This window comes from Enoplosus armatus, chromosome 7 (assembly GCF_043641665.1).
Source record: "Enoplosus armatus isolate fEnoArm2 chromosome 7, fEnoArm2.hap1, whole genome shotgun sequence".
In the NCBI taxonomy this organism is placed as follows: domain Eukaryota; kingdom Metazoa; phylum Chordata; class Actinopteri; order Centrarchiformes; family Enoplosidae; genus Enoplosus; species Enoplosus armatus.
Window position 1 is genome coordinate 20577314 of NC_092186.1, and position 121328 is coordinate 20698641.

General features: G+C 41.1%; 5 protein-coding genes across 5 annotated transcripts; 4 read left to right on the plus strand and 1 right to left on the minus strand.

Moving 5' to 3' along the window:
• The first annotated feature begins 279 nt into the window (after window positions 1–279).
• On the plus strand, window positions 280–37151 carry adamts10 (ADAM metallopeptidase with thrombospondin type 1 motif, 10). Its single transcript, XM_070909130.1, has 25 exons — window positions 280–382; window positions 6788–6927; window positions 7052–7261; window positions 10282–10450; window positions 10962–11164; window positions 12476–12559; window positions 14544–14689; window positions 15916–15959; window positions 16588–16693; window positions 19282–19428; window positions 19736–19877; window positions 20825–20932; window positions 21255–21400; window positions 22304–22367; window positions 22550–22652; window positions 26343–26476; window positions 29334–29457; window positions 32076–32156; window positions 33002–33165; window positions 33255–33381; window positions 34606–34735; window positions 35021–35225; window positions 36007–36183; window positions 36323–36488; window positions 37042–37151. Exons 1-25 carry the CDS (start codon window positions 280–282, stop codon window positions 37149–37151), a joined length of 3333 nt encoding a protein of 1110 aa, XP_070765231.1.
• Window positions 37152–45433: 8282 nt separating this feature from the next.
• Window positions 45434–59387, plus strand: myo1f (myosin IF). Its single transcript, XM_070908955.1, has 27 exons — window positions 45434–45571; window positions 47015–47104; window positions 47200–47294; window positions 47423–47510; window positions 47671–47760; window positions 48905–49036; window positions 49222–49356; window positions 50513–50645; window positions 51092–51288; window positions 51423–51503; window positions 51653–51739; window positions 52024–52110; window positions 52507–52674; window positions 52939–53024; window positions 53119–53200; window positions 53304–53410; window positions 53502–53600; window positions 53714–53858; window positions 54142–54256; window positions 54351–54520; window positions 54736–54881; window positions 55707–55853; window positions 55926–56074; window positions 56221–56283; window positions 56989–57196; window positions 58178–58338; window positions 58440–59387. The coding sequence occupies exons 1-27, from the start codon at window positions 45434–45436 to the stop codon at window positions 58514–58516; spliced, it is 3276 nt and encodes a 1091-aa protein (XP_070765056.1). The 3' UTR covers window positions 58517–59387.
• A 2131-nt stretch (window positions 59388–61518) lies between these two features.
• acer1 (alkaline ceramidase 1) lies at window positions 61519–65210 on the plus strand. The gene is made up of 6 exons (XM_070909557.1): window positions 61519–61632; window positions 61826–61940; window positions 62660–62798; window positions 64173–64310; window positions 64399–64536; window positions 65033–65210. The coding sequence occupies exons 1-6, from the start codon at window positions 61540–61542 to the stop codon at window positions 65208–65210; spliced, it is 801 nt and encodes a 266-aa protein (XP_070765658.1). The 5' UTR covers window positions 61519–61539.
• Window positions 65211–73805: 8595 nt separating this feature from the next.
• mllt1a (MLLT1 super elongation complex subunit a) lies at window positions 73806–89422 on the plus strand. The gene is made up of 12 exons (XM_070909357.1): window positions 73806–73826; window positions 78877–79057; window positions 79861–79943; window positions 81236–81379; window positions 82762–82887; window positions 84775–85428; window positions 85974–86064; window positions 86191–86302; window positions 87019–87118; window positions 87774–87851; window positions 88578–88649; window positions 89294–89422. The coding sequence occupies exons 1-12, from the start codon at window positions 73815–73817 to the stop codon at window positions 89420–89422; spliced, it is 1782 nt and encodes a 593-aa protein (XP_070765458.1). The 5' UTR covers window positions 73806–73814.
• Window positions 89423–98369: 8947 nt separating this feature from the next.
• acsbg2 (acyl-CoA synthetase bubblegum family member 2) lies at window positions 98370–115627 on the minus strand. The gene is made up of 15 exons (XM_070908466.1): window positions 115507–115627; window positions 110968–111100; window positions 110011–110132; window positions 107984–108255; window positions 106501–106589; window positions 104510–104630; window positions 103744–103824; window positions 103505–103654; window positions 102896–103072; window positions 101971–102152; window positions 101052–101294; window positions 100725–100942; window positions 100451–100590; window positions 99557–99803; window positions 98370–98503 (listed from the first exon to the last, which is right to left on the minus strand). The coding sequence occupies exons 1-15, from the start codon at window positions 115511–115513 to the stop codon at window positions 98385–98387; spliced, it is 2301 nt and encodes a 766-aa protein (XP_070764567.1). The 5' UTR covers window positions 115514–115627; the 3' UTR covers window positions 98370–98384.
• Window positions 115628–121328: the final 5701 nt, after the last annotated feature.

Below are 121328 nucleotides of genomic sequence, written 5' to 3' on the forward strand. Positions count from 1 at the left end.
GGGCTACAGAGAGGAGTCCAAAGCCACCACTACGACTGAGCCCTTTGGGTCATCCGTCCGGGCCTTTTCTACTTCTGTGAGGACTCGTCCAGGATCCCACTGTGGAGGCTGCTATGTCTGTCTGAACTCACAGATCTTCCTGCAGCCATGGCCCAACAGAGCGCTGAGCTGTCCCACTGCTAGGCGACGGGGCATCCGAGAGGGCAGAAGACATGTTGGGACAGAGGCCCGGGGACCACTGCACTGAATTCTGTTACTATAGCAACTACTGTAGTAACCATGGAAACGCTATGGAGGACTGGTCTGGTCTGCACTGTCATCGTCGTCATGGTTGCCACCGAGGTCGAAGGAGGTCACAGAGTTGAGTTTGCTCAGTCACAAGGTGAGAGGAGGCGATTGTGATTAAGGTGCTGCCTGTAAACCAGAACATGGATACATCAAAATCTAATTGATAACAAAGAAATCCTGTTAATTGATTATGAGCATCACCAACAATGGCCTAATACACCCTGGGATATTAAAGGGAAAGCTACCACGCTATAAAAGGTATGGGAAAAGCTCCAGTGTTATATATATATATATATATATATATATATATGTCATCAGACAGTATTATACTTACACTTATCACACACCCCAGACCCATTCATACCAGACAGCTTTTTAACACTACTGTCGAGTTTTGGTCCTCGTAGCTCATTTGTTCTATTCCTACATACATTCTATTCCTAAGTTTTCCTACAAACCCTTTTTTTATTTAACAAAACAAGCCAAAGTTCTCAAGTGTTAAGTGTTGTCTTAACATAAGCAGCCATTCAGGAATTTTGTCTAAATAAACTAGTAATAATAATAATAAAACAGGCAAAATACTGATTTAAATTGGGGACTATGTGATCAGAGAACAAGTTAACAAGATTGTGAATCCGACCAGACGTTCAATGCCAGATTTAGGTACTTAGGTCAGTATTTGAAACTCAGTGCTACAGACACATTTCGGTCAGTACCAAAAAAGAATTGAGGCGTGATACCCAGCCCTACCTGCCACAACTTTAGCATTATACCTAACCAGACATAAATAAAAACAGAGCTGTCAACACTTGGTTTATTAAAAGTTTTCCCTGCAGTAATGAGACTAAAGAGTCGCCATGGCAATGTGTCAGAAAGATTTATTTTTGGTTACTTTATGACAACTTCATATAGCAACTTAGACTCAATCATGTTCAGGTGTCTCTGAGAAAAGCTGGACTTCTGGTAAGAAGGCTAGATGTCCTAGTATATGTACTGTATAGTAATCCTATAGTTATTATAGAAATGTGTGTTCACCCATTCCCGCCAAAAAAGTGCAGCATCAGACTGGTGTCCCACCCCAGTCTGGACCAGGGCTAAAGCCAGGTTGCATAAAACCAGTTGACCTTTATAAACCAATCAAAAGTTCAGTGTGAAAAGAGTTGCAGAGACCTGGGTTAGAATTAAACACACTATTAACAGCACAGACTTTATTCTTTGATGTCTTTATGAATAGTGGGAAAACATCATTGGTTTATTGTCTGTAATCCAGGCTTTATACTGTGGGTTGCTTTAATTATTTTCAGTCTTCGAGAACTTTAATGTATTTTATGGTCGAGGCACCCAGAGTGAAATCTGTTTTTCATTTCAGTAAAAAAAACAACCTTCTCAATGCTACCCGTGTTTAGAAATTCAGAATAAATACCCTTTTTTTAAATTTGAGTATTTGATTATAGTTGAATTGTAATTTAAGGATCAGCATATGTTCCGTGGTTACTGTAATAGTTTTTTTTATTTGTAATTCACATGCACAGTGCCCACATGAGAAAAAGTTGGGTGAAATGAGCCGTAGAAAGCGCTTCAGGTCTGACCCGGCTGTCTGACCGGCTGAGGCACACTCCAGGCCTGCAGGTCTGGGCTGCTGAACTTGAACTCTGCTTCCACAAATCATGTTTCTGTGGCACAGCCACGTGCCCGCCCCCCTCACCTCTCACCACACAGCCTCCCTGTCTGTCTCGCATACACACTGAAGCTGGAGCGACTGAAATCCCCCGAAGGCAAAGACATAAAATCCCAGAGTGTCCGTGTCTCGTCACCCAGAACAAGGCTGTGATTGTGTATTTCCTAAACTTAACCTCTGACCCCTCACAGCCATCTGTCTCCAATAGTCTGCCACGCTGCTTCCTTTAAATAACCCACCCCTCAAACCCTGACGTGGCTCATTCCCTCAGATACTTAGTTTTCCTCAGGTACAGACAGGTCAGTCTTTAAAGCTGCACTAATTCGTATTTTTATATTAACAATGGATCAAATGACTACTTGTAATGTAAAAGGAGTTGAGTTCAGCAGGCAGCTGTTGTTCAACAAAAACCCTCTGATAAAGACTACTTGTCCAGCACCAAACAGCAGACGATGTTTGCGACTAGCTGGTGAATCAGACAGATATTTCCCTCAGGAGTTGGTGGAGACCAAAAACAGAACTAAAAGAGAGTTCATATTGAACTTAGATTCATCTGGTTGACAGAAAGACGACGTCAAATGAAAGCATATGTTGCTCTGCGTCTGCTTGATGTGTAATTAGTCAACTGTTTGCTAACAAATTCACCATAACATCTGTATAAGGTGATGACATCTTCCTTGTTTTCACACAGCAATGGAAAGATCAAATGTGCGCTCTGAAAGGTCAAAATTCATTTTCTTCTTCCGTCTCCTGCATCAACATTTTGTCTAATTTTGCAAAGCATATATGTCGTCCATAACAACCACAACAATGCTGTGTCGGGGTGTGTGCTGTTACCCTAGCTGAATGTGCAGCGTTAAAGGCATTAACATAGAAGACTAAAATGAACTGCAGGGTTTTTTTTGCACATTTGTAGCTGAAACCGTGATTTGATTTTTCTTTTTTATTCATCATAAACAACATACACATAATGCAATATTTACAAGACAAGAAAAATCTAAAATGTTTTACTTTCATATACTTGCTCTCTCTATGTCTCTCTCTTTCTCTCCCCTGACTTGTTGTTGACTCTTGTCGAGGCCTTGGCTGATATCTTAACACAGATGATAACCCCTTTGAGTCATTCTTTGGATAAAACTCTTACAGCAGCAAATGAAATAATGGGAATATGACTAGAAGCATGAAGATGTCTTGTGTTTGCTGGTTCAGCTTAGTGTCCGGCTGTGTGCAGTAGTTGTTGGTGTCTCTGTGTTTGTTTAAAAAGACAAATATGCAGCAGTTGGACTTTTGAGCTTTTTGCGATTTTTATTTTTCTGTCTTTGCTGATGTGTCTTGAAAGAACCCCTAAATGAAGTAAGCAATCATTTTCACTGCATTGAGTCACTTCTACTTAACTATACAGAATATACACATATTGTTGGACAGTATACAGATTTATAAAACGTGTTACTCATAATCTAATACATATCTTCATCAGTCTTCATCAGTCATTTACCTCAGTTATGATGAAAAAGAGACCGCTATTAGGGTTGGATGGGTGGAAGGACTAAGAGGCCCGACTCACAGTCGGCCTTCCAGTTCATCCCAAAGGTGTTGGGCGGTGTTGAGGGTTCTGTGCAGGCCAATCAAGTTCTTCAACACCAAACTGGGAAAAACATTTCTTTATGAACCTTCCTTTGTGCACGGTTGTCATGTTGAAACAGAAAAGGGTCTTCCCCAAACTGTTGTTGCAAAGTTGGAAGTATGCCATCTAAAATGTCCTTGTATGCTGCAGCATTAGGTTTTCCATTATTTGGATATCCCAGACCACAGTCCTCATCTTGGTCACTGCTCGCGTCTTCTATAGAATGGCTAGTAGCATTAACAACTTTAGTGTGGTCAGAGTCCAGCTTTCCTTTTGTTACACTGAGTTTTTAAGTCTACTTGTGTGTACCACAGTCTTGCAAGAGGTGCAAGAATAGTGGGGACTAATTTAAAGAAAAGACCTGATGAGATTAAATTGAAAACGTTGAAGTCTTCCCCCCGCCACATCGTCACCTTGAAGTTCTTATTCAGAATGAAGAGGGCTTGCCCAACCCATGAAAAATAGCCCCAGACCAACAGAACATACCTTTTGGCCATATACTGTATGTGCATTTGTCACTTCCCTGTGTGCGACCCAGACTGCATACGGGAGAAAGACAGGAGAGGTATAGACAGACAGACACTGACAGATAAACCGACAACGTGAGTGAGGTAGCAGTTGTTGTCAGCTTTTAACAGCTTCATTTAGAGCTGCAGTAAGTGGGATGGCTTCTAACAAGCGTGTTATCTGAAGGTGAGCCGCTCCTTCCACCATTTCTCACTCTTGTGGTTCATACCGACTAATCACAGATTCTCCCTCCTCTTGTAGCTGTCGTTTCTAACAAGGCAGAGCAGCGTTTGGCCTGAGGTGCCATGAAGGTGTGTCTGGGATGGAGGGAGGGACAGTTTTCCATTCAGAGTATTTCCTTCCACTATTTTCATTTGGTGATAATAGAAACCAGGGTGATGCCCTGCTCATGGGTGGATGGGTGTATTTATCAGCACAGAAGCTTTTGTATGAAACCCCTTTAGCCAGGGAGTGTCTGCTGTTAAATTTAGCAAGCGTGTTTCCACTGTTAGTTTGCTTTGATGTCTACTTAACATTTTCAAATGCTGAATCAATCGATGAACATATTTTGAACTGTTGGCTGTGGCACGGTAACTACAGGCTCCATTTGCTACCTGTCAAAGAGAGGAGAGGTCAAATATCAAATATGTGTATATAAGTGCAGTGTAATAATTGTGCAGAGCGAGGATAAGAAGATGTGAGGCAGGATGTACAGCATGTAACATGTTATGCTCCTGAACGAGCCGAGCATAACAAGTCACATATCATGTTTGTTTGTAACGGAGAGTAACGTGTGCAGCCAAATGCGAATGACGCTCCACTTTACGTACTGCGTTTAGATGTTTTCATTCTGTAAACAACAATAACACTGCTGCTCTGAACCCTGGTGTTCTAACATCTGGTGTGAATCTGTTACTATGGGAACCAACACAAACTATCAGAGAAACAACGATTTTGTCCACTTCTAGTAGTTGAGTCGCTTTTTGTTTTCTTTTTTATGGATTACAAAAATGTATATTAAGGACAGCGTGTGTCTTTTTTCCCCCCGTGGGATGGAACAGACAGTGAGTGAGATTGGTTGGAAATTCTGTGGAGAGGAAGCTCAAACTTTTAGTTCAAACTACGTACTAATTTGTTTTGCTGGTTTTCATTAGTGTACAGGTCATTCTGCGTGAGGTCTCCTTAATTTCTTCCTGGGAGGTGAGTTATATCTACTTTATGGACACCCTCCCTTCATTTTCTCTCCAGGAGCTTTTTCCTGTGTTTCAAAGGGAATGGTAATACCACCTGCCTGATTAGTTGCTGCGGTTTGTGAGAGCAGGATGGATGTGTTGTGGGAAACAGCTCAGAGCTCTTATGAACGTAATGCTTTTGAACGAATTTGTGGAATTGTGCTGTTGTGGTTTCGGTGGCTTCAAGTGTCCATTTTAGGCCGTTTTCATTGGTGTTATTTCTCAACTTTGTAAGTGAACATTTTCTGATAGCTCCAGAGACACTATGGCAGGGATAGCACATTAGCTAGCTAGATGATCTGGCAAAGTAGGATGGCTTAATGGCAGCCAAGGAGGGAACTGGGAGCAGGTGTGCAGGTGGGCGTGGAGGTCAGGTAATGAGGAAAAACAGGAACACACTGCTGTTCAGGGAGGGGATGGCAGGTTCTGAAAGGACAGGGGAGTTAGAGGTAAAATAAAAAAGTACAGAAAATGATGAACTGGCTGCCACTATGACAGTAACAATACCTTTTTCTTCTAAACCTTGGAATTGTATTGCATCTTTTTTCTGATTTGTAACCACTATCATTGAATTGTCTGTGTTTTCCCATACTGTTTTCACAGTTACTTCCAGTAAAAACTTAACAGGCCATCCCACCTTCTTGAACCCTTACGGGAAGTGTGTTTTGCTCGCTGCATAGCTGTGCAGCTACAAAGTGAGGGAAGGAAATTAAACATGAAGTTATAATGCAAAAAACGCATTCACCATTTTTGAAAAGGGAACAAGGCATCGTCCATATTGGTTCTCATGACTAAAACCACTTGAGCGCCGAGCATACTTTGTACTAAACTTTCCATGTCGAAAATACAGTACAACCTCACAAGTTCCATGTGAAGGCAGCATTTGTAATTGTGCTTGCTGTTTATTCAAGCCAGACCTATCCGCTGCTAACAGAGTGGTTTTTCCCGGTACAGAGCTCTCCAAGTCTGTACCAGGGAACTCTGATCTCTGGGTATTTACTCTGTGTGGGAAGGGGCTGCTTCTCCACTAGCCGAGGCCAAAGGTTTGATGAAAACTGGGCTCATTTGCTGGTGACCTTTCCCCGTTAGTTAGCTGACGTTGGCTGTTTGGAGCCGTGTGTGTTTGGACAATAAATCTCCACCAGGCCCCGGCACAGACTGGGACAGACAGGAAGTATACAGTTTCAGTGTAACCATGGCAACTTCCCTTTGGCCTCATGCAGGAGGGGGTTCTCGGAGTGGAGGGACCTTTTCAGTAATGGGCCAAAAAGCCTGCAAGTTTCTCTTTGCCAACTGGGTTACTCTCTCAATAAAAAGCCCCATAGCGTTATTCAAAATAAGCAACTCCCAAATCCTCAACTGTTTTTAATTAGAGTCAATTAGATTAAGCTGAATTTTGGCTTTATTACATTAAACTCTGATTTTGGTTTCATGCCTTCTTTATTTCTCTCCCTCTAGCTGCCTTCCTGTCCAGTCTAGGCCAGTACGAGATTGCCATCCCAGTACGTGTAGGACCTAATGGTGAGACGCTGGATGCAGAAAGGCCTCAACACCACCGAAGAAGAAGACGCAGCACTGAAGACAGGCTGCCTGACTCTGTATTACGCTTTTTGAAATTGTTTCCCTTTCATTTTTTCGTCATTTCGTCATTAATTCTTAACATTCAGATCCAAGAGCATTTATAAACTAAACTCTCCCTTTTTTTTTTTTTTAATCTCTTAGCTCTTCTACCAGCTGTCCACGTCACGTAACAACTTCCTGCTGAACCTAACGCTGCAGGGAGGCCTGCTGTCCCGGCAGTTCAGGGTGGAGTACTGGAAGAGAGGTCGATTAGCCTGGAGTCATCCTTACTCTCCGCACTGCCACTATGTAGGACACCTCCAAGACCAGCCGCACTCCAGCAAAGTGGCCCTGAGCAACTGTAACGGCCTGGTAAGAGTGAAACCTGCAAGTCTAATCCACATCTAATACATGGAGCGAGGTCAGCAGCGGCAGCAGCGCTGGCTCAGCAAATAAGGGATCAGTAATGCTTGATTCGGACATCAAAGCATGAAATTTTAACAAACCTTGAGTACTTAAGCCAGCTTTAATCTTTGCCCAAACCAACCAGTGTGGTTCTCAGAAATTAAAATTTTATTTCAGGTACTTTAAAACCTTATCTTAAAGGAAGGATTCATCCAAAAAAGGTGCTTCGTTTCTTTTTCTTATTTTTTATCCCTACATGTAATTAACCAGGTGTAGAATACTTGATGACATAAATATCCAAGGAAACTACTTTTTTTAGACAAATTTGCACCAGCTTTTACCGTGAAAATCAGCAATATCATTGTAAAAGAAACAGGGATGCTAATGTTCTCCACCAACAGCAACAAAATTTGGGTTTAATCATCTTGAATAACAGACTTTGACTGACACGAGGTGTCCATGTTTGTGTGGTTTTTAAGGCAGTTTCATCTTATTATTATTAACAAAAATCTGAGTTTCCCTGTCTTAATGAACTATTATTTTGATGTGAACACTATTTAAAAGTTGGAAACAGGTAGTAACCATAACTCCAATCCAATATGCATGCACCATGAAACGAGCGTCTGACCACGACTAAAAGCAAAAGTTTTAATACTTGATCCAAACGGCCACATCCGAAGGTGGCCATCATAGAAAGATGTGAGACTCGATTATTTGTACAAATAAGGATATGTAGAACACTTTTGAGTGTCTCTCCTCTAGGGCATTCATGTTGTTGCACTCTGCAAACATGGCCCATCGCTGCGTGAAGTGGGCGTGATGGTCGGTTTCAGAAAGATACAAAAACTGTCAGAAGCAGCCCTCTTATTCCGACGTAGGAAGGGTGTGGGGGTGCTGTTAGACAATCCAACAAGCACTTTGTTTGAAGTTTGATGCCCTTAACCTCTACCTATAACCCAAAGTGCGTCAAGTTCTGGCATGCTGTCCTGGGGCTGTTTAAAGGCAGACTGGGAAATGTAGGAGATTATTAACTGAAGCTGTGGTCAACAAGTTATGGGAAGCAGATTTCCAAAGTGGTCTTGTTTACCACTTAGTAAAGCATCAATTCCTTTTCATTTATTTACCATTCTCATGAAGTCATGTGCTTGTTAATGCCCCAAACTACGAGATCAAAGTTGGTCCCCCCTCTGAATCACTTGACTGGATCACTTAATTGTGATGCATCATTTTGTTGGCTGAAATCATTTTCCTGCATTCACAGCACCGTGTATCTGTGTGTCCTCTCACCACAAACAGCGGGCTCCACAATAACAGTTGTATACACAGCTGAGGATTAGATGTGTTCACAAAGCGTTAATAAGCCGCACACGTAATTACTGTTGGTCAGACCAGCGTGAGCACATTCACCAGCGAGCGGGCTGTGTGTCCAGGGGAGCATCACTAACTTCATTATGGGATTAAAGGCACTTTGAAAGCTGCCGCAGTGAGTCGAGGGGAGACACTCGCTCTGACCGGGGCCAACACATTTGAGCAGAATCAAAGGAAGTGTTAGTGTATCGCTCTCTGTCTCGCTCTCTCATTTTTCTCGCTCTCATTCACTCTTTCATGCTCTCACGTGTGTTTGTCTGTATGTGTGTGTGTGTTAGTTCTGTGGGGTCCTGATCCTCTTCTCACAGCTCGCCAACAGAGGACCCTGTGAGGGGGACAGTGTTTGTAGTGGGACGGTCTGAACACAGAGCGATATGATGATAATGTTAAGCTGGTATCTCTAATATAAAAGACATGTGGCATATTATTGTACCTTTATGTCCATGTTAATGCCAAGGAGTTGAATGTGTTATTTCTCACCAAGGGCTTTGTAGCGGCTCATATTGTAATAAGTATCAGCCAATGTAACCTGAAAATGAAATGACAAATTCTACTGTAAATGGGGGGAAATGTTATATACATATAATAAATTGCTGGTGATTTAATATAAATGGAAATTCCAAGAGAAAACTATCAACCACCAACAATCTATTTTTTTTGTTGGGTAGTTATTGGTAATTGTTTTTAGTTAATAATCACATGTTATTTCAAAAAGGGAGGGTAGGGGGGTGTCACACAGACAAAAATAGCATTTGCAGCGTCTGCACTGCTAAGTTGACTACTCACTTCTCAAATTATCCAAATGGCATGGCAGTATATATTGCGTCTTCACCTACTGGAACTGCTTCCCCATCATCTCGGTCTGTTATTTGTTGCGTCTTTTTTCACAGTGCCATTCCTTCAAGCGTGTGGAGGACATTTCACATTGTACTATCAACGTTACTACAGTGTCATTGTGTATTTCTAAGGGCTCGTATTATGTCTCTGTTATTTTATTTGTTTTGTATTTTGACCTAAAGTCAGATGACTCTTGCCCCTGTGGGACAAAAGCGTCTCACTGTGGAGAAGACACCTTGCATGTGGGCTGTAAACCACTGTACCTTTCTCCAAATATGATGCTCCCTGATCAACAATGACAAGTGCCGCCTCTAAAATAAACTACGTAGACAGTGGTCATTATTGGAGGGCAGAAACTGCTGCAACGCTGCTAATCACTGAGCTCAAAATCTGCTGCACTGGAAGCTCAGAGGTTGTTATGAAGTCTCCTCTCCTGCTGTCACTGTTCTGACCCATTAGCACCAGGATCCCTCAGAGGGCCTCTGATTCACTTCTGCCTTACCTTAACTTACCCTGCCTGCTCTGTTGCTCACTCTTCTTTGTCAATATCAAGAGTATAAGTGATTGATTGTTGTCTTATGATTGATGGAGCATTTGGGATGATCTGTATTAGTGGCTGTGTTATTTTATTTCTTAACATGTTTTAAAGATTGGTTAAGATTCACACCATCCGTGTAATGTGATGTTGTGATATTTGTATCATGAAAGCAATGATTCCTGTTATTCTATTCTATTCTATTTTATTCTGTTCTATTCTATTCTACGTATCTGTCTCTCTGCAGCAGGGGGTGATTGTTGCAGGGGGAGAGGAGTACCTGATTGAACCCCTTGTCTCACCAGATAACCAGACCAGGACGGAGAGGGGGGAGAGAGCAGAGGGGCGCCCCCATGTGGTTTACAAGCGGTCATCGCTCCGCCATCAGTACAAGGGCCAATCCTGTGGAGTCATTGGTGAGGGGAGAGATATTCTGGTCTTTTTAGTAGCAGCAGTTTGGTCCAGACTGGAGGAGTAAACTGCCCCAGGCTGATTTGCATAGCAGCCAGCAGCAGAAGATTGTGGTTGTGTCTGAGTTTCCAGTTGTGATTGGGTGTGACTGAGTCTGTGTTACAGGGCGTTGCTGAAAAAGCAAAAGTATGTTCAGAAAACCATCTTTTGGCAAATAAAAGTTTAAAAAAAACCCATCCAACTTTGTAATGCTATGCTTTTATCCTGCTCTATGTTCATGGAACGTGTGTTCAGGCTTCATTCTGGTTGCATGGTAAAGTGTTTTAGATTGCCATCATTAATCTCTTGGCCTTTTATGGAAAATGCAAAATGTACATTGAGTGATTGGGTTTTCTTTATATAATTGGCTCAACTGCTGCTGTGCTTTTGTGGGTTTCTTATATGTGTCTATATATGTCTTCAAAACCTGAGTGTGTGTGTGTGTGTGTATGTGTGTGTGTGTGTGATCTTCCTCAGACGAGAAGCCGATGAAAGGCGCGTCATGGTGGCAGCGAACTCTGAAGACGCCTCCCCATCACGTCGGTCGCGGCCAGCTGCCTCTGAAGCGCTCAGTTAGCCGGGAGCGCTACGTGGAGACGCTGGTGGTAGCCGACAAGATGATGGTGGGTTACCATGGTCGCAGAGACATCGAGCAGTACATCCTGGCTGTCATGAATATTGTAAGTTTCACAACACAAAAGATAGTACATACACAATGCATTAAGAAGCCACTTTCCCCAGGGTCGCTGGAGTTGTTCTTTATGAATAAAAGGGGAATTTCTCACGCATGGCAGAATTATTAAAAGCTTCAGTTTCACACTAAAACAGAGTCAGACTGAGAAGATGTGGTGAAGATGATACTTTGCTTTTGTATAGTTTAGCTTTTCTAAGCTTTCAGCAGCAATCCAACTGCCAATCGTGCTTTGGTTACTGGGTATCGAACAAAACAAAAGACCAGCTTGGAGTCAACGAAGAAGAGATTAAAGACTAGAAAGAATAGAAATGTCTAGAATGACAGAAATACGTTTCAGTGCTTCTCTAACATCAAGGATCAGTTAGTCAAACGTGTTTATACAAAAATGTGTCAGAAAACCCAAGTTAAGTTCAAATGAATCAGATTGAGGCATGCATAATGCTTTTAGACAGAAAGAAAAACAAATGTGTAGACCTTTTTTGATTTCTCCGAGGGGAGGCCACATGTTTTAGTCAGACAAGCTTAGGTTGTATGTCATCATCTGTACCACTTCTGTCACTGGGGATCTCTTCACACACAGTTAATCACTTTAAACCTATGCACACACGTGTTAGGAATGTATTTAATGATGGGTTGGTCAGCTGCTATTGTTACAAAGCAGGTTGCATCCGGAGTGTTACAGAATCACAGAAACCAACAGCATCTGTTTAGTGGTGTGGAGCAAAGTGGGCCAAATTACACCAGACACCAGTAATGACAAGTGTCTGAGTGCAGCTTTAGTGCTAGTAGTGGTTTTAACTCTGGTCTTTTTTTATAACTGTTGGTGCTTTGACTCTTTAATAATCATTGGCACTTGCAGTGCACTGACTTGACACCTCTTTTAAGACTCTCAGACTGTGTTTTGACTTAGTGGCGCAAGGGATGCCTTCTTAGCCCGCCTCTGTTTACTTTTTCCATTGAGCCTAAGCCATCCCTACACAAATGAGTCCAGACTTTCTGGGGGTCACATTTGGAGGGTTGATGCAAAAGTTGTTGTTATACATGGACAATACATCAGGGCTGGTCTCTGAACAGGAAAATCACAGCAAAATCATGCTGAATCAGCTTTTTTAAATTTTATTACAATTTTCAACACTGGGTTTCCTTTTCTGGGACTTCGCTTGCCATTACAACTCTTAATTTATGATGCATGACTCCTATGTCTATTTCTAGTATTGTCTCAGCTCTAGTGTAATGTGCTCAACTGGTGTATCAGCTGTTTTTAAGACTGGTCTTTTCTTGTTTCCCTGGAGGTCAGGTTGCCAAACTGTTCCAGGATTCTAGCCTGGGGAATGCAGTCAACATTGTGGTGACACGGCTCATCCTGCTCATGGAAGACCAGGTAAATAAACTTAGTCAGCTACTGTAATACGCTGTACAGCCCTCTCTTCTCCTCTGCTTGTCCTCATCACCTCTCTGTCCAGACTGCACAAATCTCTTCCCTGACTAGCATCTATGAGCTCCTTGTTTGTGTCAAATTATTGGCTTAAGTGTCTTTTCCTCCGCCACTCCCGGTGGACTCTGAGTGTGTAAGTGGGACTTGGCTGTAATGAAAGGTACAAGAGGGTGTAAGGAGGCGAGGAAGAGGGCGATGGGTGAGGAAAGGCAAAAAAGTCTGGGTATGAGGGGGGTTTTGTACCTGTCAGACAGAGCTGCTTTGTGACTGTCCTGCTGGTTACTGTGGGGAACAGTGACCTCTCTGACCATTGCTATGACGCACATCCAGGGTGTAGAAAAGCTCAAAGTTAGATTTGGACGCTGATGCAGAATACATCAGCATCTAAATCTGCTACACCAGAGAAGATGCACAAACCTATATGTGTTGCGTTTAAGGCACTCGAGAGTCTTCAAGACTCTATGGATAGCAATGTCAGTCGGTCACTTGGTCCACCACTTTTGTCCAGACTGAAATTTCTCTATAACTATTAGATGGATTGCCATAAAAGTTTGTACAGACATGCATGGTCCCCAGACTATGAATCCTCCTGACGTCGGTGATCCTCTGACTGGGCAATGTCGCTGTAAGCATGTTAGCATGCTGACATTAGCATTAAGATCAGACACGATAAGATAGCTCAAAGCCTCACAGAGCTGTTAGCACAGCTGTTGACTCTTGCTGTATGATATAAGTGAGTGCACGGAGGTCAGAAAGGAGGCAGAGTTAGAATCCACACCCGACCACAAGGCAGGGGTTCAGCTCATACAAAGTGCATGACCTTACCAGCATAGCACAGGAGATGACTGGGCCATCTGACTACCTTGTAACTGACCTTATTAGCCTGCCATTAACAGCATGTGGTGAGACGGTGCAGCCGGCTCCATCGTAATATTGACCTTCAAGCAATCTGACAGATGAATCATACTGAATTAAAGGGGCATTACAGTGTGGCTTTGAGGTTTCCTCCATAGCTGTCTTATTAGGGAACATTTATGATTCATACTGTTCATACGGCCTCAAAATTAGCCCCATAATTTACCGCTCGGATGTGTTCGTCATCTGACATAGTAAAGAAGTAAATGTTAGGATCATTAGCGGTGGGCAGTATTAGTGTTGTTATTCTTTCTCCATGGACCGTTGAGGTCGGGACAGGATTGAGAGGAGTCTCTGCGAGTGGTTCTGCTGCTGGTTTCCAGGTCTGAAAACGGCAAGCTGCCCCTGGAAAATAAAATCAGGCCAGCAGTGGGCCCAGAAATGAGGGACTGTGGGATGAGACAATTACTAGTTATGTCACCACATGCATTCCTGGGTTACGAGTTCTCGCCAGCTGTGGCCAGCAGAGCACTCCCTCCTCTCCTTCTCCTCCCTGCACTCTCATAATACTAGAAAGCACCTTCACTCTAATCCTGCCTCCACATTAGCTTCTGTGATAGTGTGGAGGGAAGTTTCTTAAGCTTTTTAAGCCTACAATTCAAATTTTAGAAATGTTGTCTCACCATGTATGACATACAGTCTAATGAAGCTGCTGTCAAGTGAAGCATATTTCCCCAAATTTGGTGAGTTTAAGTGTTCTTTTAAGTATTGAGGAACTTCTTACGCTGAAAAATGTAGTGTCACAAAGCCGAAAGCACAGCTTAGACGAACATACGAGGGCGGAAAACAAGCCTGAAACACTGTAATACAGGAAGCCTGGGGCTGGGTTATCATAGCATTGTTGGGCCTTTTATCTGATTGTTGAAATCTCTCCTTTGTTGACACTGGGATATCCTCATGATTAAATTAAGTAGCTTTGCAAAAATATATAAATTGCTGGAGTTGTAATCTCAAGTTTTCTCGTGTTTCCCAATTTGCTTTTGACTCTGTATTTCCTCTCTTGTCTCTCTTCCAGCCAACACTGGAGATCAACCACCACGCAGGGAAGTCTTTAGACAGCTTCTGTAAGTGGCAGAAAACCATCCAGCACCGGAGCAGCTACGGTAACGCCATACCAGACAACGGGATCGCTCACCATGACACTGCTGTGCTTATCACCAGGTCAGAAATACAAAGAGACAAACCTTTCTCACAGGAGTAACCAATAAAGACTGTAACCCTTTTCTGGATTTTGATTCATATATAAATGAAGGTAATTTACAATGAAGACATTGTTTGTGAAGCCAAAGCAAAAAGCGTTTTTTGTCTTGTGGGTACCAGGGAAGTTGGTTCACATATATTTAAAATACCCTAACCCACCGACTGCAACTTATAAACACAAATATGTTTAGTATGTTTCCCTGTTCATATAAGGGTTAAAACAGTGTTTCCTCTGAGCTGAATTCTTACATTCCCAGCCCCTGTCCTCATAGGTTTTCATTAAGCCAAGTCCAAGAGAGCTGGGCTGTATCTTGTCCTGTCTGGGGTGACGATAGCTGGGGCCGCTCTGCCCAGCTCAGCATCTGGAGAGAAAACGTAAAAGAGAGATATGAGGAGGGAGCGAGAGAAAATGACAGATTTATTATTTATTTTTTGTAGAGAGCAGCCCAGAGAAAATGGAGAGACACCCTTAGAGGATGAGAGCGAGAGCAGAAATCAAAGCAAAGCTGCTTTGAATCTGACAGTGCTGCTTTCTCTCAATGTTCTCGTCCTTTTTCTAACCACGCTCTCTGTTACTGATACTGCTGGAGGAAAACAGAGACAACAGTGGTAGATGCATATTGAGCAGATAAAACACTGATGCTATTGACAGAGGAATGTGCAACAGCAAACAACACAACCATGATTTGGTCAGAGTCATCTGAATGCAATGGAGCTGGGCAAGAGCTGCCACAAATACTTTCCTAACAGAATGTGCTATAAGCTTATGTAAGAGGGGGCGTAAGGAAAGTGCAGATAGATAAATGTCTGTTTTTTGAGATGTGGTTTTGGTGGTGGCTTTGTGAGAACACTTTGGTTTTACGACAGGATTTATCAAGCAGAGGATGGAAGCTGTCCAGACAGACGACACCACAGTGACCGTCCATGATTTCCTGCTATTGTTCTTTTAAAACTATATCTGTCTGCTATCACTGCTGTCCTCTGTCTGTCCATAATGTCTGTGTGAGTGTGTCCGTCACCATCTGTGAATATACTGCATTTCCAGTGTGTTTGTACGTGTCTGTTTGCATACGTTAGTGTGACTACATGTTGGATTTCATCTATTGAATGGTGCTGCTTCCGTTTGTGTTTGACTACATAAGTGTTAGTTTCAAATATTATATATATATTGTCCTTCCCATCTGCAGGTACGACATCTGCATCCAAAAAAACAAGCCCTGTGAAACTCTAGGTAAAACACATATACACACAAACACATATTTGTACTTCTATCCATAAGAGAACCCTCATTGACAGACAGCGTTCCCTCACCCCTAATCCTAACCCCAACCCACACACTAGACCAACCCTAAACTCAATTCCAAGTGTCTTAACCATCAAAAATTGAAGGTCCAGCCTGAAGTGAGGACCGTCCTCACTTTCAATATCTGAAACTCAAATTGGTCCTCACAAAAATAGATGTACCAGAGCACACACACATATTCTCATTCACACACAAAACAAATCAAGCATGACTTGACTGATTCATCCTTTATAGGAAGGTGTGTTATCTGTGTTGATGTCGTATTTGAATAATTACCAAAATCCCTGAGAGGAAGGTGCTGCTGCTACACTTTCAATAAGACTTTTTGGAAAATCCAATTATACTTCTAAATAGGATTCAGCTAAGACTGCCAGCATATTCCAGTCTGAACATTTTAAGTCTCTCTCAGTCACCCAGAAATTGAGATTAGCAAGGTTCTGTAGGTCAGTCTGCATGTTTCTTATAGTATTCATATATAAATGTGTGTGTGTGTGTGTGTGTGTGTGTGTGTGTGTGTGTGTGTGTGTGTGTGTGTGTGTGTGTGTGTGTGAGACAGGTCTGGCTCCTGTAGGAGGGATGTGTGAGCCAGAGAGGAGCTGCAGCATCAATGAGGACATCGGCCTGGGAACAGCCTTCACTATCGCCCATGAGATAGGACACACGTGAGTGAAACACACACACATGCAATAAACTGAACATTTACAGACCTGTATATATTATTTTGTAAACCCAACACAAATCCATTTAATGTCACATGTATCTTTCACATCTTGTCTTATTTGCTTTGTAAAGGCCTGATGAGTAAAATCAAAATGCAATAACTTTATTTAATCAGGCAAAGTGTTCAGGAACAAATTTATCTTCCCTGCAGGATTTTTGGATGGTTGGTAGGTCCACATCTGTGGTACCAGAGTGAATTAGCTTGTCAGATATTGAATAGATTTCCACTTGAATGAGTTTATCTATCGCAGACCCAAAAGGAGAGATATATAAATGGGTCCAACGCAGGTTGAGCACGTTTCCAGTGGACCTGCATCACAGTCCATGTGTCTGACATCTGAAGTTGGTATTAGTCTTCTTAAACAGTATACCATAGGGCCGACATGTTATAAATCTTTCAGTCCAGGTTTCCACAATGTTGCATGCAGAGATCATGCACATTAAACTATGACCCACTAAGACTCGTGAGGAGAAGTTCATAACCCCATGTTGTCCTGCCCCTTAGAAAAAACACTGAATCCCTCCCAGATCCACTGGCTGCGGTTCTTTAGCTGAAGCTGAAACACAAAATGTCCCTAAAGGAACCCCTGAGGTGTCTCATATGTCTTTTCTTGTAGTCTGGTCCGAGGTGATCCCTCCCTCCACTGAGAAACTGTCCTCAGATTACATCTCCAGATCTCCAGAGAGAGTTTATGTAATCTCTAACACCATGAGTCATTTCCATCAGTTGAGAATGTGTTAATAGTTGTATATTTTCTTTCCGTCACACTATTTATATGTGGAATTAGTTACATGTGGGGCTGGTGCAGCACCTGGAGATGCCTCTATTTTTTTTATATCTGGCTCCCCTGGATTACTTTGAGCCTGTGTTTTTCTCATTTGCCTGGTATAGCTGATCTGTATCACTTAGTAAGAAGCATTTTTATCTGCCTGTATGTTTCTCTTCTGTCATGAATACAGTAAATCAAGAGAGGTTACTGATTTTATCCCTCTTTTTTTCCTGAGAAAACCATCAAGATGGATTATTCTACTTGCTCAGAGTAATTGAGTGTCCCATTGCATTGTGTCCACACACAGCCCTGAGAAGTATTAAGACAGATGGTGGATCCCTCGTGGTCCTGCCTCCCTAATGATTAACACAGGTAGCTTTCGAGTACTCAGACCACAAGGTTTATTCGCCAACATGACTGGACATAGTGTGCTGATTAGTGTGTGTCTATATATACAATCTGTTTCTTAAATTGTTTGTACATCACAGTGCAGCATTAGATTAAATGCAGGCCTGTTTGTGGTGGAGGGCACCCACATGAAAAGACAAGACGGACTAAGACTGAAATGAGTCAGTGAGGAATGAAAAGCTTTCCGAACATTTTTATTTCAGGCTCAAACACAGCTACTGTCTTTGAGTTTTATCGCTGTCTGTCATGAAGGCCCAAATGTGAGGATCTGATGCTTTTCTTTGTCGTATATGATAGTAAATTGAATATCTAGGGAGTTAGGACTGTTGGTCAAATACAGTAAAACAAGCATAAGTTATGTTGGGCTCTTGGAAATGAAAATGGGCATTTTCCACTATTTTCCGATATTTTATAGACACATCGATGAATCTTTTAATCAAGAAAATAACTGGAAGATTAATCAATAATGAAAACGATCATTAATTGCAGCTTTTGTCAGCTTTTTTGTGTGAATTACAAAGTATTTTCATAATGTTATCACATTAATAAAGAATGTAAACTTGACTAGGGCTGTAACTAACGATAATTTTACTATTAATTAACCTGCCGATTATTTTCTCCATTAATCGATGAATTGTTTGGTCTATAAAATGTCAGAAAATAGTCCAAAACTCAAAAATGTTTGATTTACAGTGATATGAAAAAGAGAAAATACTCCCATTGAAATTTGGCCTTAAAAGATTATATAGAGAAGTTTGTAGTATCGTAATATGTAGATGAGTAATTTTACAATTATTCGATCATTAAAAGCTCTAAACTTGACCTTACTTTATACAGTGTTACAGTCTTCTTTTTGTTTGTTCAAAGTGCAACATATTTACATGTCAGTCAAGAAGTTGAGCCCCTTTCAAGTTGCACTGATTCCACTGAGTCCCTGTGAACAGAACTGAATTTATTACTACTGTACACTGTCTTATGATGTTAATAATGAAACATCTGTTCATAGGTCTTTGATAGATGAAGATGAACACACCTTACAGCTGTGGACTATAGTCTTTCACATTGTGGCGATCTGCTGCTTTTATGTAAATAATCATATTTCTTGTGGGTTTATGATTCAGAGTTAAGGTCATATATCCTTTCTGTGGTTTGATATTCATTTGATTTAATTAATTTTGTCAGACAAGACTCTGACTGGCATCCCACATCTGACAGTCAAACCGCTACAGTTCTTTAGAGCCCGCTCGGTTCTCCGCAGTGATCTTTTTTCCACTGTCCCCGTCCCTGCTGCAGAGACTATTACCGGCCCACACAGCCTCAAAGTGTTGTCACTGTATCATCATGGGCTTTAGGTTTGGGATGAACCATGACGGTATGGGGAACGCCTGTGGGCCCCGCAGCCAGGAGACCGCCAAACTGATGGCTGACCACATCACCATGAAGACAAACCCATTCATCTGGTCCGCCTGTAGCCGGGATTACATCACCAGCTTCCTGGAGTGAGTCAGCCTATCAGATATCTGCAACACCACAAATAATTTGGTAATTAGAGGTTGGAGCCAGAAACATTCACTTGGATGTCAGAGTAACATTCTTGATGGTCAGAGAAACACTCAGCTAACAGATGGTTCTTGACAGTAGGCAAATCCACTTCAATTAAATGATCTGTAGCCTGTTTGGTGTTTCAATAAGACTGTCTCTGTCTTACTTTGGGTGTTCTCAGAAGAAACGACCGAAACATTACCAGTTATTGTATATTTGAATCTCCTTCTTAATCCCTTTTCTTTTCTGTTTGGTGTGCTTTAGTTCAGGTATGGGCTCCTGTCTGAACAACGTCCCCCCAAAGCAGGAGTTTGTGTACCCCACCACAGCACCGGGTCAGGCCTACGATGCAGACGAACAGTGCCGCTTCCAGTACGGTGTCAGATCTCGACAATGTAAATACGCGGTGAGTGCTCTGTGTACACTTTCCCACTTTTCATTCAGCTTTCAGCAGCCTGAAATGATCATAACCCCCAGCAATGACAGCCTTCCCAGGTTCTCATATGTATTTGAGATGTTATACTTTTGCATTCTATTTTAGAAATCATGCAGGTAGCTCTAAAGGGATTAAATACTGTAGAAATAGTGATATTTATTACATTTATGGTATTTTTTGAACCTGATGAAGCCTCTTTGATGTTGCAAAATGTCCTCAAGATTAAAATAGTAAGCCCAGTTCCCTTTTGAATTTAGTACCTTGAGCTTTTATAAATATGTCAGTCTTAGAAATCGTGGCTATTCAATGATCCTGTACATGTCGAGTTCCCCTATGACACTTAGCTTTAGATGATATGTTTAGCTCTCTGCAACATTTTTACTTTCCCTTTTTCGGTTTCCACACTTACTCATCAATGGGTCAGGTGATTATTTGTTTATTTATTTGATTAGCTTCACTGTCCATCCTGATGGAGTCAGGCTGACTTGATCTTTCTCTTCAATCTCAATTAAAGTTATTTGTCTCACCGCTCACCCCTGATTTGTGTTCCTTTGGCTCTCGGCCTCCCTGACAAAGTGAAACATCTTGCAATACCTTTGCTGAGTAGCATCCACTTTATTGCATGGTCAACTTTTATGGGGCCAAGTTCGGAGCGAATGGACATCTGGAACGGAATACTGCTTTATAGACTCATTATTATGGATACTATATGGTCAGAGCATATGTACACAATAAAACATAACCCCCATGTGTTATATGCATCGCTGTAGAGGGAGCAGAGAGGAAGGTGGACAAGAGTGTGTCTGATCTTGTGTCCTTATAATGAGCTTATATAGAAAACACTGACAGGTTGTCTCCCCCTTTTTCTTTTCTCTCTCTCACCTATGTTTGTATTCTCCTTTCACTCACACACACAGGAAGTCTGCAGTGAACTTTGGTGCATGAGCAAGAGCAACCGTTGCATCACCAGCAGCATTCCCGCTGCAGAGGGAACCATCTGTCAGACCAACACCATAGAGAAAGGGGTAAATACTGAAATTAACCTTTTTCGTACGTTATTCTTTTTAAAGTTTTGTTCTCCTGCTTCTTTCAAAAATAAAAAAGGAGCAGCCAGCTGACTCATCTTGGCTGTTGTTTTGTTTGGATAGCATGTTTTCCAATAAAAACATTTGTGGAGAAGATCATTTTAAGAAAAACCTGTAAAACACAAAGTAAAAAAGCTGTTCTTGGGGTTTTTCATTTCACTGCTGTTGCTGTCATGAAACAGACCAGAAAAGTTTTTTTTTTTGTTGTGTGAATTCTGTGTATCTGAAAATGTGTATGATTATACGTGCGTTTGTGCTGCAGTGGTGCTACAAGAGGGTGTGTGTGGCGTATGGGACTCGTCCGGAGGGCGTGGACGGGGGCTGGGGTCTGTGGTCTCCCTGGGAGGAGTGCAGCAGGACCTGTGGAGGAGGAGTCTCCTCTTCTATCAGACACTGTGACAGCCCCAGGTACTGGTGAAACGCATCACTCTTGTGGTGGGAAACTCTACCTGGCGGAACACTCAAGTTACTAACTTCAAAATGGCTGGATATCTCAGGATCAGCAAATAGAATAGGTCTTTGAATGTAATAGAGAAATTAGCCAGCTAATTTCTTTCTATCCTTTTATTTTTGTTCTGTAAACTGGGTGTTTACTCAGTAGATGATAGTGAGGCATTGATACAATACAGTGCATCATTATCGGTGCAGATACTGGCCGTATTGAATGCTTCAAATATCGACTGACGATTAAATACTGTTCATAGTCAGTTTTAGATATTTATGATTAAAATTGAAATAAAGCCTGAAAAGAATGTCGGATTACACATTTTCACTTACTTGTTACTGAGTGACACGCAGGAAGAACATGCAACTCAACGCAGAAAGCACAAAGGCTGGGATGTCTCCTTCTTGCAGGCAGCAGTGGCACCGTTTTTATCGTGTACTTAATAATTCAGATAGGAGTCTGAATCATCACCAAACGACTAGCAGACTTGCTCTTGAATCACAGTCACCTGATCCCTCATCTTGAATTGATTAAACTGAGAATGAATTGACCCAAATGTGGGGCCAACAGTGTTCTTTCATATTATTTTCTGAGCATCGTTTGCATATTTGGCTGTCTGTGGCTTCCTTCTCAGCTGTTTTTTTTTTGTTTTTTGTTTTTTTAATGTAGAGGTGTTGTCGTGATGGTCTGTGATAGACAATAAAGCAATAAAATAGACAGACAGTGAGATTGAAAACACACTGTTGAAGGCAGACAAAGCAGAGATCAGGAGCCAGTGTTGTGTGGTGATGCGATGGAGGTTAGATCTTGTTAAATTGTACTCAGATGTGACTGACTGGCCTGATTCTCTCTGTGTTTGGTTGTAGGCCAACCATTGGTGGAAAGTATTGTCTGGGGGAGAGAAAGCGCTTCAGGTCCTGTAATATTGATGTGAGTATTGCTGCTCTTCATGGCATCACCATTATCATCGATCGGTCAACATTGAACCGCAATGAAAATCATGAATATTATTTGATTTAATTTGTTTTTGTGTGTGTGGCCATTGCATGGGGCTCTGCTTGCATGTGTTTGGGGTGCATGTATATGTGTGTGTGTGTGTGTGTGTCTTACAGGAGTGCCCTGCAAGTTCTCGGGATTTCCGGGAGATTCAGTGCTCTGATTTTGACAGCGTTCCGTTCCGGGGAAAATTTTACACCTGGAAGCCATACAGAGGGGGTGAGGGAGTAACTGATCTGTGTGTGTGTGTGTGTGTGTGTGTGTGTGTGTGTGTGTGTGTGTGTGTGTGTGTGTATCTATGTATCTATGTATCTATGTGTGTGTTTATTTCCACGATGGTGATTGCTACTGCAGATTGCCTCATTGTCCTACATCACTGTCAATCAGTGGTTGAAAGTAAGTACATATACTCAAGTACTGAACTTCACTGCACTAGTCTTATATATATATGTATATGTATATCATCAACACCTTTTCTAGCAGCAGGAAGCTGTTTTTAACAGAAAGCTAAACCCTACGCTACCTGACCAGCAAAGTTGGTGAACATAGTGGCACGTATAGATGTCAGACGTTGGTGTAGACCAGACAGAGCTAAAAGGAGAGTAAATGTTAGACTTACATTCATCAAGTGGACTCAAACATGATTCCACATGAATGCTAATGTTGCTCCATATCTCTAACACGTTCACAATATCAACTCTACAAGGTGATAATATATTAATGTTGTGTTTACAGCTTGTTGCTTTGACCCCAAGTGGCTAAAAAAATCAATGAATGCATGTTTAAGTACAATTATAAAGTACACATTTTTTAAGTGCTTTTCATTATATGCTTAATTGTAATACTACTACTTCTTTACTCCACTGCATGTATCTGAAAGCTAACTACTTAATAGATCTAGATTTTACATAAATATCCATCCATCCATCATCTGTATCTCCGCTCATCCTGTGCAGCGTCGTGGGGATTAAAACAGTCCCTTCTACTACCTCGACTTGTGAAGTAAAGGATCATTTCTTACATTCTGAGCATCAGCACACCTATAGGTTTAAAAACACACATAGCAAGTCGTAGAAAAGTGTTATTTCTCTAAAAACTAGTTTTATGTCTTCTGTGACACTGTGATAACATATCATTGCTTGTTTGTCAGAATTTCCTCGAAAGAAAAGATGAGGCTAGACGTTGATTTAGAAGAGGAGTAGATTAAATTAGGAAGGAAGAAGAGAATATTAAAGGTGAACCGATGAAGATGGACAGAAACATGTGAGCCAAGAGTTGATGACAGGAGACGAACAGAAGTCAGGAGACGGATCTACTAGTAATCTACGTGTGTGTGTGTGTGTGTGTGTGTGTGTGTGTGTGTGTGTAGAGGGAGACAGGAAGACAGGAGAAAGTGAATCGAAGCTGCAGACTCCCTCCTGTCTGGCCCACAGATGCTGGTTGCAGAGAGCCATGCATCCCACAATGCCTTGCGAGAATTCCTCGCTCCTGATGAGCACTACACTGGACGTGAAAGATAAATAGTTTCAACGACATAACTGCCTTTAATCTAGCCCTCCAAAAACATAATGGCTTACAGAGATGGCTGGCCAGCCAATTCCAACTTCAGGCAACAAGTGCTCCTTTCATCAAGTCAGCTGATTTTACAATGGAAATCCCTTGCAGCTGTTAAAATAGGACCGGTGCCATAGACTCTGCCCCGCGTTAAGGCCAGATCACACCGCCCAGCCCCTTCCCTGTCCTCTGCAGCCCTCTCACTCTCCTCAAATTCTCATTTCTGCTTTCCTCCTTTCACTTTTACCCTCTAACTCGGGGGAAGACAGCTTCCTTTTCTTCTTCTTGCTCTTTTTCTTTGTCTCCTCTGCCCTGGTCTCTATAAATGTCTCTCCGTCTCTCTTTTTATTTAGCTCACCATTATGCAATCTCTCTCTCTCTCTCTCTCTCGTTTCTGTCCTGACACTGAGAACACAGGCAGCCTTTCTCTCTCAGCTCAGGCAGCCAAGGACAGTTCATTAAAAAAGGTCTGTTGTTTTAAGCTGCTTTTTATTTAAGTTTTTTCAAACAAGCTGCTCCACATTGCTGTTCTCAGTCCAACAGCCTTCACATTCAACCTTCACACTCCATACAACACACCCTGCAAGTTATGATACGCACACCCTGCTGCAAACCATGATTGCCCTGCCAAAGCTAGGCACCATGGGAATTGTAGTTTTCCGTGGTCTGACCACTTTATCGTCTGCAGGCCGTGCCAGTACATACTCTCTCTCTCTCTCTATCTGTCTTTCTCTCTCTCTCTTTGCCTCCTTCCCGGTACATACTGTACCTGCTTCAGCACTGCCAGCACAAACAAGCACAGCCCAGACTGATGTCAACAGCCACTCAAATAGTGGAGCTGTTGGCGAGCTGCACAGATGAATGAAGGATATATACCACTTGGCTGGAGGAGACCTCTAGCAACAGTGTGTGTGTGTGTGTGTGTGTGTGTGTGTGTGTGTGTGTGTGTGTGTGTGTGTGTGTGTGTGTGTGTGTGTGTGTGTGTGTGTGTGTGTGTGTGTACAAGTGTCTCTTCACATGTAGATGTGTGTGTATATTTATGATTTTGTTTGTCACAGTGCATTCACTCTAAATACTGAACACATTCAACTAGAGCTCCAACAATAAGTTGATTAATTGACAGAAAATGAATTGGCAACTATTTTGATAATCGATTAAATGTTCGAGTCATTTTTTTTAAGCATGAATGCCCAAAACTCTTCTCCAATATTCGGATTTGCTGCTTTTCTTTGTCTTATATGATAGTAAATTAGTCAATATCTTGGACAAAATAATTCATTTGAATATGTCATTTTGGGCTTAGGGAAGTTTTGATGGGCCTAGTCTCAGCCCTAAATTCAAACTTAGCTATCTGCAGAGTCAGTGTTATATTGCTTATATTATACCCATTCTCAGTGCTCTGTCTGTGAATGTGCATATTTGTGTGCATTCATTTAGGTAGTATTCAGTAGTTTTGTCTGTGTGTGTGTGTGTGTGTGTGTGTGTGTGTGTGTGTGTATTCGAGGGAAGCAGGGACCTAATCACATTCAGCTGCTTGTTCTCTGGTTGTCAGCACTGAAAAACATTTCCTACCCCCCCGCAGATGCTTCTCTCTGCACCCTTCATAACGATGTGATGCATTCAGCAGAACATGTGTGAAAGACTTGTCACACATGTCAACATGACACGTATCACTATTTACCACATGGCTCATTGAAAAGTATTACAGATTGTGTTGTAGTGTTGAAATCTATACTGAAAAACAACATTCCTAAATAGATTTGACTCCATCTTTATTTTATTGTCACATTAATATTTAAAGCAAACGTGTCTGGTGTTCAAAAAGGAGTAAAAACCAAATTAAACACCCAACAGGACTTTCGAAGCTGCTAGTGAACCTGTGAGTTGATGAAGGAATTCAGCTTTTGGGCAGTTGCCCTGCAGGAGGTTTTGCTGCTGTCTCAGTCACTATTTCATTAGTCACCCACATTCAAATTCTGCACAGATTGGGATATTTGCATTAGCTGCAGAATACCAGCCACAAGCTAGCAGGCTACTACATTTGCACACATACACACATAAACCTGACGATGCCAGTGCTACAAAGTGTGTTGTCACTGGAGTCAGAAGCATCAATTTTGGGCCATTCATTTTCTCAGAATTTAAATGACAAAGTTCTTTAAAAATCAAGACAATAGAAAACTAAGTTGAATAGTAGTTCTTTGTCAAAGATGAACAGTTATCATCTGTGAGTGTGTGCATGTGTGTATATAGGGTATAGATTTGTGCAGACTTATGGTGCGTGTGCATTGCTGCTGAGCTACAGTGTGGATAGATCTGGTATATTGATACCGCTCCCTGTGTGTTTGTGTTTAGGTGGGGTGAAGCCCTGTTCTCTCAACTGCCTGGCAGAAGGATACAACTTCTACACAGAGCGTGCTCCAGCTGTGGTGGACGGCACACCTTGCCGAGACGACTCTCTGGATGTGTGTGTAAACGGAGAGTGTAAGGTGAGATAAGGCCTCTCTACCGTATGTGTGTGTTTGTAAGCATTTGATTGAAACACAAGCCATCAGACGTCTGCATGTGAGCAGACCGTTTCAGCTGAAGCAGCAGAATAGAGGATCAGCACAAGACTGTCTTCAACTGAGATAATATTGTTTATTCTCGCTCTCTAGACTCTGGACAGCTGCCACTGTCTAGTTTATGCACTGACTGCTGACGATCATCACTATCAGCTGCTCAACTGAAAAATCGTCTTCGCTTTGGCAACAATCTTAGATTCCCATTACCGATGCTCTCTCTTAATCCCGGCTGTTAATGAAAACAAAACATGTAACTGCAGCTCATTTTGATGCAGTGGAGGTGGTCTGGTCCTGGAGCTCAAACAGGTCCCTGGAACCCATTTTGACACCCACATGGCCCATTTGTAAAATGATGTAGACAAAAAAAACCTTAATGGTAATAGTGCACAGCTTATGTGGTTGCTGTTGATTCCCAGTCTGTTTTTAGTTCCACTTCTTGTTTATTTTGGATGTAGCTCTTCTCCAAAAGGTCAGTGGAAGCTTTGGACGCCGAGAAAAGATGTGAGGACAGAGAAAACCCCCCCCAAACATCAGGATATCCAGCTTGTTGTTTTGTGGTTGCCTGCAGCTTTGCAGAGTGCAAAAAGATTGTATTTCTCAGCTCCCTCTCTCCTGCCTCTTGCCCCCCATGATCTCGCTTTATTTTCAGTGTCTCAGAGAGTCTCAGGTTGGCTAGGCTGAGGAGCCGAGGGAGGCTGGAGTCCCTGCACTCATCCAAAAAGAGGATTTTGTTTATCAACATCCCCTCTCTGTTCTCTCCTCCTCCACCTCTCCTCTCTTTCTCCCTGTACTCTGTTCTGCTCTGGAGGAACTCAGTGACCCTCCAGCTCAGCTGTTAGTCTGTCTGCTCTGCAGGCAGGCTTTCATTCACTGCGGTCTTATTATCTCGCTCTCTTTTTCTCTTTCCCTTTCTGACGCTCTGCATCCATTCCTCTCATTTTCTTTCTATTTGCCTTCTTTTTTTTTTTCTTTCCCTTCTTTTTCTTGCGACTTTTCTGTCTGCAATAAAGTCAGAGCTTCTTCCTCCCTCTCCTTCTGCTCTATCATCTTACCTCTCATACATTTTATGTACACATAAAACTTCAAACACACCGTGGAGACATCTCTGTCTCTTGTTTGCAGCCTCATGCTGGCTTCAGTTCCACAGTTGGGGTCTTACAGTGAGGAGAGGGGAGAAACAGAAGGAGAAGTGTGGGAGGTAGAAAAAGGACCTGGGAACAGATGGTGCAGTTGAACACAACATGCCGCTGCAGACGAAAGGCACGTCGGCCAGAGCCCCTTTTCCCGGATCTGTTGGACAAAATATAGAGCGCCAGATTTACTTTACTTTAACAAATGGCATTGTGCACATGTGCACTGTGGTTTTCATTGAGTTTGCGGCCACAGTGTGTGTGTATTCAGCGGCTGATTTATTAAGGCAGCAGCTCATTACGCAGTTAGCTCCTGGACTGCGCCGGGTAGTCAACCTCCAAACGCACTCTGCCAGTAAAGGCGAGCTCTTAAGTTCAGAGGTGGGATTTCTATGAGATCACTGAGCTCATCATGATATTATAATCTGTAGCATATATCTAATGAGAAAGAGAAACAATCAATAGTAGCCTGATTGTTTCATTTTTGTTTGCAATAATCAGTTGTTAGTTATATACAAGCACGTTTCTTTTCCCACTACAATCTTCCTCGTGGCTCTTCCCAAATCCCGTCTGTGCTATGTTTACACCTCCTCTTCAGAGGTGGAGAACTTTCCCCACAAAACTGACAAATTGCATGACCTTAGTAAATTCAGCAGATTCCATAGTTTTTCCCTTGTTTCATATAATATCAGGGTTGAGTTCCCCTGTCTTTGGAGCAATTGTCAATCCAAATCTTGCATCCTTGCCCCCTGTTGGAGAAACCTTTATAGCAAATACAAAAACAGATGTATCCTTGTTACTCTTTGACATCTACTGGTGTGTTATGCAAAGTTATTTAAGGTGAAGGTGGGTTTGTTTATTGTCCAACCAACTGCCCTAAGATATTCAGTTCACTATAGTATATGACAAAGAAAAAGCATGACATCCAAATCCCATTTGAGACGCTGGAACCAGTGACTGTGACATGACATTTTTGCTTCATAAATGAAACGATTAATCATCAACTCATCGATTAATTGATGATTAATTGTGGTGTGAAAGTTCTCAGCACCGCAAACACTTTTATATACATTCTGTATTGTGATATTGGTCCTAATGAGTTCTGGGAAACACTGTCTGCACGAGGACACAAGAGGTCTCCTGCTACTTTGGACCTATATCATTTTAAACTTTAATAACTCACCACTATCCATATTATAAAGCCACCAGATAACCATGGGGTGAATCACAGTTTCTGTGATCTAATCAGTGTAAAAGCAATGATAAACTTAAGCCTCATTATCCCTCTCTACAATAAGCAACTGCCATATGAATATATGAGAATGAGAACAGTTGCCATTCATTCTCTACACTTTTGTTTAGGTTTGGTTCACTGTTAAAGAGTTTGAGTAAAACCACCTGCTTAGCTCATCATGAAACTTATTTATGTCGACAGCTATGAGTTTAGCAACCTAAGAGCATTATGTCTGCTCAGGATCAGAAAACACATCTGGACTTAACATCTGATATTTCTGTGTTTTGGAAAAGTGGTCTGGAAGACATTAGAGGTAATCCCTCAGCCCGGCCTCTGACACCTCTCGACTTACTGACTGTGCCCCTTCACCCATGACCCTGAGTGACCCTGTAGCTCACTCGCTTCTCCCTTCTCGCAGCACGTAGGCTGTGACCGTGTCCTCGGCTCGGACGTTCGCGAGGACCGCTGCCGGATCTGCGGGGGTGACGGGAGCAGCTGTGTGTCTGTGGAGGGACTCTTCAACGACTCGCTGCCCGAAGGAGGTACAGAACTAAAACACTCAAGCACGAGTCATCTCACCAGTTTTCCTTTGGGAGCTGCTGCTACAGAGGTTTCTGCACATATAGATAGATTGGGTCTGTCCTGGTTTCATTGGCAGGGAGGGAAGAATGATTTAAAGTGGATTTGGAACAGTCTCCACTGTCCTGAGAATCAGATTAGGTTAACGTGAGGCATTTACCATGAGAAGTTATGCAACATAATTGTTCTGTTGTCCCAAAAATGTGCACATGCAAAGTTTGGGTTCTGATACTCGGGATTGTGAATGCACCTTGGAAAGCTGCCTTGTAATGTGAGTTAGGACACCCCAGACATTCAAAATGTATCGTATAATTGTCTGTTCACATGCAAACTCTGTTCACGGCAGCATACTGTTACAGTTATTTATTTGATAAAGCCAACAAAACTCCATGTTGCTGCAGGACAATCATTTATTTCATCACCTGCTGTACTTAGGGTATTTCTGATGAATGCTTAGAGATAAATGATGTCTATATACAAGCGCTGAGAGTTGATGCAGCCCAGATTTAAAGTTGGCATTACTGATAGTAACAGTCACTCGTCTCATCCATCATTGTATCTACATCAAGCAGTTTTTTCATGACAACAGGGGACAAATGTCGACCCTTGATGCACACCGCAAGTAAGTTTTGTAGATGAAGAAATGAAGTTACTAAGTTTAACAGAAAAATGCCGTCAAGAGAAAAAGGATTTAAAACACTCAAGTGCCAAGCCGCTTATTCCAACGTGATCATTGAGTCGATTGCGTCAACAGTGTCAAATGCAGCTGTAAGGCCAGCATGGGCTACGGAGTGGAGGTCGTTCTATAGATAAAGCTCCACACATCTTTACATAAAGATTACACTAGTACCTTATAAAATATACAAATAAACAAATACAGTGAGTCAGGTCAGATCAATATCACATACAGATGCACAACATCAACAGTTCCCAAGTCAACCCCAAGATCTATAAGAAGACAAAGAAAAGTTCCTTGAAAAACTCTTAGTGTATGAGAATGCACAAATGAATATACACATATACATAGCATACAGTGTATATCCATATATATATTTACCCACCAGCCACCCAGGGACATGTGGCAGACAGATTTAGTTGAGGTCCGACCAGTGTGGCTTGAGGTCCGGCTGCCTTTGGATCTATTCTTGGTTACATTTCTCCCCACAACTCCAACTTCAGAGTTTCTCACCCAACTGTCGACACCACTCACCCCCTTCCAGGATTCCTCAGAGGGGACGCACCCTGGGCGGGCAGCTGTGCTCTGGACCACAGTGACCAGGCCATTCTGTCAACCTCTCAACTACCCTCAAAATATCTAACATTATCGTTGGCCTAAAAAAATCTGTTAGTAAGGCTGAAGTTGAAGTGTAGGTTGTTAAGTTGTGTGTTTTGTGATCTGGGGATGGTATCCATGGTCAGTGCTATTATTAAACGGGTGCTCCCGTTAGTATTGCGCTTCCATAAAGTTGGGGGAATTGCAAGAGACCACTTAAAAAAGACTAAATGAGGCATTAGTGACAACTGCAGTATAGCTTGGTCTCATCCCTAACCAAACTCAAACTCTATGGCCTCTATTGGAGGCACAGAAATATTTATGACTGTCAGAATCACTCTGTCATGTCTACAACAAGCTTTGGACTTCTCTGAACTCCTAAAGCTTTTAGCCAGCCCTTCTCCTTTCTGCTCGAGTGCTTTAGGTATGGTCTGGGATTAAGCCAAACCACTGAATCTACACTGTAGTAAAAAAAAAAAAGGTCACAAATGACTAATGGAGTTCCTTACATCCTAGAAAAATGAAAGTTGAGGTTGCTGTGTTACTTAATTCTTGCTCTGTGCTCTCAGCTTAGATGCAATAATTTCCCTTTAAGTCTCTTTCCATCTGTCCAGCCTGTGGCTCTGGTAGGCGGTGAGGGGTTACTGAAGTGTCAAGGGCCGGCTTTACAGCTCTTTTGCTGTCTGTTTACCGCACAGATCCCTAATTGTTAACAGAAGAACACACTTTTCTCGCACTTTTTCTGTGTCTGTCTTCGAGGCCAAAAATCCGCAAACTCTGTCCCTTTAATCTTCCACTCCAGAGCAGGGTCGGTCCCACCTCTCAGAGCTCCACGGAGAGGTCACGAGCCAAGCCTGTCCTTTCCTCTTGTGGTCAAAGCGCTGGAAGGAATTATTTCATTCCTTCAATTTTTATTCCTGCTTCCTCTAGTGAGGCTGAAGCTATTTACAGGGCTGCAGTGGCTGGCCTGCTGGCTGGACAGCGGAGCAGAACGAGGTGGGGCGGAGGTGAGATGAGCGTAAAAAGAAAGGGGACAAGAGACCAAAACAGATGGAAGAAGTGGAGAGAAGACGGAGAGAGGAGAAGCCGGCTCTTGGCATAGTTTTCGCTCTCTAGCAAAGAGCTGAGCAGGGCAGCTGGGGCCGGCTGCCCAGGAATGTAGCTGGAATCTGAAGCCTCTGCTCAGTCCATTGGTGTCCCACAGAGCTAAACACTACTTATGCATTGCTCCCCCTGACCCCCAGTGAATTAAACCCCTTTCACCTTGCTTTCATTTTTTGACTTTGTGTGGGTCTGTGTGTGTCTCAGGTTATGAGGAAGTGGTCAGAATTCCTAAAGGATCAGTGTTCATCCACATACAAGAACTCAACATCTCCCTCAACTACCTTGGTAAGATGATTTTCATGCTAATGTTTTGTATAATTGCCTGTCAAAGTAAATAGTCAAAGAAATATGATATGAAAATGACAGGAGCCACAAAGTTGTGATATATAGCAATAAGGTGTGTTTAAATGTTTTAACCTCTTCTGGAATACTCCACCGTTTTGGGTAATTTGCTGTCTTACCAAGAGTTTGATTAGAGTTTGACTTTTTGACTTATATATATGTTATAGCAGGAAAAGCACAGGTGTTACCAATAACATGATGAAAGGAATGCCATTTAGGGATACTTGAACACAACAGAGCCATCATAAAGGTCATTCGTGATACTTGTGCTTTTCCTGCTATGACAAGTCAACATGTCACCTTCATAATTGTAATTGTAAAAAAATGTTTCATCTAAATAATGTCCAATATTAACACTAATACAGTCAGACAGTTAAAAAGGAGCTATGCATTTGTTTATCTGATTTCACAAATATGTAATGAAAGAAGCAAATTTAGGGTGTTTAAATGGTGTGTTCTTTCCAATCTCCTAACATTGCATGAATGCGGCTAGAATCAGATTTTATTGATCCCCGAGGGGAAATTATAGTCAGAAGCACCGGCTTCCAGTGTTTGTGCTGGCTACAGTAGCCTAAATACTTCACAGAGCTATCTCTGAGACAAAGCTAATGTTGAGCTTCTCATCTAACTCTCAGTAAGACAACAAAACAAGTGAAATGTGTTTGTCTGCTCCCAGGATACTTCTTATGGTGATGCTTCAGATGCACTAAGTGACAATAATGCATTATTGATTCCTTTTACTTTGCCGTCTTCCTTACACGTCTTTCTCCCTCTCCTCTGTGTCCCAGTGCTGAAGAGTAAAGGGGACCAGTACTTTATCAATGGGAAGCTGACCATTGACACGCCGCGCAGGTTTGATGTTGCCGGCACCACCTTCCACTACAGGCGGCCCACTGACGGACCAGAGACTCTTGAAGCTCTGGGGCCAACAAACATAACCCTGATTGTCATGGTAAGATTGGAAAGAAACCCCAAAACAAAAAGAAGAAATGTCCAACAGGTTTCACCACTGTGTAATGGTAAATGTTTGGTCGTATGTAGGTGCTGGTGAGGGAGGAGAACCCAGGGATCCACTATCGTTTCAATCCCCCAATGAACAGGGATCCTCTGAGTGGCTTTGCCTGGCACTATATCTCCTGGTCACGCTGCTCAGCTCTCTGCGCTGGAGGTAGACACACACACACACACACACACACACACACACACACACACACACGGACACTTAGGGGAGGACGTTGCATTGACCTAAATGAATATCCTGGAGACTTACCCTAACCTTAACCCTCCTTGTCTCTCCCTCACACGGATGTACAAACACACACATACAGCCTCCCATAAGAACACACAGCATAAATCCCTGCTGTAGACTAACACTGACCCAGGGAGGCCTTGAGACTGGAGTGTCTGCGGAGTCCATGTTGAGCAGTTCGCAGGCTCTGAGACTTTGGAGATATCGCACATAGCCAATCTCCGTTTTCCTCTCTGGCGTTTGTGAGTTAATGATCCATGTTGCTTTACCTGATAAGAACTAATCTTCTCCTCTGAGAAATAAATAATTTCACTTGGGGTAATATAAGGAGGAGGACGTGAACCTGGAGGGTGAACATTTAACCAGGTTGTGGCAATAATTTTTTTTTATACTTTTGTTCTTTTATGAAATCTTTTTTATGAAATAATTTCAGGCATCCCACTTTGTCATTTACCATAGTTGGTAAGTTGATGGTTTTTTAATGTCTCACTGCAGCTCTAGAAGGACCTTAAGTCAGCATGTAAAATGTTGTCATCTTGTTATGAATGTCAGTTTTACATCACTACCAAGGCAACCCTGCCTTTGGTACCACACTGAAGTTTGGGTGCCAATGAAATATCGGCCAACAGATAAACTGTACTATTTGGTGCATATTTGTTATGTTGTGTACATGAGTTTTATGAGATATGTCACTTTATGGTGCCTTGTGGGCCAACACTGGCTCGTTAAAAGTACTTTGTTTTTGTTGATCCAATGAGCATTGTCCCTGTCAAATAAATAACATAAAATTTAATAAGTATAAATATCAGACATTGTATCTGGTATATTTGAAGCTATTCCTGTGAGCAGCCCATTTGTTTTCATTTACTTTTGCTGCCAGTTAACTGCAAAAAATGTTGTTGCTTTCAGCAGAGTGGAATTGGTTACATATGGGAACAGACTCGACACATATTGAGTTTTTTGTGTCCTAGAAGAATTATTAAAAGCACTGCTTATCCAGATGATTAATCTCAGCAATGCGGCTGGTTACATGTGTGAATAGGGTTCAAAATTACTAACATGGAGAATGAACGCTGATGTATTCGTGGCCCCTTATAATGCCCCTTTTGCATGTTTGTCTTGTGTTGCCTCACCTGTGGTCAGGTGCGCAGATCCAGCAGGTGGTGTGTAAGAAGCAGACAGATCATTCAGTCGTCTACAACCACTTCTGTGACAAGAAGAACAAACCCAAAGAGAAGAGAAGATCCTGCAATACTGAGCCGTGCTCCCCAAGGTTAGTAACTATTTCTTCATTTTGTACCTTTCTTGTTGAATGTGAGTGTGTTTTTTTATTTCCTGTTTTAGCATTTTATGGCACATTCACATTTATTCATTACAAATTGTCATCTTTATATACTTGTTGGTGCACATATGCGCTTTTGGTCCTCCTTGGTATATGTATACTTTTCCCACCTGTGATTCCTGTTTGAACAGTATCATCTCCTTCTGTAGTGTGTCCACACTATATCATTCAAAGGAGGACATTAGAAACAAAGTAAAGGTTCTTCTCTGCCTCTAGCTGGTGGACAGGAGAGTGGTCGGAGTGCAGCCGCAGCTGTAACGGCGGCCTGCGGACACGGGAGGTGTTATGTAAAAGGAGGATCTCTGCGACAGAGGAGAAGGTCCTGGACGACTCAGCCTGTATCCCCCTACGCCCTTCTCTCACTGAGCCCTGCAGCAACCACAGCTGCCCCCCTGAATGGCTGGCCCTGGACTGGTCAGAGGTAAGCAGACGTCTCTCATCATGCATGTGGTCTGAATGCACTCCTGCAGTGTTTTTTAGTCAACTCAAGGCTGACTTTGAATCAATGCTTTCTGCAGAATTACTCTCACATGGAGCAATAGTTTATTTTCCAGTTGAACCTAAGAAACCCAAACATCTGCCAGGAGAAAGTAAGAGTACCTTAACCATGAAATACACAGCAGAGGCACGGAGCAGACAAATACATCACGCTGAACATGTTGTTGCAGTCATGAATACATATTGTTACACTTGTCATGTGGGAATTCTCTGACCTACTTCTAATTCTGACTGTTTGTGGAGTCTGTGGGAGTTTAAGGGTGTCTTTCACGTCCTTCAGTGTAGCTGTGCAGACATGTAAACTACACTTTTAAGACAGGCCTAAAAAGTCCGTCTCATATCCCACTTTGTTCCTGGAGCTAAACTTTGTTCTCACAGTTCAGGATGAATGGAAACCAAATTAAATGGTGTCAGAAGTGCTGCAGTGTTCAACTTTTCTCTGACGTCTTGTTGTAATGTAGCGACGGCACACACAGAAGAGGAATTATGTCCAGCTGATTTACAGGAACTAAGCAGGCTCTTGACTTTGTTTCTTATACAGCTGCTGCCCTCTGCTGAGGGGATTAAGAAGATTTCTTTTTGCATGCTTATGACCGCGGTGACCCCCTGCTGCACCCTCCCATCGCCTCCATCTCCCTGCCCTCCCGCCTGATCTCTCCCCCCCACCCCACCCCCTCTTTCTTCATCTCCCGCTCTGTCCGCAGTGTACGCCCAGCTGTGGTCCTGGCTACAGGCACCGAGTGGTCTTGTGTAAGAGCGGGGAGAGCGGTGACACACTGCCAGAGTCCAAGTGCCCAAAACATGGCCGGCCCACCTCCAGGGTGCGCTGTAACCTGCAGCGCTGCCCTCCCCCCCACTGGGTGACGGGTCCCTGGGGAGAGGTAAGACAGGCCTTTGGTTTATTCTTGCTCCTATTCATGGTTGTAGTGGGGCATTTTTATACAACTCAGTGTCCATTTTGTACTGAAACACAATCCCCAGTTCAAATATTTGTATGTTCTGTGTGTCTATGTGTCTTAGTGTTCTGCCAAGTGCGGTCTGGGTCAGGAGATGCGTTCGGTGCAGTGTCTGACCCACACCGGTCAGCCGTCCAATGAGTGTCTGGAACATCAGCGGCCAGCAGCCATGCAGCAGTGCAAGAGCAAATGTGACCTCAGTCTGCCCGTCAGTACAGACAACCCCGAAGGTCAGACGTCAAAGCTCACACGCTGCTCCTTCTCATGTTTCATAGAAAGAACAATATAGAAGGATTTTCCTCTTAGAGGTTGAATTTGTTGAACGTTTTTTTATTTTGTATTAAATGCTATTTTCTGAGGCAGTGAAATTATCATGAACTGGATGTCATCAAATCAAATTGAAGTTAAAAATGTCTAATCCCAGACTCGAAATGTAGTAAATATGAAAGTCTGAGCTGCCAGTGTAGCTTGTGCAGGGGATCTGTGTAATCAGATATCAGTGACTCATTCTGTAGTAAGCCTTTTTTCATTGTTTACAGTTGTAATAAACCAACATTTTAATGTTTATATACAAATTCATCTGTTTGAACATTTATAACTCGCGCATCAAGAGGTGAATTCATGAATGACTTAATCCACAGACCAAATGTCGGGGGATTAATGTCACTCCAATTAAGCAGTATACCTCTTTGAACAATAGAAGTGATGATATTCTTGGTATTTTGATTGACATCCTGCTTCTGTTTCTAAAAGATCTGTATTTCATGTTTGTGTTCCCTGCAGAGTGTAAAGATGTGAACACTGTGGCCTACTGCCCCCTGGTGCTCAGGTTCAAGTTCTGCAGCCGGCCATATTTCAGGCAAATGTGCTGCAAGACCTGCCAGGGACACTGACCTGCACACCACAAAACTCACAGCATCCATCTTTGGGTCCTGTACACACTCACAGTAAGCCTGAAAACCCTCCCACTGAGCCTTGTAACAGCAGCCCTCACACTACCTCTACCAGAGGAGTGTGAGATCTAACTGGGACGCTGTCGGACTGACACCTGGTCACCTGTTAAGAGGGACCTTTTTCCAGCCAGTATCCAGCCCAAACCAGACGCCTCTCCGGGCCGAGCTGAGTTATACATTCCACTGGAGGGAGGGCTGCTGAAACCTGGAGAGACCGAGAGACATCGTCTTTTAAGATGAACCCTCTCTCTCTGTCTTTCTAAATGATCCCTCTGTTGTAATATTTTTGGTGCTACTATATTTCACTTTGGCCGCAGGGCTGGTCGCAGTACTCTCTTCGACCTGTATGTTAACAGGTGATATTTGTTTAGTTATGAATCTAAAAAAATCCACTTTGTAAAGAAAAACGATATTTTTTCAGATATCTTTGCCCATGAAAAGGAAAATCTTATGGTATAAAATGAAAGATTTGTTTCTATGTTATCTAATAGTTGTTACTTGACCACATTGTTTCATGCCATTGCTTTGTTCCCTATCAACGTATTCATCAAGTCCTTGCTGTTATTCAGCTGAAGTATGAGCAGAGTTTGATTTGCACAACGTGTCAGCAGTCGGAGGACTTGCGTATTTTATGTTTGTTTTGACTTGATGTCTCTGAGGAAGCTATCAATGTCTCACTGCAGTGAACCTGCCATAGTCTTGCCATTTGGGTTAGTTTGCTTAAATGTTATCCCCTCTTCAGTAAAACAGTACTTCATGCTGCACAGGACACACAGAGACACTGCCTCAGTAAAGTGAGTGCTGACTCACCAGGACATTTCCACATTATAGGATGTTATTTTGTGTCGTGGCTGCCGACTGAGGCAGCTTGTGCATAAAGTCTTCAAAAAGGAACTTTTAACAGCTCGGCTCAGTGTCATTATCTGGCCTTGCTGTTAATTTTTTTCGGTGGGGGGGGGGGGTTATTTTTGCCACATGTTACCACTCATTCAACAGTGCTAGTAACTTTTACTACGAGTGGAAATTCAGAGCACAGTGAGACACAGTGAGTCAGCTCTGCCAGCAGGAACAGGCCCAGTGAGGAGGAGTGGGGACCTCTGACCGCACTGCTTTCAAAGAGCATTTTATAGCAGGAGTGCTAATCTGAGGATGGATTTACACACCCATAAAAGATCTGATTTCTCTGTGGCACAGATCTGATCTGTATTCACGGCTGCCTGAGACCATCATTCAGGCTGCTGTGAGAAGATTTCTGCCACAAACTTAAATAAATTAAAGATCATTTCAACTTCCAGTGTGATCATATTAAACCTGCAACAACTGATTTTGTTTTGGGCCACATACCTTTTAAGTTGATATGGCGAAGCTGTTAGGAAACAGTTGCTTATTTACACATCCAGCAGTTACTGAGCAACATAATCATTTGGAGTCGTGTTTGTGTCCACCTGATGAATGTAAGTGCAATAGTCACTCTCCTTTAGCTCTGTTTTTTTGTTCTCTACCAACCCCTGAGGGAAATATCTGGTTCCTCAGCTGCTAAATACTCCACTTTGTTCACCAGCCAGTTGCTAACTGTGCCTGTCTGCTGTTTGATGCTGAGCAGGTAGCGTACAGTGATTTTGTTGAGCCTTTTAGCTGAAAACAGGACAAACACGACGCTATGAGAGCGTGAAAATGAATCAAAACAGTAAAGTTGAGCTGAAACTCACTATAAAGCTCCATAAAGCCGAGGGGAGCTGCAGATTCAGGTGATCATTCTCTGTAGGTTCATCACTACGAGCGACCACGTCATCATTTGATTCATAGTTATTAAAAAAAACAAACGATTACAGCTGCTTTAATGAATCACTCAGTGTATAACTGGGTGCTGAATTCTCAAAAACAGGAACCCAAGTTAGGTGATTTATTCATGCACAGATTCATGGACAAAGATGGTGATGTGATGTGTGACCCAAAAGGATGTGTGTCATCTGACCCAAATTTGTGTTGTACTGATTTCATAGAAGAATTTACTGACACGTTTTTTTTTTGAAAAAGCACTCTCAGCTGTCTCTCTTTAGAAATGCCGCCTCAGAGTCTCTCAGTCATCACTGTGACGTCCGCTGTGCTCTGAACTCTGCAGTGGACGGACTCCTCACACATGTTCACACTGATCACCGCTGAAAGCAGCTCTGTGTTACACTAAATGTCACATACTTTCATTGTAAGAGAGGAAGCTACAGTGTGTCTTTCTGGGGATTAGCTGCAATGTTGTTGTTTTTTTCTTGTGGTGCTTTGGTTTGGATTGGTGCTATTAGTTCACTGTTGTTGTCATTGTCTCCGAGTTATCATTTTAACAGTTAATTATTTAGAAATCGATTTGAGCCTTTTTGTAATAATACCAATCTGCGGAGCTGACCTGAGATGTAAGAGTGCAGCTGCTTAGGGCCCCTCACCCACCAGGGGCCCTCTTTGGGTTCCTTTGTTCATTTTTATCATATTGTAAGCTTTTAATTTAAACTCCCTGGCTTAGTTAAAGTGGCCAATAGTGTCCCTAAAATCCCAGAATGCAGCTCACTGTGCCAATTGTAGGATTAAATGTCAAATACAGTAACAATTTATAAATGGGCACTATACAAGAAAAGAGGGCATTTCCAAGCGCTCTTAACAATTTGGGGATTATAAAAACAACTTATTTTGGCAGCATTAAACAAACATTTGGGTTTTGGGAAGTTTAACAAATAAGTTTTGGGGGGCACGTAAACAGAGGTCTGCTCATCCATCCATGGAAACATAGAAACACTAAGAATATTTAAATTCACAATTTAAAAATTCAGTTCAGTTGTATTTCATCAGAGCTAACTCATCCCTGCAGTTTTTCGGGACAAATATCATTTGTCACATTTTCAATTGCACATACGGTTTCAGAAGCTGTTTCAAAGAATACCTACCAGAGATATTTCCTGTTTCAGTGTCTGAAAGGCATTTTCTTTTCTCTGTATCTACCTGTGCCTATAATAACGGTTCACACTGAGTAGTGAGCCTGTTTTATCTGAGTAAATAAGAGGGACAGTACCGGTAATTGTTGTTTTGTTTTTCACATGCTAATTATAACATGACATGTACTGTATGTTGTTCAATACTATAGAAGATAAATCCATTTGTCCCCCATGTACATCTTTTTAAAAGGAAATATTAAATTGATTAAACATGGTGCATTGTTGATTCAAAGAAATCTGATGTGAGCCTCCTTTATCCATTTAGTGTACTGATACTTGTATCAGTACAACAAACATTTGACTGTATTTGTGCTAAAATAGCATCCAGACAGAGGTTGAGATCGTCAGCGATGGTCATCTATTTCTGGGTCTGACAGCCTTCACGGAAAAGATGAAGCAAGAACTTCTTCCTCTTTGACTGAGGCTGAGACATCCCTCATGACAGAGGACAAGAAAGGGTCAGTTGATAGAGTGTGTGTGTGTTATTACACTGTATGTGTACATATATATGAGTGTGTACATGTAAAGATTGTAGATTTATGGTCTCTTCTACCCTCCTCGCATGTAGTCTTTAGTGATAGTGGACAGACAGTGAACATGTGAAGAGCGAGGGGGAATGAAACCAGGGACGTTGTGCTTTCATGGTCTGCGTCTTGACCATGACGTTAACACGATGCCATGACATCATGTTTTTTTAAATGGCTCGTGCTACGGACACTTTTGTAGCTCCCGTGTTCAAAATAGTTTAAAATGCCAGTTATAAGTTATATAAGTTAAGTTATATCCCCACAGCCCAAAGTGATGTCCTCAAATTTCTTGTTTTGTCCGAGCAACAGTCCAGAGGGGGGGCCCCCCGGGTTCAGGCCCGGGGGACCGACACTCTGTATGAGGTGACTGTTATCATTTTTTGTTGGAAAGTCATTCAGACCATCACAAAGAGACACATGCAAAATGACCACAAACTGTCTTGGTCCTATGTTGGGGGCGGGGGCGTCCAGGTTATTCTGAGTTAGAAATAGCAGGTATTTATTGATATGGAATATTTAAACATTACATTACATTAATTTATTACACTGAATAAACAATGTAGCTATTAATAATGTAGTTTACTACAAGAACCCAGCTTTAAATGTGAGTCTTAACATCCCCTCCCCCTTCAAACAATCTCACTCAGCATGACATAAAACAGCAAAAACCATACATTCTGACACCACACACACACACACACACACACACACACACACTCCCACCAGCCCGGTGTACACTCCACCTCTGTGTGAACCTGCATCAGTTATTATGGGTGTTGGAAGCAGCAGCCTCTCTGAGGACACAAACACACCGTGAAGTAACCACAGCCTGGGTGGAGCCGGCAGCTCACAACTGAAACACCATCATTTGGCAACAGATTGAAGATAATTATTGTTGTTGCCGTCAACACTCGTCTGCTGCCGCAGAGATGAGCTGGATTGACTAATTTTGCCATTAACCTTTCGGATCAGCCGACGCTATCATCAGCCTGTCATTACTTCATTCTCGCTCTGATGACTTTGAATATGACAAAAATACAGAAGTAGCTACTTAACTACTAAGTGTGGTGAGTGTGTGTGTGTGTGTGCTGTTCTGTTCTTGTTTCACACACACATCTGTGGGAGTATGAGGAAGTAGATGTTTGAATGTTGCAGTGGATGTCTTGTAGGTTGCTGGCTGCTCTTGGCTCTGACCGCCCCGCTGTGTGATGGCTGCAGTCTGAGGAGGTCAACCTGTGGATTTTAACGACACACACACACACCCACACACACACACACTCTCTGGACAGTGGACACCTGAGGAGGAGAGGCCCACTGGGACGATGGTACGGTACCACACCTTCATTTTCTATCTCACACACCTTCAGACAGCTGTTTCGTGTGTGTGCACTCCTAAAACTAGCGCTTTTGTGTCTTGTGTTTTCTCACTCACGTAGCTTTACGGTGATCTCACACAGTTTGACTCGAGATGCTTTGTTTTTCTGTTTGTAAAAGTGGAAACAGCTCCCAATTAACTGCATTTCATTTGAGTAGTTTTGATGTGACGAGCCTTAATTGGGTATTTCAAGCTTTAAAGTCAATTTTGACATGATGAGGGATGTGATAAGTGTTTCTTAAAAGGCCATCTCTTTAGGGAGCAGCACCAGCAGAGTTTCCTCTTTTTCAGAACAAGCCCATTCATTGAGACTAGCTCAAGGCACCAAAATACATGGATTGCATTGTTATGTACTTTGATATATGATCAGATTTTAGGTAAAAAATGTGGATTTGGACTGAAATCCATGTAAAGCATAAAACAGGACAAGATATCGACATAAAATGTGGTGTTCATGTTAAAATAAGCAGAAAAATACATTATCTTGTAACTTATTGAGCTGTACTGTAATCTCAGTTACAGTACAGCTCAGTTACGGGGGGGCTGCTAAAGAGAGCTGCAGGCAGTTGCAGGAAGAGAACCGGTAGCATGTACAAAGTTTATAGGGTTTCACAACAGCCAGAGATGAGGTGTAAGAGGGGAAGTGGACTACAGGAGAGGCCTGTAGTTTCTGTCACAACACTTCCTCACACATCCAAGCTCACACACGCTAAAAACACACGGCCAAAACTCTTTAACATCTCTTTAGTGTACCTGTAAAAGTAGATTCAAGGGTAAAGGATGTGCAGAGAAATGTAACTGCCAGTGTTTTCACTCTGATCTTAGACACCTTAGTGTTTTAGATGTGTGACAGGTGTCAAAGGGTCAGCTCACTTTTTTTCAACAACTGTGCAGAAAGTTCTGAAGTTTGATGCAGAGAGGTTTTGAGATTGCAGCTGACTTTTGCCAAAACCACAACACGACCGAAGTGACAGGCATTTTGTTTGTGGTTCTCAAGGCATGTGTAATTTGCATTTTTAACTGAACAGCAAAGTCTCTTGAGTGACTTTTCAGTGTCTAAAGAGTAGAAAGTGTTTCTCAATGAAAACTGGTCACAGTGACGTCAGTGGATCTTCACAAATGTCAGAAACATTGTTTTTCTGTAGGCATAGGTTTTTTTTTCAGATGTGTCACAGTCCACCGGCCGTTTTCCACCATAATAAAGGTCCACACAACTGATAATAATAATATTTATTTGTGTAGCACTTTTTAAAACAAAATGACAAAGTGCTTCATAGGAGAACAGAATAAAAAGATGTGAAACCAAACAAGCAATACAAAGGAGAGCGTCGGTCCATAAAGATGACCCAAAATAATCAAAAGAGTCCAAAGAGGCAGGGCACAGGAGGACCACTCAATGCAGAAATGCAAGTTTAGTTTTTAGTCGGGGTTTAACATAATACAAATTTCAACAGGGAGGCTGTTCCAGAGTTTGGGGGCCATGACAGTTTTAAGTCCAGATATGGAAACTCTTGTTGCAGGATCTGAGGCCCAGCTGTTTCAGGAAACTTTTAACTTAAATGAAACTATGTATTTGTGATCTGTTATAAAGATTTATATCTTCAGTAGGAACCAATGGTCTTTAGGCTAAGAGCCACAGACTGCGTAGGGAAGTCAGAAAGTATTGAGAGAAGAACTATCGCAGTGCTGGTTTTGTTTTTTTCAAGGGATTTGTTGTTAATAAGCAAAATATAGAATAAAACCAGATTTATCCTTTAAGTTTATAAGATACATTTGCTGTAATTTAGCCCAAATAGAATGAAGACTGTGACAAAGATGGAAAGAACATTTATATATATACAACAGACTGATGGCTTTGCTGCTGTTGGTTTCATGTGTTTTTAATTAGATTTATACTTGTGACTTCCGTCTGAATTTCCCCTTGAGGGTATTTAAATTTCGAAATAACAATACAAGCTGAATGACACCACATGTCACATATACTGTTTAATATATACCTGCTTAGTCCAATTCAAGCTACAGTACTCGTCTTACTGTCTTTTATTGAAATATTAAGACCTTTATTGCATCTTCGGTTCACATTTCTCTAAAACTTATACTGACATATTTGGTGTCTTTGGAAACTTTAGGATCTCCACTAGAATTTAAAATATAGCTCCACGCTTTGCTGCACAACACAAGTTTGTAACTGACGTGTCCAGCAGAATTTAAGATGTTTTCTTTTTCATGATGATTCCAGAGATAAAGGTATTTTTATAGGGAGATTAGTGGTTTCATGTAACTGTTGTTGTCAGTGGTTTTAATTAGGCTTGGTGCAGAATGAATTACAAAAGAAGGAAAAAGAAGTGAAAGAAAGCGTACCTGTAAGCTTCTACCACAGCCCAACCACCACGCCAATTGAAAGGCCTGTTAAGACTTAACACATCAAACAGACCAGCATCTTTTAGGGAAAACCAAGACGCAGGAGTTCACCTCAGTGTCCTGTACGAAGGTGTGAACAGAAAACTTTTGTCTGTCTGCTGCCCTCTTACTTACAGAAACACAGACATCATTTCTCAACAAGCATTAATTGACAGCCGTCATCAGGCAGATCACACTGTCTGGTGGTGCTTCTCTAAAATGTCCAAGTTAGAAAATGAGCTCACCTCATCTGTGACCTGTTGCGCGGCAACAGGCCCCAGCTTCCTGTAATGACAACCACAATGGGTTACGTTCTTAAAACACATCTGTACTGATGCCAAATTTGTCTTTGTCATTTACTTACTTCATGAGGCACCTCAAAGCACCCAAAAGTCTTCAGGTCTCTTTGTTTGTTTGTTTCTTTTTCCTTTCTGTCTTGTTTGTTTGTGTTTCTTTCTATCTATCTTTCTCTCTTCAGTTCCATTCATTTTAAGAGCTTTTTTTGAAGTGTGCACTTGAACGTTATAGCTAATGTTCCTTTGTTGGGGGACTCAGATTTAAGAACAAATAATCATAATCAGAGCAGAGCCTGAGACATAATAACTTTCAGTCTCGAGTATAAGTCAAGCACTGGATTCACAATAGCATTTTTCGTTTGAGCTTCACTGCTAGGTAAAATGCTCCTGTCTTTGTTTGTAACACCGGCTTTCTGCAAAACATTTGTAGTCTCCAAGCCCAAGATGATTTCTTTTCAAACAAAAGGTCCCTCCAGAGCCACAGAGGACATTATACAACAGGCTGAGTGGTGCTCCTCATGACTGAACTTCATGTTCCCCTTTAAACTATTTAAACAAAAGCATGGTGCTATTTCCATTCCCCTATTCAAATTAACAAGCAGCATCTCAACCTCATGTCCAATGTCTTTCTGTCTCGCTCTGGTGCATGATTCAGGCTAAGTACCACTGGCAAAGTCAAAATGTGAAGCAAAGCGGGGTGGACGACATGGTCCTGCTGTCCAAGATCACTGAGGATGCCATTGTGGAAAACCTCAAGAAAAGATACATGGACGACTACATCTTTGTATCCTACAAGCTGAAACGCACATTTTTTATTTCATTTCTGTTTTTGTTATTGTGTTATTTAGTTTTTCAATTCCAGCCAGTCTTGAAATTGTGCTACTTGTCACAAATATTGATTTTGAATTTCAACAATTTAACTGCATGGACATTAGGAAGATTAGCAACAGCCACAACAGAAGTTAATTGGCATCCAAACAAATTTAGAGGTTTGTTTAGATCCTTGCGGACAACAAGTCATAAAGACCACGGGGCAGGAAGTTTAGCCATTATGTGTCAGAAATGTGGCTGTCTGTCATCAAATCCTGGTAGATACCTTTACCTTTTATCACTCAAAAGCACCACAAAATCGAGAGAGAAAATCTTAACTTGGTGAAATGTGAAGCATCAGTGTTGTGAAGACATTTCCCTCCACAGTCTCTGTTACACAAAGTCCTACTCCGTCACACCCGTATATCCACCTGTAAACACGCATAAATGTGCCACCCAAAGCACAAATACACAGTCAAACAATCGAGCAAACATATAAGGGTGTTAATATAATGGATTCACTCTTCCTCCTCTGCATTCACTGTGTGACTCAACAGCTCATTTCCGTCTTCTCAGTGCACAGCTGAACGTCAAACCATATTTAGAGTGAGGAAAAGGAATTCACATCAAATCCGCATGCAGCTGACGTCACCTCAAGTAAACCTAAACCCCAACAATAAGTCACAATTACAAGGGATTTATAAGTTGTCTGGACTGTTAGTGGATAATATGAATCTTTACTAATCATTACCTACTAAGTAGCCATTTTGCTGCTTAGATAAAAAACTACTTTGAAGTGAAGGATCATGCACAGCATGCTCTGACATTTTAAGTAGTTATTACAGTAATCAGGAAGTATAGACTGTCTAACCGTCATGTAATGGTCAGGGCAACACTGGGTTTTAGAAATACTGAGGTCATGGTGTCGGGCTGTTGGTCACTCGGTCCACTACTTTGTTTCAGACTGAAACCTCTCAACAACTGTCAGATCTATAGCCACGTTTAAATCCCGGCTAAAGACCCACCTTTATAAATTGCTTTTCAGTTCCCTTGCTTTTCATCAGTTACAGCTTATTATCTATTTATTTTTGTTTTTTATTAATTAATTGTATTTAAATTTCTCTGTAAAGCACTTCGGTCAACACCTGTTATTTTTAACTGTGCTCTATAAATAAATGTGACCCCACTTGAATTGTGAAATGTCCCTCCCAGCACATATATTAGTCACAGTTCTTTAATAACCAGGTTAAAGGGATGCTTATCAAAATGTTTGTTAATGTCATGTATTTATGTAAAAAAAAAAAAACAATGAAATATCAACACCCGTTTTGGCCTGAAAAAGCAAATATTGATATATTATTGGTATAAATGCACAGCACGTTCACTTGTCATCACGCTCCTGAACTTCAGCTCTCAGACATACATCGGCCCTGTGTTGATATCAGTTAACCCGTTCAAGCAGATGCCGTATTTCACTGACCGAGAGATCGAACTTTACCAAGGAGCTGTGAGTAAAACTCTTCAGCATTTTATCAACAGTTCCTGTGAATGTGTGGAGCCTGAACCAACCACAGCTCTCTTTCTCTCTGTTTGCCTGTGCAGGCCCAATATGAGAATCCACCCCACATCTACGCCTTGACTGATAACATGTACAGAAACATGATGATTGATGGAGAGAATCAGTGTGTCATCATTAGGTGATCACAACAGAACTGTTTGTCTTCTCCTTTTCTTCCATTAGACTGCGTGTGCATTCTGTTTGGTGTTGGTTGTGTTGAGTAATATCATGTTGTGCTGTGTCCTGTGTTTCTTGGTGTTGTGGTAGCGGTGAGAGCGGTGCTGGAAAGACAGTGGCTGCCAAATACATCATGGGTTACATTTCCAAAGTATCTGGAGGAGGATCCAAAGTTCAGGTAGAGACGACACGCAATGACTCAAGAGATATAATATATATTTATATATTATTATATATTATATTTCTGTTGTGTCTCTCACACTGTGCCACTGTGTGTGTGTGTGTGTGTGTGTGTGTGTGTGTGCACGTGTGTGTGTGTGTGTGTGTGTGTGCTGCAGCATGTAAAAGACATCATCCTACAATCAAATCCTCTGTTGGAAGCTTTTGGTAACGCCAAGACCGTCCGCAACAACAACTCTAGTCGTTTTGTGAGTACGATCTTTGCTTCAACACCTTCTGTGGAAAGAGTTTAAATTGATGAAGAAATGTTTATAGTCAATAAGAAGGATTTGACAGAAATCTCACCACAAGGTCGATTCACTAGCTGTTCTGGAGCTTTTAATCCTATCACATGTCATAGGATTGTAGATGTTTGAATTTAAATTGTTGTCATATCTCAACAACTACTGGATGGATTGCCATGAAATGTTGTGCAGACATTCATGGAGCCCAGAGGATGAATCCTAATGTGGCGATCCGCTGACTTTTCCTTTGGTGCCACCATGAGGTCGCAGTGCTGCTGGCATGGCTGTAGGCCCTTAAGTGTTGCTTTTTATTTTTAACAGAGAGAATAACTCAAAAACAAATCACAACAGAGACCCACCAAGATGACAACACCATCACCAACAATGTGGAAGTCCGTTATACTGAGCGTCCAGTAAATAAACAAAACAAGGCCTTTCGCACATCACTCACTGATATACAGTGAACCCACATTAGGAAGTCGATACTCAAAGCTCCAGAACGGCTACTAAGTGGACCTTGTGGTGAGATTGTTTGGTCAACTGCTGTTTCCAAAATCAAGAATTATCAATCTCAATTAGAAGGACGCATCACTAATTTTATAAAGAAGACAGCATTACAGACTTCTGATTTCTCAAATGTATATATAAGGGTATTAACTCAGAAGCTAATTAGTCTTTAATTGTGGTGTTACAATGCAGCGCAGAAGCATTGTTTCAGCTAACTGTGCCAGTTTGATGCTCACAAAGAAGACATTTCTTTTAATTCCCTGTAGTTTCTCATCAGTGGGGTCCTGTTGCTCTAAATTCACACCTATGAACCACATCAACATGCATGCGTGCATCTTTAGTGCATCAAACTGTAAGGTGTCCTGTCTCCCTTGATGTGGCATGAGGCAATTTTGTGTGTGTCAATGTAGTTAGATGCATGCAGACTATCTTCCAGCTCATACAGATGTAGCAACCATAGACGTCTCAGTTTTTGATGAGGAGTGCACAATGAGGGGAAACTCTCCTCCTGCCTAACCTGCACCTGTTGAGTTAACCAGATTTGACAGATTTATCTGCAGACAGTTTGACTGATTGTTGACTTTGATTTTGCATCTACCAGGGGAAATACTTTGAGATACAGTTCAGCAGAGGAGGAGAGCCAGATGGTGGCAAAATCTCAAACTTCCTGCTGGAGAAGTCGAGGGTGGTGAGCCAGAATGAGAGCGAGAGGAACTTCCACATTTACTATCAGGTCAGAGACTGATGAGAGACGTGCACAGATCAGTCCTTCTTTAGAAAACTAACTGTTCATACTGTCCATTCATGACTCACAATTCATTTAATAACTATTCCTCCTTTTTGTGGTGCCCACTTTGAAAAGCACTGCCTCAGAGATTCATTTTTAACGGCTGGTCTACCTGCACTGTTGTCTTCCAGGTGATAGAGGGCGCTAGCGCTCAGCAGAAAGAGGCTCTGGGCATCATGACCCCAGACTACTACTACTACCTCAACCAGTCAGGGACCTACAAGGTGGATGGGACCAATGACAGCAAAGACTTCCAAGAGACTATGGTAGATATATGCTGGAGGTGGTTCCCAACCAGAGGGTTGGGGTCCTTCTGTAGGGTCACAAGATAAATTGTAGGGGCCATGCGATGATTAGTTGAATAAGAAAAAAGAAAAAAACATTTAAAAACTATTCTGCTACACAAATGAAGGCTGTTTTTTCTGACTTTTCTCTAACCTATGCTTCTTTCTTATAAATTACTAGATAGTTTAACCTTGTTTGGTCTCTAACAGTTATTCAAATACTCAATATCACTCTTTGATGTAACAGTAATTAGGAACCACTAATGTACAGTATTCCTCTGCGTGAATAAATACATGGCTCCAGGTTTACTGTGCGAAAGTACGACTAAACAAAACCATAGAAGTCAGTGTCCGTTGAAATCGTGTAACGGTACACATCAAACAAAGAATCGGGTCAACAGCATCTGGGGCGTGTTTTCTTACATACCTGTAGTATGGCGCCTAGGTTAGGACAGTTTTGGCTTTATTTATCCTGTTTTTGAGATATCAGTCACCAATATTTCTTTCACCACTCAAATAGTTGATTAGAATTCCATCTGTGGTGCTAACAGCACTGACAAATTATATTCAACAGCAATATGTCTTTCCCAAAACAGTGCCTCACTATGAACAGTTTTACTTGGTTGATTCAAGCTAGGATAAACTGCCAAAAAAACTGCTTCCCTTTTTTGCTTTGGTAAGTGGCCATGAATACAATCCCAGTTGCCAGTTTATTGGGTACACCTTGCTAAAACTAAAGCAGCCTAATATGATCCCCCTGCAATAAATCCTACCTTCAGGTTTTGTTTTGTTTGTTTTTGATTCAGCTTCATGGTAGTGTGTGATGCTGCTGAATTGTATTGCTGTTTTTGTGCCCTCATTGATATAGAAAGTGTAGGCCTTTCTAAAACAGTTAAAACCAAAACTGAGCATTTTACGCCTCAAGGTGGTAGGATTTGTTGCAAGGGTGCTGTATTAAACTCCATTAGTAATACTAATAACAAATCTAACTAATCCAATAATAACTGTGTGTAGTTGCTATGGAAGGTGTTCTGATGTAGAAAATGAAGGACTGAGTGAGGGACTATGTCGTGTATTATAGCTTAAAACAAACAGAAAGAACTGCCCTCACTGTCTGCTTTTGTGTTGTGGTCTCCAGGAAGCCATGCAGGTGATTGGGATCCCAGGTAACATCCAGACTCAGGTGCTGCAGATCGTCGCAGGCATCCTCCACCTGGGAAACATCAGCTTCATAGAAGCAGGCAACTATGGGCAGGTGGAGAGCACGGACTGTGAGTGAAACATATGCACACGCACCAGACACACTTGGATTCACTCACGCATGGATGCGCAGACACATTCCCACCTGGCATGTGAAAATTGCCCATTTTCTCCCTCAAGGGATATGAGTAAATTAGAGCTCACCATGACAAAGCAGTCCCATGGCAGACACCCTGCTAATTGATAGAATCTGTGCACATCAGTACTACCTTGTTTATCTTCTCCTTTGTGTGCCGATGACGGATTCCCTGCTCAACAGATAATTGGTGTTTACATCCAGGGTGGCAATTTTACCATCCCACAGTCGCTGTCTACAAATGTACAATTTAAGCTACTGCAGTCTTCAGTTACGTCCACATTTACTGCAGAAAGATACACTTTCAGTCTTGAAGCTGAACAAATCTGATTCTGGTATTTGGGTTCATTTGAAATGCAACTTTGCTTTTGTTTGCTCCAGTGCTTGCCTTCCCCGCCTATCTGCTGGGCATCGACCCCAACCGTCTGCAGGACAAGCTGACCAGCCGGAAGATGGACTCAAAGTGGGGAGGGAAGTCTGAGTCCATAAATGTGACCCTGAACCAGGAGCAGGCCACCTACACACGAGACGCCCTGGCCAAAGCCCTCTATGCACGAGTCTTTGACTACCTGGTGGAGGTAGTAAACAAACAAAAACAGATTAGATGAAGTTAAACATCCTCTTTATCCAACTGAGATACATACACAAATGTAGATAAATGCATTTGTGTTTTATATTTTCCTTCTGCCCTTACTCTGTCTGTCTTCTCCAGGCCATAAATAAAGCCATCCAAAAACCATATGAAGAATTCAGTATCGGAGTACTTGACATTTATGGATTTGAGATATTCAAGGTTAGTTCTCTTACAACTTACAGCTCCATAATATTTATAGGCAGCCACTAACATAACAGATGTTTGTTTTACAGATGGTACAGCACAGCAGGATTCGTTTTACTGTGGTGATAATCTGACATTCACTGGATTGTGTTTTCCCCCGACAGAGAAATGGCTTTGAGCAGTTCTGTATCAACTTTGTCAACGAGAAGCTGCAACAGATCTTCATTGAACTGACTCTGAAGGCTGAGCAGGTAGCTGCAGTGCATTTATTGCTTTTGTAAATTCTGCCACATCTCTTGATTTGTCTTCCTTGTCTCTTGCTGAGGCAAAGGGGTTCTGTTTTGATAGAGACAAAGCCTCTGTGTAATTTAGTCTGAATGTGGTTGTGATTATTTCAAATCCACTGTCTTAAAACGCATTAGAATCAGTTTTCCTTTGAGCTCTTTTCTTTCTATGTCTTCTACATAATTTCCCCCCGGGGATCAATAAAGTATTTCTGATTCTCTCTCTGATTCTGATTCTTATTTTCTCGCAGGAAGAGTATGTTCAGGAGGGCATCAAGTGGACTCCCATCGAGTACTTCAACAACAAGATTGTGTGCGACCTCATTGAAAATAAATTGGTGAGCTTACAACTGCATCACCTTATCCAAGAAACCAACTAATCATTTCAGGGTTTACACAGATCAATTTGACATTGGCGCTTCTCCAGTGGTCGAAAAACAGAAAAGATTCACCCCATGTGAAAAACCATGTGAAATATTGATGCATGAGGGAATTCTTTTGCTGTTTTTCACCTCGGGAGTGCCACCTTTCTTTCTGGCTTTAATGGATTTACCAATATTTTAAACAGGACATTGTCAGTATCTTGTTCCTTTAATGTCTTCTTAAAATAATTACTCTGTATAATGTATGTTTGCATGGGGGGTCTTTTCTTTTCTTCCCAGACACTGTCGAATGTGTAAAATCAGTTGCGATTGTTTACAGTAAAATGAGTCCACACCATCCTCTCCTTGCAGAACCCTCCAGGTATAATGAGTGTGCTGGATGATGTGTGCGCCACCATGCATGCCAAAGGGGAGGGTGCAGATGACAACCTGCTGCAGAAACTGCAGGCCGCTGTGGGAACGCATGAACATTTCAACAACTGGAACTCCGGCTTCGTCATACATCACTACGCTGGCAAGGTAGGACACCTGAAATCAGCCAAACTGAGCAGAAACACCACCCTTTGACAAGAGAATGTATTTCATTACCTTTTAACAGTAGTGTTGTTGCCTATGATGTGTGCTGCCTTGGGACTGAGGTTGTTGCACGACCACATTAAACTGCAAGCATATTTGCATTGAAAACTGCACAGCAAATAACCGGACAATGTCCTCTACTAAATAATAACGTTTGCCTGGCCGGTAAAGTTTACACAGCAGTATTAATGTCTGGTGTCGTCTCAGGTGTCATATGATATCAACGGCTTCTGTGAGAGAAACCGGGATGTGCTTTTCCCTGACCTCATTGAGCTCATGCAAAGCAGCGAATAGTAAGCCTGTTACACCCGTCTGATGTTTTCACTTCTGACAGATTTGGTAAAGAAATGTAGTGGTAATAAAAATCCCTTGAATATGTCTCCACAGTGACTTCATCCGTAGCTTGTTCCCTGAAAATCTCAACACAGATAAGAAAAGCAGGCCGACCACAGCCGGCTCAAAGATCAAGGTGAGAGTTTTGACTGACAGGAACCATGAACTAAAACCTTTTCGCATTAAATACAATTAAGATGGAGCTCTTTCTCACGATGGCGCGCTGGTTTCCCCGACAGAGACAAGCTAATGAACTGGTGAACACGCTGATGAAATGCACTCCGCACTACATCCGCTGTATCAAACCCAATGAGACAAAAAGGCCGAAAGACTGGGAGGAGAGCAGGTCAGCGCCCTCGCTGTGACAAACGCACACACACACACACACACACACACACACACTCAAACGCCGAGTGACCTCCTCTTAATGTTTTCAGGGCCAGGCATCAGGTTGAATACCTTGGACTGCGGGAAAACATACGTGTGAGGAGGGCTGGATTTGCGTACCGCAGAGTCTTCAATAAGTTTCTGATGCGGTGAGTTTAATCCTGCGCCTTTTTTTGAAAGTGTTTGTCCTGAAGGAAGAACACAGCTCAAACACACTCTCAGAGTGACTTTTGCTTGGCGTGTGTGCACTTGTTGAATCCAGGTATGCCATTCTGACAGCTGAGACGTGGCCATCTTGGAGGGGTCCAGAGCAGCAGGGGGTCCTTCACCTCCTCCGGTCCGTCAACATGGATAACGACCAGTACCAGATGGGCCGCACCAAGGTCTTTGTCAAGAACCCTGAATCGGTAACAAACGTTTTATATATTTCAGTCTGGGTGGTATTTTGCATCAATGTTTTGGTGGAATGTAACTACCTACATTTGCTTCAGGACGGTATTTTACGGTAAATTTGGCTGACTTACATTTGTACTTGTACTTTCCATCTGCATGTAGTGTAATGTTACAGTTTAAATCACTTCATTTAACAAAGAAACGTTCTAATTAACAGACAGAAAGTTGATGCAAAAAGACATATTCAGAAATAAATGATGAGATGTCAACTCCTTCCTGACGCTGGATGCTCCACAGCTTTTCCTGCTTGAGGAGATGAGGGAGAGGAAGTTCGACACTTTTGCCAGGATCATTCAGAAATCCTGGAGAAGATTCATTGCCAGGAAGAAGTATGAACAGATGAGAGAGGAGGGTGAGTTACAGAGACAAAAACTCTCCATATTGTTCCCACCAAAGTGCACATTTGGATCTGTGATTCTAAATGTTGGTCCACCTTTGCGACCCAGCCTCAGACATCCTGTACAACTCCAAGGAGCGGAGGAAGAACAGCATCAACAGAAACTTTGTCGGAGACTACCTCGGCCTGGAGCAGAGGCCTGAGCTGCGACAGTTCCTGGCCAAGAGGGAGCGTGTCGACTTTGCTGATTCTGTCAACAAGTTTGATCGCAGGTTCAAGGTGAAGCTTCATGAAGCATCGTGCTTTTGTCCTTCAGAAGAATTAAGGAAAAAGTTATGTTTAGTTTTATTAAATTTGACCAAGAAAGTTACTGGTGTTACTAATGTAAGACTTTGTGGACTTGAAGTTCACACCATACTTCTTCCCCAAAACGTCTTCTCCTTTCTGGCATTATTCACAGTTCTCACTTCTTCTTATTTTTCTCCCCAACCCAGTCTATCAAGAGAGATTTGATCTTGACCCCCAAGGGCATCTATCTGATTGGTCGAGAGAAGGTGAAGAAAGGACCTGAGAAAGGACAGATAAAGGAGGTGCTGAAACGGAAACTGGAGTTTGGAAGCATCGGCGGCGTCTCTCTGAGGTAGGTCTCTAGTTTGGAAGAGATACAGTAATATTTAGTAACATTTGTGGTTGATGCTGTGGTGCAAAATAGCAGAACTAGCATGCTGCCTTGTCAGTCAATAACCACTGCATGAGAAGCCACTGTGAGTAAATATAGCACATGAGCATATTCTGCTGAACGGAGGATTCACAGAATCTGGTCTTGTTATTGCAGCTGAGAACTTGACATTTTCAGGGTCAGTTTCACAAACATGAATGCTACGTGATTAAAGCAAACAATGTCATGCTCGACTTACATTGGAGACATTTTTCTGACACTTTTACAAAGTAATGAATTCAAACCCTGAGACAGGTGTGCATTCTTGAATCATAACAGTTCCTGTAATTGTAGATATTACATTAGCTATTGCTATGACTACTATAAACACTTTGTAACCTATATGTCATGAAGTACATTTACTCAAGTACCATACATTTTGTTCATGCTACTTTATACTTGTAGTAACAGTATATTTCAGAGATAAAACAGCAGGACTTGTAATGCAGTATTTTCACCCTGCAGTGTTGGTACTTGGAATATGTCATCCACTGACTTTCACTTAAACTGAAACCTGAATTTTCAGTAATGCTCTTTTAACTTTAAGTACAGCTTGATACTGTACATCTTTAATAACTTTAAATTAACTTCAGCTATTACTGCCATTGAGCGACATTGCAAAAGCTGAACAAGTGAACACAGTGAACAAGTGTTTCAGCAGTGGCATATGTTTTCTTCAAAATGTGAAAATGTGAGCTTTTTTTTAGTTCTCTTTAAGCTCGTAACGGTCTGATTTCTTCTCTGCAGTACGAGACAGGATGATTTCTTCATCCTACATGAGGCCCAGTACGACAGTTTGCTGGAGTCCAACTTTAAGACAGAGTTCCTCAGCCTGCTTTCGAAACGCTACGAGGACGTAACCAAGAGAAAACTGACAATCTCCTTCACTGACAGGTAGAAGAACCTACACACTCAAACCGCCTGTATTTAACACGGAAACCACTGACACACTTTCTTCCCACTCAGGCTGGAGTTCAGAGTGAAGAAGGAAGGCTGGGGTGGAGGAGGAAGCAGGATGGTGGTGTTTCAGAGGGGGCAAGGGGACCTGTCCCAGCTCAAACCTGGAGGGAAGACCCTCACCATCACAGTAGGGGACGGTCTACCCAAGTCCTCCAGTAAGTTAAAGCTGAAAGCTTTAGAGCAAATTTCACACATGCACACAAAAAGCAATTAAAGAAAAGATGACACGCATGAAAAATGTGACTATACATAGATTCTTGTTTATATGAATGTTATTGTAACTAAGCATGTATTTCATCAGAGCCCACCAGGAAGAGTGTTCCACAGTCTCATGGTGGAGGGAGAAATAATGTTGCCAGCAGAGGTAAAGCGTCTACTTCACAACTCTTTCAGTTTCTTTGTTATGTTCAGTATATTTTTGTAAATCTTACTTGAATTGATCATTTACATGAGCCTTTCGACTTGAAAGTACATTTACTCAATTACTGTAGTTAAGAACAGTTTTGACTATTTGCGTTTTATGTTACTCTATACGTCAAGGATTCAAGGTTTTTTATTTGTCATTATACAATAGGATTTCACAGTGAAATACAGATTTAGCCCCCTCCATGCAACACACACAGAAAATGCATAAACAGATATTCAGATATTTAAATTAGAATAGAATATAAACAATGAAATAGGCAATGAAATAGAACAAACTATATAAAAGTAGCACTAAAGGAAGAAAGAAGAAAGAAAACAAAATTGTATTTACAAGGAATATAAAGTACTTCAACTCCACTTTCATATGCAAATATTCTACATTTATTTGACAGCTATAGTTCCCTGTTACTTTGAAGATCGAGGTTTTATGTACAAAACTTGTTGTTAGATTAAACTACCCAACAATATACAAAGTAGTAGAAATATACTGATACTTAAAGTACATTCTGGTGCTCATACTTCTATACTAGTAACGTAATATCTGAGTAGTATTTTCAAGGTTTTCATTCAGCAGCAGCTGTGCAGAAGTCTGGAGGTTGTTTGGGTTTTATCTTTACTTTTGTTCCACTGTCTCTCTCCTCAGCGCACCAGAATGGAGCAGCCCAGTTTTCCAGAGCCCCTCACAGCCAACAGTCAGACATCACATATTCCTCCCCGCACAAACAGGGCCGACCACCCAGCACAGCCCCGCCCAAACTGGGCTCCCAGAGGGCCCCACGAGTCCCAGCTCACAACCAGTACAACCAGGGGAACATGGACTTCCTTAATGTGCCCGACCAGGGCATGTCAGGGTAAGAAAGATCACTTCATGAGATATGAAAAAAAAAAGGGAAGGAAGGGATGACCACAGCATGTGTGTGGGTGGAGCTGATTAGTCACCTAAAATCAGTGTATACTAGCAAATCAGTTGTTAAGGCATGTCAAGGTGAGGCTCAACACCCAAATGAATGAATTTCATGGTGAGAGAGATAAACCTGTTTATAGAGAACTGAAGTTTAAAGGTCAGGGTATGCTTGAAGCAAACTGGTTTGCAGGAATTGTCGCCCAAACACGTCCAAGGGCAAAAGTGTGAAGTGTAAGTCAGATTCTTGGTTTCTGTAAGTTACGGAAATTGTCAGATGCAGCCCCTCCAATGTTGAAGAAATGTGTGTGGGGAGGGGATGCTGTTCAAAATTTCCAACTAGCATTTAGTTTGAAGCATACTGATGCCTTAAGTGAAATGTGTTGCTGGGGTTTACTTTCCACATTCTAAAATAAATTAGTTTCTACTTCAACGTTTGCTACTGAAGTAGAATTTGAACTTTTGTGATTTTTAGAAAAATGAATGTCACGTCTAGTGTCTAATGTCATCTTTCCAATTAGTTTAGCTGTGATCTCTGCTGTCTCTCTGCTGCCACGTGACTAACCCATTGATTTATTTTTAGCTCTCTTAATGTGTCCATCGACTGGCCCATTTAGTCAAACTGGTGATGTTTAGTTCATGAAGGTCTCTGGTGAAGTGGTGTTCGTTAAAGTCCCCTAAATCAGAAATGTTAAATAAACAATATTAGATCATTGCCCGCTCACTACAGTGCTGAGCAAGGTTTTGTTTCAAGGCTGGATTTTTAGTAATCTGTGTTATTACAAATGTTGATGTGATTTTTTTTTTATCACAGTCTGTGTTCTGTACTTAGAGTTTACAGCTTACTGTCTGGCCATTTAGCTTCAAAGAAACTTCACGAGTCCCTCTCAGCTCCTTTCATCCCTTTGTCATTTCTCCCTCTTTGTCACAGGAAGCAGAGGAAAAGGAGCATCAGTCAGCGACCTCCTCCTGCTCCTAAACCACAGCCTCGACCCCAGGGGCCCCGCTGCCGGGCGATATATCAGTACTCTGGCCAGGACACAGACGAGATCAGCTTTGAGGTCAACGACGTGTTCGACCTCGTCAAAGAAGGTGTGTGGAATAAATAAATAAAAGGAGGCTTCAGCAGGCTCTGATCTGAGAGATTTGAAATGTCCTACAGTGTTTAATGATGTTTATTATTTTCTCTGTAGATCCATCAGGCTGGTGGACCGGCAGGATTCGAGGAAGGGAAGGTCTCTTCCCTGGTAACTATGTGGAAAAAATCTGAACAGGTCTAGGATTTGTCTGTGTCTGGTCAGAAATATGTGTATTTTGTTGAAGGCAGCACATACTGTTTGCTAAAGAAACTGGCTGTGAATTGTTCGTGGTTGCGTGGTAGATCTTCCTCCATAATGGAAACAGGGCTCGCTGACATTAGAGCCACATGTAACTTGTTTGGCATGCTGCTGTACGAGCAGACATCGCTGTTATGGTCGTCATGGTCGTTAAAACACAGATCCACTGCAAAGAGCTTCTCAGGTTTCATCACTGTTGTTGTCCCAGACTCTCCTGTTCTGAGTGACATAGCAACAAGATCTTTGACTTCACCTGCACTCGAACAACACCTTTCACCTCACTGAAAATGACTCTCAACAGAAGAGTGACCTGATGCATTGCTTTCTGGTGTCGAACGTGTTTATATTTGCCTGAAGCTTTTCTCCAGAGCCATGTCTGATACTGCTCAGTATTGTTGATTAAGACAGCAGCGTAAAATCAAGTAATGATAGACATTTTAAGATATCTTATTTTTTATATGCAACAAGTGAACGTGACAGTTATGTTTGCACCATAACAAACCTGCTTCAGATGAATCAAAAGAATCAAAGATTATTACTAATTTCACTGTTGGTAGTTTCTCATATATTTTATATCTCATATCATCTCAATAAACAAAATAAATATATTTTCATATTTTTACCTCAAAGATTTTTGCACTGGTTTAGGTTGTGTCATCAGTAAGTTATAACCGATTTCTGAATAAGAAAACAGAAAGAGGTGACTTATTACTTTTACATTTAAAACGTTTTTTAGTATGTGTTTGATTTGTAAAATAATGTAACTCCCTCACTGTCAATCAATATCTGTTTTTGTATATGAATAAGGAGAGAAAAATAAAGAGTTTTAACACTTGGACTTTCCTGTTTTCTTTATACTCCCACTTCGCTATGTTCAAGAGGGAAATAATGTCTGTTATTCCACTATGTTCAACCGGAGGAAATCCACGCAAACTCCATACAAAGTACCACAGACCCAGCCGGAATACGAACCCAGGACCCTCTTAGTGTGAGTCCACAGTGCAAACCACTGAACCACAGTGCTGCCCATTGATTTCGTTGATGCTTTTATTTTGAAATCTGCATCGCTGTTGTTGGCCCGAGCAGCGGCGGCAGATGGACCGGTTGAGCCTCCTTCCCAGAGAGGACCTGAGATTTGACAGGCAAGTTCAGCAGCTACCTGTAACACCTGTTGCTGTCATCAGTCTGTTCCATATACATCTTGTCTAATAATGATATTTAAAAAATCAATTGACATGTAAACGATATATGAAATGTAATAATGGTTCTAAAACACTGGTTATGGAGTTTATTGGATTTTAAATTACTTTTTGTTTTGTCTTTACAGTTTTTCTATTATATTTGTCGTAAGAAGTGTTTTCCCCTATAAAGGCAAACATAATGGGAGTCCATTCCAGACATTTTCCCCTGATGACATATTGGCCCAGAGAGGTGAAACCGTTCAGCATGATAATTAGTGACGTCACAGCCTCGTGCAACAGGATCGGGAGCATTTCGATGCTCCACCCCCATTAAATCCACCTGTTGTACCACCTGCAGCACAGAAACACTGACAGACCCGAGGCTGGGCCAACAGCAGCATGGGAGGTAAGAGCAATTCATTTATTATACTTTTTTTTAAAACTGAGAATTAATTATTCTTTCATGGCTCTTTTTTGACCAGAAGAGTCAAGAAACAGATTATTGAGATATGTGGTGATCAATAGTGAGTTTTGTGTCACATATCAACATAGTAACCCTATAGTAATGAATGTTTGATGGCATATTCACAAGTCAATATTCAGTCAAGAATATACTTTATTCATGCATACTTTATCATCTACTGTTTACACTCAGCCACTTTATTAAGTACATCTGTACAATCTACTGTTGGTGAAATGTGTAAATTCAATTATATGTTTATATGATATTGACAGGTGTTTATTACTTTTACTGCATTTTTATTATTTGTTTACATACATGAAGGGTGCTTGACTGGTGACTACATGTAGCAGTGTGTAGTACATGTAGCAGTGTGTAGTACCATGGCTGTAAATGCATTAAAGGGGCACTCCACCAATTTTACACATGACATCAAGAGGCCTTCTCAGCTGGGGATGGTCTAATGAAAGATGCAGTCCAGTTGCATTACGGGAAGTATTAAGGATCCAGTGTTTTTAGAACTTGTTGCATACTAGTAACTAAAAGTCAAGATATCTCGGCCTCTTCTATTTTGACCACACAATCTGTCTCTTACAAGTCCCCAAACTTTATGAAAGTTCAATACTAAATCACTGGAATACCCCTTCATGCAAAGGATAAGCTTATCCCCTGTTATTTCGTCGTTATTTTTAATTGTTCTTAGCAAACTCTTAACATACAAGGAATTTGACTTTCTTACACAGAAATAGAAATACAGCTAAAAAGAAAGGATAACAAAGCTGAACATAAACAAGTAGCTATTGTGTAAACACATGTAGGTGAAAGAAGATAAATATACTGTATATAAAGAGTACATACTGTATATAAACAATACAATACTTTATATGCATGACATTGGTGGATATACGCATGCATACATGTCAGTATACAGTATATACAGTAAATAAAGGTTGACATTTGACAGTGATATGTACATGTTAAAAAATAAATAAAAAATATTTTTTAAATGATAAAAAAATACACTAGATGACAACAAATTATCAGCAAGTGTTTCTTACATACATTTAAACAACTATTTAATTGACCATTGTGAAGGTTCTGAGAAAGGGTGCAAAGCCACATTTGAATACAAATATAAATACAGAACACAACTCAAACTGATTTCCATAAACCACCTATACAAATACGCTGCCAGGCCTGTTGCATAAACACCCAGTTTATCTGCTGCAGGAACAACTGACAGAAAAGTCTGTAAAACTGCAGTGTGCTCCTCGTCCCATGTCTCTGTCTGACAGGTTTCTACTCCAGTGAAAAGATGGCAGGCATTTTCTCCTATGAGAGTTCAGAAATCGACTGGTGTGAAGACAACTACAAACACTCTGAACATGTAGTGGAGTACTTCAACACTGTAAGTTCTATTTCTCTGTACTGCAGCATTTATGTCAGCACTTCATTCAGGAAACATTTATGTCAGCAGAATAATATATATAATCAAGCTAGTTCTGGTCATAGTTTTGCTTTTTGAATAAGAAATAAATGTCTAATCTAACAGAAAAAGGGGCATTGGTTGATTGATTAATTTCCCTGTGTTTTCCCTGCAGATGAGCAGCTTTATTTTCTTTATTATATCTCCCATCATGCTCTACCTTCTGCACCCTTACGCCAAGGAGAGGAACCTGGCAATTCACATGGTCTGGACCATGATGATATTTGTAGGTCAGTCACTTTTGTTTTTTATAAATGTCATGCTTGTCTCTGTCTGTCTCATCATTTTTGATACAAGACTAGACATGGACTTGTTTAAATCTCAAGAAAAGTTTGTTATACTTTACATTAACAGAACATTGTTACATACCTGCAGAGAACAAGTCCCAAAAGGGACCCCTGAGGCACACCAGCATTGTGGCATAAAGTAGAGACAGACCTACAAAAGTCACCAAGATGATTCAAAATAGGACATCAGCCACAGACATGGGTCATGAGACAAACTGAACTCTTTAATGATGGTTCACAGCAGTGATTCCCTAACTTTTGATGTTGTGACCCATTAAAAGAGAGCAACGTCTACTTCCAAAGAGATGCACGATTAGTTTCTTAATTGATAGTTTGATCAACCAAAAATGCATCAGCAGTTTTGATAAGTGATTACTCATTCAAGTAATTCTTCAAGTAAAAATTCAGTGGTTTCAGTTTTTTAAATGTGAATACTTTCTGTTTTTTATACTGTTATGATAGGTTACCTCCAGCTTAGGAACCACTGGTTCACAGTATCGGAGGCTATATCTAAGCCCATTCTGGCAATTTTAGACTTCCTTATATGTCGTTGTATCCCTCTCAGTCCGTTTTCTTTGGTCTCCATGTGTTCTGTCTTCTGTATTTTTGTGTTCTGTATTGTATGTTTCACATTAAAAAGACAGCTCTCTCTCTTTTTGCAGGGCTCTTCTCTGCGTATTTCCACATGACACTTAGTTTCGTTGGCCAGATGTTGGATGAGCTGTCGATCCTGTGGGTGCTGGCGATGGGATATGCTGTCTGGTTCCCTCGCAGGCTCTTCCCTTCTTTTATAAAAGACAGGTAAAGCAACCTCACAGCAATAAACCCAACAACAGATGTTGCTCTTTGTTTTTATTGTTTGTCTTTATTCAGCAATATCTCCATGTGTTACTAAGGACCCACACACAGCTCAATAATCCTTTAATAAGACAAAAACAATGACAAAACGTTAGCAAGGCACGCCACCTGAAACCTAACCCGTACTGGCTGAAGAGCCTGTCTGACAGCCCCAGCAGGAGTCATTGTCACAAAGACACGATATGGTGCTGCCGTCTTCACCTGAATGTGACAGAAAGGGGCTGCAACTATTGTGAAAGATTGAAGCTCCACCCAACCTGTGTAAATATTTAACCACAAGGTGGGGAAATTATCAATTAAATTTTGATGAGCACCTGAAAAGAATCCCACAGCCCTGTCTCAATAACCTCACATTAATTTTCCTTTTTTTCAAAGTAAGGGGTTGGTCCTCCTGAATTAATGCTGAACGGGCCAACCAGGCACCAGCCAAGTCTTTTGATATTGAGTTTGTACCAGCCAAATTTCCTTCATATTACAGCTGCATGGCATACTGAGGCTACAAATATTTCCTAAAAATACAGTAAAATTAGTAAATCAGAACAGCAGAATAGTTCTGCAGTAAAGGGGCTACAATTGTTATTTTTATAAGAACAATGTATTAAATGGCAATGTCAAAACAATGTGAAAGGCGTTTATCAGCTGAATCTGCAGCTCCTCTCGGCTTTACGAGGCTTTATGGTAAGTTTCAGCTCGTTGTTTAGCTGTCCAGCTGCAACTTTACTGTTTTGGATCACTCTCGCCACTCTAACAGCACAGTTAGCAACTAGCTGGTGAGCATAGTGAAGCATATATTTCCCTCAGAAGTGGGTAGGGACCGAAAACGAAGCTAAAAACAAAATGAATATTGGACTTACATTCGTCAGGTGGCCAGAACTTTAACTCAAATGTATGCTAATGTTGCTCCATAACTGCTGAATGTGTTAAAAGAGTTCAACATATCAACTCAAATAGTGATGATGTGTCAGTGTTGTGTTTTTTTTGTTTGTTTCCGCTGTCCCCAAGTGGCCAAAAACATTACTTACTGGAGGTGTAAGAAATCAGAACCTGCATCTCAGGTTTTCTTTGATGGTTTCCTGTGATATTTTGTATAGAGTATACTGTGGTATTCTGGATAATGTCTGTGCAGAGGAATGTCAGCATGGATCTGCCATCACAGGAAGTAAGCTTTGGACAGGCGTCAGACAGCCTGTCTTCATCTCAAACATGAACTAAATACCTCAGAATATCACTGGACTACAAACGTCTCACAGTCCATTCATGCTTCTGAACCTTTGCCTCACAGCTTCTTGTTTTCTTTCTCTGTCTGTTCATCCACAGGTCCACATTTTCAAACCTCGTCCTGGTGGTTACTGTCATCACCACGGTGTCATCCTTTGTCAAACCTACAGCCAATGCCTACGCTTTAAACTGCTTCGGCCTCCATATGCTTTACACTCTGGCTGTCGAGATGAGATGGTATGAAAACTCTGATTTTTCGGATATTTGTAACTGTTTCTGGTGCTGTTTTGATTTGTTATGATAACCGGTTTTCTATCTTTCTCAGCTGCACCGACCAGAAGGTTCTGAGACTGGCCAAGCTGTCGGTGGCTCTGTGGGTGCTCGCCATCTCCTGCTGGATTAGTGACCGCTTTGGCTGCAGCTTCTGGCAGAGGCTAAACTTCTGCTACCTCCATGGTATCTGGTAAGTCCTGGCTTACTTGTGTCCTTTTTCGTTTCTTTCATTTCCTTTCCACACCTTTACTTCTCCTTTCATTTCCTGTCCTTATCTTTCCTTTAATTCCCTTCCTTTTACTTTCTTTTCCTTTCCAACCCTGTTTCCTAGAAATTACTACTACATTGCAACAGCAAATACATTGAGTAATAAACATAATGCCACCTGAATTACAATTTTAATTAACATAATGAGGAAAATGTTTACTGAAAACACATTTCATTGTTTTCCAAAAGTCAACAGCGACTTCAAGCGCAACAAAGGTTTACTGGATAAACATGTAATCAAAGCCACAATCTTTCCATAACTTTAACTAAAGTCCTTTTGTTGACTGAACCGAACTACACACAGGACTCACAAACACCCCCCTACAACTTCCGTGTAGTCCAAGAACAAGTATATACATGTCATTTTTAGGAGAGCAGGGTTGTTGTGTATATTGATCTCCATTTTCTGTATCCTCCAGGCACATTCTGATTGTGATAGCCGTGGCCTATGGCAGCACCCTGATAGCTTACCTGGATGCCAACTATGAGATACCCTACTCTCTGCCTGGACTGCAGTACTGGCCATGTGATAAATGGGCTGTTGGAATACCTCACATTGTCCTGAAGGGCACCACCAAAACACAGAAGCGGTGCTAACAAAGTAACTTTTAACTTTGGCAGAACTATTCATATTGGTACACTCCATTAGTACATTAGTTCATGAATTATGTACTAATAATTTTATAGTGACCTTTACTCAGCATCACCTTCTTACCATAAAGACACAATCTGTCTTAAAGAGTTGCCTCACCACAAAAATGAACTACTATCACTCCCAAATTGATTGACATGTTTTATAAGACACAGACTGACGCTACACAACTACTAAATGTAAGTTATGATTGTTTTCTGGCCCTGTTAAAGGATTGTTTACACCATGGATGGATTACTGAATGGGCCTACCGGGCAGAGGCCTAGGGACTCAAGGGGTCAGGAGGCCCCTATGGGTCGGGTTATGCTTAAATCAGTTTGTATGTGTGTGTTGTCCGACCACGGCAGAAATCAAAAGTATTTATAGTTGTTTTCACACTGAAAGGCGGGGTGAAAAGCCTGCCATCATAGAGAAGGGAGAGACGGGATTTTGCTTAAATATGGGGATAACATGCACATTATCAAACAGGATGGAGGCATTCGTTCCCGGAAGGCATGTGAAAGTGAAGTGACATGAAAAGTCATGTGTCTGTGTCAAAAATGAAAAAAGAGAGTAAGAGAGAGCCAGAGAACCAAGCCAGAGCCTCTGAATGAAATGGAGAGTCAAAGAGCTCAATCGAAAGATGGCACAAGTTTATTGTCATCTGCACAGGAACCAGAGGAATCTATACAATGACATTATTGTGCCAAGGTTCTCAATAAAAAAAACACAAAAATGTTAATATACAATACAGCATAAGATTAAATATATTAATTACACAGTATATAAAAAGTATTTTTGTTTTGTGTCTGTGCCCACAGGCCTTATTGCCATCCATGTTTTACACCAATAATGATTGTAGACACAGAGCTAATACAAACCTCTACCTTTAGTTCATAAACACAAAATAATTATTTGTCACCTGTATATCCAACTTAAAATATTCTATAGTACCCATTATTTATATGCTCACGTTGATTAATTTGTTTCATATAGGTTCATATTTTAATACAGTAGCAAATGCAGAGAATTAGGTAATTAGGTATATTTGCCCTTTCTTTTATCGTTTCCTGATGTGATTGTGTTTTTACACACATTTTTCAAAATAAAAAAAAAAGTATTATCCAAATATTGTTGGACACAGAGCTGGAGTGGAGTTTACTGATATTGAACTTTTGTACATATATACATATAATGTATATAGCACCCCAAATGACTGAGAAAACAAGATAAATTGTGTGTATTTACTTGTGGTTCGGACAGTTATGCATGTGTGTTTTTGTATATATAAATAAATTGCTGTGATTTATTTTAAAGGTGTGAATGCATGTTTGATTACGTACATGGCAGAATCACATGAATCAAAGTGCTGTAGTTTGACATTATTTTTACACCGAGGATATTTCTAACATTTCAGTAACATATCTGTCAATATCAGATTATTCTCTGGTCTATTTCTCAGGAAAGAGAGTTTGGTGAAACATGACTCTAAAGTGCATTTGTATGACTGACCACAACAATCACATGCATTTGGGTATCTTTTGTGTGACTGATTCATCACTGAACTGTTAAAAGTTCTTGGTTTTGGTGATGTTTTGAGAATATTCAGGTACATTGTGCCTCCATTCACACGATCTTTCCTGAAGGATACAATAGACACAACAATAGATCTTTCACAAAAAGAAATGCACACAGGCATTCTCTGCACTTCAATGTTCAATAGTGACCCCCTGTGGGAGATATTCAAAAGCAACCAGTGCGTTTAGAAATGTAATCTTTGAATATTAACTGGCGACAGCCAGGTGATATACTGAGAGCCAGGTAACAAATAAAACAGAGTGTGTTGGCACTTCAAATGGCATAGGTCAATATCAGTCTGTTGAGCCACCACTGTGGTCTAGACTGAAATATCTATCTAACTATCGGATGAATTACCAAAATTTTATACAGACATTTGCAGTGCCCAGAGGATAAATCCTACTGACTTTGGTGATCCCTGACTTTTCATCTAGCGCCACAAGGAGGTTGACATTTATGGTTTTAGGTGAAATATCTAAATAACTATTGGATGGATTGCCATTAAGTTTTGGTACAGACATTCATGTCCCCCTCAGGATGCATTTTAATCACTCCTCTGACGCCACCATCAGGTCAAAACTTCAATTAGTCCAGTATTTTTGTTTCTAAATACCTGTGACTAAATACCTGACAAATGTTGACATTCCCATCAGCCTAAACTGTTGCTAATGAGCAAATGCTAGAATGCTAACATGCTAAACTAAAATGCATTATACATCAGCATGTTTGCATTTTCATTGTGAGCATGTTAGCATTTAGCTCGAAGCACAGCTGTGCCTAAGTACAGCTTCACTGAGCTGCTGGCGTGACTGTAGACTCAGACTTTGTCTGACTTTTGTCTATTTTTTGTTTTTTTCTTGTGAAATACTGGACTCTTTCTCTTCAGGACTGTAAAGGTCCGTCATGTTAAATATTCCGTAGAAAAAGTTGCAACTCATGTCCATACTAACACCGTAACCTGTGATGAGGGGTTCAGAACGAGACATTGCTTCATTTCAAGGGGTTACTAGCCAAACTGGTCTAGATATATTCATTAATATATAGAGAAATGTTTTGTGAACATGTTACATTTTACTGAAGGCCTTGCAAGTTAGGACACACCTGTATTTTTGGGTATCATGGTGGAATGATGATGATGTTGAAGGGATATACATTATTTTCAAGTTGAACTTGAAGTTTTGAAAAACATTTACTATTAATAACAATAAACTTCTGTTATGTGCGTGAAACCTGTGGGGCATGGCTTCATTTGTATTACTCATTCTCCCTTCATATTGAAAAGGAGGATTTAAAGGTTGATGTCTCAATACAAATGGGACACCCTCCTGTCTGACAGCCAGGTGGGGCTTCTTTTACTCAGATTTGACTGAGAGGATCAGTGTGAGCTGCAGGAGAAGAGGAGGCACCAAGCCAGCGAGAGAGTGGTGACCTTCTGTCCCATAGCTGAGGCCCAATAATCTCACATCAAAGTCTGAGCACCACAGAGACTTCACTCCCTGACTCTCTATAAAAGAGAAGTCTTCAATCAGAAGACGCACTGCTTTCTTTTCAGATGAAACATTTGAAATGGACATTTGAGACAGAGGCTGAGTAAGAGCGGGATACATGCGACAACCTGTGAAATTAGATGTAACACTAGATTCATCTAGATATACCCACGTTTACTTGGATTTTGTCTATATGATGCAGAAAATGAATGCTGCTGTCACAAACTTGTTTTGAACCACTTCAGGTTCCTCTTAGATTGGTTTGTAAAAAATAATGTAAAATTGGGCCATATGATAATAGGCCTATATACTGTGTGACAATATAAATTTGACTATCCTCAGAGATTTTGTCATACTATTTACACTGTGGTGTCTGTCAGTGGTGGTATCGATTTTTATATGACTTGTGCACCAGTGTAATCACGTGATATATATTGATATCACGTATAAGTTTACATGTAACATGTCATGATGTACTGCTGTGTGTAATTTTGTATTGTGTGTCCTGTCCTGTTTGTTGTGCTGTTTTGACAGTGTGTGTATGTTTTAATTGTGACTTGCCAAGGGACTGAAGATGAAAATGTAGCTTTAAGGTAAGTCTGGTACAATACATCAAATGGTAACATTTATGTTTAATATTGTACGTGGCACCTTACAAATAAAATAAAATAAAATAAATAAATATACCATGTCAGAGGGTTTTATCCATATTTCCCATCCTCTATTAGCATACAATAGAATAAGCTTCTCATACAGGCCATCATGTACTGTTAACTTTTTGCATGCTTTTAACTAAGTACACTTACATTCAAAACTTTGCTTTCCTAGTTTGTTGAGGTTTTGTAAGCAGTGGCTGGAGAAGAATGAAACGGAAAGACTCAAACATATTATTCAGAGACTTTAACAGTCTGTGCCCAATGAAATATTGTGAACAACATAGTGACAGACTGTAAACATAAGAAAATAAAAAAATAATTAATTGTATAAGTAATTCCATGTACCACATTAATAACAATGGCTAAAGTGCCAACTATTGAGCTGATGAGGATCATGTGATAAACGCTCCAGAACTACCAGAGTATTATATGGACCGTGAGGTGAGATTATATTTTCAACTGCTGTTTCCAAGGTCACAAACGAACTTTAAAACTCAACATTTAAAAGTGTTTCATGACTGAAACCCGCATGAAACATCCACTAATTAATTAGCAACATGTACCTTGTGGGTTACAGAGCTGTAGCCGTTGTGACAAGTTAGCAGTCACTCGAGCAAACATACGGGACTGTCCCGCCTTCTGATGTTCTGATTGGCCCCTTTCAAGGGCGCTTAAATTTCCTGCTCCCTGATTGGCTGAGAGAGGAAGTGCGCTGTCTCGGATGAGAGAAAACATCCTGGGACATGTCAGTGTGGACAGACTGTAATGACCTCCACACCAGAAAGAAACTGTGAAGAATGTTGTCACAACTTGGGGAAACTACTTTCAAGCTGACAGCTTAACGGGTTTGATGACCGGGATAAGACAAAGATACTTCTTATACGGTAGGGCTGTAATGTTACCAATAATGGCCAGAACTGCAAGCTACAGTAACACTGTTATATTGTCCAAACTGATGAGGGCAGCATTTACCACATTTTTTGCGTTTACTGTGTCAAATAAAAAGAAAATTGCAGGAGGAATCTTTCTAATTTGCTTCCCTGCCAGACGACCTGTCTGGAAAGGGGAGCGGAGCTGTCTGCCTTCCGAGCTGGACTGAGGAGAAGAGACTGGGGCGACTCAAACAACCACTGAGGCCAGAGAAACGTGGAGCGCCAGGTAAGTTACAGAGGCTTTGTGTCTCCTTATGGAAGGAAAGAAGAAAATCTATCAAAACTGGTCGTTGTTGTAGCTCTGGAGCTATGCTAGCAGCACACTCAAACGTCAGTAGCTAGCTAACTGTCTACCTTATCCCAATGTGTACCTCTCTTGTATTATCAGTACACTTAAGGTTTGCACCGTTGATTAAACTTTAGTCTGTAAGATTCAGAGCAATGGAGTCTTGAGCTAAAAAAAAATCATTCTTGACTTTGGAAATAGTGACTGTATGTGGTCTCACTTCAAGTCTTACCACCTGACCAGCAGTTGTACTTTCTGTTATGGTTACATTGTACAAGATTCAGCATGATCAAACATAATGGATATTAACATGATTACATGTGCAGTGAAGGTATTTAAACGTGCAATATGTGTAATTTCCCTTACAATCGCTTTCCAACACAAGTAGCTGATTTGTCTTTATTCATGACATCCATTCGATATTTATATTTGGGTGGGTGTGATGAAGGATTTAACTGGAACCTATAGTTTGGGTTCATCATAACACCGCTGTTATGATTTTGGTCCACTCAAGGTCCTCTTATCCATCCGTTCTGGGCTTTCAACTAAATATCAAGTTCTGAATCCGCAGATGGAGATAGCTTAGTCATGGAATTTTGGTCATTCATTTGATAACAGGTTGAGATCATAACCCTTGTCTCTGCTCTTTTTCTGGCCCATAAAGTACATTATTTTATGTTATTGTTTCTACCCCTTTCAGTGTAAAGTTCAGGTGAAGCTGGAGTTGGGCCACAGAGCTAAGGGAAGAAGAAATATCAGACTTCACCCACGACTGGACTGTTTATGTTCGAGGGCCACAGATCAGCGACATTCAGCACTTAGTAGAGAAAGTTGTCTTCCACCTGCGTGAGAGCTACCCCAAACCCAAGAGAGGTATGACGGAGGGATCATTTTTGAACACGCACACAACCATCAACAATGTAAGGTAAAATTATTTATTCAAAAAATGTAAAAAGAAGATCAAGACCTCTCATGTGTCAGAGGTTGGTCAGCATGCCAACACAAACTCCTTATGATTCCTGCATGCGGAAAAAATGACGTACAAAGCATTCTCAGCCTGCTCATTTTGTTAGATTAGTAACCTGAAACAGTGTCACAACTTTATTGATCATTCCAATCATTCATCATTGATGTTTGCATATTTGACAACGTGTTTGTTTGTCATTAAATCAGCGTAAAGAACTAATTGACAAAGGCATCTAAAAAATCTAACTGGACTCCAGCAACACAACCCAAATAGTGCACAACCTGTTTCACCTGCTTCTTTGTTTATGTATTTCCCCAGTTTGTCAGTCCAGATTGGCAGCTGATGAGCAGCAGTATGTAAATATTGTATAATAGGTCATAGTAGTGTAGTATCTTGTGTTAAAATTGTGAAGTGGTATTGGTTGGACTGCCTTTTTATTTGTGTATATTATTCTCCTGTTTTTATTACACAGAGAAAGATTTAGTTTGCAGTTTTTCTGTTGTATATTAACTAATTAATTAACTAATTCGTTTCCCACTGAGAAATTAGTCTTTTGTATGTTATTTTGGGTTACGTTCACCCTGAGGAAAGCAGTAAATCATTTAACCACAGCACATACTAAAATGAAGAGGCCAGATTTTGGACGCAGCGATGATAGATGCTGACAGTGCTCGTGTGCATCCAAATGTTTTCTCTCTTCAGGGACCCAGCAGAGAAGGAAGCGGTGGCAACAGCAGCCGAGCGGCACGAGCCGACTAAGGTGCACCGTGAACAGCCCTGAAAGAAAGCACCATCTCTTGTTTTCAGCTGTGATCCGTTAGGCGATCAAGATCCTTGGTCCATGATTCGTTGCAAATATCAAACATGATGAACTCACTTCAGACACAGTTGTGTTGTAGGGTGGAGATGCAGTGCTGCCAGATGTTTGAATGTAGCCTGTCCTGGACTGACATAAACCTTTTGTGTCTGCAGATGTGCTCCATGAAGCTGTGATTTTCTATGATTATATTGAAAAGTTCAAAGTCTTGAGTCTCATTTAAATTTTTTAATGATGTGTTTAGGTGAAATTATGATGACGTAATAGGGATTCAAAGAGGAGTTAGGAGTTTAGAAGATTTCTCACCTCCATTTTCCATTATTTGCAGTGGATAAAAAATTTGTCATTTGTTATGGGATTTTTGTTTGTATGTATGTGATGCCAAAAAAGTAGTTGAAAGAGGAAAAAAGCTTCAGCCATCCTACCATCACCCATTTATTCAGAGAGATATTTTTGCCCATAGTGTTTATTAAATGTGTTTGTTCAGGGTTTATTGGTTTTTTTGTGTCAAGTACTGTATAATTTTTGTTATCATGTAAAAATGATGATCATTATGTACTGTAATATCTACTGAACAGTTTTTGAATATATTACAGTTTCTAAGTTTTAAAACATATTTGCTTTTCATTTTAATAAACCTTTGTTATGTGTGTGAAACCTGTGGGACAGTTTTCATTTCGTATTTCCCCTTTTATAGGTTGATGTCTCAATACAAATGGGACACCCTCCTGTCCGACAGCCAGGTGGGACTTCTTTTACTCAGATTTGACTGAGAGGATCAGTGTGAGCGGCAGGAGGAGAAGAGGAGGCACCAAGCCAGCGAGAGAGCGGTGACCTTCTGTCCCATAGCTGAGGCCCGATAATCTCACATCAAAGTCTGAGCACCACAGAGACTTCACTCCCTGACTCTCTATAAAAGAGAAGTCTTCAATCAGAAGACGCACTGCTTTCTTTTCAGATGAAACATTTGAAATGGAACCAGTACACTGAGCCATTTGAGATTGAGTAAGAGCAGTGTAACAACCTGTGGCATCAGAGTTTATAATACATTCATTCAGACATACACAAGTTTAGAAAAGCTCTATCTCAATGATACAGAAAATGCATGGTGCAATCACTTTTTTGAATCACTTTAGATTCTTTTGATTGATGTGTTAGAAAAATGAACATTATTAGGATACAAAGGAATCCGTTTCTCATGCAGGTTACCGTGTATTGCTGACATGTAGCCTGCATGAGAAGCTGATTCCTTTGTTTTGCATGCTTCCCCGTCAATGTTATATTATTGTATCATTATTTTTGACACATTACGCTAATTTACTTTGTGTGAGAAAGCTCACACATATTAATTATATTGTGTAAATATAAGAGGATGGTGAGACATGAAGTTGCATGAGTAAGATGTAAGCCTCGCTGTTAATGTTATTGATATTCATATTGCATTTACCAGACTAATAACAATGCAAACCCATGCAATCGAACCCCGATTAATCAATTAGCGTCATGTGCATTTTACAATTGAAACAGGGCTGTAGCCATTGGGACAAGCTCGCTGTCACTCGAGAAAACCACCAGAAAATGCTTTAATTGTATTTGCAGCTCGGTGGCTGCCCCGCCTCTCAAATGTTGTGATTGGTCCCTTTCAAGAGTGCTTAAATTTACAGCTTCCTGATTGGCTGAGAGAGCTTTCTGTTTTGGTTGCCTGCCAGCAGCCGTCTGGAAGGGGAGGGGAGCCGTCTGCCTTCCGCTTCTGGGCTGGATTGACACACAATGAGGAGCAGAGGCTGGGGAGACGCTCCACAAACGCCGCTGTAAATAAATACAACAATCACTGAGGCCAGAGAAACATGGAGAACCAGGTACAGTGGCTTTTGTGTCTCCTTGTGGAATCTGAACTTTTCACGGAGAAAATGCCAGCAGGCTGCGCGCTGGCAGGGCAGGAATGAATCCTCTGTTCTGCTAGCCAGAAGAAAAAAATGCTCCTGCTGCTAATGAACTCGTAGTTGTTTGGCTCTGGAGCTATGCTAGCTGGGCACTCATACATCGGTATTTACCGCTAGCTAGCGTCAGTCTACCACACCATTCAGCACCGCTGCATAGCTGTAGCCTCAACCAGGCACACAAAGAGATTTACACCTGGTGTTTATTCCGCTCTGCCGTGTTTAAAACGCACATGCACATTGTAAAACACCATGAGGACCAATTTGAGTCGAGGTTTTGTGTAGCTAAGCTAAGCTAGTCTACCTATCAGGAGAGTGTCGGCCGTTGGCTAAAGGCTAAGGAGCTGCTACAAGGCGCCGGGGAAAAGATTTGTCCTCTCCAGGTTGGGCTGGAGAGGCGGGGTGGTGTCTCCACTGCCAGCGGCCTGAAACCTCACATGCAGGGCTAATAAAACCAGTCACCAGACTATAGAACTTCTGCAATATCTTTGCATTATTTGCCAACAGTTGGTTAATGTTTAATGCTTCCCACATTCATGATTGTAGACTAAAATGCATGAAGCATGGTGAAAAAGCTCTCTGGCACACGTTGAACTTGAATCCAGTTATGATGACCACCCATGCATTGGCTGATCATCATAAAGCAAAGAACCCAGAATATAAAACATATTTTTGAGGACCGGTATGTAAACCCGTTGCTTCTACAAGATTATGTATTCACATTTAATTAATTGCATGTATACATTTGCAAAGTTTTATGTCATCCTTAAAAAGCTACATAGTTTATTTTGCAGAAAACAGAAAAGTGGGTAACTGTAAGGGAGATATTGCTTCAAAGTGGGTCACTCTCTAAATGCCTGAGGTTATTCAGGACTACATTTCAGATGGTTAGGCCACACACACCCATGGAAAGTGGCTCAGCCACTTTCTTGGAACTAGCCCCCATTCAGCGTTGTTCCCTTTGAAGTTTTAACTAGATCTGTCAGTGTTCATCCAGAGGAGGTCTTCTGCTACAAGTTAAAAGAATAGTGTAGTTGTACTTTGTACTGTGATGAATGTTAACAAAGTTACATGTGAAAGATTTGCATTTGATTTTTCATTCTTATTACACAAATATATGCACAGTTGCCAGATTATTAGAGTCTAATACTGCAGCCCTGCAATGAAACCTACCTTCATGAAGGTTATAATGTTTAGTTCTTCTTAAAACTGTTTTAGAGAGGTGTTGATTAAACTTTATGGTCCTTTTGGAGGCTGCAGTTTGTGGTCCTGTTGAATTGCTTTGTACTAGAAGCTGTTTCTAATATTTTGTCAACTCTCCCTAATATAAATTTACATTATAACTTACAGGGTTGTTGTATTTATACCAAATTAGCTAGTTGTAGATAGGTGGACCTGATAAACCTGCAGTTGAGTTGAAGAGAGTCAAGTTCAGTCTGTAAATGTTGTTTGAATTTATTTATTCTACATTACAGCATCATGACACAGCTGGATGACAGCTTGATGAGCCAAACTGCTTCATGCCTTGACAGTGAAGTAGGGTCATAACTTTGTGTGCACATGCTGAGATCTTTGCTATTTTCTCTTTATGAGATCTGCATGTATGAACCCTGCAGTTGGGATGACAGGATGAGTGGCCATGCAGCTTTTCGTAATCCTCACACACTCATTCACACACCCTATTTCCAATACTCACTTGTTTTCCTTGGGTGCTGGAGATAGGGCTATTTGTGACTCCCCCGCGGCTCTCTGGGATTGACCGTTTTCCAATACAAGTAACTGTTTCATCTCTTTTCTTTTAGATATAAGGTTGGTGTGATGAAGGATTTAGCCGGAACCTGCAGCTTCATCAAAACACAGCTGCTGTCACAATTGTTTGTCTGTGTGTGTCCCTCTCCTAGGGAAACTTTCTGACTTTTCATTTTAATCGTTCATTAGCTGGAAGAGATTAACATGGTCATGAGGGGTGTTATTTACATGTCAGCTGGGAGTTCATTGTTTTCGTGGGAGCCAGTGTGTCTGCCAAAATTTGTATTTCCCCTCAATTGGAGCACTGTGTATGAGAGAGAGAGAGAGAGCACCATCTCAATGCTTTCTGGTTTTGAATCCCCTGTGTTGCCTTTAATAGAGGATAGCTGAATAAATGTGTTGCCACAAGTCATTTTGTCCATCTGATACTAGTAGAACTGAATGATTGAGAAACATAACTTTTTTAGATGTGTGTGTTTCAAATTTTCAGGCAGTTTGATGTAGTTCAATTAATGTCCGTCTACATCAATGTGGTTTTCATTTCATGTCTTTATTTTCCCAGGCTATTATTGCCTCCTGGGCTTCTTAATTTTCTGATTATAGGTTTGACACAGTTCAATTAATGTCCATGTCTTGTTGTATTTTATAGTCAATTATTTCAGTAGTTGATCAGTCGAAAATGAATTGTTAAATTAGTCGTTTGTGTCATTTTGCTTGTATAATGCCAAACATTTGCTTTCTCCAGCTTCTAAAATGTGAGGTTTTTCTGTTTTACATCACCGCCCTTTCAATATATTTGGGTTTTGGACTGTCGGTCAGACATAACAAACAATTTAAAAAAGCTCTGGGAAATTGTAATGGTAATTTTCTGACATCTTATAGACAAATCGTTATATAGAGAGAATAATCAGCAGCTTAATTGATAGTAAGCCCTAGTATTTTATCTATAACTGCAACTGACGATTGTTTTAATTATTGATTGATCTGCCATTTGTTTTCTGAATTAATCTTTTGCTCTATAAGATGTCATAAAAGAGTGAAAATGACCGGTATAATAATCTAGAACCCAAATTGATGTCTTTTAAATGTCTTGTTTTGTCCAACCAACAGTCCAAAACCTAAATATTTCAAGTTTACTGTCACAAAAATCAAAGAAAAGCAGCAAATCCTCACAATTGAGAGGTTGGAACTGGTGAATGTTTGATATATTTGCTTGAAAAATGAAACAATGAATCAATCATCAAAATATTTCCAGATTAATTATCAGTTGGCTAATCATTTAATCAACTAATGGCCTGGGCTCAAATTTTCTGCCTCATATTGCCTCCTGGGGTCTTAATTTTGTGATTATCGGGGGGAAATTTGCGTTTGTTTTTTCCACGCTCTGAGTTGATTGTTCCCTTTTGATTTCTGATAGAGAGTCAACACTGTCTTCCTCTTTGGCTCATTGTCATCCTGATTTTTATGTTGTCCTTATCACATTCCTGATTTGGCGGAGTCGCCGGGGGGGGGGGGGGGGGTTGTTGTTGATGATTGGAGGGACTCCACGGCTGCTCGCTGTGGGTGTGGTGGAGTCTCGAGTTTAAGGGCATTACTGCCACAGAATGGCCGGGCAGAGTGCCAGGCAGAGGAGGTGTGTGTGTGTGTGTGTGTGTGTGTGTGTGTGAGTGTGAGTGTGAGAGACAGAGAGAGAGAGAGAGCCGGAGAGTGCCAGACCAGCTCATCTCAATCCTGTCCCCTCTAATCCCCCCACTCAGTCCCAGCTCACGAGCTGCTCTCTGCCGGGGCCAAATCCCCACATTCTTCAGTCCTCCCCTGGACATAAAGTGCCTTTCTGTCCCCTCTCGCCCCCCCCCCCACCCCTCGTTCCCTTCTGCACTCCATCTCCATAGGCTCTTCACTTGCTATGCCAATCACCACCATCACACCAGCACAGTGTCATTTGCTTGTCCCGTTGCTGTCATTGTTCTTGGCAGAGAGTAGGTAGCCCAACAATGTGCCCCTCTTCTGGACAAACCTTTTGAGATCTGTCGGCTCGGGCAGCTAATCACTCCCATTCCACAGGGAGCGTCCCGACACCAGTCCAGCTTTGTGTTTGTCCAGGCCAAGTGTTCAGCCTCTCCTCTTGAGTATAAAGTCCACACACTCAAAATAGAGATTCAGAGGTTTTTGTTCAAGGTGGAATCAGAAACCAATGAATAATGGCCCCTTGGTTTAATCTCACTACTCGCTTTGCTTATGTTTATTTCTGAAGCAAACTCAGTTTGCAAGGTGTCTCAGGCTTATTATTTTCATTATCGACTAATCTGCAAGCATCAAGTTTTAAATGTTACATTTTTCTGTGTGAGAACAAGCAAGTAATCCAGATAATACTTATAGAGCTGAAACAATTGATCGATTAACGTGCACCTATTTTGACTTAAACGATTAATCATTTTACTAATTTTGTCTTCTAAATTGTGAAATATGCTGCTTTTCTTTATGTTATGTGATAGTGAACTGAATATCTTTTGGTTTTGGACCAGTGGTTGGATAAAATAAGTGATTTGAACATGTCTTCTTGGGCTTTCTGACATTTTATGGACAAAACAATTAATCAATTTATTGAGAAGATCATCTGCAGATAAATAAATGATTACAAATTTTAAAAAAAGTTCTTCGTTATCCATATTGAGGGTCTAAGGATAGAGGGTGTTGTATGATGTACAGATTGTAATGCCACATTTGTGATTTTGGGCTATTGACTATAGTTGACTTGACAATAAGTTCATTGCAACCCTGGTTGTTTTTATCATAGACGAGGAAACATGTAGAATAAACCCACTGTCTCTTTTTTTAGTCTGACACATTTACATATAAATGCTTAGAATACGTCATAATATGTGATGTCTCTGCAGGTTATATGAGCATAGACATGAAAATCTATCTATCATTAGAAAACAAGGAATCAGTTTAAAGTCTAAAAGACTCAACGGAAGAAGACGACAATGTCAAGGCATTTATTTGACCTTGTTCCGCTCACCCCAATAGATAACAGCAGACACATGTTTTCCGATTCAACATCTTCATCAGTTTCTTGATCTGAATAACTGTTCCTTCTCATGCCCTTGTAGTTCACATTTTATTTATTTTCTGGCTTGTGTATGTTCTCCCACGCCCACAGGGCTAGTGTAGTAACATACAGCATTTGACTCTTTTACTTCCATCTGTTCCTTTTCAGTGCACTGTGCAGGTGAAGCTGGAGTTGGGCCACAGAGCCCAGCTGAGGAAGAAAGTTACATCAGAGGGCTTCACCCACGACTGGATGGTGTTTGTCCGAGGGCCAGAGACCGGCGACATACAGCACTTTGTAGAGAAGGTTGTCTTCCGCCTGCATGAGAGCTTCCCCAAACCCAAGAGAGGTATGACGGAGAGATAGCAATATGTGAACACAAAAACACCCTCTGCAATGCAAGGCAAGTTTATTTTCATAGCAAATGTCATACACAAAGGTAAAGACAGCATGAGACATTCAAAACATGTAGGGATAGAAACTAATTTCACACAAGTTAAAACAATGAAAACAGAAATAAATAGTCCTGAAGTCCTGAATCAAAACATGGATAATGGTGTAAATGCTTAAGAGTCAGGTTTTTTCACTCCTTTTTTAATAATGATGTCTCATTTCTTCATGGTGCTTTTGTCTCACCAGAACTTGATAACAGGTATGCGATGATCAAATGAAGTTTTGCATATGATCATTCACAGAGGTCAGAGTGAGGGTAGGCAATACAACCTCTGCATCCACAGTGCACTAGTGGATATAATGGTGCAGTGAAATAATCTATGTGTAATTTTTCTCCCTATCCATCTTAAACATGTTGGCCATGTTCAAACTCATTGATGATTTATTAGATGTGCCACTGTTGTGTTTAAATGCCCTTAAATATCTAGTCATTACGGTGACAGAACATACTTTTTTAGTATTTGGAAGATTGCTGGTTAAATCATCAATTATATACTTATTATATATTATTATATACATTGTTGTTCTCAAATAAAGCAACGTAATTGGTTTTTGACCTCATTTTGTGAGAGACGTTAAGGAGTATTTGTCTCTTGGAATTAATTTAGTGCATAGATTTGTCTACCTCACTACCTCGGTCGTTATTATCAATATGCCCTTCCATTGATAAGAGTAACACGAGCCTTTGTCTGTCTGCAGTATGCAAGGAGCCTCCGTACAAAGTGGAAGAGTCGGGCTACGCAGGCTTCCTCATGCCTATTGAGGTTTACTTCAAGAACAAGGTGAGATCGACTGGGAGAGTAAACTGTGGGCTGTTGAAAGCTCTCTTTATGTAGATACTGTATTAAAAGAAATTAAGGCTGTGGGAAAATAATGTTAGAAAGTATAGGTTTTAGGAAATCACAGTTAGTAGTTTGATAAGTGTAATCTTAAATAGATGTTTACATGTTGTGGGTGTTATATTATGAACTATAGTACTTGTGACCTGCATTGAAATATTTACAAATTGAAGGAGACCAAGCACAGACTCCAAAAAACTGGGTTACTGGGAGGAAATCAGGTTTTTCCAGCAGAAATCTGCTTGTATTAACCAGGTTAATTCCTTAACTTGGCAAAAGAAACCGGGTGTTCCTTTTACATGATGTTTCAGAAATCAGGTTACTGCCCAAAGCCAAAGAATAATCACATTACTTAAGTGCATGTATATTGTTTTAAGTGCAACGCAGAGATGGTTTAAAACCCTCATTAGACCACATGTTTTGAGAAAGGCTTCACTTTGGACAGCCTCACTAAAACACTCTCCAATAGGTCACATAGGAGTTCTTATATATATATATCCAATCAGAAGGCACGATTGTGTTTGTAAAACATTACTTTTATAATGTTTTGCTTTTTCTCTCTTTAAGTGAGAGAAATAAAACGAGCACACACTATTATACTGGCACCTTTAAGTCTCCATCAGCCATTTAAATGAGGGATGAAAGAAAGGAAGAAAGAAAGAAAGAAAGAACCACTTTACTCTCATTACAAGATCAGGGTGGTGCTTAAGAGGTATGTGCACATTAGTGTACCATCGTCTTCTGCAGTTCTCTATAATATTAAACCTCTGGACTGCACCCAAAAATGTTACTTCCTTCTCTTATGTGCAATTAACTTATACACAATGGACACATCTGTCAAGAAGATGAAGAAAACACTTAAAGGCAAGCAGGAGGAGTGTAAATACCAGCAACCATGGATCCATCTGCATTTACAAGAAGACATTTTTGTTCATAAAATCTCTCAAGAGTGTCTTAGTGCCTTTTCCTCAGCCTTAATTGTCCACGTCTCTACAGCTTCTCTCAGGAATGTTAGTTGTTTCTTATCAGTGTGGCGGCTCCAGCTATGTCTGTCTGTTTTATTGACTTCCAGGGTGATAGTTCATTCATTCAGCTTTTATCTTTTGTTGTGAAATGTGTAGGTATTGAGAGAGTGACAGTGTGTAGAGCAGTAATACAGAAACACGGATTAGTTTGTGTCACACATGCTGTTGCAGGTGGGTTAAAACAGTCTTTATCCCATTGTCGCCCTTCAGGAGGAGCCAAAAAAGGTGTGTTTCAACTACGACCTATTCCTTAACTTGGAGGGCAACCCACCGGTCAACCACCTGCGCTGTGAGAAGCTCACCTTCAACAACCCCACCAAAGAATTCAGGAGAAAGCTGATCAAAGCTGGAGGGGTGAGGCTGCCTGACGTGCTGGCTGGTTGCCAGGTTGACTTGACTGATGGCAGATTGAGTGACTATAGTCAATAGCAGATACTAAAGTCAACAATAGTACTTTAGTAGCAACTACCACATGATGTATTTTAAGAGGAGCCACTGGTTATGGAAGTGTTTTTCCCCCATTTTGCATTTCCATTTTAATTTCAGTTCCATTTCTTTAAATAATATCCTCAATGCACGGTATCCGCAGGTCTTAAAGTCTTAAAAAGCATCAAATTCAGTTTCCTCTAAAAAGGCCTCAGATGGTATGATAAGTGATAAGTCTTGAACTTAAATATTTCACTGTTGTGTTGGTTATAAAACCTTTTTGTGTCTTAGTGCGTGGGAGATTTTATACACCTAGAACTGAACACTAAAAGTGTGATTGCGGGATCCTTTTTTGTGTTTCACTCAGCTTCATCAGACATCATGATGGGCAAGTGTCACTTTTAGTAAAAACGGAAATGAACTTGAATTAATTTATCATTTTTAATTGGTTAATCCAACCATCCATTTTATGAGCGCATATCCAAGTCCAGGCCTCGTTAATTAAACTAATTATATTATTAACATTATATCTGTTATATACTGCTGGGAAATAATGAAAAATGTGTGATATGATAATAAATAATCCTTGTTCCCACTGGTTATCCATCATACTTTCATACGCTGGCAGGTATGATAGTGAAACATACATTTCCCCTGTATGTGGTGTTAAAAAGGTGTTAAAAAGTATTAATTTTTAATGCTAAAACCCTGTCAGTGTTACTTCACATAGAAACATGGGATTCTCCTGCGTAATGTAAAGATCATATAGTTTTATGTTTCCACCAGTTTCAATTATTTCAACTTCAACCTCAGCCCCTGTTGCCTGTTGAATTTATGGGCAAATTACGTTGTCATAGTCGTTGAATTCGTCCAAAATTGGCCAATAATCTAAAGGTGAATTTATTTAAGCTGCAGATTGTGTTGTCAGTTTCTCAACACCAGGTCGCAATTTCAAAAAGCTTCTCGTGCACCATGAAGTGTTAGTAATGGGTGCATAGGTGGTCTATATGAACTCCGCCTGAGGACCGAAACGTTGTTAATAAAGTGAGTACAAGTGATGGACAGCGTGCAGGGGTCTTTGTTTGCTTCCCAGTCAGTTCTCAGTCTCAACACCATAATAATCTTGTGTGCGGTGCTTATAACAGAATTTTAAGCTTGGTGATTTGATTGGATGTTTCTTGATGAAATGCACCTTGGGAGTCGTAGTTAACGTCTCCCTTGAAACATTTTCTAACTCTGTGTACTAATGCACAGTGTGTATCCAATGTGTGTTGGCTTTAAAGCTATAAACAGACACTGTTTAATTTCAGGTATTGGTGGTTCCAGAGGGGGCTGAAGCTGTGTCGAGGCCCAGTCCAGACTACCCGATGCTCCCCACCATCCCCCTTTCTGCCTTCTCAGACCCCAAGAAGACCAAGACCTCTCATATGTCAAAGGTTGGTTAAATTACCATTACCATTTCCAAAAAATACCATCTTAGTTATCTCACTAGCACTATCAGCTTGCTCATTCATTTGGAGTATTTAATCAGAAAGTGTCACAACTTCATTGATTATTCCAGTCAATTTTTATTGACTTTTTTTTTTTCTTTTCTTTAGAAATATAGGGGTAAATGTCTAAATGAACATCGTATGCCCACAACAAAATCATCAGTCTTCAGAACAGGCTGACTCAGGCTTCTAATCATTGCCAGCTGTCTTTGAGCATCTGTATGCATGTATGCAGAATTCTAACTCAGCCAGCTTATCTGCCGGGAGAGGGGACATATCAGGAGAAAACAGGAAACTGATCCCCTCACATTTTCCATTGTTGCCACTGTTTTGGTGTCAACCTTTCACAGAGCAAGTCTGTGGTAAAGTCTGAATGCTTGAATGAGATCACTCGTAGCTTTGCATAGTTCATCTTGTCTCTTGATAAGATTTGTTTCTGTGTGTTGTTCTACAGACTCTTCCTAATGTTTTTTTCTAGACACAATCTGATTTTGGGGTATTTTACAAAACTTTAAAGACCCACATTGGTGACTAACTTTTAAGTTGTGCTGGTGATGACAAATGCCTATATATATATATATTCTTCATTTCATGACATAGAAGTACATGTTTCTTTAACCCACATTATTATTGTGGTATGAGTGGGCGTGTGTTGAGCACTGGCTTGAGGCAGATAGAGGACATGGTTTCATCCAGCTGTGTCCATCTGCTGACATAGAAAGAGTCCATGAGGGCCCCCACACATGGCCGCTCTCCCCAATCTTCCAGTCTGTATTGAGTCTATTTTTCACAGTGAATGAATATGATAAAGGCTCTTATGTACATATCAAGTTTAATAGTGTCTGTTTGAAAACCAGTAAAGCTGTTTGCTGCTAAGTGGATGAACAGTGTGGAAATACAATCCTCTACCTGTATCACTGTGCCAGAGAGCTCTGTTAAAAGCCACTCCTGTGGATGTGGTTGACACATACAACCTTCACTACATGCTTACTTTGTCTACTGTGCCCAAAGTTGTACTACACATTTAGATTTGCTCATTTACTGCCCTTTAGGTAAGGTAAGAGTCTAACCTAGTGTAACTCCAGCAATACAACTAATGTAGTCCAAGGCCTGTTAGCCCATGATTGAGAGCAGTGTTTAAATACTGTCTATACTGTAGCGCAGAGCAGTATAGTACCTCTGTTTGACTTGTGAAGTGGTATGCGATTAACTGCCCTTTTCTTATATTTTTCTGCGTTTTGGCCATGTTGGCACACACATCCATGTCCCCCTCAGGATGAATTATAACATTTGTCATACCTTAACTTTTTATCTAGGGTTAGGGGCTCTATCATAAATCATCAAGATTTTAATTTGTTGGGGGCCCTGGTAACTCACCGGGTAGAGCGCATACCACGTGTTAAGGCTGAATGTGATGTGATGTGAACATCACAACATTGTAAACATTATACCTGCTAAACATTAACATGTTAGCGTTGTCATTGTGAGCATGTTATCATGCTGACTTTAGCATTTAGCTCAAAGCACCGCTGTGCCTAAGTACAGCCTCATAGACATGCTAGCATGGCTATATCCTGTTAATTTTAGTTATTGCATAGAGACGTAGGTGTAGTTTGTTATTTTTCTGTTTATTTTTATTTCATTTTTTATAATTACTGAGAAAAAGTTCTCATCGACCAAAGTGCTTAATTTGACATCTCGTTCACAGTAAATAATGTGATTACAGTACAGACTTGACTTTGCGCAGCTGAGCCTGTATCTTTTTGTGGGGCCTTTGGCTGAGTGCTTTAGGAGTAGATCGTCAATGACGGTGCTGTTGTTTTCTCTCTCCAGGAACCCAGCAAAGAAGGAAGTGGTGGCAGCAGCAAAGGACCCAAACCGCACAAGCTGACCAAGGAGCACCGTGAACGGCCTCGAAAAGACTCTGAGAGCAAAGCCACGTCGAAAGGAGACAACGACAGAGACGGAAGCAGCAAGAGTGGCCGCGATCCTTCCTCTTCCTCATCCTCATCTTCAAAAAAGCCGTCAGAGATCAAAGTGAAAGATGAAGTAAAGGTCCTACCCAAGGCTGCCTTCAAAGAGCCTAAACTCACCCTGAAGGAGTCAAAGATGGAGGGCATGTCCCCTAAAGGAGGGGGGGCTGGGAGCGGAGGAGGTGGTGGTGGGGGAGGAGGCGGGGGAGGCCCCGCAGAGCCTAAAGCCCCGGGGAAACGACCCTCCACTGTCGAGTCTCCCAAACCCAGCGCTAAGAAGCAGAAGAAGGGCAGCTCAGAGGGGCCAAAGGGGCCAACCGGCGGGGCGTTCACCGGAACTTCTCCTCGCGTCTCCTCCTCGTCTGCAGCCAGCCAGCCCTACTCAGAGAAGAAACCCAAGGAAAAAGGTCGCTGGGCCAAAGGCAAAAATGACACACAGGAGCCGAAGGAGCCTAAGAAACTTCCAGAGTCGGAAGAGTCGAATTCAGAGGATGAAGCATCTTCAAAGTCAGAGGTAAGTCGGCTTTACAGCTCTCACTTAAATGTGAAGAGAGTGAAGTTGATGTAGTGTGAAGTGAAAAAGATGCTTTTAGGAAAGGATTTTATATGTCTTGCTGTTAAAAAACGTTAATATGATCATTATCTGTCACATGGGGCTGCAACTAACAATTATTTTCATGTTTAATCGATTAATCGTGCAGTCGATAGACTGTCAGATGTCAATAAAGCCCAATGTAACATCTTCAAATTTCTTGTTTTGTTCAACCAAAAGTCTAAAACTAAAAGACGATATTCAATTTACTGTCACATAAGATGAAGAAAAGCAGCAAACCATCACAAATGAGAAACTTAAAGCAGGCAATGTTTGTATGTATTTGTGCTTGAAAAATTACTTGATTAATTGATTATCAAAATATGCCAGCCTGCAAAGACTCTGTTGGTTGATCAGTTAATCGACTAATGAGTTCCGCTCCAGTTACATGTTGTTACCTATTATGTACATTTCTTTCCTCTTGTTTTCCTTCTTGTCATTTTCTTCTTCTGCCCTACCTCCTACAGCAGTCGGCCCCTTCCAGTCCTTCCAACTCCAGTTCTAGCTCTGACTCCAGTTCAGATTCGGACTTTGAGCCGGGACAGAAACAAGGGCAAGGTAGAGTCCATTCACCTTGGATCCTCGCAGAGACGAATATTCACACAGTTTTTAATTGACAATGTAACATGTAATTTAGGCGTCGAGTCTGAGCAGTATTATAGTTTGTGTGTCCTCTTCTCCCAGGCCCCCTTCGATCCATGGTGGAGGAGATCCAATCAGAAGAGTCAGATGATGACGACAGCAGCTCAGAGGAGGAGACGCCCATTAAGACCAACCCCCCCAACCGTGACTCTCGGTCAGTCTCTTACATCTCTGGTCATCAATCAGAAACAGTGTTCAGAGATCGCACTATGAGACAAGTTCACAGAGGGAATACACTGGCGAGTTAGCGTAATGCTACTGCTAAAACACATATTTACCTCAAACTCACTTTGAATGTTGAATGAATGCTGCTTTTCAATCCACTGACTGTAATGCAAATATTAGAAGTTAAGCACATCGAGATAAACAGCTGGTGGCTCTAATTCTCCAGTCGGGTGCCAATAAGCCGTTGCAGAAGAAGAGGGCACCGCGAGAAGGAGTGCCAGTAAAAGCTCAAATGAAAACAACGATGTGGAAAACGTGATGAAAATATAGCAATTCTGTTTGTTTCATGTATTTATTTGAGAAAGGTTGCAGTCTCATCAGCCATCCATTTTTAGTCTCTTCAGTTGAGCGGAAGGTTGTGGACAAGTCTTATGATTTATTCGCTGAGTCTGTTTCTATTACACCTTTTCCACCTCAACCAACCGTAAAAACTTTTTTATGATATTTCTGGCATTTCCCATCAGGTTTTTATATGCGCAAATTTAATATGTTTGTATAAACAGGTCACCGACAAGAGCTCATGTTCATTTGCTACTAGTACTTGATACTGACTACCTATAAGTACAATGCTAATCAGTGTGACAATGTGTGTGTCTGGCAACTGTGTGTGATTGACCTCTGACCTCGCCCTGTCCCCCCTGTCAGACTCAGCCTGGACAGCGAGAGTGACAGCAGTGACGGCTCGCACAGCCCCAGTCGAGACCCCGCCCCGCCCCCCCAGAAACACAACTCCTCCAATAACAAAGTGAGTCACACAGACCTCATTTTACTGCCTGCTTTCATTAATGTATTGACAGGGAGTGAAATAGTTTGACTAGTAAATAAACACTAAAATCACACATGGAGGCTGGTGAACCAACTGTCTGAGTCAGAGTGCGACCTGCTGTTTAACGACTCTGGTTCTTAACAATGTTATTGTGTAGAGTTTCTCTTCATCCAGTACATGCATTCCTCATTGTTCAGCTGTCAACATAATCCTTGGCCAATATGAACAGGAATTTCCTAAAGCATTACATTTTGTATCTTTGTGGCTTTGTGAGTAAAATTAACTAAAGAAATGTGTTTTGAGTGTTTGAGAAACCCATGTGTGAGTAAAACTATCAAAACAATATATTAACAAGCATAGTGAGACATTTGTTTAGACAGTGATGACTCATTTTGAATTTTAGTACATGCTTTATTTTTGATGTCTTGGTTCCTACCCAGCACAAAGTAGCCTAAAGACATTCAGCTAACAGACATGGAAACCACAGTGTTTCAGGACTGTGCCAGACTTCCACTCACATTTCAGCTGTACTAACTGTCGTCAGTGTCCCAGAGAGTCTCATGGTCTCACACTGCCTCTGTCTCTCTTCTCTGTATCCTCTCTCTCCTCCTTTCCCTCTTTCTCTGATCTGCAGGTTTCAGGCAGAAAGAGTCCAGATTCCTCGTTCCGCTCAGAGAAGGTGTTGAAGAAGGGATACGACAAGGTAGGAAGGGTAAATCAAACTTTTTATGCTTTAACTCTTACACACATACACACACGTGCAGGGTTTTGCTAACATTCAATGAGTGCATTAATGAATTCAAGATGGAGTAATGGCCAGTGAATTGATCCAGATGTGAAGACAGACTCTGGCCTATGAACCCTTGAAAAGAAATCTCTTCTTTCTTCTTTGTAACGAGTTGATTCATGTAGTGATAAAATGAAACCCTGGGACACTGATCTTATGTCACTCCTTCACATTAAAACGTATAATCAGTTTCATGGCTTGTGTTGTGACATAAAAATGCTAATTAGTTCAAAATAATTCAAACACAGCCCTCTTAATCTATCATAACACATGTTGTTTAATTCATGTTCGCTTGCTGTGCCACTTGAGTGACAAACTAAGATTACAAAATCAGCAAACAGCCTTACCTTAATTCTTGATTTTCCAATCTATGGTGTCGATTTCAAAATGCTGCAAAGCTCAATAGTCTAGTTAGGGGATGTAATGGGTCAGACAGATATTGTGTTTTAAGAATGCCCCCCACTAGAGCACAAGACACGGCCTGTTGCAAGTGCACTCTGAGAATTTGAGTTTTTCCCATGTTCGCACAGAAGTGTGAATTTTGATGACAGCCCTATGACTCTTTGCTTTCCTTGAACTCCTACTTTGACCTCATTTTTAATAACATACTGACCATGTTCTCTCTCCTCTGTAACCTCCTGAACTCTGCAGGCCTACACAGAAGAATTGGTGGATCTCCACCGCAGACTGATGGCTTTAAGGGAGCGTAACGTGCTACAGCAGGTGTGTGTGTGTGTGTTTTTGCTTGATACTGTCTTATCATTTTCATGAACATTATGCCATATTCCGTAGTTGAAGTGTTGTACTGGAAACTGCATTTGCACTCTTCAGTCAGTGTATTATGAATATAAAACAACTGGATAATTTGACATGGAAAAACTGGTGACTTGCATTTTTGCATTCATGGACCATTTTTAAGTAATGTCTTTTTATATATTGTTTCTCCATGAACAATGTGATCTGAAGGACATAGTAAATATATTTTATTTTAGATATTTTCTCTTATCTCTATTGTTACTTTTGGGAGACGTCATACTCCTATAAGACGTGGCATTGTTGTGACAGTGGATTGTTTTTTCCAGTCAGCATTTTCAGACCTTTAGCAGGAGTCGATCTTAGCAGTGAATCTATCAATATCAATATTTAATTGGTTCATCCATCCATCCATCTTATGTTACTTATCTGGGTCCAAGTCACATTAATAAAATTAATTAGGAATTATTCTTGTATACTGCTGGGAAGTACTGAAATAAATGTGGTATTATAATAATTATATATAATAATAATAATTGTAGGCCATATTAAATAATGTGATCTGTAGAACAGAATGGTAAATGATGATAATTGATCTCTCCTCCTGCTGCCAGATTGTCAACCTGATCGAGGAGACGGGCCACTTCAACGTGACCAACACCACCTTTGACTTTGACCTCTTTTCACTGGACGAGTCCACCGTCCGCAAACTACAGAGCTACCTGGAGGCGACGGCCACGTGACAGGAAGTGGAAACCGGTGTGGGGAAACCGGCGTGTGCATGGCGGCGGCGGAGGTAGACTCGCCACCACGTCTCCTCTTTAAGGAGGGGACGAGCAAGCCACATCTGTCGCAGCTGTCTCACAGGCCTGACTGAACCATCGAACAACTACCACACAAACAGAAACACACGAACAAACACAAGCACACATGAAGACACACCGCCTTCGGGTGATGCTGGGGAGGAAACTGAAGGAGGAGGAGGTGTGGAAGGGAGGGTGGGGGGAGGAGCGGGGTAGCTGAACTCCGTCTACAGTCAGGATTTTCACTACACATCTCTTTTTTTTTTTTGAGTCTGTGCAGAGCTGTGGAATGCACCCCCACACCCCCTCCTTCACCCTCCTGCACTCATATTGCTCCCGCCTTTGCAAAGCCAATACTTCTCCTCCTCCTCCTCCTCTTCCTCCCCCTTCACACGCACACTCCTTACTCGGCAGAACACTCCAGTTCCCTTCCCCCTGCTGTCAGCTGGAGCTCATTTCTCTCCCGACATACTCTTGAGTCGTGTGTGTGTGTGTGTGTTGACTGTGCATGTGTGTGTGTGTGTGTGTGTGTGTGTGTGTGTGTTGACTGTGCATGTGTGTGTGTGTGTGTTGACTGTGCATGTGTGTGTTTGTGAGTGTGTGTGTGTGTGTGTGTGTGTGTGTGTGTGTGTTGACTGTGTGTGTGTGTTTGTGAGTGCATGCGAGCGCTGCTGAGGTTTAAGAGGAGATGTTGTCTTTGTGGTTACTGACTTCTCTTTGTTGGTGAAGCTCGAGCACAAACAACAGCCGGTTTCCCTCCTTCCCCGCACACACACCCGGCAAACAAATTCAGATTCAGGTGACACTTTACTTCAACCCCTATTCAGCATTTGTAGGCATTTTATAAACATTAAACAAATGGTTTATAACACACTATAATGTTGTAGATGTGAAGTGTTTTTATGTATTTGTCAACAACTATAACTTCCCTTAAGTGGATGCTGGTTGGTAAACAGTGAATGACAATATTGTTGTAATAATAAAAAATTTCTTTATAGGAGAAGTTATAATTGTTGACAAATACTGTACAGTAATGAACACTTATGAATGCTTATAAATGCTACATGGGGTGGTGTTCAAGTAAAGTGGTACCCAGATTCATGCACATGTTTGTCTCCCAGGTCCTTACACTCAACACTGTACATGAAGACACTGAGACATGTGCTGTATGTATGTATGTAAGTGTGTGTGTGTGTGTGTGTGTGTGTGAGAGAGACTGTGTTTTGGATGAGGTTTCTCCGTTGTCTGAACATTTGAAAACACATGTTCTGTTGAGTTTCCCCTCTACTTCCTCGCACTGAAAGCTGAGCCTTGACCTCCTCCCAACAGCTCCCCCCTTCCCACTGTAGCCCCCTCACTCCATCCCTCCTCTCCACCCTCCTCCTCCTCCTTCTCCCTTATTCCCATATTGGCGTGCATGAAAGGGCTCGACTGCTCGCGGCCAGAGCAGTGGAGGATCACTCCTGAATTGCCTTCTAAGTGGTGGGTAGGGTAGGGTGGGGTGGGGGTTTAAAAAAAAGCCGTGAAAAAGTAGCCATACTTGTCTCCCAGAATCCAAAAATAATAAGAAAAAAAAAATAGGGGCCACGCTTTTTTACATTTTATTTTTCTACAAGTGCATTTTGTGTATTTATTCCCAGATTGCGGTTAAAATAACCTGTGAGCTATGAATGTATATCGCTTTTACTTTTCTACGGCTAGCAACAGCCCCACTCTAGTGCCTTTTTCTGCGACTTGCAGTGTGAGGGGGGGTGTGCGCTCTGTTAGCCATGGTCACACAGATTGAACCCCCCCCCCCCCCCCCCCCCCACCCCCCATACCCCCTTTGGGGAAACAAGTGTTAATAGGGATGCCTGAATATCCAGTATTGTCTTAATGGCTTCCATCCTGCTTCTCCTTTTCCAGTGTCTTTGTAGGCTGTTGTCATTTTATTAGTGACGTTTCTGTTAATCAAGCCCTCTAGAAATTTTAAGACTACTAATTTTCACTGATGGTAGTCATGTTTTTATGTTCTTGCTTTCTGAGATTAGAGTCAGTGTTTTACCGAGGAAGCGTCAGGTGACTGTGTGGTAGTTACTCTAGTAACAGTTTCTTCAGCTGTGTTGTGTGTTTTGTGAAACGATGGTCGTTGAATAGGGTTGGCGTTCCCTCTTCAAGTGGTTTGAAGTATTTGAACAAATGGTGGAGCGTTTGATACCAAGTTACCAGGCACTTGAAGAGTAACAACAAAGGGCATGTAGGCAGAAAAATAAGTTAAGAAAACGCTGTGCGTGTGTTTTCTTTCCCTAAATATTGGAAATGTATTTGTCAGGGGCCTGCATCATGAAGCAATATTACAGGGTTAAAGAGAGAACTTTAACCCAGGCTAACCGGTCTCATGAAGTCGACCCATTTTAACCTATTTACATCACTAAACCTATGCTGCTTGGCTAACCTGCTTCAGAGAAGTTTCAGTTTAGAGGATGAGATGATCAGTAATAATGAACACAAAGCAACATGTTTACACATCAGTAGATTCACCTGGCTTTACATTTATAAACTGCATCAGACATTTAAGAAATGTTTGTAGCACAACCTGTTTTTTTTAATATTATATTTGTTTGCCTTTATTAGAGATGACAGGAAATGAGGGGAGATGAGAGGGGCATGACATCCTGTTGTGGTACAGCGCCATAACCCCGAAGCCACGGGGTTACCCACTCTTTAACAGTGCTTCTAGCATGAAGCACAAAGCAAGTTGGTCATAGTTATTAATGTCATGTACAGTTGCATTTAATTGCACTGAAATTCTGTAATTTAAGTCTAGTTTGCATTAATGATCCATTACTGCAGCTCAAAAGAACATGTAGAGTCAAAGTGAAGCTGATCATAAACAAAAAGAAATACCCACTACAGCATCTTCATTAAAACATTAATATCCACATACTTAAACTGAGCTACTAGTAAATTACATCCACAGTACCTGGACACGTAAAACGAGGCGTTCTGCTATACGCAGCTGAAGAACAGCATGAGATGAAGCTGCTGTTTCCTCTGCTGAGTGCATTAGTTTTAATATCAGGACACATCGGAGTGCATTAATCACAGTTATGTCGTAGCCACTGAAGGTTTAAATCGTTGTTCAGTAATCTGTGAAACCCTTGGTTAACTGGTTAACTGGCATGCCAGAGTGAAGCTTAAGTATTGTTGCTATGGTTACATGCAGTTTAATAAACCTTGCACGCTGATTTAAACAATTAAACTGACATAACTATGTTTCAGGTGTCCAGACGTATAATCTACTTCAAATGGCCGATTAAAGGTATCTTTTCTGTGGCCATGGAATAATGAGCACTAATTAAGATTTCCTTTCCTCAAACCTCTGCATGTACACATTTACTCTCTAGCTTTTTGCAGCGAAACAGTGTTACTTTTAACTTATAACAAACCTTGTTTGTTCATCAAGAAACAGAGGCAAAATGTCAATAATCAACTTTTTCTCACTTCGGAACATGTTGATAATGGTGTCAGTTCAAGGAAGCCTATATGATAATACCCACAATCCGCTAAAGCCTATTATTTTTAGTATTTGATTTTTGTATTATTTGACTATTATTGTTTACTTTTCATTTTATATATGTAAATATTGTTATTTACTGTCTATTGCCTACTTGTCTTGATCTTTTTATATCTTTTTAACTTGCTGAATATGACCTTTTGCTGCTGCACTGACAAAATGTTCCCAGAGAGAGATCAACAGTTGTATCATATAATAATCATGCTACTCTTGATATGATGTGGCATGAGATTGGCTTCTTTTTACACCTCTTTAACATCAACAAACTTCTTCCCGCTTTGGTAAATTGTGGGTTAACAGAGCCAGGAGCTAGCTTTGTGAGACCAGTTTGCAGGATCAGCAGTGTTAGGTTTTGTGAAGTAGGAAAAGACTGACAGACTGAGGGGGTGAACTTGCTTCTTGATTCAGGCCCCTGGTGTGTTAGTTTCTGTGGCCCCTCAAGGCTTCACACACACTCACACACACACACCGGCCCACTGTGGTACAAACATTCAATGAGCGATTCCCTCCCTGCCTCCCTCCCCTCCTCTTCTGTTTTCTTCCTTCAGCCGTGTTTTTATTCTGACGCTTCGAAAAGCTTTAATACTTCGCTCTCTTCTTCTGTTGCCTGCCTGGCTCAGCGACATGTACACACTCCCTCTGCCCTTACTGTAAATGCCGTCTGAGCACAGAAAATGTGTCTCCGGAAAAAAAAAAAGAAAGAAAAAGAAACCAGGATCCCTGCCGCCTTATGTGCCCTGCAGTAACCCCCTCCTGCCCTCACTTCTTCCCCCTGTCCCACCCTCATTTTCTCTAGGTGTGCCTCTGTCAGCAGAACTTCAGGCCGTGATTACTGAGAATGAACTTTGAAACTGTGTGAGTGACGTTTGTGCATCTGCGAGTGTGTTTGTCAGCGATAGGAGAGATTTAAAAACCGACCTTCCTGTCCTCTTCTCTGTGCATCGATGTGGGAACTTTTAAGTCCTAGTTCATGAACTCTGACCTTTGACCAGGCACTCATTCAGTCCCTTGTTGTGGTGGTTGAGAGGGGAGGTTATGTGGGGACTCGAGAGAAGCCCCACTGTCTACCCACAGTCAATGTTTTATTTATGGACCTCTGCACTTTGGGCTGTGATGACTTCAGTACTTAAGTAGTTACCTAAACTGTATTTTTAAGGATTTTATACAATATTTACATGCAATACAATATGAATTGATTTTTTTTCTTTTGCCAACAATTTGTTTTTGTTTCTTATTTAATTGTTTTTATTTTGGCATGATTTGTCGCTATTACTCACAAACAAACATGCCTGTTGGATCTATTTTAGGTAAACTGTTATGGGGGACGTTCCCTGTATGTTTGTGTGTGTCATGATTCTGATGACAGCTGAACACCAAGGAGCAGGTGTTGGAAAATATTTGCTGGATGAGCTACACTTTGATATCCCCCTCTGCTTCCAGTAGGAATAACTGGACCAGCACGGGTACAAGAGGAGTCCATACTTTGGTTCAGGGAACTGAACTGTTGAGCTAAACTGTTTATTTTCTGTGTCATGTCCCGTTATGATTTGGGTGTTTCTTTTCTACTCATTCATGGAAGTCTGTACCCAAACACCTGATTTTAGCTTGTTATGATAACTTGAGCCTGAAGAAACGCATCATAGGAAACAATAGAGTTGCGAAGTGGGATGAAGCTGTTTTGGGCGTCCCTGGTACCGGAAGTAATAGTGTCATTCATTTTTCCTAAAGGCAGTGTTACGTGACTCACAGTTGGAGCAAATCTACGGCTTGGATCGGCATGAAACACCCCGATTCAAACATCAGTATGAATCATGGATGTAAGCTCTTATAATACACACATGGTCCAAATGAGTATCAACTGCGTTAGTAAACATATGGCTAGTTAACTACGACTCCCAAGGACCATTTCGGCAAGAAGCATCCAATCACGATCTTTTAATTCTGTCACTTTGCGGCATTAACGGCGGGCGGAAACTAAATATAATGCTGTTGAGAAAGCTGATTTTACAATTTTCTGCTTAAATCAGTTCACTTTTAATTTTGGGTGACTTGGATGAATTCCGCCACTATGGCGCCGCGTTTTGTTAACATCTGCAACGATGAATCGTTTTGAATTCGCTACCTGATTGGTTCCCTTCACTGGCTCCTTCTCCATGGCAACTGCGGCTGAGGCTCATGGGTATCGTAGGCTAGTATTTAGAGCCGTCCGCCGTGCCAAAATGACCAATAAAACACGATTTCTCAGAAACAAAGTTAAATGAACTGACACTGGTGGTCCTAACGTAAACCTGTACGGTCGTTACATTATCCGGTTGGAGTCCTGTGTCTTACGTTAAGCAACATTTCAGATATTAGTGAAAATGTGAATAAAGAATGGTGAAAAACACTTCCGGAACCAGCGGCCCCTCCCACGTCGCAACTCTGAGGAGGTCTGGGGAAGTGGTGCATTTCAGCTGAGACTATTATATATAATACGTGTATAATACAGCAAAGGTAGAATATCTACTGTGTGGATCTTTAGAGGACGAGGAAACGGCGAACATATAGAGCAAATGGTTCCTTGCAAATATGTGGAGGGGGGTGGGAGGGGGCATGTGCAGACGGGATGTTTCCTGTGTCAGTGGTCGTCATAATGTGTCTGTGACAAGGGGACAGGGTTGCCTGTATTTATAAAGGTTTGATTTTTTTTTTTAACTGGGGGCGGGGGGGTGGATGGACTCCAAAATGTGTTCCATGTATGTGGTCCAACCTTCAAACGACGGGCAGAACAAATGAACTGGATGATGATAATGAACAATTTGGTATTTTTGAAAATATAAAACTTGGCATTACAATGCCACCATGTGGCCATATGATGCAAGTTGTTAACAAGGACAAAACATGTTATTTTAATGTTATTTTTTATTTTGAAATCATATTATTAATAAAGTCATTAAGTACTGTTGTCCCCGTGTTGTCCCCGATCATTGACCGCTGTGTGACCCGGTCATGGCTGGGGGGGAAGGGTTCATGTAAAGTTCATGCGATGGTCTGTGCAGTCTGTGGGGTTAAAAGGACAAGCAGCAGGCGGACAATAATGCTCATGATGCATTGACCATCTATCGAGGAAATGTCACCATTTGGAGGAATTGTCACTCGGGAGGGACGTTTATTGGCAAAGGCTGATCAATAAATTGTACTCTGTGACGCAGGTCTGCTCTGAGAAATGATCTCAAAGAAAATCGACAACAATTTTGACAGTACAGGCAATGCTTAAGTTCTTTTTTTAAATAAACTGGTTCCAGCTTCTCAATTTGCTGATTTTCTTGAAAATTGAGTGAAATGAAATATCTTTGGGGTTTGGACTGTTGTTCAGACAAAACAAGTAATTTCAGGATGTTACCTGTGGGCTGTATAGAATATGAGCGTTTTTCACAATATCCTGACATTTTATTGGCAAATTGAGAGAATGTGATCAACAGATTTACGTGTATCTCGATGCTAATACTTTTGTACTTTTACTTAAGTCAGAATTTGAATGCAGGATTTTACTTGTAACAGAGTATTTACACACTGTGGTATTGCGACTTTTACTTAAGGAAAGGATCAGAGTACTTCTCCCACCACTGATCCTGGACACTTTACATTAAATAGGAAACATACAGTCAAAAGAAAGAGAGACAAGAAGCAGCACATCAGCTCAATCAACTTTTATTCCATAACTGATCAAACACACAAACATTCGCCGGTCTGCTTCACTTTTCTCCTGCGGCGTCATGCACATTTCAATCCTTCAACCCTGATATTGTTTACAGCAATAACGGCCCTTTAAGGTCAGGTGAATCCAGTTCTCTGTCGGGGGTCTTGTGAGTTCTCGCTGAACTGTTTGTTTGGGAATAGTTCTTAATAATAAAAAAGTTCTGTAATTAAACCATCAAATAACAACCAGACTGTTAAACTGTTGATCCTGCTTCATGAAGCTGTACAAATTCAAGACGGCAAGAAACTCACTCACCCTGATGCACTGAATCACCATCATTTCCTTGATTAACTTTATACACACACGTCGGATATGCGGTTTTGTTTACCCTGAACTTCAGTTACTCTGAGCGAACCATAACTGCCAAACCTTCACTTTGAACTATCAGAGAGCTACAAATACCTATGATATGCTTATATATACACACAATTACTTCATATACAAGATCAGCTCTTTGGAGTGCAGCGACCTCTTTCTTTTGAAGACCAGACCAAAACCTCGAGCATCGGAACATTTATAAGTGGGATGCTTAAAAGGTGGCGACAGACCAATGAGGATAATTCTAATGCAGTTGATATATTTGCCATAAACCTGAATATAATCTTAACTTATGTACATTTTCCATTCCTGTTACACTTTTTCCATGTTTTGAGTGCAAACAAATGCATGAGATTTCTGGGCTGCTGAATAAATGGCCGAAAAAAATTTACTGAAAAAATAAAATTAAATAAAAAGACGATGTTGTCAAAAACGTATTTACAATATTACACACAATCACAGCAGGTCTACACACAGAAGGACTGTTAGAAACCACTTCAACAGGACCAGGCAGGTGTGCAGGCTGCAGTGAGTCAGCATACAGAACAAGTCTGACTTTACAATTACAAAAGGCAATAGATATGGCTTCAATGACGTGTCTTTACAGCATGAAAAACAAAATTTGGATGCTCAGTTATGATTTCAGTAAATCTCTGCAGCTACCTTTGCAGGAAAACTGCAGTCTTTGAACACATGTACAAAATAGATGATTACTGTCTGAAACCAGGCTGTCAAAGACGAGAGAAAAACCCCACCAAATACATTTAAAAAGGCCAGTAAACATCGGATATGATTGCTGAATTTCATATGAAGTCTTTTCACGAAATATTTCTTCATTTCAAGCTCATTTGGCCCCCGTAAACTTTGGTAAACTGAAAATAAATAAAGAAAAACAAATTCAAAAACACATTACTCCTTGAGGCATCCTATAAACTTTTTTTTTTTGATCTTCATGTCAATAATGCAGTGCAATAAACAACTTTTCTCACGTACAGCTGCGGCTACTTCATCCATCGATATTACCGTTCATCCGAATAAATAGTTGAATTCGTCTTCAAAATCATAAAGCTGTTTTACAATGGCTTCTTATTTTTGTTTTTCCTTTTTGTACAACACGACAAATGTAAACCAAGACAGGCCGATCCAAACTTAAGGCAATCAAAAACATTTTTTTTTTTTTATAAGAATGGCAACAGGGAGAGGTTGGATAAATGAGGAGCGTGTCTGCATGTTAACTCAGACAGGCTGGACCTCCCTGCAGGTGAGGTGGAGGAGGAGGAGCAGCAGCTCTATTTGGGAGGCAGCGGGTTGTCGGGGGTCGTTGGAGTTGCCAGTTCTTTATAAAAGTTCTCAATCTGCTCTTTGTACATCTTCACCACCACCGGACGCTTCAGCTTCATGGTAGGGCCTGTGGAACAAGAAGAGAGTTCATATTGTTAAACCTTTCATCGTATCTGAGGTTTAACTTGAACCCGTTAGTTAAAGGTCAGGGTTCAGTATAAAGGCAGATTTCTACAGCTAAAATAATTGTATTCATTTCTAAAAGTTTCAGTATTTTCTCCATGATGTTATAAATGGAGGCTTGAGGTAATTGTGTACAAGTGTCTCATTTTAACTCCAAAAAGAGGGTTATTGATTATCTGATGGGGTCATAGCAGCCATGTGGGAATTAATGCACCAGCAGGGAGGACATGTGATGCTGGCAGACCAGTTTCCCTCTTGATAATGTTGTGGATTGTAAGAACACAAGTAAACCACAGATAAAAGGGATTAATTGGATTAGTGGTTTCCAATCGGGGAGTGGTGACATGAGGTCAAAGGTCAAAAGATGATTATTAGGGGAGGAGACAAGAAAGATCGAAGTTCACAAACAAAATTTGTTTTTTTTCTCAGATTTCTTTCATGTAATTTCTCCTTTTTTTCTCTTTGTAATGTGGTATAGTTTTTAAGACTGCAATTTATAGATTAATCTGATGATTATTTATCATTGTATTTCATCTTTTGTCTATGAAGAGTCAAAACACTACAAAAATGACGTGACATGATGTTATAATTCCCCAGAGCCCAAGCTGACGTACTAAATTAGCTTGTTTTTGTCTGAATCTGGAAGGATCTTCAGAATACCATCATGTATGACAAAGAAAAGCAGCAAGTCTTCCCATCTGAGAGACTGTCGTTGGTGAAAGTTTGACAAAATGACAAACAATTAATAAATGATCAAAAGTTGACGATTGATTCCCGATAACAGGTCTCCATAAATTATTCACATGAAAACAGGCTGAGAAGGAAAAACCTTAATCTTTGATTGAACTGCTCACAACCCGCAGACCTGCACCATGTGACACTTTCATCACAGGAAGAGTATTTCAAGCATCAGCCTCTGAATTCCACATATTGCAAAGTCCACCGCACTCTTCTGTCTACAGAATCAAGATCCACTCATCAGCACAGCCCCGCTCACCCAGCTCTCCTCCTGGAAGGGAGAAATCCCGATCCAGGACGATCCACTTTTGAATGCGCTGAGCGTTGGAGGGTGCCTTCTCGTTGACTCGGTTGATTCCCTCCTGAATGGCAGCGTTGATCGCCCGATCTCGGCCGGCTGAGATCTCGGAGACACGCGTGGCGTTGCTGCCCAGCTTCTGGCAGAGCTCAACAGCTTCTGGAGTCAGCTCGTCCTCGGGATCGCCCGACTCTGCGTTTACCTGACACTGGAGGGACGACAGTGAGAGCTTTCATTTCATTGCCTAATATTTAAATGTTCTTGTCCTTGCAGCGTCGAGCATGAATACTTTTAAAACACAAACGACATAGAATTTGGGTCTGTCTACATCATCTTGCAGTTTTCCCTAAAGCCCACTAGATGGCAGCATCTGACCAGAAATGTCTAAGAAACCAGCGCCTCACTTGTCACTGCTGCTGCTGTTGCCATCAGTTAAGACAGATATATTGACTCTTTCTGAGATTAGATAAAAAGGTATGAAGATAAGATGTTTACAAAGCTCAGAGCCTTTTACGTCCAGTGCTATCTACACGAGTACACTTCCCCTCCTCACCACGGTGCCCTGCTGTCCTCTACTTCAACTAGGATTGAAGTGGACAAGCAGAAGCAAGCCTGCTGTAAAGTCTACACCAGGGGCCAGATGTTTAAACGATACGTATGCACAAAAAACAGGCGTACGCCCCACACACGAGTACTTCAGACCAGGCGTAGACACAGTTTTCTAGAGATAGCTGCGAGTGATATGATGATAAAGTGGACATGAAACATAAAAGTGAGAGGGAAACTTTAGAGTAAAACATTGTTTGTTTAGGTTGTTTGACAACGCCTCCAGGTCGCAGTTTCTGAGCGTCTTACCTTAATGGTGAGCAGCATCGACAGAAACTTCCTCTTGTCTCCGATCAGCATGGCGTTACTAATCAGCGGCGCGGCCTCCTTCACTGCATCCTCGATAGGAACGGGCGGGATGTTCTCTCCCCCTGCTGTGATGATCAGCTCTAAAATCGAACACACACAGGTTAAGTAACAGACAGGTTTAATCGATCACAGATAAAGAAAGGCTTAAAGATACAATCTATGTAACAGCACAGCATTTTGTGCATGTCTGAGTCTGAGTCTCTAGAATAAGTACCTTTAATTCTTCCGGTGATGAAGAGGAATCCGTCCTGGTCGTGTTTGCCCAGGTCGCCTGAGTGCAGCCAGCCCTCTGCATCGAGAGCCTCCTCCGTCTTGTCGGGCATGTTGAGGTAACCCATGAAGACGTGACGGCCCCAGAAGCAGATCTCACCGTTTCCCTCCTCGTCCGGGTTGTGCAGCTTCGTCTTGCACCCTGGGATCTCTTTACCACAACTGCAGGACAAAACAACCTCTTTGTAATTCGCCGCCAAGAGCGTGTTTTCGAAAGAAATTCGAAAGAAATTCAGCGTCAAATCACACTGAAGTAAAAAGGAAAATGTACCTGGTGAGCTTGAAGGCTTCAGGGAGGGAGACGGTGTGAGGTCCGGTGCTCTCACTCATGCCGTACAGCTCGTACAGAGGAATATCCAGGCTGAGGAAGAACTCCAGCGTGTCTTTGGTGATGGGAGCGGCACCTGTGTAGCACTTACTGCAGCGGTCCAGGCCCAGGGCCTTACGCACCTTTTTGAACACAAGCTTTTTGGCGATGTGATAGCTGAACGGTGTGCGGCCAGCTGCTCCGGTTCTGAGGACGCGAAAAACAGCAAGTGTGAGTGTTTTGAGCCACGCTGAACTTTGGTTCACACTGAAATATCTACAACTATGGATGGATTGCCCGAAAAGTTGGTACACACATTAATGTCCAACTCAGGATGAATTGTAATAATTTTGGTGATCCTCTGACTCTTCATCTAGTGCCATACATGGGTCAAAACTTCAGTTCATCCAATACTTTGGTTTATGACCAAAGTCCTGCTTAACTGACAGTCCCATCAGCCTCAGCTGTACTTTGTGTTTAGTGCCAATTAGCGAATGTTAGCATGCTGACACACTAAACTAAGATGGTGATCATGGTAAAGATTACACCTACATAGAATCAGCATGTTAGCATTGTCATTGTGAGCACATTAGCATTTAGCTAAAAGCACAGCCTCACAGAGACTGTAGACTTAGTCTTGTTGTGTAATGACTTAAACAGGCAGATAATAAATCAGACAATGTCATGAACTAATTGAGAGTCTCTCTCTCAAAAATGGCATGCATGCATTAACAATATTCCTACAATCACAGTGGGCTCATGTAAGAGGGAAGTACTAAAATAACATTTCAGTAAATAGACAGAACCGATGTACGAAAGGAGGAACGAGGAATGATCTAACCATGTCTAAATAAAGCCGTAATTTCAAAAAGCGTGCACGTACTGGTTCATCTTGGTCAGATTAGTGTGCAGACCGACATCTTTGGCCCAGGCAGCCACCTTCCTGCGCACAGTCGAAGACTTGGCTCCGACAGACCTCATCTTCTCCTGCATCTTCTCCCAGACACGTGGGACGCCCATGAAGGCTGTGGGACGCACCTCCTTCAAGGTGTTTACCAGAGAGCCCTGATAAGAGACGGCAGAATTGTAAACGCAAAGATCACATGTAGTTTACAGCTCACATGGAGAGGAAATGAGCAGAAAAATAGAAAGAAAAAAGAAAAAAAGAAGCTTTTTAATGTCTATGTAACGCACTCATGTGTCCACCCTCAGGATATCTCTAACTTTCACTGGAACTCTTGGTCATCTGCCACTCCTAACTGCATTACACACTTAACGTGCGTTAACGAACGTGCAGGGGTGATGATGGTGAAATGAAATAAAACAGACATGTTTTTACACAGCAGATTAAATCTTGCAATTCCTGTGAAAGGGCACGTTATGGAAGATGCACATGGTTGGCGAAGAGTTGTCTGTTTTTATGCCCCTAAACTGTTAAATACTCTCCCTCCTGATCTTAGAGCGGAAAACTGACTTTGTGTATTTAAGAAGAAATTAAAGACCTATTTTAATTTGGCTTTTTACTTAATCAATAATCATTATTTATTTCTCAGAACTGCTCTTACTTGTATTGCTATTTATTTATTCCCGGAAACTTAAAAAAAAAAAATTCTTTTGGTTGTTGTAAACATTTTATTCAGTTTGTTTTTGTTTCTAGTTCTCTACTAAACATCGTTTTCAATCCTGTTTTTGTGAAGCAATATGGGCTTTGTCTCTGCATGAAAGGTGCTATACAAATAATACCCGTTTTGAGTGCTCGTGTGTTTGTGTACTATTCACCTCATATTAACACAAGTGCTGTATCTCACCTTCAGTGCATCTGGCTGAGCGAAGTGGGTCGCCCCTCCGACCTTCATGGTGACCCAGATGTCGACCATCTGAGCTGCGATGTGGCTGAGCGGCAGGTAGCTGACCACCGTCTCCTGAGTCTGAGTGGCGTCTTTCAGATGCACATGGCGGCTGGTGGAGAGCGCGGTCCATGTTATCTGAGGGGGAGGGAGAGAGGAATACGGTAAATATGATGCATCTTCATTGTTTTACGTATGGGAGGTCACAGACACACACAGAAACAACAGTGACTGCATATGACCACAGTGTTTAACACCTCTATAAGTGAACTTTGACAAGAATAAAATACGTAATAAGTTTGAACTGTTTCAGTAAGACAGCCGCGTGCCACGTTAATGAGATACTGCAGCACATCATCTGCATGTGCATTGCCTCGAACACACAGTGCTAAAAGGAGGTACTCTGCTGATCCAGACCTACTGAGACCTCAGTAACAAGCAGCGCAGTACTGTCAGCTGTCCGCTGCATCTGCACATTTCTCACATTACAAAAACAAGAGTGAGTTTCTGCTGTCAGTCTCAGGAGCCAAACATGCGACACTTGACTGTTCTCAGACTCCTGTAACTCACGTTGTCATGGCTGAGCATGACCCCTTTGGGCTGGCCTGTGGTTCCTGAGGTGTAGATGAGAGTGCAGCATTGGTTGGGCTTCTGGCTGGAGATGATGGCGTCGAGCGGGGCGTCGGGCTCATCACGTCCGAGCTCCATGAACTCCGCCCACTGCAGAGCACAAACACAATCACTTAGATGAGCGCTTGTTGAACTAAGTAAATCTTGTCATGTTTCTCATGAACTGATTGTTTGCTTACTGTGTACAGATTTGGTCTCTTCTCTTTTAGTGCATCTTTGTACTGGATAATGGCTTTCAGGTGTGGCAGCTTGTCTTCAACCTGTGAACAAACAGAATGCAATCTAATGAGTACATAACTGCAGGCATATATATTTTATGATTAATACTGCATTGATCAAGGGGTTGCTACATCACTCTAAAAAGTGAAATAAAGATTAAGGATGCATAAAATCTGTAGTTGTGTCCCAAATCCATACTGCACACTAATTCTAAGCAGGTTTTAAGTATGTAGTGTGCTCACATTGAAAAAGTTAAAATAAAGAATACTCAGAAGAGTCAGTATACAGACTAAAAAAAAAACTTGATTTGATTTGAGTGTGCTGTAGATGGAAAATACAGGAGTTGCTCACAGCTGGAAAAAAAAACTGCTCCAGGAAAAAAAAAAACAAAAAAAAAAACCCAAAATGACTACTTCATTTATGGAAAAACATTTTGCTTTCTCTTTCAGTTTAATTGGCAGTGACATGGGCAAGTATTGTCTCATTTCCTGTAATAGAAAATGGTTAAGAGAGTTGATTTCTTGTATATGAACAGCAAGCGCATTATACTATAAAGATTAGATTGTAGTATATACTATAAACAATTAGTATTTAGTATGGACTTGGGACACAGTAACTGTCTTATCCACAGAAGACAGATTCCTTATATGATATGTAGTGTGTAAACTTTGTGTTCATAACTTCAAATAGTATTTATATTCAGTGTATCACTCATTCTGATCTCACCTGAAGGATCTTCTGCAGCTGTTTGTGGTTCTCCACCACAATGATGTTGGCCTTGCAGTTGTCTGCTACATACTGGCATGCCTCAGGAGAGTTGGTGGTGTAGATGCCCACAGCAAACCCACTGCAACAGACAAAAGGGACATGTCAGACTTAGCAAGTTCTCTTTCACATGTACCGATGCACAGATCCAGATAAGACTCTGCCCTTGTGCTATTCTGGATGTAGAAACCTGCCGTACGAGATGTTTCATTTAATCCACAGAACAGTGAGACCTGATGTCCTCAAACCATCTCCATTGTTCGTGCTCTCAACTTTGATCTACATTCATCTGTACTGGGTTCATTTTTTAACAGATCTCTCGTGAAGTAGTTTTAACTGTTTTCATTAAACTTGATCGGCAGGAGACTGAAGCTGAAGTACCATCACTAACTTTCTTTATTTTCCCCACTTTTGTCTGATGTTTTTTTAACCTTCCCAAGACGGGACAACAGAAACTACCTGACCTAGAAGCACTCTAGCAGCTTAGCAGCAACGTGAGTCTGCTACTAAACTGAACCTGTCATTTGGCTCATCAGGACTGGTTCGACTAGTCGACGGTAGTTTCAACACATTCTTATGGCCATGCATCAGCACTGAACAGAGAGTAGGCGTGGGAGACTGGGGTATAAACAAACACAGTATCAGCGTGTGTGTTACAGCTCCCACAGAAGAGTTTTAGGGGTTTTATGTACTGATCTTCTGTGTAACCGAACTCATTTCCCCTAATGTGCTCTTGTTTTCAGCCTTCCAGAAATTGCAGTAAACAGAAAATGTCACCATAATCGCAGCTAAAATTTGGGCAGACAGCGTGAAAAACCCCAACCTTACGCAACAAGTGTGAGGAGCTCGGTTGAGGCGAATCTGGCCGTGCCCAATCAATGGGTTAGGTTTTTAATTAAATGGGGTTTTGGTTTCTCGGATGGAGTCAGTTCCTTGGTCCTGTTTCACTCGCTGAATGAAGCACATGGTTTGATTTATGTTGGGGCCGTCCACGCTGAATATTCACACAAGCACCGTAGAAGAGAGGCATGTGATTACTTTTATCTGATCTGTGCACAATTCATCAGTAGTGGAAGTAAAAGTACCAATACAACAGTGCATAAATACTCCATTACAAGCAAAAGTGTACTTAAGTAAAAGTAAAGTAGTTGGGTACTTTATATACAGTTAGGTAGTTTAGTCCAGTGGTTCCCAACCTAGGAGATGAATCTGGGGGGTTTGTGAGAAGATTAATGGGAGAGGAAAGAAGTTCTGACACAGTGGTGATGTTCTCTAATATTTGCTCTTTGTGATTGGATAATTTCACTTCTTTGGGCCTCAAATACTTATTTACATGAAACCATCAGAGGTTTAGAGGGGAAATGTCTCTTTGTTGGAACTGCTAACAACTCCCAGTGACATGGGGCCTCAACCAGACTTTTTTGTAAGGAGGTTTTGTATTGTATCATAAAAGCTTAGCATATGTTTTTAATGTAAAATCTTAAATTTGAAAAGTAACTGTTAGCTACGGCTGTCAGATAAACATAGTTCAGTATAAAGTAGTCACATAAAGTACCTCAAAATAAGTACAGTACTTAGTTGCTATCCACCAGTTCATCAGCTTCCTGTTTAGGATAGTGCTGTAATCCACAAATCAAGATGTCTCTAAGATAAGAGGCTACATGCTGAACTAGACTATGTTATGTTCTGGTGTACTTACATTTCAAGTCAGGTATGGAACACACACACACACACACACACACACACACACACACACACACACACACACACACACACACACACACACACACACACACACACACACACACACACACACACACACACACACAGACACACACACACACACACACACACACACAGCTGGCATGGCAGTGAAGCATGTGAGTGAGGCACTGAGCTCATCACTGACTGTTACATAAACTCACAAATTCAGAGATGAAGATGAAACTCACCCTGCCAAGATGGCTCCAATGTCAGAGATGAACCACTCAGAGGAGTTGAAGCCCAGGATGCCGACGCCGTGGTAGCGCTGCAAACCAAGCTGTAGACAGACAAAGCATACTTTTTAACTATGAATAAAAGGACACGTTGTTAAAGGACAATCCCAGAAATAACACTGCGACATCCTGCGCATCCATTTTCATGATGATTTCAGGTACAGTGAGGTGAGACATTGTGGTTTATGTGGTACATGTCTTGTGATGCCCCCTCTTTAATTAACCACAGTTTGGAGAAATAAACCGTGTCAATACGGCTGCCATTGTTACACTAAATGCTTATTTTCATGTTTTAAGATGAAGACTGTCCTCTGCGGGTTTAGTACAAAAAGCGTTATTCTTTCCGCGTGAAACTCTTTCAAAGTTTCACACATTTGGCATTGCCACGGCAGCTGTTACCATGGAAACAGACACACAACCAAATGTACATAAGACTGCCATAATGGAAACGGACACCAAGTTCAACACTGCAATGAGCTTTTATAAAGTCTTTTATAACCGTTGTCGGAATATAAAACGAGTCTCGACATCTGAAGCTCAACTCCTGCAGATGGAAACGTAACGCTTTGTTAACTAGTGGGAGTGAGAGAAGAGCCAAAGACTTCATTGTTACACTGTGAGCTTTGCATTATGGACTTTTGCCCTATAACAACCGGAGCATGTGTGGGGACATCAAGTTCAAGTTAGTTTGTACAGCACATAAACACAAGTGTAAGCATGTCTTTGTGTGTGTGTGTGTGTGTGACCCCTGCTGAGTCTCCATGCTGACTAACTGTGTTTTGCGTTTCACAATAAACAATAATGTGCTCTGTCCTGTGTGAACAGCTGAGGCCTGTCCTGAGCTGCCTCACTGACATTTCAGTGTCGTGTGTTGTCTCGACTGACTTGGCATCAAATCAAATGCACAAACTTTGAAACAAACACAATTTGATTGTTTAAAACAAGACAGACCTTTAGATAATGAAGGAGAACTGCTGCTGTAGGTGGATAAAAACAAAAGTGCTTTTCTCTGAAGAGCATACACCTTTATTAGAGATACTTCTCTCCTCATGTTTAAGGTGTTGTGTAATTAAGATGTTTTATATATTTTGTAATGAGACTACCCTGAGGAATTTCTCTAATTGTGCAACGCTTTATGACAGAATTTTTCAGCACTGAACCTGTAAATGTTGAACTGGGTTTGGTTGGGTTGGGTTTCCACTAAACCTGAGTTGAAATAACACACTTATATAAGCTACACCAGTCAGTATGTGTGTTAGGACATGAAATCAATAATACTTAAGAGCAACAGTTTTTAGTGGTTTGCACTGACAAAATCCTCCCAAAGATTATTGTAATAAAAACAGGAAGAATTAGAATACAACTGTGAAGTCGATGCTTTGATCCTTTTATATATGACTGCTGTTTAAACTAATTTACTCAATAGATAAAAATCTACCTTAAGGAAGCTCTTGGCAGCGGTGCGGCAGGTCTGGTAGTATTCTCTGTAGTTCAGGCTCTTCTGCTGCTCGCCCTCCTTCCAGCTCAGAGCTGTAAAGTCGCCAAAGCGCTCCACAGCTGAGGTGAACATCCGGTTGACGGTCAAAGGGGTCTCAGCGGCCAGGCCAGAGTCCCCCATCCTCAGTTTCACCTCTGCATCCCCCAGTGACGTCCACAGGCCGGGTTCTCCGGCTGCTGGCACCGACAGGGAGTTTGGGCGCTGGGCTTTCACTGGAAGACGTGAAAACAGACATCCAGAAAAATAAGCAAAAGGTTGTCAAGAGATTTCAATGACAAATCTCTTTTCCATGCAGAACTAAACTTTCTCCTGGCATCTCCTTGTTCCCATAATCTCCATGTGAGTTGCAACAGACAGCCTGTGTTTGTCGTGTTAGAGGGGATGCCACTCACCGTCTGGCGCTACACTAAAGCTACAAACAAACATGAGCCACCGAGCAAATGAGCAATCCTGTTCTCAGCGCTCGGAAACACTCACACAGGATGCACTGTGATGTCCAAATGATCGACTGTAAGCTGTTACTTTAGGTTGTCTGGATGTCGTTTTCCTTGTGAAAGTAAAGTCAATGTTATCTCACCATTAGACATTATATAAAACCACCTTATAGGCAATTTAACTGCTTTGGAGAAACAAACTTCCTCATATGAAACGCAAAATGTCTTGTGCTATAAATAATGTGTATTATTATTATTATTATTATATCATTATATTATTATTATTTATTATACATAAAAAACATCGAGTTGTCAGGATAAATCAAGAAAATTACGAACAGCATCTTAAATTATTTTAAATTGTTGTTAAAGAAAAACTACGGTTTCTTACAACACAGGGTTTCACTGTTGGAGTTGGGTTATGATAACATTGTATGTAATTGCCGAGATGTCAAAAACATGAGCAGTCACATCATCCTACAGGTGGTAAACAAACAACCCCTGTCAGCCAAACTTATTTGAAAGACAAAATGAAAGCAAACAGTCAAACAACCCCAACTGTCCATCGTCCGAATGTTCATCACAGTTTACAGAAAGAGTTCCTGATTCGTCTACCTGATTCTGCCACCTTGAACTGGCAGCAGTTCACCTTCAAATGAAAGTGGTTTAGATAATGTGGCAAACTGCTTGTTTGCAACCTGTCCGATCATCTTATTGTGTGCCATGTTTCTTGCCCCACTGGACCTACTTTTAGTGATGTTGTTGAGCTCAGAGACCTCAGCAATTACTTTGGTGACTACAAAATTATAAGAGATATAACCGAGGGCCTGAGCTACAAAAATAAAACCCAAGTTGTAATAAATAGTAGATTTTCTATAAAGTGCTGATTAGAAAAGGGGGAGGCAACCAACTCCATCTTGTGTTTTTTACACTCAGAAAGAAAAAAGGATGTATTCTGCAGACAGAGGAACTAAATGATGGCGGATTTATGACCGAACACAAACAGCAGGTTATCAGTACATGGAGCAGATGAGAGGGCAGGACGATGGTAGTTCAATTCAAGGTATTTTTGATGGTAATTATGAAGGTTGCCATTAATATTCCCTGTTAATTTAAATGAACTTTGAATCACAGAGCCTTATATCATAGTGACAGAGGAATGTTGCATAATGTTAACAAATATAATGGAATAAGAAGAACGTGTATTTTTCCCTCAGTGACGGCGACAGGAAGGAATGTCAAAGTGCAGACTGAAGGCAGGAAAAGGAAAGTCCAGTTGTTCTTCCAAAGAATGTGGGCACTTCGGTTTGGCCCACTTCCTCAGGAAAAAAGTTCAGAGAAAAAACACGTTAACTAATGCTGACTTCAGCGACCAGAGCCAACCCAGTGACTCAGGATATCGTCCAGCTGTGTCTGTATGTTTCTTATCATCATTTTAATCTGGCTGCACTGCCCTTACAAATGTTAGTGTTCAGGGAGGGACGAAGAAAGAGTAAACACATTCAACCTGGTGGCTTTTTCGTCAGCCCCCACCTGTTTGTGTGTTTGAGGTCTGTTCAGCGGGGACCTCTGTAGTCTTGGTGCTGCTGCTGACTTCGTCATGAGCGCCAGTCTCCTCTTCCTTTTCCCCTGTGGACTCTTCCTCCGAAGACTCACTGAAGAAATGGAAAGGAAAAAACAGGTCACTTAACAGAGGAGAGTGGATTCCCACAGCGACTGTCGCCTCCTCTGAGAAAACCAGAGACAGAAACCTGGTCCTGCACTGAGTCATATGGGGAAACCTGTGTCTCCCAACACATAAAACTCATCATCGTCCTGAAAGTACATATTATGCTTTCATCTCAACCGTAGATCTTCAAAGTAAAGTTTATGTAAAAGTGATAAAACCATGATTACACTGACAGGAATTTAATCCTAAACATGATGAGACTGAACAATTACTGGCATTATGTGAACTACTACTGAGCCCTGGAGCTTGTACCTGGGTGGTATATATGGCTGACACCTGCATCCTGTAATTTCCCTATCATATCTAAATATGAGTGAGATACAATGAGGCCACACTTGTACAAAAAGCACTATCAACTAGCGATCAAGCCAGTAATGTTGCAATCCTCTGACAACATCTGACTTAAGACCGGTGGTTCCCAACCTTTTCGGCTTGTGGTCCTTTAAAGGTAAGTAAAGGACAACGAGCCCTCACCAAAGGTTACATATTCTGTGAGCAGTTCAAGCAAAAGGTGATTATTCTGAAATTGTTGAATTTGTATCATATTTAGAGGTCGAAGAGGTTAAACTATTCAGTATTTTTCAAGTAGAAAGCAAAGATAAATGTCTTTAAAATATAAACATAAAATTCATGGAGCAGAAACAGGCTTTTCTAACTTACTGGTCATCTTGTGACCCCTGAGATTCTAACACTCAGGTTGGGAACCAAAGCTCTCGAGACAGCGGTGTCAAGGTGTCTTGGATGTGTTTGTGCAGACATACTTGGCTGTATCCACAATGCCGTCAAGGGAGGCTGCGCTGTCTCCTGTGCCGCAGGACGACTCCAGGAAGCCGGCTGCTCTGGGAGGCTCCATCACCACGGCTTCGGACATGGCGCTGGGCTCACACACGGTCACTGGAAGAGAGGAGTGACGGGGCTTGTTAGATACTGTCTATCTGACAAGCACATCACTTACAAGCATTCGCAACAAGTAACGTTATGGCTGTTACAGAAGATGAAGATAAAGAAACACAAGCCACATGTGCGGACACAAAGTAGTGCAAGCATCCCAATATTGTATCAGGTGCACCAGATAGAGGCAACAACAGCCTAAAAATAAATCTCCTCAGGGACCGAAGGAGAAGTTTGAAGTTAGACCTTTTTAATGATGTCCAAATCTCACCTGCCTTCTTCTATTCATTGGTGACTATCATTTAGTTTAGATTTCCTAACTAACCGATTAATTGTTTGTTTAATCTATAAAATGTCAGAAAATTGTGAAAAATGCCAGTTAAAATTCCCTAAAACCAAAAGGTAACGTCTTCAAATGCGTTCTTTTGTCCAACCAACAGCCTAAAACTTAAATATATTCAGTTTACATTGATATAAAACAGTGAAAAGCCTAACAATTGAGAAGCTACAACCAGAGAATGGTTGGAAAACTGAAACAATGAATTGATTATCAAAATAGTTAATTATTAATAATAATAATAACGAGTCCTCTTTGTAGCATATATCCAAATCATCTGATTTATTAGATTCATTATGTTCCTATATTCAGAGAATCACATGTCTAGGAATTTATATATTTATTTGCACCCTATTGCCTAATATGTAACAGAAATCTTGGAGTTTTCTGTTGCAAATATTGTAAATAATTTGATGCGTAGATATTGACTAACTAATAGTAGAGCTCGACCAAGGATTTACACCTGGGATCATTATTTCAGGGTGCGGGAGCCATTTTCTGGATAAGAAAACTAAAACACAAACACTGTTTTGGAATGAGATTCAAACCTGGTTTGAGAAGGAGGATACCTTATGACTGGAAAAAAAAAAAAAAAAAAAAAAAAAGATTGCTCCCCCGGTCTAATTGCGGGACAGTAACACCAACATGTGACAGCTGGCAGCTTCTAGTCCTCACAAGACTCACACCTGAGTGTTGTTGGCACCAGGTCACATTGCTTTTTCTAGCAGTTGTAGTTGGGGTTATGTTTACACATCCAATACTGTTGATGGCTCTTGTGCGGGTTTCAGTGTATAATCAGTCATTTAGACTTTTCATTGAGACACAAGTAACTATTGATGACTGACCTCTGAATGAGTACAGAAAGGGAACAACTGTAATGTGCACAGATGAAAAACATGCTGACCAGAAATCCCTCAAAGGACCACTACATTTAGCTACGCCTTGCTTATTATCAACCTTTATGAGCTGCTCAACAAATATTGTCTTTGTCTATACTACGACTGTTCTGTTGACAAAATTCGGTTGTATGGCAACAGCGTGGGGAACATATGGTGCCGAGCTGGCAAAGTGGAAAGTCTTGCTACAGATAACACTGTCTTGCGAATAATGGATTGCCTTTCATTGCCGAGCTTGGTCAACAAAACACCTGTTAAAAAAAAACTTTTCATGGCTCCACCCAATGAAAGCCATGTAGATAAAACTAATTCTGATTATGAAACCATGTTATAGCCTGATTTCTTTCTCCTCTATCATTGATCCTGCACCGTTTGTATTGTGTAACAGTGTGTAAAAGGTGATCAGTTCCTTTGCAAAAGAGTTGGAGGGAGAATCCTTTTCTGCCTTTGCCATTACCTCATCACAGGAAACACGTCAAAGCCTCCTGAACAATAAACCATCGGCACTGGGCCACCATCAAACCCACACCTCCATGACGCTCCCTCCCATTCAAGCCCCCTTTTTGGTAAATCACAGTTCTGAGCTGCTGCTGGCCTGTTTATTTAAGGGGTCTGAAAACACATACCAGTGGCTTCGTCTGCCTATTGTGGCAGCAGCCTATCATGACTCGCCTGTCAGGGACAATTGGGCTTGGGCTAAGTGGAAAGAAACCGGATCCAGGGAGGTCAGAGGGCAGGAACGAAAATATTTTCCATCACGCTTTAGAGTTTTACACATATTTGCCGACCACACCTTCCAGTATATAACTACGAAAATAGGTAAAGTGGAATCTTTCAGGTGTCAATGCAAACAAAATGACAGGAACAAAATTGCCAGCGTTAAACATTGAATATCTGTCCTCTGAGGAATCAGCAGCCATGACCACAAAGTGTCATCACTGCTGTAAAAGAAAATCAATCCTACTTCAGCCATGTGGCCAGCAGCCAGCTGACCCAGAGGAGACTTGGTCACGGAGTCCTACGGAGGCCTGAAGATCTCTCAGCCAAGGAGACAGATGTCACAGGGTGATCTCACTGCTGCTCACATGGACACATGCAAAAGCTGCCATTATATTTCGCCTCCTCCTTCCAGTGCAGCTGCAGATGCCTCAAGGACACAGCCGTTAGTAGATAAGGGCTTCCAGCAGTATTAAAGCAAGTTAAGTTGAGGGTGGAGGCGAGCAGATATGGAATAAACCTCCCCCCATACCTCCCCCACCCCCCTGTTATTTCTTTAGGCTCTGTCATTGTTTGGGATGGGGTGAGGGGCGTGACACTGATCTTGAGAAAAGGTTCAGACAGTTGTAGCCTCCAAGTCCGGACCAATATAGCCTTAAACATCAGACTGGAAAAACCCCTGGGGATATTTCTTGCTTGCCCCCTTTTTATTCCCCCTTCTTCCTTTCAAACCATTTCGATCTGACGAGCCACCATCACACGAGCCCAACATGTTTAGATCACAAATAAAGGCTTGAGATGCATGCCTCTGGTTTAGCTCTGGGGTGACAACCCAAATATCTTACAGCATCAATCATTTCTCATCAACTTTCTGACTTATTAGCACAAACAAAATCTCCTGCCTGGTGTGGTAAACTTTCACTTTTGGATTTGTCATAATTTCCTCCAATGCTGTGGTTTACTGATATTACCCATGGCATATGTTTGTGGGCTTCCCCTTTACCTGAACTTCTCGGCAACCAAAAGCAACTAATGATTAGTTTCGGTATAGATTAACCTGACCTCAATTAAACCCGAGGTGACATCTTCAAATGTCTTGTTTTGTTTGATTAACAGTATTAAAGTATTAAAGCCCAAAGATATTTCATTTACAATTATATAAACCAGAGAAAAGCAGCACACTTTCACGTTGGAGAAGCTGGAACAAGAACATGTTTGTCATTTCACTTTGGAAAAAGCCTCAAACAATGAATTGATTATCAGAGATCATTTTCTTAATGGTTTCAGCTCTACTTGGGAAACTTTGATATTTCCTTTCAGCTCAGGAAGCATCTTTTGAATCCTTTCCTGCATGCTTTTGTTTCCTTGTCATGTGGCAGCACAGCTAATGCCCAGGATGAATTATCTGATGGATTTAGCACTGCGCAAACTGCATTCATGCAATCAGGAGAGGATTATGAATGTAGAGCAGTCTTACTGCGCAGCAACAGCTGTTTGATTCAGACAGGGAAAATGCAACAGTTGGAAAGATAACAACACTTAAAACCTTTTAAATGTTTCATAATTGATTCATGTCGAAGACGTGTGTATCATAACTCTGTCCTCAGCCAAACACATGAAGGCTTCAAACCAAACAGGGGACTCTCCCCAACACAACACAACCATGCCTGCAAACTTCAGTTAGGTTAATCCCCTGTCAAACAGAACAGACAAGACCCCACCCCTCCTTTCAGTTGTGTCTGTCTGCTCTCAGGCATCGTCTCCCCTTAACCAAGACAAAGGCCACCTCCAACTGACTGTCTGAACCTAATGTTGTCTTTCAACGCATCATCATCATCATCATCATCATCATCCTCTGAACGATGCGCACCCTCAGCCAGCTGCTGCCTCTGAACAGCACCCAGCAGAGCAGTTGCATCCTCACCATACAGTTACCACGTCAAGCTCAGCATTTTCTTAATCCAGTCTCAGACACGTGTAAGCCAATGCGGACATTTAAATAAAATAATGTACTTTATAATGTACCCCTTTAATGTTAGTTGTCATCCGGCAATTTCACACAGACGAACTGGTTGGGGTTACACCCTTTTGGGAGTGGGCAGCTATCCACATGTTGTGGAGAGGGTGACTGAGCCATACATTTCACCTCTTTACAGATGAAATACTGTGAATCACAGCTGTGCTCAAATCAGCTCCATGTAAGTACAACTGTAGAATTAATGTCAGGGAATAGTTAAACCAAGTGATTACAAGGGATGTGGGACTATGGCATAAAATCTGAGGAATTTACTGCTGTGAAATCATATAAAATCCACAGTGTCTTACATGAATCACACATAAGCAAGCTGTTTTCTCGGAGGTTCTTTTCAAACCTGATCTGTCCGAGTGGGAGCTGAAGTTGAAGGTGAAAGGACTACATCTCAGATCCATGGCATAGAAATGTAAACTGAGGTACTCACATTGCATTGCTGGATGCTGATTCTTTTCCCGGTTTGTATTACAGGTTTTCTCTGGAATCGTCCGCTTCTCCTTCCCCCCTTTCTGTCAAGGCTGTGGCTTCAGTTCACCGCTAAACACACACACACACACACACACACAGATACACCAGCTGCCCGCTGTTTCTACAACTTGAGCAACATATCTTTCATTTTCAAACACTAGCCGGCTCGGTTGGTCCCGCCCCCTGAAAACCCCACCCAGCTTCCTCCAGACACACTCCCCCCCCCTCCCTCTGTATCATCCTAAAGCAACCTGATTGGCTAAAACTGCTCACACCACAAGACCCATTTTCCATATAAGGCCACGCAAGCCAAATTAATAAAATGGGGGAAGTGGCTATGACGACACACACACACACACACACACTATCACTCTTGATGGATGATGCTGTGAAACTCAAACCCATCCCCCTACAGAGATACTCCCATCCACACACACTCAAATCACACGTCGCAGCTATGCCGGCTGGGGTTACTGTCGGACAAACTGTATGCAAACGTTTCTGAGGCCAGATTACAAGTGCAGCTGTGCTGGCTTGGCTTTATGACTTTCCACTGACTGAAATCATTCTTATGCACACTGCAAAGGCTCCCACATCCTGTGACCGATATTATTAAAAAATATTACACATTGATTTTGCTTCTTCTTCTTCTCATCTTCCTTCATTTGAAACCACTGTAAACCTATTAAGGCTGCAAATAAGGATTCTTTTCATTATCGCGTCATCTGCATCATATTGTCTCAGTTAATCGATTCATTGTTTGTCTATAAAATGTCAAGACATAGTGACAAATGTCCATCTTCAGTGTCCCAGAGTCCAAGGTCAGCTTCAAATTGCTTGTTTTATCCACAAATGATACTCAGTTTGCAGTGATGTAAAACATACAAAAGCAGCAAATCTTCATACTGCAGAAGCTGGAAAAAGCAAATATTTGGCTTTTTGTCTTGAAAAATGACTGACAGGGTTAATTCATTGTCAAAATAGCTGCACACTGACTTTGTTGGTCGACCAGTTGATTAATTGACTAATTGTTTCAGCTCTACAACCTCCTCCAAACCTTCAAGTAGTAGTACTCAAGTAGTATTTCATGCCGCTTTAGACTTCTACTCATCTACAATTCAAAGGGGAAACATTGTACTTTTTACTCCACAACAATTATTTCACAGCCATAGTTACTTACTTATTATTTACTTTACAAATTAAAATTGTAAAGTAAACAAACATTTCAAGGTTCCAGCTTTCCAAAAGTGAGTATTTGCTGCTTTTCCCTGCCTTAAATTAAACTCTTATCATATTTATATGTAACAGTCATTTTTGCATCAAGCACTTTTGATACTTTAAGTACATTTTGCTAATAAAACTTACATACTTAAGTATAAAGTAAAGGAGCTGAATACTTGCTCCACCACTGCAAAATAGTATCATACAAAGGATGCTAACGCTTCTAATCAAAATAAAAACCTTGCTGGCTGCATGACAGAAGTATTACGTACACTCAAACAAATGAATCACTGAGCGAGCAAAACGCTTCTGCTCATATTTTTTTTCAAAGTTAACAAGGTGACAACATAACATTGTTTGCAAACCTAAATTTAGCCAGAAAACCAACACCAATGCAAATTACACAGCTTAACAATCCTGTATTTCTAGTTCTTTAGAGCATGACCTGATATACAGGGTACTAAAACAAAGGCCGCGGCTCTAGAGAGGAAATAACTGCAGAGAGAGCAACAGAAATGAAAGAATTGCCCATAACAGAAATGTTTGCTGTTGGCAAACATTGTACTTCTGATACAAATATGAAAATACAGGAGTGAAAAGCGGGTCATGACTCCTCGTAAACGTGCCTGCCTCTGTGAAGGAAGTGTGGGTGGGGATTCACAGCCATGAAGACATTTCATTTTTACACTTTAACCTGTGGGTAATTCCAAATGAGAGTAAGTTGCCATTGATACACACAGAAAGAAATTCATGAATCAAATACTGAAGCAGCAGCAGATGTTAAAAAAAAGCCAGTTTCACTGCTGGGTTAGACCAAAGGAATTTCCTTCACACAATTTCCCCTAAACTCCCGCCTTCACAGTTCAATAGGTTAAGTAGTTCAACTAGAGGAGGAAGAGAGCACGCACGTCCTACTCAAACTGATTGAAATATAAGGTGTAAATACAACTAAAATAAATTAAAAGTGTGAAAACTGACTTTTTACATTTATTTTGAAATGTGAAATAAGATGGTTCCATTCAAAAATCTGAGAAAACTACATTCACATGTTTTTATTTGGGTGATGATCTTCTTATCTTCTCATGTGGCTTACTTTTTCCAAGATCAGTCTGAAAATATCTCACGTGTGAAGATGCTCACATGACTTCACAAAATGTGTGCCACCACTGCTCGATAGAAAGATCTCAGTCTCAACCAATTGCCACGAGAGACGAAAACGCAGAGCCACCACACCACAGCATCACATGACAGCCAGGGGACGGCTGATCCGGTCTACCCATGCGCGAACGCTGAGATGCTGCAGGATGTGTTTAGTGCTGATGCACCCTGCACTGAGGTTATTGTCGGTCAGTGACATCCTCTCTCTCATCCCACGCTCTGCTGAGGAAGTACTGTGAACTGAGCAGGCGTAGAAAGTACATTTATTTTTTTTCTTTTCTTTTCTTCCTATTATTTCATATTATTGGATAATTTTATAGCCATAGCATGTTATGAGTTGCAGTAGGTTGGAGCTAAGTTTAAGTATTTTATACATGGTTTGGTAATTTAATCCATATAACAATGCATCATATTTTATAAGGCGATCACATGTTTTGAGTGTAAAATCTTAACGTGTAAAGTAAATGTAATGGAGTCGAAGTACAACGTAGCAGTTAAAATACTTAAAGTACAAGTACCACCACCAAAGGATAAATACGTTCATAAATAACAAAATAAATGTATAGATTTAAAAGAAAAATGTTGTGAGAGGGGCACAGTTTTGTATTCCCTGTTCATACAGGAGACACACTTACTATCTGGACAGTAAAATTGCAAAGGATAATATTATTAGCATCCAAAACACAACAGTGCCCAGAAGGCTTTGAGTGTGTAATAATGGCTAAGACTCATGGAACATGTTGTTGAATGCTTTTACCTGGAGTAAAATGAGAAGATGTTCAAATTGAACCATCCACTACAGTATTACAAACCCATTTAGCTTAGATTATAGACAGAAAAGCCATTGAAATGCTGAGCTTTAAACTCCTGTGTGATGACTTGCTGTGTCACTTTTCATTCATGATAATCGGTTTCGCTGTGTGGTTTAACTTTAATTTAGCTTAAACAAGACCACTAATTACCTTAACTCTAATTGGCACATAGATAATCTCAATAATAGGTGGCTATCTGCTGGACTGGTGCTAAGACAAATGACAAGACTACCCAGAGATGCGACAAACGCTGGTAATCAATCAAAGGTGGCATGACTTACCATTAGAGGAGCCTCTGTTCTGGTGAACGTGCCTTTTGTGTGTGTGTGTGTGTGTGTGTGTCACTGAATGAGAAACTTGTGAGCACTCCTTTCTGGCTAAGGTTCAAATTCCTGGTGAGTTGGGCTTAACTGCTGCTCTGTGTCACCTGTTTTACAGCTTCAGTGAGACTCTCACCTGACATTCACCATGCATCACATTGAGCACAGGTAATTGAATCACTATGTTTTGGAGGAAGTAAGCTTATGGAATCACAGAGAACACTGTAAACACCTTACAGCTCTTTTCATTTTAAAAACAAATATCCAAATGGACGTTTGCAGTACGTTTTATTACTTTATTACGATTTTTATCTTCTCTCACTTTGTTCATTGTTATGCACCACAATACCAACTTCCTTGTATGTAAAAACCCATTGGGCAATAAACCTGATTCTGATTCTGATACACTCAATAAAATAAAATTTCTTCAAGGGCTAAGTAAGTCTTGAACAAACATGCATTATGTTTCTCATTATGTATATACTTACATTTCTGCACAACCTGCTTACATTACAGTTTATACCGAGCTACCAAAGTATTATATTTTACTTTATATTACATATATTTTATTCCTATATTTTGGTTTTGCTGCTGCACCATTTTATGTCTTAGGTTCTAATTAGATTTTGTTCCACTTAAGTGATTTTTCTTCATACATATTTTTTATATTTATAAGAGCTCAGTTGAAGGGAGCCTGAGATCTAAGAATTTCATTGCCAATGACTGCTTCACTGTAATTGTTGTGTACATGACAATAAAATAACAATTTGATAACATACAAGCTGTAATCAGGATTGGAGAAATACTGAGGTCATAGGTCCAAGTCTTCCCCTCCCTGAAACCAGACAAAAATTAATGTCTAACTTTTTCATATTTTATTGTCCCAAATGGAAAGACAGCATCATACCATCCTTGGATCCCAGTAAAGATGTGATGAAGATTGTACACTGTCCACACTCACAAGGCCATAAAAACTGCATATATGTGATAAACTGTCTCTCATATAAACCAAGCCCTCAAGTACCAGAGATTAATTTGATTGCTTTACTCTCTTTGTCTTTAATTTCCTATTTTTTTATGTCTACATTGGATAGCTTATATTGATTGTATATTTATATTTTCCTGTGAATTCAAAGGGGTAGTCCAGCAATTTTGTGTTGGAGACTAAGAGGCAGATTTAAGGGTTGATGGTCTCAATCGAAGCAGCAGAGGCAGAGATATCCTGGCTTTTCTCCAAAGAGCTAAATCCTACAATTTTCATAATTCAACTCAATAGCGTCTTTCATTAGAACTCCTCTTGAGAAAATACTGAATCTTTAATTCATTTGTTCTAGCATAAAAGTTGTCAAAATAATATATATATATATATATATCTTATAAAATACACACCATGTGTTTTTTTTTGGATGTAACTCACTCTTCAGTCCCAATTTTCATGAAAAATAATAAATGGGCATACATAAATGTGCATTGACAGCTTTATTTCCTTTTTCTTGCGGTCCTTAAAATTACAAGTAAAAATATGTCTGATATGTAATAATGCTGAGGCCATTTTTGTATTGACAAATCAACAAGAAGATCAAAAGGAAGCACATCTTTGCCTTATATCAACAGTGCAACAACATCCACAGTATCTCAGTGAAGCATTTGTCATCAGTTTATCAAGAGGACCAGATAATCTATTCTATATCTGACGTACTGTGACCGTCAACGTCACAATATAGACATATGCTGCCACCATGTGTTGAAAATCTGAAATGCAGGAAGACGAGGCTGGTTGCATAAAAAGAATATTTAGTTTTTTACCTTTTTTTTTTAAAAAATTGAAAACAATCATAAATTCATATAAGTTTTAAATAAATTTCTGGTCTTTGATGGTGATTTTATTGGAGCTTAACTAAAGTGTTGGAATATAGCTGAATGTCATCAAGAATTAAATTATAATACAATAATTCCTTTAAATCATAAACATAACTTATGTCAAAAGATTTAAAATACACATTGTGCTTTAACATGTACATATCATCCATCTATAAAACCTGCACGCTGTATATACTGTAAATAGACATAGTAACTACCATATACTGTACACAACCACCCACTTCATGTATATAAAGTAATCTGGTACTTTGCCCACTCAGTATTTTTGTCTTTGCACTGTTTGTATTTGTTTATAATCTATAGAACACTTGATATATAGACATTGTATCGTTGCTTTTTATGTATATTTATGTATACACCTATTTTTCACCTACTTGTATGCACACAAT

What these genes read in the sequence shown, in the direction of transcription:
- adamts10 (XM_070909130.1), top strand. Translation starts at nt 280, where the DNA reads ATGGAAACGCTATGGAGGACTGGTCTGGTCTGCACTGTCATCGTCGTC. An exon ending in TGAGTTTGCTCAGTCACAAG is followed by an intron (nt 383 to 6,787) that starts GTGAGAGGAGGC and finishes CTCTCCCTCTAG; the next exon opens with CTGCCTTCCTGTCCAGTCTA. An exon ending in CTGGAAGCCATACAGAGGGG is followed by an intron (nt 22,653 to 26,342) that starts GTGAGGGAGTAA and finishes GTTTGTGTTTAG; the next exon opens with GTGGGGTGAAGCCCTGTTCT.
- myo1f (XM_070908955.1), top strand. Translation starts at nt 45,434, where the DNA reads ATGATTCAGGCTAAGTACCACTGGCAAAGTCAAAATGTGAAGCAAAGC. An exon ending in AATCAGTGTGTCATCATTAG is followed by an intron (nt 47,295 to 47,422) that starts GTGATCACAACA and finishes GTGTTGTGGTAG; the next exon opens with CGGTGAGAGCGGTGCTGGAA. An exon ending in CCCGACCAGGGCATGTCAGG is followed by an intron (nt 57,197 to 58,177) that starts GTAAGAAAGATC and finishes TCTTTGTCACAG; the next exon opens with GAAGCAGAGGAAAAGGAGCA.
- acer1 (XM_070909557.1), top strand. Translation starts at nt 61,540, where the DNA reads ATGGCAGGCATTTTCTCCTATGAGAGTTCAGAAATCGACTGGTGTGAA. An exon ending in TAGTGGAGTACTTCAACACT is followed by an intron (nt 61,633 to 61,825) that starts GTAAGTTCTATT and finishes TTTTCCCTGCAG; the next exon opens with ATGAGCAGCTTTATTTTCTT. An exon ending in CCTTCTTTTATAAAAGACAG is followed by an intron (nt 62,799 to 64,172) that starts GTAAAGCAACCT and finishes GTTCATCCACAG; the next exon opens with GTCCACATTTTCAAACCTCG.
- mllt1a (XM_070909357.1), top strand. An exon ending in AGACCTCTCATATGTCAAAG is followed by an intron (nt 82,888 to 84,774) that starts GTTGGTTAAATT and finishes TTCTCTCTCCAG; the next exon opens with GAACCCAGCAAAGAAGGAAG. An exon ending in CCCCCCAACCGTGACTCTCG is followed by an intron (nt 86,303 to 87,018) that starts GTCAGTCTCTTA and finishes CCCCCCTGTCAG; the next exon opens with ACTCAGCCTGGACAGCGAGA.
- acsbg2 (XM_070908466.1), bottom strand. An exon ending in GGCATTGTGGATACAGCCAA is followed by an intron (nt 110,133 to 110,967) that starts GTATGTCTGCAC and finishes CCATTTCTTCAG; the next exon opens with TGAGTCTTCGGAGGAAGAGT. An exon ending in CCTTCCAGGAGGAGAGCTGG is followed by an intron (nt 98,504 to 99,556) that starts GTGAGCGGGGCT and finishes CTTGTTCCACAG; the next exon opens with GCCCTACCATGAAGCTGAAG.